General features: G+C 53.5%; 5 protein-coding genes across 11 annotated transcripts; 2 read left to right on the top strand and 3 right to left on the bottom strand.

The window, feature by feature from the left end:
- Positions 1 to 34,212: 34,212 nt before the first annotated feature.
- On the top strand, positions 34,213 to 75,089 carry SPAG9 (sperm associated antigen 9). 2 transcript variants are annotated; one of them, XM_072112749.1, is made up of 27 exons: positions 34,213 to 34,513; positions 42,463 to 42,610; positions 42,694 to 42,904; positions 44,736 to 44,832; positions 44,922 to 45,043; positions 51,833 to 51,890; positions 51,980 to 52,132; positions 52,204 to 52,255; positions 53,048 to 53,178; positions 54,253 to 54,309; positions 54,389 to 54,562; positions 54,876 to 55,020; positions 55,102 to 55,194; positions 55,275 to 55,436; positions 55,524 to 55,695; positions 55,781 to 55,996; positions 56,077 to 56,263; positions 56,340 to 56,465; positions 56,568 to 56,648; positions 64,321 to 64,388; positions 64,479 to 64,627; positions 64,703 to 64,874; positions 66,189 to 66,302; positions 67,021 to 67,059; positions 69,626 to 69,802; positions 69,877 to 70,008; positions 71,956 to 75,089. In XM_072112749.1, exons 1-27 carry the CDS (start codon positions 34,356 to 34,358, stop codon positions 72,072 to 72,074), a joined length of 3,513 nt encoding a protein of 1,170 aa, XP_071968850.1. In that variant the 5' UTR covers positions 34,213 to 34,355; the 3' UTR covers positions 72,075 to 75,089. The 2 variants fall into 2 exon arrangements, with proteins under 2 accessions (XP_071968850.1, XP_071968851.1); XM_072112750.1 differs by lacking the exon at positions 67,021 to 67,059 and having other exon boundaries at positions 34,214 to 34,513.
- A 106-nt stretch (positions 75,090 to 75,195) lies between these two features.
- LOC140065180 (uncharacterized) lies at positions 75,196 to 90,799 on the bottom strand. 2 transcript variants are annotated; one of them, XM_072112751.1, is made up of 13 exons: positions 90,214 to 90,799; positions 90,026 to 90,139; positions 88,359 to 88,418; positions 87,920 to 88,055; positions 87,799 to 87,846; positions 86,941 to 87,000; positions 86,797 to 86,853; positions 86,632 to 86,694; positions 82,415 to 82,480; positions 79,308 to 79,364; positions 76,701 to 76,766; positions 76,026 to 76,628; positions 75,198 to 75,936 (listed from the first exon to the last, which is right to left on the bottom strand). In XM_072112751.1, exons 1-13 carry the CDS (start codon positions 90,661 to 90,663, stop codon positions 75,629 to 75,631), a joined length of 2,088 nt encoding a protein of 695 aa, XP_071968852.1. In that variant the 5' UTR covers positions 90,664 to 90,799; the 3' UTR covers positions 75,198 to 75,628. The 2 variants fall into 2 exon arrangements, with proteins under 2 accessions (XP_071968853.1, XP_071968852.1); XM_072112752.1 differs by lacking the exon at positions 82,415 to 82,480 and having other exon boundaries at positions 75,196 to 75,936.
- A 7,002-nt stretch (positions 90,800 to 97,801) lies between these two features.
- LOC140065178 (uncharacterized) lies at positions 97,802 to 101,871 on the bottom strand. 2 transcript variants are annotated; one of them, XM_072112747.1, is made up of 6 exons: positions 101,610 to 101,871; positions 101,406 to 101,508; positions 100,933 to 101,169; positions 99,296 to 99,370; positions 99,057 to 99,104; positions 97,802 to 98,199 (listed from the first exon to the last, which is right to left on the bottom strand). In XM_072112747.1, exons 1-6 carry the CDS (start codon positions 101,643 to 101,645, stop codon positions 98,072 to 98,074), a joined length of 627 nt encoding a protein of 208 aa, XP_071968848.1. In that variant the 5' UTR covers positions 101,646 to 101,871; the 3' UTR covers positions 97,802 to 98,071. The 2 variants fall into 2 exon arrangements, with proteins under 2 accessions (XP_071968848.1, XP_071968847.1); XM_072112746.1 differs by having other exon boundaries at positions 97,802 to 98,277; positions 101,610 to 101,869.
- Positions 101,872 to 106,206: 4,335 nt separating this feature from the next.
- LOC140065176 (uncharacterized) lies at positions 106,207 to 118,267 on the bottom strand. Its single transcript, XM_072112741.1, has 8 exons — positions 118,148 to 118,267; positions 115,626 to 115,665; positions 115,096 to 115,552; positions 109,138 to 109,959; positions 108,935 to 109,048; positions 108,702 to 108,749; positions 108,478 to 108,619; positions 106,207 to 107,821 (listed from the first exon to the last, which is right to left on the bottom strand). The coding sequence occupies exons 3-8, from the start codon at positions 115,549 to 115,551 to the stop codon at positions 107,040 to 107,042; spliced, it is 2,364 nt and encodes a 787-aa protein (XP_071968842.1). The 5' UTR covers position 115,552; positions 115,626 to 115,665; positions 118,148 to 118,267; the 3' UTR covers positions 106,207 to 107,039.
- A 74-nt stretch (positions 118,268 to 118,341) lies between these two features.
- LOC140065177 (uncharacterized) lies at positions 118,342 to 140,900 on the top strand. Of its 4 annotated transcripts, XM_072112744.1 has the most exons (10): positions 118,342 to 118,497; positions 127,811 to 127,889; positions 129,097 to 129,498; positions 137,508 to 138,146; positions 138,183 to 138,290; positions 138,635 to 138,748; positions 139,383 to 139,442; positions 139,605 to 139,752; positions 139,922 to 140,636; positions 140,739 to 140,900. In XM_072112744.1, the coding sequence occupies exons 3-10, from the start codon at positions 129,118 to 129,120 to the stop codon at positions 140,884 to 140,886; spliced, it is 2,313 nt and encodes a 770-aa protein (XP_071968845.1). In that variant the 5' UTR covers positions 118,342 to 118,497; positions 127,811 to 127,889; positions 129,097 to 129,117; the 3' UTR covers positions 140,887 to 140,900. The 4 variants fall into 4 exon arrangements, with proteins under 4 accessions (XP_071968845.1, XP_071968843.1, XP_071968844.1 ...); XM_072112742.1 differs by having other exon boundaries at positions 137,508 to 138,290; XM_072112743.1 differs by lacking the exon at positions 127,811 to 127,889 and having other exon boundaries at positions 137,508 to 138,290.
- The last annotated feature ends 2,388 nt before the right edge of the window (positions 140,901 to 143,288 follow it).

Here is a 143,288-nt window from a genome sequence, read left to right as displayed (position 1 = left end):
ATTGTATCCCCCCTGTACAGTCTCCTCTCCCCGGGGGTGTAATGGCTGATACCAGAGAGTAATAGATTGTATCCCCCTGTACAGTCTCTTCTCCCCGGGGTGTAATGGCTGATAACAGAGAGTAATAGATTGTATCCCCCCTGTACAGTCTCCTCCCCCCGGGGTGTAATGGCTGATAACAGAGAGTAATAGATTGTATCCCCCCTGTACAGTCTCCTCTCCCCGGGGTGTAATGGCTGATAACAGAGAGTAATAGATTGTATCCCCCTGTACAGTCTCCTCTCCCGGGGTGTAATGGCTGATAACAGAGAGTAATAGATTGTATCCCCCTGTACAGTCTCCTCTCCCCGGGGTGTAATGGCTGATAACAGAGAGTAATAGATTGTATCCCCCCCCCTGTACAGTCTCCTCTCCCCGGGATGTAATGGCTGATAACAGAGAGTAATAGATTGTATCCCCCCCCCTGTACAGTCTCCTCTCCCCGGGATGTAATGGCTGATAACAGAGAGTAATAGATTGTATCCCCCCTGTACAGTCTCCTCTCCCCGGGGTGTAATGGCTGATAACAGAGAGTAATAGATTGTATCCCCCCCCCTGTACAGTCTCCTCTCCCCGGGATGTAATGGCTGATAACAGAGAGTAATAGATTGTATCCCCCCCCCCTGTACAGTGTCCTCTCCCCGGGGTGTAATGCTGATACCAGAGAGTAATAGATTGTATCCCCCCTGTACAGTCTCCTCTCCCCGGGGTGTAATGGCTGATAACAGAGAGTAATAGATTGTATCCCCCCCTGTACAGTCTCCTCTCCCCGGGGTGTAATGGCTGATAACAGAGAGTAATAGATTGTATCCCCCTGTACAGTCTCCTCTCCCCGGGATGTAATGGCTGATAACAGAGAGTAATAGATTGTATCCTCCCTGTACAGTCTCCTCTCCCCGGGGTGTAATGGCTGATAACAGAGAGTAATAGATTGTACCCCCCCCCCCTGTACAGTGTCCTCTCCCCGGGGTGTAATGGCTGATAACAGAGAGTAATAGATTGTATCCCCTGCCCCTGTGCAGCAGCTTCTTCCCATTTCAGGACCTCCACTTGCTGTCAATGAATATCCCCTCCGTACATAATACTGGTCACCACTGAGGGTTTGTTACAGTTGCTCCCGGTCTGGTCTGTGTGTTGAATCCGCTTCTGTGCTGATACATTGTAACAATTATGAGTCGGGAGAATCAGACTGGATGCAATTGTAGCGAACCCTACCCCGTGTGTGTGATGATACATTGGGATTTCTCCCTGTACACGTGTTACATGATCCCGGAGCGTGACTCATGTGGACTCCGACATCTCCACTGACAGGACACTTATTTATAGAGCGGAGCCGGACCCCACCCAGAGCCCTCTGCCCCCACCCCAGTGTGTCACCCTAATACACATCTGCCCTGAGTGACCCAGTCACTGTACATACATACATTACTCCTCCAGTATTATACCCCAGAGCTGCACTCACTATTCTGCTGCTGGTGCAGTCACTGTGTACATACATGACATTAGTTATCCTGTACTGATCCTGAGTTACATCCTGTATTATACCCCAGAGCTACACTCACTATTCTGCTGCTGGTGCAGTCACTGTACATACATGACATTACTTATCCTGTACTGATCCTGAGTTACATCCTGTATTATACCCCAGAGCTGCACTCACTATTCTGCTGCTGGTGCAGTCACTGTGTACATACATGACATTACTTATCCTGTACTGATCCTGAGTTACATCCTGTATTATACCCCAGAGCTGCACTCACTATTCTGCTGCTGGTGCAGTCACTGTGTACATACATGACATTACTTATCCTGTACTGATCCTGAGTTACATCCTGTATTATACCCCAGAGCTGCACTCACTATTCTGCTGCTGGTGCAGTCACTGTGTACATACATGACATTACTTATCCTGTACTGATCCTGAGTTACATCCTGTATTATACCCCAGAGCTGCACTCACTATTCTGCTGCTGGTGCAGTCACTGTGTACATACATGACATTACTTATCTGTACTGATCCTGAGTTACATCCTGTATTATACTCCAGAGCTGCACTCACTATTCTGCTGCTGGTGCAGTCACTGTGTACATACATGACATTACTTATCCTGTACTGATCCTGAGTTACATCCTGTATTATACACCAGAGCTGCACTCACTATTCTGCTGCTGGTGCAGTCACTGTGTACATACATGACATTACTTATCCTGTACTGATCCTGAGTTACATCCTGTATTATACTCCAGAGCTGCACTCACTATTCTGCTGCTGGTGCAGTCACTGTGTACATACATGACATTACTTATCCTGTACTGATCCTGAGTTACATCCTGTATTACACCCCAGAGCTGCACTCACTATTCTGCTGGTGGTGCAGTCACTGTGCACATACATGACATTACTTATCCTGTACTGATCCTGAGTTACATCCTGTATTATACCCCAGAGCTGCACTCACTATTCTGCTGCTGGTGCAGTCACTGTGTACATACATGACATTACTTATCCTGTACTGATCCTGAGTTACATCCTGTATTATACCCCAGAGCTGCACTCACTATTCTGCTGCTGGTGCAGTCACTGTGTACATACATGACATTACTTATCCTGTACTGACCCTGAGTTACATCCTGTATTATACTCCAGAGCTGCACTCACTATTCTGCTGCTGGTGCAGTCACTGTGTACATACATGACATTACTTATCCTGTACTGATCCTGAGTTACATCCTGTATTATACCCCAGAGCTGCACTCACTATTCTGCTGCTGGTGCAGTCACTGTGTACATACATGACATTAGTTATCCTGTACTGATCCTGAGTTACATCCTGTATTATACCCCAGAGCTACACTCACTATTCTGCTGCTGGTGCAGTCACTGTACATACATGACATTACTTATCCTGTACTGATCCTGAGTTACATCCTGTATTATACCCCAGAGCTGCACTCACTATTCTGCTGCTGGTGCAGTCACTGTGTACATACATGACATTACTTATCCTGTACTGATCCTGAGTTACATCCTGTATTATACTCCAGAGCTGCACTCACTATTCTGCTGCTGGTGCAGTCACTGTGTACATACATGACATTACTTATCCTGTACTGATCCTGAGTTACATCCTGTATTATACCCCAGAGCTGCACTCACTATTCTGCTGCTGGTGCAGTCACTGTGTACATACATGACATTACTTATCCTGTACTGATCCTGAGTTACATCCTGTATTATACCCCAGAGCTGCACTCACTATTCTGCTGCTGGTGCAGTCACTGTATACATACATGACATTACTTATCCTGTACTGATCCTGAGTTACATCCTGTATTATACCCCAGAGCTGCACTCACTATTCTGCTGCTGGTGCAGTCACTGTGTACATACATGACATGTCCCGCTGGCCGGGTTGTGTTGTATTGTGTGCCGGGTGCTCAGTCATGTCCTCTCGCATACATAACCTCCTAGTCTCTGGCTATAAACCTAAACCAGTTCTAAGCTGAAATATCTTATCATCTCCATTTCTTGTAGTTAAGATGTCCTTAGTTTCCCTAGCAACCAATCAGAGCTCATCTTTCATGTTACCAGGGCAGTTTAGAGTATGACAGCTTTTCTCTGATTGGCTGGGCTGCTCTGTGTCTGAGGCCTGTGTCCACATCATGTACAGAGGGGCGAGGGTGTAACGCCCTGCACCCACCTCCTCCCCCGCAGCGGCTGCTGACCCCCATGTGATGTGTTTCCCCTCTGGGGGATTTTTCTCCTGAGATGTTTTTAGTCTTTATTTTCAGTTTATCTTCCGTTTTTCTATCCTACCCTTCAACGCCCAGAGTGGTGATATCCGGGGCATGCTGGGAGTTGTAGTACTACTGTAATAGCGCCCTCTGACCTGTGCGACTACAACTCCCAGAGTGGTAATATCCGGGCCATGGTGGGAGTTGTACTTCTGTAATAGCGCCCTCTGACCTGTGCGACTACATCTCCCAGTGCTGATATCCCGGGCATGCTGGGAGTTGTAGTACTTCTGTAATAGCGCTCTCTGACTTGCCTGACTACAAACTCCCAGTGCTGATATCTGGGGCATGCTGGGAGTTGTAGTACTTCTGTAATGGCGCCTTCTGACCTGTGCGACTACAACTCCCAGTGCTAATATCCTGGGCATGCTGGGAGTTGTAGTACTTCTGTAATAGCAGAGCGTGGTATCTGTCTTTCCCTCTCACCTCTGTCTCCTGGCTACAGCTGCGGTGTCGCCACTCTGTGTCGGTCCTGTGGTTCTGTGGTCCGGACGGCGCGGTGACCCTGTGTGAGATGCGGCTGCTATGGGGTGCGGACGCCCTGGCAGGGGGGGGGGGAGCGCCTCGGAGGCTGCTGGTCCGGGACATTCTAGAGCCCGGGGTCACCACAGGGTCATGACCGCTGTGACCCCACCAGGAGTCAGCACTTTGTGTGACAATGACATTGACTGATCCTACTCCAGTCACTGCCGGAGCTGCAGATGAGTCAGGTGATGGCCGGACCCCCGTGTCATGTGAGACCCCATACAGGGAGCCGCCTGTGCTGGAGGGTGGTATATCAGTGCCTAGGAAAGCTGGGTGACACCGGGCTCCCAGACATCCTGAATGCCACGTCGCCCCCATGAGGACTGTGGTGGTGGCTGCACTGCAGCGCAGGGAGACACGGGGTTAATCAGGAGAACTTTGTAGTTCTGAAGGGGTTAACAGCACAACAAGGCCCCCCTCCCCCTGGTGGACATGTACAGTATAGCGGGGACTGTCTCCTGTGTATGAGAGCGGCCCCCCTCCCCCTGGTGGACATGTACAGTATAGCGGGGACTGTCTCCTGTGTATGAGAGCGGCCCCCCTCCCCCTGGTGGACATGTACAGTATAGCGGGGACTGTCTCCTGTGTATGAGAGCGGCCCCCTCCCCCTGGTGGACATGTACAGTATAGCGGGGACTGTCTCCTGTGTATGAGAGCGGCCCCCTCCCCCTGGTGGACATGTACAGTATAGCGGGGACTGTCTCCTGTGTATGAGAGCGGCCCCCCTCCCCCTGGTAGACATGTACAGTATAGCGGGGACTGTCTCCTGTGTATGAGAGCGGCCCCTTCCCCCCTGGTGGACATGTACAGTATAGCGGGGACTGTCTCTGTGTATGAGAGCGGCCCCTCCCCCTGGTGGACATGTACCGTATAGCGGGGACTGTCTCCCTGTGTATGAGAGCGGCCCCTCCCCCTGGTGGACATGTACAGTATAGCAGGGACTGTCTCCTGTGTATGAGAGCGGCCCCCTCCCCCTGGTGGACATGTACAGTATAGCGGGGACTGTCTCCTGTGTATGAGAGCGGCCCCCTCCCCCTGGTGGACATGTACAGTATAGCGGGGACTGTCTCCTGTGTATGAGAGCGGCGCCCCCCTCCCCCTGGTGGACATGTACAGTATAGCGGGGACTGTCTCCTGTGTATGAGAGCGGCCCCCCTCCCCCTGGTGGACATGTACAGTATAGCGGGGACTGTCTCCTGTGTATGAGAGCGGCGCCCCCCTCCCCCTGGTGGACATGTACAGTATAGCGGGGACTGTCTCCTGTGTATGAGAGCGGCCCCCTCCCCCTGGTGGACATGTACAGTATAGCGGGGACTGTCTCCTGTGTATGAGAGCGGCCCCCTCCCCCTGGTGGACATGTACAGTATAGCGGGGACTGTCTCCTGTGTATGAGAGCGGCCCCCTCCCCCTGGTGGACATGTACAGTATAGCGGGGACTGTCTCCTGTGTATGAGAGCGGCCCCCCTCCCCCTGGTGGACATGTACAGTATAGCGGGGACTGTCTCCTGTGTATGAGAGCGGCCCCCTCCCCCTGGTGGACATGTACAGTATAGCAGGGACTGTCTCCTGTGTATGAGAGCGGCCCCCTCCCCCTGGTGGACATGTACAGTATAGCGGGGGACTGTCTCCTGTGTATGAGAGCGGCCCCCTCCCCCTGGTGGACATGTACAGTATAGCAGGGACTGTCTCCTGTGTATGAGAGCGGCCCCCTCCCCCTGGTGGACATGTACAGTATAGCGGGACTGTCTCCTGTGTATGAGAGCGGCCCCCTCCCCCTGGTGGACATGTACAGTATAGCGGGGACTGTCTCCTGTGTATGAGAGCGGCCCCCTCCCCCTGGTGGACATGTACAGTATAGCGGGGACTGTCTCCTGTGTATGAGAGCGGCCCCCTCCCCCTGGTGGACATGTACAGTATAGCGGGGACTGTCTCCTGTGTATGAGAGCGGCCCCCTCCCCCTGGTGGACATGTACAGTATAGCGGGGACTGTCTCCTGTGTATGAGAGCGGCCCCCCTCCCCCTGGTGGACATGTACAGTATAGCGGGGACTGTCTCCTGTGTATGAGAGCGGCCCCCTCCCCCTGGTGGACATGTACAGTATAGCGGGTCCTGTGTATGAGAGCGGCCCCCTCCCCCTGGTGGACATGTACAGTATAGCGGGGACTGTCTCCTGTGTATGAGAGCGGCCCCCCTCCCCCTGGTGGACATGTACAGTATAGCGGGGACTGTCTCCTGTGTATGAGAGCGGCCCCCTCCCCCTGGTGGACATGTACAGTATAGCGGGGACTGTCTCCTGTGTATGAGAGCGGCCCCTCCCCCTGGTGGACATGTACAGTATAGCGGGGACTGTCTCCTGTGTATGAGAGCGGCCCCCTCCCCCTGGTGGACATGTACAGTATAGCGGGGACTGTCTCCTGTGTATGAGAGCGGCCCCCTCCCCCTGGTGGACATGTACAGTATAGCGGGGACTGTCTCCTGTGTATGAGAGCGGCCCCCTCCCCCTGGTGGACATGTACAGTATAGCGGGGACTGTCTCCTGTGTATGAGAGCGGCCCCCTCCCCCTGGTGGACATGTACAGTATAGCGGGGACTGTCTCCTGTGTATGAGAGCGGCCCCCTCCCCCTGGTGGACATGTACAGTATAGCGGGGACTGTCTCCTGTGTATGAGAGCGGCCCCCTCCCCCTGGTGGACATGTACAGTATAGCGGGACTGTCTCCTGTGTATGAGAGCGGCCCCCTCCCCCTGGTGGACATGTACAGTATAGCGGGGACTGTCTCCTGTGTATGAGAGCGGCCCCTCCCCCTGGTGGACATGTACAGTATAGCGGGGACTGTCTCCTGTGTATGAGAGCGGCCCCCTCCCCCTGGTGGACATGTACAGTATAGCGGGGACTGTCTCCTGTGTATGAGAGCGGCCCCCTCCCCCTGGTGGACATGTACAGTATAGCGGGGACTGTCTCCTGTGTATGAGAGCGGCCCCCTCCCCCTGGTGGACATGTACAGTATAGCGGGGACTGTCTCCTGTGTATGAGAGCGGCCCCCTCCCCCTGGTGGACATGTACAGTATAGCGGGGACTGTCTCCTGTGTATGAGAGCGGCCCCCTCCCCCTGGTGGACATGTACAGTATAGCGGGGACTGTCTCCTGTGTATGAGAGCGGCCCCCTCCCCCTGGTGGACATGTACAGTATAGCGGGGACTGTCTCCTGTGTATGAGAGCGGCCCCCTCCCCCTGGTGGACATGTACAGTATAGCGGGACTGTCTCCTGTGTATGAGAGCGGCCCCCTCCCCCTGGTGGACATGTACAGTATAGCGGGGACTGTCTCCTGTGTATGAGAGCGGCCCCCTCCCCCTGGTGGACATGTACAGTATAGCGGGGACTGTCTCCTGTGTATGAGAGCGGCCCCCTCCCCTGGTGGACATGTACAGTATAGCGGGGACTGTCTCCTGTGTATGAGAGCGGCCCCCCTCCCCCTGGTGGACATGTACAGTATAGCGGGGACTGTCTCCTGTGTATGAGAGCGGCCCCCCTCCCCCTGGTGGACATGTACAGTATAGCGGGGACTGTCTCCTGTGTATGAGAGCGGCCCCCTCCCCCTGGTGGACATGTACAGTATAGCGGGGACTGTCTCCTGTGTATGAGAGCGGCCCCCTCCCCCTGGTGGACATGTACAGTATAGCGGGGACTGTCTCCTGTGTATGAGAGCGGCCCCCTCCCCCTGGTGGACATGTACAGTATAGCGGGGACTGTCTCCTGTGTATGAGAGCGGCCCCCTCCCCCTGTGGACATGTACAGTATAGCGGGGACTGTCTCCTGTGTATGAGAGCGGCCCCCTCCCCCTGGTGGACATGTACAGTATAGCGGGGGACTGTCTCCTGTGTATGAGAGCGGCCCCCTCCCCCTGGTGGACATGTACAGTATAGCGGGGACTGTCTCCTGTGTATGAGAGCGGCCCCCTCCCCCTGGTGGACATGTACAGTATAGCGGGGACTGTCTCCTGTGTATGAGAGCGGCCCCTCCCCCTGGTGGACATGTACAGTATAGCGGGGACTGTCTCCTGTGTATGAGAGCGGCCCCCTCCCCCTGGTGGACATGTACAGTATAGCGGGGACTGTCTCCTGTGTATGAGAGCGGCCCCCTCCCCCTGGTGGACATGTACAGTATAGCGGGGACTGTCTCCTGTGTATGAGAGCGGCCCCCTCCCCCTGGTGGACATGTACAGTATAGCGGGGACTGTCTCCTGTGTATGAGAGCGGCCCCCTCCCCCTGGTGGACATGTACAGTATAGCGGGGACTGTCTCCTGTGTATGAGAGCGGCCCCCCTCCCCCTGGTGGACATGTACAGTATAGCGGGGACTGTCTCCTGTGTATGAGAGCGGCCCCCTCCCCCTGGTGGACATGTACAGTATAGCGGGGACTGTCTCCTGTGTATGAGAGCGGCCCCCTCCCCCTGGTGGACATGTACAGTATAGCGGGGACTGTCTCCTGTGTATGAGAGCGGCCCCCTCCCCCTGGTGGACATGTACAGTATAGCGGGGACTGTCTCCTGTGTATGAGAGCGGCCCCCTCCCCTGGTGGACATGTACAGTATAGCGGGGACTGTCTCCTGTGTATGAGAGCGGCCCCCTCCCCCTGGTGGACATGTACAGTATAGCGGGGACTGTCTCCTGTGTATGAGAGCGGCCCCTCCCCCTGGTGGACATGTACAGTATAGCGGGGACTGTCTCCTGTGTATGAGAGCTGCCCCCTCCCCCTGGTGGACATGTACAGTATAGCGGGGACTGTCTCCTGTGTATGAGAGCGGCCCCCTCCCCCTGGTGGACATGTACAGTATAGCGGGGACTGTCTCCTGTGTATGAGAGCGGCCCCTCCCCTGGTGGACATGTACAGTATAGCGGGGACTGTCTCCTGTGTATGAGAGCGCCCCCTCCCCCTGGTGGACATGTACAGTATAGCGGGACTGTCTCCTGTGTATGAGAGCGGCCCCCTCCCCCTGGTGGACATGTACAGTATAGCGGGGACTGTCTCCTGTGTATGAGAGCGGCCCCTCCCCCTGGTGGACATGTACAGTATAGCGGGGACTGTCTCCTGTGTATGAGAGCGGCCCCCTCCCCCTGGTGGACATGTACAGTATAGCGGGGACTGTCTCCTGTGTATGAGAGCTGGCCCCCTCCCCCTGGTGGACATGTACAGTATAGCGGGGACTGTCTCCTGTGTATGAGAGCGGCCCCCTCCCCCTGGTGGACATGTACAGTATAGCGGGGACTGTCTCCTGTGTATGAGAGCGGCCCCCTCCCCCTGGTGGACATGTACAGTATAGCGGGGACTGTCTCCTGTGTATGAGAGCGGCCCCCTCCCCCTGGTGGACATGTACAGTATAGCGGGGAACTGTCTCCTGTGTATGAGAGCGGCCCCTCCCCCTGGTGGACATGTACAGTATAGCGGGACTGTCTCCTGTGTATGAGAGCGGCCCCCTCCCCCTGGTGGACATGTACAGTATAGCGGGGACTGTCTCCTGTGTATGAGAGCGGCCCCTCCCCCTGGTGGACATGTACAGTATAGCGGGGACTGTCTCCTGTGTATGAGAGCGGCCCCCTCCCCTGGTGGACATGTACAGTATAGCGGGGACTGTCTCCTGTGTATGAGAGCGGCCCCCTCCCCCTGGTGGACATGTACAGTATAGCGGGGACTGTCTCCTGTGTATGAGAGCGGCCCCTCCCCCTGGTGGACATGTACAGTATAGCGGGACTGTCTCCTGTGTATGAGAGCGGCCCCCTCCCCCTGGTGGACATGTACAGTATAGCGGGGACTGTCTCCTGTGTATGAGAGCGGCCCCCTCCCCCTGGTGGACATGTACAGTATAGCGGGGACTGTCTCCTGTGTATGAGAGCGGCCCCCTCCCCTGGTGGACATGTACAGTATAGCGGGGACTGTCTCCTGTGTATGAGAGCGGCCCCCTCCCTGGTGGACATGTACAGTATAGCGGGGACTGTCTCTGTGTATGAGAGCGGCCCCCTCCCCCTGGTGGACATGTACAGTATAGCGGGGACTGTCTCCTGTGTATGAGAGCGGCCCCCTCCCCCTGGTGGACATGTACAGTATAGCGGGGACTGTCTCCTGTGTATGAGAGCGGCCCCCTCCCCCTGGTGGACATGTACAGTATAGCGGGGACTGTCTCCTGTGTATGAGAGCGGCCCCCTCCCCCTGGTGGACATGTACAGTATAGCGGGGACTGTCTCCTGTGTATGAGAGCGGCCCCCTCCCCCTGGTGGACATGTACAGTATAGCGGGGACTGTCTCCTGTGTATGAGAGCGGCCCCCTCCCCCTGGTGGACATGTACAGTATAGCGGGGACTGTCTCCTGTGTATGAGAGCGGCCCCCTCCCCCTGGTGGACATGTACAGTATAGCGGGGACTGTCTCCTGTGTATGAGAGCGGCCCCCTCCCCCTGGTGGACATGTACAGTATAGCGGGGACTGTCTCCTGTGTATGAGAGCGGCCCCCTCCCCCTGGTGGACATGTACAGTATAGCGGGGACTGTCTCCTGTGTATGAGAGCGGCCCCCTCCCCCTGGTGGACATGTACAGTATAGCGGGGACTGTCTCCTGTGTATGAGAGCGGCCCCCTCCCCCTGGTGGACATGTACAGTATAGCGGGGACTGTCTCCTGTGTATGAGAGCGGCCCCCTCCCCCTGGTGGACATGTACAGTATAGCGGGGACTGTCTCCTGTGTATGAGAGCGGCCCCCTCCCCCTGGTGGACATGTACAGTATAGCGGGGACTGTCTCCTGTGTATGAGAGCGGCCCCCTCCCCCTGGTGGACATGTACAGTATAGCGGGGACTGTCTCCTGTGTATGAGAGCGGCCCCCTCCCCCTGGTGGACATGTACAGTATAGCGGGGACTGTCTCCTGTGTATGAGAGCGGCCCCCCTCCCCCTGGTGGACATGTACAGTATAGCGGGGACTGTCTCCTGTGTATGAGAGCGGCCCCCTCCCCCTGGTGGACATGTACAGTATAGCGGGGACTGTCTCCTGTGTATGAGAGCGGCCCCCCTCCCCCTGGTGGACATGTACAGTATAGCGGGGACTGTCTCCTGTGTATGAGAGCGGCCCCCTCCCCCTGGTGGACATGTACAGTATAGCGGGGACTGTCTCCTGTGTATGAGAGCGGCCCCCTCCCCCTGGTGGACATGTACAGTATAGCGGGGACTGTCTCCTGTGTATGAGAGCGGCCCCCTCCCCCTGGTGGACATGTACAGTATAGCGGGGACTGTCTCCTGTGTATGAGAGCGGCCCCCTCCCCCTGGTGGACATGTACAGTATAGCGGGGACTGTCTCCTGTGTATGAGAGCGGCCCCCTCCCCCTGGTGGACATGTACAGTATAGCGGGGACTGTCTCCTGTGTATGAGAGCGGCCCCCTCCCCCTGGTGGACATGTACAGTATAGCGGGGACTGTCTCCTGTGTATGAGAGCGGCCCCCTCCCCCTGGTGGACATGTACAGTATAGCGGGGACTGTCTCCTGTGTATGAGAGCGGCCCCCTCCCCCTGGTGGACATGTACAGTATAGCGGGGACTGTCTCCTGTGTATGAGAGCGGCCCCCTCCCCCTGGTGGACATGTACAGTATAGCGGGGACTGTCTCCTGTGTATGAGAGCGGCCCCCTCCCCCTGGTGGACATGTACAGTATAGCGGGGACTGTCTCCTGTGTATGAGAGCGGCCCCCTCCCCCTGGTGGACATGTACAGTATAGCGGGGACTGTCTCCTGTGTATGAGAGCGGCCCCCTCCCCCTGGTGGACATGTACAGTATAGCGGGGACTGTCTCCTGTGTATGGAGAAGGGTCCCCTCCCCCTGGTGGACATGTACAGTATAGCGGGGACTGTCTCCTGTGTATGAGAGCGGCCCCCTCCCCCTGGTGGACATGTACAGTATAGCGGGGACTGTCTCCTGTGTATGAGAGCGGCCCCCTCCCCCTGGTGGACATGTACAGTATAGCGGGGACTGTCTCCTGTGTATGAGAGCGGCCCCCTCCCCCTGGTGGACATGTACAGTATAGCGGGGACTGTCTCCTGTGTATGAGAGCGGCCCCCTCCCCCTGGTGGACATGTACAGTATAGCGGGGACTGTCTCCTGTGTATGAGAGCGGCCCCCTCCCCCTGGTGGACATGTACAGTATAGCGGGGACTGTCTCCTGTGTATGAGAGCGGCCCCCTCCCCCTGGTGGACATGTACAGTATAGCGGGGACTGTCTCCTGTGTATGAGAGCGGCCCCCTCCCCCTGGTGGACATGTACAGTATAGCGGGGACTGTCTCCTGTGTATGAGAGCGGCCCCTCCCCCTGGTGGACATGTACAGTATAGCGGGGACTGTCTCCTGTGTATGAGAGCGGCCCCCTCCCCCTGGTGGACATGTACAGTATAGCGGGGACTGTCTCCTGTGTATGAGAGCGGCCCCCTCCCCCTGGTGGACATGTACAGTATAGCGGGGACTGTCTCCTGTGTATGAGAGCGGCCCCCTCCCCCTGGTGGACATGTACAGTATAGCGGGGACTGTCTCCTGTGTATGAGAGCGGCCCCCTCCCCCTGGTGGACATGTACAGTATAGCGGGGACTGTCTCCTGTGTATGAGAGCGGCCCCCTCCCCCTGGTGGACATGTACAGTATAGCGGGGACTGTCTCCTGTGTATGAGAGCGGCCCCCTCCCCCTGGTGGACATGTACAGTATAGCGGGGACTGTCTCCTGTGTATGAGAGCGGCCCCCTCCCCCTGGTGGACATGTACAGTATAGCGGGGACTGTCTCCTGTGTATGAGAGCGGCCCCCTCCCCCTGGTGGACATGTACAGTATAGCGGGGACTGTCTCCTGTGTATGAGAGCGGCCCCCTCCCCCTGGTGGACATGTACAGTATAGCGGGGACTGTCTCCTGTGTATGAGAGCGGCCCCCTCCCCCTGGTGGACATGTACAGTATAGCGGGGACTGTCTCCTGTGTATGAGAGCGGCCCCCTCCCCCTGGTGGACATGTACAGTATAGCGGGGACTGTCTCCTGTGTATGAGAGCGGCCCCCTCCCCCTGGTGGACATGTACAGTATAGCGGGGACTGTCTCCTGTGTATGAGAGCGGCCCCCTCCCCCTGGTGGACATGTACAGTATAGCGGGGACTGTCTCCTGTGTATGAGAGCGGCCCCCTCCCCCTGGTGGACATGTACAGTATAGCGGGGACTGTCTCCTGTGTATGAGAGCGGCCCCCTCCCCCTGGTGGACATGTACAGTATAGCGGGGACTGTCTCCTGTGTATGAGAGCGGCCCCCTCCCCCTGGTGGACATGTACAGTATAGCGGGGACTGTCTCCTGTGTATGAGAGCGGCGCCCCCCTCCCCCTGGTGGACATGTACAGTATAGCGGGGACTGTCTCCTGTGTATGAGAGCGCCCCCCTCCCCCTGGTGGACATGTACAGTATAGCGGGGACTGTCTCCTGTGTATGAGAGCGGCCCCCTCCCCCTGGTGGACATGTACAGTATAGCGGGGACTGTCTCCTGTGTATGAGAGCGGCGCCCCCCTCCCCCTGGTGGACATGTACCGTATAGCGGGGACTGTCTCCTGTGTATGAGAGCGGCCCCCTCCCCCTGGTGGACATGTACAGTATAGCGGGGACTGTCTCCTGTGTATGAGAGCGGCCCCTCCCCCTGGTGGACATGTACAGTATAGCGGGGACTGTCTCCTATGTATGAGAGCGGCCCCCTCCCCCTGGTGGACATGTACAGTATAGCGGGGACTGTCTCCTGTGTATGAGAGCGGCCCCCTCCCCCTGGTGGACATGTACAGTATAGCGGGGACTGTCTCCTGTGTATGAGAGCGGCCCCCCTCCCCCTGGTGGACATGTACAGTATAGCGGGGACTGTCTCCTGTGTATGAGAGCGGCCCCTCCCCCTGGTGGACATGTACAGTATAGCGGGGACTGTCTCCTGTGTATGAGAGCGGCCCCTCCCCCTGGTGGACATGTACAGTATAGCGGGGACTGTCTCCTGTGTATGAGAGCGGCCCCCTCCCCCTGGTGGACATGTACAGTATAGCGGGGACTGTCTCCTGTGTATGAGAGCGGCCCCTCCCCCTGGTGGACATGTACAGTATAGCGGGGACTGTCTCCTGTGTATGAGAGCGGCCCCCCTCCCCCTGGTGGACATGTACAGTATAGCGGGGACTGTCTCCTGTGTATGAGAGCGGCCCCCTCCCCCTGGTGGACATGTACAGTATAGCGGGGACTGTCTCCTGTGTATGAGAGCGGCCCCCTCCTCCCCCTGGTGGACATGTACAGTATAGCGGGGACTGTCTCCTGTGTATGAGAGCGGCCCCTCCCCCTGGTGGACATGTACAGTATAGCGGGGACTGTCTCCTGTGTATGAGAGCGGCCCCCTCCCCCTGGTGGACATGTACAGTATAGCGGGGACTGTCTCCTGTGTATGAGAGCGGCCCCCCTCCCCCTGGTGGACATGTACAGTATAGCGGGGACTGTCTCCTGTGTATGAGAGCGGCCCCCTCCCCCTGGTGGACATGTTGTTCTCGGCGCTTATGTGGGAGATTTTACTAACATAAATTTTTTATTTTATTTTCCAGAAATTTATTGAATTTGAAGATTTACAAGAACAGGATAAGAAGGATCTGCAGGTGCGGGTGGAATATTTGGAGTCTCAGACCCGACAACTGGAACTGAAAGCAAAGAACTACGCCGACCAGAGTAAGAGTCCAGATCCCTAATTAATGGGGGATGGAGCTGCAGAGCGTCGCACCCTTCCCTCTTGGGGGATGGAGCTGCAGAGCGTCGCACCCTTCCCTCTTGGGGGATGGAGCTGCAGAGCGTCGCACCCTTCCCTCTTGGGGGATGGAGCTGCAGAGCGTCGCACCCTTCCCTCTTGGGGGATGGAGCTGCAGAGCGTCGCACCCTTCCCTCTTGGGGGAATTGTCATTGGCTGCCCCCGTATCCCGATCCTCTCGCCCCCCTGCACATACGTGTAACGCGATGACCTGTAACCGCCGCCCTCTTGTCTTCTTACAGTCAGCCGATTGGAGGAGAGAGAGGCCGAGCTGAAGAAGGAATACAACGCGCTGCACCAGCGCCATTCTGAGGTACGAGGCTTCCCGGTGCACTAGGGGCGGGGCCAGCCGTTATTGTATGGGCCGCGTGTCCGTTTTATGACATGATAAAGCGACTTGTAGTCTTCACCGTATTTCACAGATGACTGCGAGTATAATACGAGAAGAGCCGACGCCGCGTCAGCCCCGAGAGACGCACGCTAACGTCAGTCTTCCAGAGTTTTGGCTTGTTGTGCGCATGGAGCCTGCGGTCGGGGGCAGACGGGACAAGCCGCGGGTCTATAGCAGAAGCGGGACGGGAAATTAACCCTCTGTCTCCTGCTTATAACCTGCGGCCCGGCCGCCCCATGTGTGTCCTGGTCTCCAGCTCTGATCACATGGGGCGCACGGAACCTGCCAAATTACAGAAAGTAAAACTGGATGCTAATTATTACAATGGAAAAGCTCCGTCCCTTCTGTCCCCGTTCACATGATGAGTTTTTGGCCTGAGAAATTGTTGTGTTTTTCAAGTGCAATGAAAATGTAACGTGTGAAATGTCCAGCATGCACAGGGGGTGTGGCTTTGAGTTGCTCCTCCCATCTGGATGTCGGGGAGATGTCAGTGGGGAGGGGCTGTATCCTCGGGGTCGTTACAAGGTCACAGGAGTAAGGAGTAAAAGTGCCTGTTCAAGCGTCTATGACCCCTGTACAGGCATCAATGCGACCTTTGGGCCGGGGTCGTGTCTCCTGCAGCACCTGTTCTCTTACTGACTGAGCAGAGACCTTATAACACAATGACCTCTAACCTATAATGATCCCTGCGCTGCACACGTGTTACATACATGACTGATCCCAGCAGACGCCTCCTCTATCCTCTGCTGAACTCCCTCCTGCCAGCGCAGGGACAGCCGTGCAGTGTGTGAGTCTCCCCGTAGTCGTAGTCATCACGTATGAAAATAAAACTGTAAAAAATAAATGAAAACCCATCAAACAGATACAAAGTACGGACCTTGACACAAAACACGAGACACTTTTTTTTAATGAATGAATAAGAATAAAGGAATGAACTTGAGTCCGGTCCCGCTGTATCTGTAATGACTGAAATATATTTTCTATGAATATCTTGATATTTTGTGGGATTTATGAGACCCAGAGTTGTGCTACAAATAATTCAATCTGTCCTGCAAAAAACAAGACCCCCCCCCCCCCCTCTACAGCTATAGTGACCAGGATCTGGGTAGTGAAGGGTTAATCAGTGTTTCTGACCCAGTCTTCCATCCCGGTTTCTCCTATAATTCAGGGTCAGGGGTCACGTATTTGCAGATATCCGTTGATTTCTTCTATATCTTCCGGCAGATTATCCACAATTACATGGAACACCTGGAACGTACCAAGCTGCAGCAGCTCGTGGGGTCCGAACAGCTGGAATCTTCCATCCATAGTAAAATCAAGTAAGATGTGTGTGTGTCCGGGGAGGGGGACGCCCCCGCAGAAGCTTTGTCTGCCCGGGATAATGGCGCCATTGTATGTAAATCCCGGGACAATGATCCGGCTGATTCAGAAAAGCCGCATGAATGATAGGAATGTGCGAGGGGGGGGCAACCACAGGAGCTAGCAATTACCCTACTGATCACCAGAGCTTTATGTGCCCCGTCATGTCCTCCAGATGGGAGTGAGGACCCTGATCACAAGAGCTTACACTCTATGAGGAGATAGAGGAGACACAGGAGGAGTGAGGGTCCTGATCACAAGAGCTTACACTCTATGAGGAGATGGAGGGGACACAGGAGGAGGGAGGGTCCTGATCACAAGAGCTTACACTCTATGAGGAGATAGAGAGGACACAGGAGGAGTGAGGGTCCTGATCACAAGAGCTTACACTCTATGAGGAGATAGAGGGACACAGGAGGAGTGAGGGTCCTGATCACAAGAGCTTACACTCTATGAGGAGATGGAGGACACAGGAGGAGTGAGGGCCCTGATCACAAGAGCTTACACTCTATGAGGAGATAGAGGAGACACAGGAGGAGTGAGGGTCCTGATCACAAGAGCTTACACTCTATGAGGAGATAGAGGGGACACAGGAGGAGGGAGGGTCCTGAGCACAAGAGCTTACACTCTATGAGGAGATGGAGGAGACACAGGAGGAGTGAGGGTCCTGATCACAAGAGCTTACACTCTATGAGGAGATAGAGAGGACACAGGAGGAGTGAGGGTCCTGATCACAAGAGCTTACACTCTATGAGGAGATAGGGGGGACACAGGAGGAGGGAGGGTCCTGAGCACAAGAGCTTACACTCTATGAGGAGATAGAGAGGACACAGGAGGAGTGAGGGTCCTGATCACAAGAGCTTACACTCTATGAGGAGATAGAGGAGACACAGGAGGAGTGAGGGTCCTGAGCACAAGAGCTTACACTCTATGCGGAGATAGAGGGGACACAGGAGGAGGGAGGGTCCTGATCACAAGAGCTTACACTCTATGAGGAGATACAGGACACAGGAGGAGTGAGGGTCCTGATCACAAGAGCTTACACTCTATGAGGAGATAGAGGAGACACAGGAGGAGTGAGGGTCCTGATCACAAGAGCTTACACTCTATGAGGAGATGGGGGGGGGACAGGAGTAGTGAGGGTCCTGATCACAAGAGCTTACACTCTATGAGGAGATGGAGAGGACACAGGAGGAGTGAGGGTCCTGAGCACAAGAGCTTACACTCTATGAGGAGATACAGGACACAGGAGGAGTGAGGGTCCTGATCACAAGAGCTTACACTCTATGAGGAGATAGAGGACACAGGAGGAGTGAGGGTCCTGAGCACAATAGCTTACACTCTATGAGGAGATGGAGGACACAGGAGGAGTGAGGGTCCTGATCACAAGAGCTTACACTCTATGAGGAGATAGAGGAGACACAGGAGGAGTGAGGGTCCTGATCACAAGAGCTTACACTCTATGAGGAGATAGAGGGGGGGACACAGGAGGAGTGAGGGTCCTGATCACAAGAGCTTACACTCTATGAGGAGATGGAGGACACAGGAGGAGTGAGGGTCCTGAGCACAAGAGCTTACACTCTATGAGGAGATAGAGGGACACAGGAGGAGTGAGGGTCCTGATCACAAGAGCTTACACTCTATGAGGAGATACAGGACACAGGAGGAGTGAGGGTCCTGATCACAAGAGCTTACACTCTATGAGGAGATAGAGGGACACAGGAGGAGTGAGGGTCCTGATCACAAGAGCTTACACTCTATGAGGAGATAGAGGAGACACAGGAGGAGTGAGGGTCCTGATCACAAGAGCTTACACTCTGAGGAGATAGAGGAGACACAGGAGGAGTGAGGGTCCTGATCACAAGAGCTTACACTCTATGAGGAGATAGAGGGACACAGGAGGAGTGAGGGTCCTGATCACAAGAGCTTACACTCTATGAGGAGATAGAGGAGACACAGGAGGAGTGAGGGTCCTGATCACAAGAGCTTACACTCTATGAGGAGATAGAGGGACACAGGAGGAGTGAGGGTCCTGATCACAAGAGCTTACACTCTATGAGGAGATAGAGGGACACAGGAGGAGTGAGGGTCCTGATCATAAGAGCTTACACTCTATGAGGAGATAGAGAGAGGGACACAGGAGGAGTGAGGGTCCTGATCACAAGAGCTTACACTCTATGAGGAGATAGAGGGGGGGACACAGGAGGAGTGAGGGTCCTGATCACAAGAGCTTACACTCTATGAGGAGATAGAGGGGGGGACACAGGAGGAGTGAGGGTCCTGATCACAAGAGCTTACACTCTATGAGGAGATGGAGGACACAGGAGGAGAGAGGACCCTGATCACAAGAGCTTACACTCTATGAGGAGATACAGGACACAGGAGGAGGGAGGGTCCTGATCACAATAGCTTACACTCTATGAGGAGATAGAGGACACAGGAGGAGAGAGGACCCTGATCACAAGAGCTTACACTCTATGAGGAGATACAGGACACAGGAGGAGTGAGGGTCCTGATCACAATAGCTTACACTCTATGAGGAGATAGAGGACACAGGAGGAGAGAGGACCCTGATCACAAGAGCTTACACTCTATGAGGAGATACAGGACACAGGAGGAGGGAGGGTCCTGATTACAAGAGCTTACACTCTATGAGGAGATGGAGGACACAGGAGGAGAGAGGACCCTGATCACAAGAGCTTACACTCTATGAGGAGATAGAGGACACAGGAGGAGTGATGACCCTGATCACAAGAGCTTACACTCTATGAGGAGATACAGGACACAGGAGGAGGGAGGGTCCTGATCACAAGAGCTTACACTCTATGAGGAGATGGAGGACACAGGAGGAGGGAGGGCCCTGATCACAAGAGCTTACACTCTATGAGGAGATAGAGGACACAGGAGGAGTGAGGGTCCTGAGCACAATAGCTTACACTCTATGAGGAGATGGAGGACACAGGAGGAGTGAGGGTCCTGATCACAAGAGCTTACACTCTATGAGGAGATAGAGGAGACACAGGAGGAGTGAGGGTCCTGATCACAAGAGCTTACACTCTATGAGGAGATGGAGGACACAGGAGGAGTGAGGGTCCTGATCACAAGAGCTTACACTCTATGAGGAGATAGAGAGGACACAGGAGGAGTGAGGGTCCTGATCACAAGAGCTTACACTCTATGAGGAGATAGAGGGACACAGGAGGAGTGAGGGTCCTGATCACAAGAGCTTACACTCTATGAGGAGATAGAGGGGACACAGGAGGAGTGAGGGTCCTGATCACAAGAGCTTACACTCTATGAGGAGATAGAGGGACACAGGAGGAGTGAGGGTCCTGATCACAAGAGCTTACACTCTATGAGGAGATAGAGAGGACACAGGAGGAGTGAGGGTCCTGATCACAAGAGCTTACACTCTATGAGGAGATAGAGGGACACAGGAGGAGTGAGGGTCCTGATCACAAGAGCTTACACTCTATGAGGAGATGGAGGACACAGGAGGAGAGAGGACCCTGATCACAAGAGCTTACACTCTATGAGGAGATACAGGACACAGGAGGAGGGAGGGTCCTGATCACAAGAGCTTACACTCTATGAGGAGATAGAGGGGGGGGACACAGGAGGAGGGAGGATCCTGATCACAAGAGCTTACACTCTATGAGGAGATAGAGGACACAGGAGGAGAGAGGACCCTGATCACAAGAGCTTACACTCTATGAGGAGATACAGGACACAGGAGGAGGGAGGGTCCTGATCACAAGAGCTTACACTCTATGAGGAGATAGAGGGGGGACAGGAGGAGTGAGGGTCCTGATCACAAGAGCTTACACTCTATGAGGAGATAGAGGACACAGGAGGAGGGAGGGCCCTGATCACAAGAGCTTACACTCTATGAGGAGATACAGGACACAGGAGGAGTGAGGGTCCTGATCACAAGAGCTTACACTCTATGAGGAGATACAGGACACAGGAGGAGGGAGGGTCCTGATCACAAGAGCTTACACTCTATGAGGAGATAGAGGGGACACAGGAGGAGTGAGGGTCCTGAGCACAAGAGCTTACACTCTATGAGGAGATAGAGGGGGGGACACAGGAGGAGTGAGGGTCCTGATCACAAGAGCTTACACTCTATGAGGAGATACAGGACACAGGAGGAGTGAGGGTCCTGATCACATGAGCTTACACTCTATGAGGAGATACAGGACACAGGAGGAGGGAGGGTCCTGATCACAAGAGCTTACACTCTATGAGGAGATAGAGGGACACAGGAGGAGTGAGGGTCCTGATCACAAGAGCTTACACTCTATGAGGAGATACAGGACACAGGAGGAGGGAGGGTCCTGATCACAAGAGCTTACACTCTATGAGGAGATAGAGGAGACACAGGAGGAGTGAGGGACCTGATCACAAGAGCTTACACTCTATGAGGAGATGGAGGACACAGGAGGAGGGAGGGTCCTGATCACAAGAGCTTACACTCTATGAGGAGATAGAGGGACACAGGAGGAGTGAGGGTCCTGATCACAAGAGCTTACACTCTATGAGGAGATAGAGGGGACACAGGAGGAGTGAGGGTCCTGAGCACAAGAGCTTACACTCTATGAGGAGATAGAGGGGGGGACACAGGAGGAGTGAGGGTCCTGATCACAAGAGCTTACACTCTATGAGGAGATAGAGGGACACAGGAGGAGTGAGGGTCCTGATCACAAGAGCTTACACTCTATGAGGAGATACAGGACACAGGAGGAGTGAGGGTCCTGATCACAAGAGCTTACACTCTATGAGGAGATACAGGACACAGGAGGAGGGAGGGTCCTGATCACAAGAGCTTACACTCTATGAGGAGATACAGGACACAGGAGGAGTGAGGGTCCTGATCACAAGAGCTTACACTCTATGAGGAGATACAGGACACAGGAGGAGAGAGGACCCTGATCACAAGAGCTTACACTCTATGAGGAGATACAGGACACAGGAGGAGGGAGGGTCCTGATCACAAGAGCTTACACTCTATGAGGAGATAGAGGACACAGGAGGAGTGAGGGTCCTGATCACAAGAGCTTACACTCTATGAGGAGATAGAGGGGGGGGGGGACACAGGAGGAGGGAGGGTCCTGATCACAAGAGCTTACACTCTATGAGGAGATACAGGACACAGGAGGAGGGAGGGTCCTGAGCACAAGAGCTTACACTCTATGAGGAGATAGAGGAGACACAGGAGGAGTGAGGGTCCTGATCACAAGAGCTTACACTCTATGAGGAGATAGAGGGACACAGGAGGAGTGAGGGTCCTGATCACAAGAGCTTACACTCTATGAGGAGATAGAGGAGACACAGGAGGAGTGAGTGTCCTGATCACAAGAGCTTACACTCTATGAGGAGATACAGGACACAGGAGGAGTGAGGGTCCTGATCACAAGAGCTTACACTCTATGAGGAGATAGAGGACACAGGAGGAGGGAGGGTCCTGAGCACAAGAGCTTACACTCTATGAGGAGATACAGGACACAGGAGGAGGGAGGGTCCTGATCACAAGAGCTTACACTCTATGAGGAGATAGAGACACAGGATGAGTGAGGGTCCTGATCACAAGAGCTTACACTCTATGAGGAGATAGAGAGGACACAGGAGGAGTGAGGGTCCTGATCACAAGAGCTTACACTCTATGAGGAGATGGAGGACACAGGAGGAGTGAGGGACCTGATCACAAGAGCTTACACTCTATGAGGAGATACAGGACACAGGAGGAGGGAGGGTCCTGATCACAAGAGCTTACACTCTATGAGGAGATACAGGACACAGGAGGAGTGAGGGTCCTGATCACAAGAGCTTACACTCTATGAGGAGATACAGGACACAGGAGGAGAGAGGACCCTGATCACAAGAGCTTACACTCTATGAGGAGATACAGGACACAGGAGGAGTGAGTGTCCTGATCACAAGAGCTTACACTCTATGAGGAGATACAGGACACAGGAGGAGTGAGGGTCCTGATCACAAGAGCTTACACTCTATGAGGAGATAGAGGACACAGGAGGAGGGAGGGTCCTGAGCACAAGAGCTTACACTCTGAGGAGATACAGGACACAGGAGGAGGGAGGGTCCTGATCACAAGAGCTTACACTCTATGAGGAGATGGAGGACACAGGAGGAGTGAGGGCCCTGATCACAAGAGCTTACACTCTATGAGGAGATGGAGGACACAGGAGGAGTGAGGGACCTGATCACAAGAGCTTACACTCTATGAGGAGATACAGGACACAGGAGGAGGGAGGGTCCTGATCACAAGAGCTTACACTCTATGAGGAGATACAGGACACAGGAGGAGTGAGGGTCCTGATCACAAGAGCTTACACTCTATGAGGAGATACAGGACACAGGAGGAGAGAGGACCCTGATCACAAGAGCTTACACTCTATGAGGAGATACAGGACACAGGAGGAGGGAGGGTCCTGATCACAAGAGCTTACACTCTATGAGGAGATACAGGACACAGGAGGAGTGAGGGTCCTGATCACAAGAGCTTACACTCTATGAGGAGATAGAGGGACACAGGAGGAGGGAGGGTCCTGATCACAAGAGCTTACACTCTATGAGGAGATAGAGGACACAGGAGGAGTGAGGGTCCTGATCACAAGAGCTTACACTCTATGAGGAGATAGAGGAGACACAGGAGGAGTGAGGGTCCTGATCACAAGAGCTTACACTCTATGAGGAGATACAGGACACAGGAGGAGGGAGGGTCCTGAGCACAAGAGCTTACACTCTATGAGGAGATGGAGGGGACACAGGAGGAGGGAGGGTCCTGATCACAAGAGCTTACACTCTATGAGGAGATAGAGGGACACAGGAGGAGTGAGGGTCCTGATCACAAGAGCTTACACTCTATGAGGAGATAGAGGAGACACAGGAGGAGTGAGGGTCCTGATCACAAGAGCTTACACTCTATGAGGAGATACAGGACACAGGAGGAGGGAGGGTCCTGAGCACAAGAGCTTACACTCTATGAGGAGATGGAGGACACAGGAGGAGTGAGGGTCCTGATCACAAGAGCTTACACTCTATGAGGAGATAGAGGAGACACAGGAGGAGTGAGGGTCCTGATCACAAGAGCTTACACTCTATGAGGAGATAGAGGGACACAGGAGGAGTGAGGGCCCTGATCACAAGAGCTTACACTCTATGAGGAGATGGAGGGGACACAGGAGGAGTGAGGGTCCTGATCACAAGAGCTTACACTCTATGAGGAGATAGAGGGGACACAGGAGGAGTGAGGGTCCTGATCACAAGAGCTTACACTCTATGAGGAGATGGAGGAGACACAGGAGGAGTGAGGGTCCTGATCACAAGAGCTTACACTCTATGAGGAGATACAGGACACAGGAGGAGTGAGGGTCCTGATCACAAGAGCTTACACTCTATGAGGAGATGGAGGACACAGGAGGAGTGAGGGTCCTGAGCACAAGAGCTCACACTCTATGAGGAGATACAGGACACAGGAGGAGTGAGGGTCCTGATCACAAGAGCTTACACTCTATGAGGAGATAGAGGAGACACAGGAGGAGTGAGGGTCCTGATCACAAGAGCTTACACTCTATGAGGAGATGTATGTGTATAATGTATAGTCCTGGCCATAAGTTGTGAGAATGACACAATCTCCTCTTGTCACATGATGTGTCCTCTGGTCTGTCAGATGTTTATCACATACAGAGATACAAGTGCAATCATATTATGGGGAGCAGAAGCTTTTATTGTCAGGTGGGAGGAGTCAGTATCTGCAGGACCTCTCCTTCTTCTTCAGGACCTCTGCAATTCTCCCTGGCAGCTCTCACTCACCTCCTGCACCAGATCCTGACTGATCGCCGTCCATTCCTGCACTATCACTGCTGCATTCTGTCACAATGTGTCGGGTTTTGTTTGTCCCCCGTCTCCTGATGATTGACCACAAGTTCTCAATGGGATAAGATCCGGGGAGTCTCCAGGCCATGGACCCAGAATCTCTGTGTTCTGTTCCCGGAGCCATGGACCCAGAATCTCTGTGTTCTGTCCCCGGAGCCATGGACCCAGAATCTCTGTGTTCTGTTCCCGGGCCATGGACCCAGAATCTCTGTGTTCTGTTCCCGGGCCATGGACCCAGAATCTCTGTGTTCTGTTCCCGGGCCATGGACCCAGAATCTCTGTGTTCTGTTCCCGGAGCCATGGACCCAGAATCTCTGTGTTCTGTTCCCGGAGCCATGGACCCAGAATCTCTGTGTTCTGTTCCCGGGCCATGGACCCAGAATCTCTGTGTTCTGTTCCCGGGCCATGGACCCAGAATCTCTGTGTTCTGTTCCCGGAGCCATGGACCCAGAATCTCTGTGTTCTGTTCCCGGAGCCATGGACCCAGAATCTCTGTGTTCTGTCCCCGGGCCATGGACCCAGAATCTCTGTGTTCTGTTCCCGGAGCCATGGACCCAGAATCTCTGTGTTCTGTCCCCGGAGCCATGGACCCAGAATCTCTGTGTTCTGTCCCCGGAGCCATGGACCCAGAATCTCTGTGTTCTGTCCCCGGAGCCATGGACCCAGAATCTCTGTGTTCTGTTCCCGGGCCATGGACCCAGAATCTCTGTGTTCTGTTCCCGGGCCATGGACCCAGAATCTCTGTGTTCTGTCCCCGGAGCCATGGACCCAGAATCTCTGTGTTCTGTCCCCGGAGCCATGGACCCAGAGTCTCTGTGTTCTGTCCCCGGAGCCATGGACCCAGAATCTCTGTGTTCTGTTCCCGGGCCATGGACCCAGAGTCTCTGTGTTCTGTTCCCGGGGCCATGGACCCAGAATCTCTGTGTTCTGTCCCCGGAGCCATGGACCCAGAATCTCTGTGTTCTGTTCCCAGGCCATGGACCCAGAATCTCTGTGTTCTGTTCCCGGAGCCATGGACCCAGAATCTCTGTGTTCTGTTCCCGGTGCCATGGACCCAGAATCTCTGTGTTCTGTCCCCGGAGCCATGGACCCAGAATCTCTGTGTTCTGTTCCCGGGCCATGGACCCAGAATCTCTGTGTTCTGTTCCCTGCACCATTTAGTTCTCCCCTTTATGGCCGGTGCTCCATCATGCTGGAGGAGGCTCTGCTCATCACCATCTGCTCCTGGAGGGTCGGGAGAAGCGGCTCCTGGAGGGTCGGGAGAAGCGGCTCCTGGAGGGTCGGGAGAAGCGGCTCCTGGAGGACATTCTGCTCCATTCTTTATTCATGGAGGTGTTTTTAGGCGATTCCCTTGGCTGAGAAGCCTGGATCCTTTCTGGTAACAATGGAGCCTCTCTCCTTGGATTCCTGGATGATGCGATAGATCGGTGACTGAGGTGACATCTTTCTCGCTGCGATACTCTTCCCTGTTCGGACAGTTTTGTGCAGTGCAATGATGACTGCTCGTGTTTCTTTAGAGATAACCATGGGTAACAGAAGAGAAACAATGAGGCCAAGCACCAGCCTCCTTGTAAAGTGTCCAGGGGTGTGATTGTTACTTACACATGACACATTGTCCCCAGCCCTGTCCCCATCAGCCCCTGCACCTGTGTTACTGGAGACATCACTGACACCATGTTACCTGCTCCTATTATACTGCCCAGTGGTGATTGTTACTTACACATGACACATTGTCCCCAGCCCTGTCCCCATCAGCCCCCGCACCTGTGTTACTGGAGACATCACTGACACCATGTTACCTGCTCCTATTATACTGCCCAGTGGTGATTGTTACTTACACATGACACATTGTCCCCAGCCCTGTCCTCATCAGCCCCCGCACCTGTGTTACTGGGGACATCACTGACACCATGTTACCTGCTCCTATTATACTGCCCAGTGGTGATTGTTACTTACACATGACACATTGTCCCCAGCCCTGTCCCCATCAGCCCCGGCACCTGTGTTACTGGGGACATCACTGACACCATGTTACCTGCTCCTATTATACTGCCCAGTGGTGATTGTTACTTACACATGACACATTGTCCCCAGCCCTGTCCCCATCAGCCCCCGCACCTGTGTTACTGGAGACATCACTGACACCATGTTACCTGCTCCTATTATACTGCCCAGTGGTGATTGTTACTTACACATGACACATTGTCCCCCAGCCCTGTCCTCATCAGCCCCCGCACCTGTGTTACTGGAGACATCACTGACACCATGTTACCTGCTCCTATTATACTGCCCAGTGGTGATTGTTACTTACACATGACACATTGTCCCCAGCCCTGTCCCCATCAGCCCCTGCACCTGTGTTACTGGAGACATCACTGACACCATGTTACCTGCTCCTATTATACTGCCCAGTGGTGATTGTTACTTACACATGACACATTGTCCCCAGCCCTGTCCCCATCAGCCCCGGCACCTGTGTTACTGGGGACATCACTGACACCATGTTACCTGCTCCTATTATACTGCCCAGTGGTGATTGTTACTTACACATGACACATTGTCCCCCAGCCCTGTCCCCATCAGCCCCCGCACCTGTGTTACTGGAGACATCACTGACACCATGTTACCTGCTCCTATTATACTGCCCAGTGGTGATTGTTACTTACACATGACACATTGTCCCCAGCCCTGTCCCCATCAGCCCCCGCACCTGTGTTACTGGGGACATCACTGACACCATGTTACCTGCTCCTATTATACTGCCCAGTGGTGATTGTTACTTACACATGACACATTGTCCCCATCAGCCCCCGCACCTGTGTTACTGGAGACATCACTGACACCATGTTACCTGCTCCTATTATACTGCCCAGTGGTGATTGTTACTTACACATGACACATTGTCCCCAGCCCTGTCCCCATCAGCCCCCGCACCTGTGTTACTGGAGACATCACTGACACCATGTTACCTGCTCCTATTATACTGCCCAGTGGTGATTGTTACTTACACATGACACATTGTCCCCAGCCCTGTCCCCATCAGCCCCGGCACCTGTGTTACTGGAGACATCACTGACACCATGTTACCTGCTCCTATTATACTGCCCAGTGGTGATTGTTACTTACACATGACACATTGTCCCCAGCCCTGTCCCCATCAGCCCCCGCACCTGTGTTACTGGAGACATCACTGACACCATGTTACCTGCTCCTATTATACTGCCCAGTGGTGATTGTTACTTACACATGACACATTGTCCCCAGCCCTGTCCCCATCAGCCCCTGCACCTGTGTTACTGGAGACATCACTGACACCATGTTACCTGCTCCTATTATACTGCCCAGTGGTGATTGTTACTTACACATGACACATTGTCCCCAGCCCTGTCCCCATCAGCCCCTGCACCTGTGTTACTGGAGACATCACTGACACCATGTTACCTGCTCCTATTATACTGCCCAGTGGTGATTGTTACTTACACATGACACATTGTCCCCAGCCCTGTCCCCATCAGCCCCTGCACCTGTGTTACTGGAGACATCACTGACACCATGTTACCTGATCCTATTATACTGCCCAGTGGTGATTGTTACTTACACATGACACATTGTCCCCCAGCCCTGTCCCCATCAGCCCCCGCACCTGTGTTACTGGGGACATCACTGACACCATGTTACCTGCTCCTATTATACTGCCCAGTGGTGATTGTTACTTACACATGACACATTGTCCCCAGCCCTGTCCCCATCAGCCCCCGCACCTGTGTTACTGGGGACATCACTGACACCATGTTACCTGCTCCTATTATACTGCCCAGTGGTGATTGTTACTTACACATGACACATTGTCCCCAGCCCTGTCCCCATCAGCCCCCGCACCTGTGTTACTGGGGACATCACTGACACCATGTTACCTGCTCCTATTATACTGCCCAGTGGTGATTGTTACTTACACATGACACATTGTCCCCAGCCCTGTCCCCATCAGCCCCTGCACCTGTGTTACTGGAGACATCACTGACACCATGTTACCTGCTCCTATTATACTGCCCAGTGGTGATTGTTACTTACACATGACACATTGTCCCCAGCCCTGTCCCCATCAGCCCCGGCACCTGTGTTACTGGAGACATCACTGACACCATGTTACCTGCTCCTATTATACTGCCCAGTGGTGATTGTTACTTACACATGACACATTGTCCCCAGCCCTGTCCCCATCAGCCCCCGCACCTGTGTTACTGGAGACATCACTGACACCATGTTACCTGCTCCTATTATACTGCCCAGTGGTGATTGTTACTTACACATGACACATTGTCCCCAGCCCTGTCCCCATCAGCCCCGCACCTGTGTTACTGGAGACATCACTGACACCATGTTACCTGCTCCTATTATACTGCCCAGTGGTGATTGTTACTTACACATGACACATTGTCCCCAGCCCTGTCCTCATCAGCCCCCGCACCTGTGTTACTGGAGACATCACTGACACCATGTTACCTGCTCCTATTATACTGCCCAGTGGTGATTGTTACTTACACATGACACATTGTCCCCAGCCCTGTCCCCATCAGCCCCCGCACCTGTGTTACTGGGGACATCACTGACACCATGTTACCTGCTCCTATTATACTGCCCAGTGGTGATTGTTACTTACACATGACACATTGTCCCCAGCCCTGTCCTCATCAGCCCCCGCACCTGTGTTACTGGGGACATCACTGACACCATGTTACCTGCTCCTATTATACTGCCCAGTGGTGATTGTTACTTACACATGACACATTGTCCCCAGCCCTGTCCTCATCAGCCCCGCACCTGTGTTACTGGAGACATCACTGACACCATGTTACCTGCTCCTATTATACTGCCCAGTGGTGATTGTTACTTACACATGACACATTGTCCCCAGCCCTGTCCCCATCAGCCCCCGCACCTGTGTTACTGGAGACATCACTGACACCATGTTACCTGCTCCTATTATACTGCCCAGTGGTGATTGTTACTTACACATGACACATTGTCCCCAGCCCTGTCCCCATCAGCCCCCGCACCTGTGTTACTGGAGACATCACTGACAGCATGTCACCTGCTCCTATTATACTGCCCAGTGGTGATTGTTACTTACACATGACACATTGTCCCCAGCCCTGTCCCCATCAGCCCCCGCACCTGTGTTACTGGAGACATCACTGACACCATGTTACCTGCTCCTATTATACTGCCCACTGGTGATTGTTACTTACACATGACACATTGTCCCCAGCCCTGTCGCCATCAGCCCCTGCACCTGTGTTACTGGGGACATCACTGACACCATGTTACCTGCTCCTATTATACTGCCCAGTGGTGATTGTTACTTACACATGACACATTGTCCCCAGCCCTGTCCCCATCAGCCCCCGCACCTGTGTTACTGGAGACATCACTGACACCATGTTACCTGCTCCTATTATACTGCCCAGTGGTGATTGTTACTTACACATGACACATTGTCCCCAGCCCTGTCCCCATCAGCCCCCGCACCTGTGTTACTGGAGACATCACTGACACCATGTTACCTGCTCCTATTATACTGCCCAGTGGTGATTGTTACTTACACATGACACATTGTCCCCAGCCCTGTCCCCATCAGCCCCCGCACCTGTGTTACTGGAGACATCACTGACACCATGTTACCTGCTCCTATTATACTGCCCAGTGGTGATTGTTACTTACACATGACACATTGTCCCAGCCCTGTCCCCATCAGCCCCGGCACCTGTGTTACTGGGGACATCACTGACACCATGTTACCTGCTCCTATTATACTGCCCAGTGGTGATTGTTACTTACACATGACACATTGTCCCCAGCCCTGTCCCCATCAGCCCCCGCACCTGTGTTACTGGAGACATCACTGACACCATGTTACCTGCTCCTATCATACTGCCCAGTGGTGATTGTTACTTACACATGACACATTGTCCCCAGCCCTGTCCCCATCAGCCCCTGCACCTGTGTTACTGGGGACATCACTGACACCATGTTACCTGCTCCTATTATACTGCCCAGTGGTGATTGTTACTTACACATGACACATTGTCCCCAGCCCTGTCCCCATCAGCCCCCGCACCTGTGTTACTGGGGACATCACTGACACCATGTTACCTGCTCCTATTATACTGCCCAGTGGTGATTGTTACTTACACATGACACATTGTCCCCAGCCCTGTCCTCATCAGCCCCCGCACCTGTGTTACTGGAGACATCACTGACACCATGTTACCTGCTCCTATTATACTGCCCAGTGGTGATTGTTACTTACACATGACACATTGTCCCCAGCCCTGTCCCCATCAGCCCCCGCACCTGTGTTACTGGAGACATCACTGACACCATGGCCGCTGCTCCGCCTAAGGCGCCTGCAATGAAGGTGAAATGTGTTTTGGGGGAAAAAGTTCAATTTCTAGTAATACTGACTTTGTAATGAATTGCTGATGAGCTGATCCCTCTTTATAACATTCTGGAGAATATGTAAATTACCATTATACCACCTGATGCCGGAGACTTTGTAACAATTAACATTTGTATCATTCTCAGAACTTATGGCCAGGACTGAAGTGTGCTGTGTGTGTGTGTGTGTGTGTATAGTGTAGTGTGCTGTGTGCTGTGTGTGTGTGTATAGTGTAGTGTGCTGTGTGTGTGTGTGTATAGTGTAGTGTGCTGTGTGTGTGTGTGTATAGTGCGTGTAGTGTGCTGTGTGTGTGTGTGTGTGTGTGTGTATAGTGCGTGTAGTGTGCTGTGTGTGTGTGTGTATAGTGCGTGTAGTGTGCTGTGTGTGTGTGTGTATAGTGCGTGTAGTGTGCTGTGTGTGTGTGTGTATAGTGCGTGTAGTGTGCTGTGTGTGTGTGTGTGTATAGTGCGTGTAGTGTGCTGTGTGTGTGTGTGTATAGTGCGTGTAGTGTGCTGTGTGTGTGTGTGTGTGTATAGTGCGTGTAGTGTGCTGTGTGTGTGTGTGTGTGTATAGTGCGTGTAGTGTGCTGTGTGTGTGTGTGTGTATAGTGCGTGTAGTGTGCTGTGTGTGTGTGTATAGTGCGTGTAGTGTGCTGTGTGTGTGTGTGTGTGTGTATAGTGCGTGTAGTGTGCTGTGTGTGTGTGTATAGTGCGTGTAGTGTGCTGTGTGTGTGTGTATAGTGCGTGTAGTGTGCTGTGTGTGTGTGTGTATAGTGCGTGTAGTGTGCTGTGTGTGTGTGTGTGTATAGTGCGTGTAGTGTGCTGTGTGTGTGTGTGTGTATAGTGCGTGTAGTGTGCTGTGTGTGTATAGTGCGTGTAGTGTGCTGTGTGTGTATAGTGCGTGTAGTGTGCTGTGTGTGTGTGTGTGTATAGTGCGTGTAGTGTGCTGTGTGTGTGTGTGTATAGTGCGTGTAGTGTGCTGTGTGTGTGTGTATAGTGCGTGTAGTGTGCTGTGTGTGTGTGTGTATAGTGCGTGTAGTGTGCTGTGTGTGTGTGTGTATAGTGCGTGTAGTGTGCTGTGTGTGTGTGTATAGTGCGTGTAGTGTGCTGTGTGTGTGTGTGTGTATAGTGCGTGTAGTGTGCTGTGCGTGTAGTGTGCTGTGTGTGTGTGTGTGTGTATAGTGCGTGTAGTGTGCTGTGTGTGTGTGTGTGTGTATAGTGCGTGTAGTGTGCTGTGTGTGTATAGTGCGTGTAGTGTGCTGTGTGTGTGTATAGTGCGTGTAGTGTGCTGTGTGTGTGTGTGTGTGTATAGTGCGTGTAGTGTGGTGTGTGTGTGTGTATAGTGCGTGTAGTGTGCTGTGTGTGTGTATAGTGCGTGTAGTGTGCTGTGTGTGTGTGTGTGTATAGTGCGTGTAGTGTGCTGTGTGTGTGTGTATAGTGCGTGTAGTGTGCTGTGTGTGTGTGTGTGTATAGTGCGTGTAGTGTGCTGTGTGTGTGTATAGTGCGTGTAGTGTGCTGTGTGTGTGTGTATAGTGCGTGTAGTGTGCTGTGTGTGTGTGTGTATAGTGCGTGTAGTGTGCTGTGTGTGTGTGTGTATAGTGCGTGTAGTGTGCTGTGTGTGTGTGTGTGTATAGTGCGTGTAGTGTGCTGTGTGTGTGTGTGTGTATAGTGCGTGTAGTGTGCTGTGTGTGTATAGTGCGTGTAGTGTGCTGTGTGTGTGTGTATAGTGCGTGTAGTGTGCTGTGTGTGTGTGTGTGTATAGTGCGTGTAGTGTGCTGTGTGTGTGTGTGTATAGTGCGTGTAGTGTGCTGTGTGTGTGTGTGTATAGTGCGTGTAGTGTGCTGTGTGTGTGTGTGTGTATAGTGCGTGTAGTGTGCTGTGTGTGTGTGTGTGTGTATAGTGCGTGTAGTGTGCTGTGTGTGTATAGTGCGTGTAGTGTGCTGTGTGTGTGTGTATAGTGCGTGTAGTGTGCTGTGTGTGTGTATAGTGCGTGTAGTGTGCTGTGTGTGTGTGTGTGTAGTGTGCTGTGTGTGTGTGTGTGTGTGTAGTGTGCCGTGTGTGTGTGTGTGTATAGTGCGTGTAGTGTGCTGTGTGTGTGTATAGTGAGTGTAGTGTGCTGTGTGTGTGTGTATAGTGCGTGTAGTGTGCTGTGTGTGTGTGTGTGTGTATAGTGCGTGTAGTGTGTATAGTGCGTGTAGTGTGCTGTGTGTGTGTGTGTATAGTGCGTGTAGTGTGCTGTGTGTGTGTGTATAGTGCGTGTAGTGTGCTGTGTGTGTGTGTATAGTGCGTGTAGTGTGTGTGTGTATAGTGCGTGTAGTGTGCTGTGTGTGTGTGTGTATAGTGCGTGTAGTGTGCTGTGTGTGTGTGTGTATAGTGCGTGTAGTGTGCTGTGTGTGTGTGTGTGTATAGTGCGTGTAGTGTGCTGTGTGTGTGTGTGTGTAGTGCTGTGTGTGTGTGTATAGTGCGTGTAGTGTGCTGTGTGTGTGTGTGTGTATAGTGCGTGTAGTGTGCTGTGTGTGTGTGTGTGTATAGTGCGTGTAGTGTGCTGTGTGTATAGTGCGTGTAGTGTGCTGTGTGTGTGTGTGTGTGTGTGTATAGTGCGTGTAGTGTGCTGTGTGTGTGTGTGTGTATAGTGCGTGTAGTGTGTGTGTGTGTGTGTATAGTGCGTGTAGTGTGCTGTGTGTGTGTGTGTGTATAGTGCGTGTAGTGTGCTGTGTGTGTGTGTGTGTATAGTGCGTGTAGTGTGCTGTGTGTGTGTGCGTGTAGTGTGCAGTGCGTGTAGTGTGCTGTGTGTGTGTGCGTGTAGTGTGCAGTGCTGTGTATAATATGCAGCGTTCTGTCTGTAGTCCCTCCCCCTGTGCTCCCCTGTGATTGGCTGCTTGCTGGTGATGTGTGCTGTGATTGGCTGGCTGCTGCCCCCTCCTGGTGCTGCTGGTGAGGGATGATGTCATGGCTGAGGAGCTGCTGCAGAGCATCGCGCGGCGTCTGTTCCTGTCATTGCTCCTGTGGCAGCGCCTGGATGACCTCCCCCCGGTGTCCCCCCTTGTGTTGTGTGCGGCCCCCCTGCTAGCGGAGCGCCACCATGCCCGGGCATCACCATGAGCCCCCGGATGCTGCTCTTTGTGTTTGGCTTTGTTGGAGGGGCGGTGGTCATTAACTCTGCCATCCTGGTGTCGCTGTCCGTGCTGCTGCTGGTGCACTTCTCCTTCTCCAGCGGCCTGCCCGCCCTGACCGGGAGCCTGCCCCGCATCCTCAGGTATGCTGCCCCCCTGCCCGCCCTGACCGGGAGCCTGCCCCGCATCCTCAGGTACGCTGCCCCCCTGCCCGCCCTGACCGGGAGCCTGCCCCGCATCCTCAGGTACGCTGCCCCCCTGCCCGCCCTGACCGGGAGCCTGCCCCGCATCCTCAGGTACGCTGCCCCCCTGCCCGCCCTGCCCGGGAGCCTGCCCCGCATCCTCAGGTACGCTGCCCCCCTGCCCGCCCTGACCGGGAGCCTGCCCCGCATCCTCAGGTATGCTGCCCCCCTGCCCGCCCTGCCCGGGAGCCTGCCCCGCATCCTCAGGTACGCTGCCCCCCTGCCCGCCCTGACCGGGAGCCTGCCCCGCATCCTCAGGTACGCTGCCCCCCTGCCCGCCCTGCCCGGGAGCCTGCCCCGCATCCTCAGGTACGCTGCCCCCCTGCCCGCCCTGACCGGGAGCCTGCCCCGCATCCTCAGGTACGCTGCCCCCCTGCCCGCCCTGCCCGGGAGCCTGCCCCGCATCCTCAGGTACGCTGCCCCCCTGCCCGCCCTGACCGGGAGCCTGCCCCGCATCCTCAGGTATGCTGCCCCCCTGCCCGCCCTGACCGGGAGCCTGCCCCGCATCCTCAGGTACGCTGCCCCCCTGCCCGCCCTGACCGGGAGCCTGCCCCGCATCCTCAGGTACGCTGCCCCCCTGCCCGCCCTGCCCGGGAGCCTGCCCCGCATCCTCAGGTACGCTGCCCCCCTGCCCGCCCTGACCGGGAGCCTGCCCCGCATCCTCAGGTATGCTGCCCCCCTGCCCGCCCTGACCGGGAGCCTGCCCCGCATCCTCAGGTACGCTGCCCCCCCTGCCCGCCCTGACCGGGAGCCTGCCCCGCATCCTCAGGTACAGTGCCCGCCCTGCCCGGGGGCCTGCCCCGCATCCTCAGGTACACTGCCCCCCTGCCCGCCCTGCCCGGGAGCCTGCCCCGCATCCTCAGGTACAGTGCCCCCCCTGCCCGCCCTGCCCGGGAGCCTGCCCCGCATCCTCAGGTACAGTGCCCCCCCTGCCCGGGAGCCTGCCCCGCATCCTCAGGTACGCTGCCCCCCTGCCCCGCATCCTCAGGTACGCTGCCCCCCTGCCCGCCCTGACCGGGAGCCTGCCCCGCATCCTCAGGTACAGTGCCCCCCCTGCCCGGGAGCCTGCCCCGCATCCTCAGGTACGCTGCCCCCCTGCCCCGCATCCTCAGGTACGCTGCCCCCCTGCCCGCCCTGCCCGGGAGCCTGCCCCGCATCCTCAGGTACAGTGCCCCCCCTGCCCGCCCTGCCCGGGAGCCTGCCCCGCATCCTCAGGTACGCTGCCCCCCTGCCCGCCCTGCCCGGGAGCCTGCCCCGCATCCTCAGGTACAGTGCCCCCCTGCCCGCCCTGACCGGGAGCCTGCCCCGAATCCTCAGGTATGCTGCCCCGCATCCTCAGGTACAGTGCCCCCCCTGCCCGCCCTGCCCGGGAGCCTGCCCCGCATCCTCAGGTACAGTGCCCCCCCTGCCCGGGAGCCTGCCCCGCATCCTCAGGTACGCTGCCCCCCTGCCCCGCATCCTCAGGTACGCTGCCCCCCTGCCCGCCCTGACCGGGAGCCTGCCCCGCATCCTCAGGTACAGTGCCCCCCCTGCCCGGGAGCCTGCCCCGCATCCTCAGGTACGCTGCCCCCCTGCCCCGCATCCTCAGGTACGCTGCCCCCCTGCCCGCCCTGCCCGGGAGCCTGCCCCGCATCCTCAGGTACAGTGCCCCCCCTGCCCGCCCTGCCCGGGAGCCTGCCCCGCATCCTCAGGTACGCTGCCCCCCTGCCCGCCCTGCCCGGGAGCCTGCCCCGCATCCTCAGGTACGCTGCCCCCCTGCCCGCCCTGACCGGGAGCCTGCCCCGAATCCTCAGGTATGCTGCCCCCCTGCCCCGCATCCTCAGGTATGCTGCCCCCCTGCCCGCCCTGACCGGGAGCCTGCCCCACATCCTCAGGTATGCTGCCCCCCTGCCCGCCCTGACCGGGAGCCTGCCCCGCATCCTCAGGTATGCTGCCCCCCTGCCCGCCCTGACCGGGAGCCTGCCCCGCATCCTCAGGTATGCTGCCCGCCCTGACCGGGAGCCTGCCCCGCATCCTCAGGTATGCTGCCCCCCTGCCCGCCCTGACCGGGAGCCTGCCCCGCATCCTCAGGTATAGTGCCCCCCTGCCCGCCCTGACCGGGAGCCTGCCCCGCATCCTCAGGTACATTGCCCCCCTGCCCGCCCTGACCGGGAGCCTGCCCCGCATCCTCAGGTACAGTGCCCCCCCTGCCCGCCCTGACCGGGAGCCTGCCCCACATCCTCAGGTACAGTGCCTCCCTGCCCGCCCTGACCGGGAGCCTGCCCCGCATCCTCAGGTATGCTGCCCCCCTGCCCGGGAGCCTGCCCCGCATCCTCAGGTACAGTGGCCCCCCTGCCCGCCCTGACCGGGAGCCTGCCCCGCATCCTCAGGTACACTGCCCCCCTGCCCGCCCTTCCCGGGAGCCTGCCCCGCATCCTCAGGTACGCTGCCCCCCTGACCGGGAGCCTGCCCCGCATCCTCAGGTACAGTGCCCCCCTCCCCGCCCTGACCGGGAGCCTGCCCCGCATCCTCAGGTACAGTGCCCCCCTGCCCGCCCTGACCGGGAGCCTGCCCCGCATCCTCAGGTATGCTGCCCGCCCTGACCGGGAGCCTGCCCCGCATCCTCAGGTATGCTGCCCCCCTGCCCGCCCTGACCGGGAGCCTGCCCCGCATCCTCAGATATGCTGCCCCCCTGCCCGCCCTGACCGGGAGCCTGCCCCGCATCCTCAGGTATGCTGCCCCCCTGCCCGCCCTGACCGGGAGCCTGCCCCGCATCCTCAGGTATGCTGCCCCCCTGTCCGCCCTGACCGGGAGCCTGCCCCGCATCCTCAGGTATGCTGCCCCCCTGCCCGCCCTGACCGGGAGCCTGCCCCGCATCCTCAGGTACGCTGCCCCCCCTGCCCGCCCTGACCGGGAGCCTGCCCCGCATCCTCAGGTACGCTGCCCCCCTGCCCGCCCTGACCGGGAGCCTGCCCCGCATCCTCAGGTACGCTGCCCCCCTGCCCGCCCTGACCGGGAGCCTGCCCCGCATCCTCAGGTACACTGCCCCCCCTGCCCGCCCTGACCGGGAGCCTGCCCCGCATCCTCAGGTACAGTGCCCCCCCTGCCCGCCCTGACCGGGAGCCTGTACCGCATCCTCAGGTATGCTGCCCCCCCTGCCCGCCCTGACCGGGAGCCTGCCCCGCATCCTCAGGTACAGTGCCCCCCTGCCCGCCCTGACCGGGAGCCTGCCCCGCATCCTCAGGTATGCTGCCCCCCTGCCCGCCCTGACCGGGAGCCTGCCCCGCATCCTCAGGTACGCTGCCCCCCTGCCCGCCCTGACCGGGAGCCTGCCCCGCATCCTCAGGTACATTGCCCCCCTGCCCGCCCTGACCGGGAGCCTGCCCCGCATCCTCAGGTACGCTGCCCCCCCTGCCCGCCCTGACCGGGAGCCTGCCCCGCATCCTCAGGTACAGTGGCCCCCTGCCCGCCCTGACGGGGAGCCTGCCCCGCATCCTCAGGTACAGTGCCCCCCTGCCTGCCCTGACCGGGAGCCTGCCCCGCATCCTCAGGTACAGTGCCTCCCTGCCCGCCCTGACCGGGAGCCTGCCCCGCATCCTCAGGTATGCTGCCCCCCTGCCCGGGAGCCTGCACTGCATCCTCAGGTACAGTGGCCCCCCTGCCCGCCCTGACCGGGAGCCTGCCCCGCATCCTCAGGTACACTGCCCCCCTGCCCCCCTGACCGGGAGCCTGCCCCGCATCCTCAGGTACAGTGCCCCCCTGCTTGCCCTGACCGGGAGCCTGCCCCACATCCTCAGGTATGCTGCCCCCCTGCCCGCCCTGACCGGGAGCCTGCCCCGCATCCTCAGGTACGCTGCCCCCCTGCCCGCCCTGACCGGGAGCCTGCCCCGCATCCTCAGGTACGCTGCCCCCCTGCCCCCCTGACCGGGAGCCTGCCCCGCATCCTCAGGTACAGTGCCCCCCTGCTTGCCCTGACCGGGAGCCTGCCCCACATCCTCAGGTATGCTGCCCCCCTGCCCGCCCTGACCGGGAGCCTGCCCCGCATCCTCAGGTACGCTGCCCCCCTGCCCGCCCTGACCGGGAGCCTGCCCCGCATCCTCAGGTACAGTGCCTCCCTGCCCGCCCTGACCGGGAGCCTGCCCCGCATCCTCAGGTATGCTGCCCCCCTGCCCGCCCTGACCGGCAGCCTACCCCGCATCCTCAGGTATGCTGCCCGCCCTGACCGGGAGCCTGCCCCGCATCCTCAGGTACGCTGCCCCCCTGCCCGCCCTGACCGGGAGCCTGCCCCGCATCCTCAGGTACAGTGCCCCCCTGCCCGCCCTGACCGGGAGCCTGCCCCGCATCCTCAGGTACGCTGCCTCCCTGCCCGCCCTGACCGGGGGCCTGCTCCGCATCCTCAGGTACGCTGCCCCCCTACCCCGCATCCTCAGGTACAGTGCCCCCCTGACCCCCCATCCTCAGGTACAGTGCCCCCCTGCCCGCCCTGACCGGGAGCCTGCCCCGCATCCTCAGGTACAGTGCCCCCCTGCCCCGCATCCTCAGGTACAGTGCCCCCCTGCCCCGCATCCTCAGGTACAGTGCCCCCCTGCCCCGCATCCTCAGGTACAGTGCCCCCCTGCCCCGCATCCTCAGGTACAGTGCCCCCCTGCCCCGCATCCTCAGGTACAGTGCCCCCCTGCCCCGCATCCTCAGGTACAGTGCCCCCCTGCCCCGCATCCTCAGGTACAGTGCCCCCCTGCCCGCCCTGACCGGGAGCCTGCCCCGCATCCTCAGGTACAGTGCCTCCCTGCCCGCCCTGACCGGGAGCCTGCCCCGCATCCTCAGGTATGCTGCCCCCCTGCCCGCCCTGACCGGCAGCCTACCCCGCATCCTCAGGTATGCTGCCCGCCCTGACCGGGAGCCTGCCCCGCATCCTCAGGTACGCTGCCCCCCTGCCCGCCCTGACCGGGAGCCTGCCCCGCATCCTCAGGTACAGTGCCCCCCTGCCCGCCCTGACCGGGAGCCTGCCCCGCATCCTCAGGTACGCTGCCTCCCTGCCCGCCCTGACCGGGGGCCTGCTCCGCATCCTCAGGTACGCTGCCCCCCTACCCCGCATCCTCAGGTACAGTGCCCCCCTGACCCCCCATCCTCAGGTACAGTGCCCCCCTGCCCGCCCTGACCGGGAGCCTGCCCCGCATCCTCAGGTACAGTGCCCCCCTGCCCCGCATCCTCAGGTACAGTGCCCCCCTGCCCCGCATCCTCAGGTACAGTGCCCCCCTGCCCCGCATCCTCAGGTACAGTGCCCCCCTGCCCCGCATCCTCAGGTACAGTGCCCCCCTGCCCCGCATCCTCAGGTACAGTGCCCCCCTGCCCGCCCTGACCGGGAGCCTGCCCCGCATCCTCAGGTACACTGCCCCCCTGACCCCGCATCCTCGGGTACACTGCCGCCCTGCCCCGCATCCTCGGGTACACTGCCCCCCTGCCCGCCCTGACCGGGGGCCTGCCCCGCATCCTTGGGTACAGTGCCCCCCTGCCCCGCATCCTCGGTTACACTGCCCCCCTGCCCCGCATCCTCGGGTACACTGCCCCCCTGCCCCGCATCCTCGGGTACACTGCCCCCCTGCCCCGCATCCTCGGGTACACTGCCCCCCTGCCCCGCATCCTCGGGTACACTGCCCCCCTGCCCCGCATCCTCGGGTACACTGCCCCCCTGCCCCGCATCCTCGGTTACACTGCCCCCCTGCCCCGCATCCTCGGGTACACTGCCCCCCTGCCCCGCATCCTCGGGTACACTGCCCCCCTGCCCCGCATCCTCGGGTACACTGCCCCCCTGCCCCGCATCCTCGGGTACACTGCCCCCCTGCCCCGCATCCTCGGGTACACTGCCCCCCTGCCCACCATGTGTCCGCTCCTTGTTTATGGCTGTCCGCCCTCCACCTGCAGATGGGGCCCCTGTTGTTCCCCTTTCTCCGCTCGTTCCTGTATTGTGAGGTTTGTGTTGTATTGGGGGATGTGTTGGGGGTGCCGGGGCCCCTCGTCCGGGCAGTTTGTCGTGTTGTGTACACAGTGAAATCTGCTGAGTAATGATGCTCGATCCAGGGAGCTGCGGATGTCAGCGTCACTGACTGTAGGGGGCAGCACGGGGGTCCTGCACCCCCTCTGTATACACCAGGGGTTCACTTACTAGTGACACAATGTATCATCATGTGATCAGTCATCCCGTCTCTCTATATTGTGGTCTGTCTCTCTCTGTAATGTGCGGGGGTCTCGGGCTGTCTCTCTGTAATGTGCGGGGGTCTCGGGCCGCCTCTCTCTCTCTGTAATGTGCGGGGGTCTCGGGCTGTCTCTCTCTCTCTGTAATGTGCGGGGGTCTCGGGCTGTCTCTCTCTCTCTGTAATGTGCGGGGGTCTCGGGCTGTCTCTCTCTCTCTGTAATGTGCGGGGGTCTCGGGCTGTCTCTCTCTCTGTAATGTGCGGGGGTCTCGGGCTGTCTCCCTCTCTGTAATGTGCGGGGGTCTCGGCCGTCTCTCTGTGTTTTGGGAGGTCTCGGGCCGTCTCTCTCTCTCTCTGTATTGTGCGGGGGGTCTCGGGCTGTCTCTCTGTAATGTGCGGGGGTTCTCGGGCCGTCTCTCTCTCTGTAATGTGCGGGGGTCTCGGGCCGTCTCTCTCTCTGTATTGTGCGGGGGTCTCGGGCCGTCTCTCTCTCTGTAATGTGCGGGGGTCTCGGGCTGTCTCTCTCTCTCTGTAATGTGCGGGGGTCTCGGGCTGTCTCTCTCTCTCTGTAATGTGCGGGGGTCTCGGGCTGTCTCTCTCTCTCTGTAATGTGCGGGGGTCTCGGGCTGTCTCTCTCTCTGTAATGTGCGGGGGTCTCGGGCTGTCTCCCTCTCTGTAATGTGCGGGGGTCTCGGCCGTCTCTCTGTGTTTTGGGAGGTCTCGGGCCGTCTCTCTCTCTCTCTCTGTATTGTGCGGGGGGTCTCGGGCCGTCTCTCTCTCTGTAATGTGCGGGGGTCTCGGGCTGTCTCCCTCTCTGTAATGTGCGGGGGTCTCGGGCCGTCTCTCTCTCTGTATTGTGCGGGGGTCTCGGGCCGTCTCTCTCTCTGTAATGTGCGGGGGTCTCGGGCTGTCTCTCTCTGTAATGTGCGGGGGTTCTCGGGCCGTCTCTCTCTCTGTAATGTGCGGGGGTCTCGGGCCGTCTCTCTCTCTGTAATGTGCGGGGGTTCTCGGGCCGTCTCTCTCTCTGTATTGTGCGGGGGGTCTCGGGCCGGCTCTCTCTCTCTGTAATGTGCAGGGGTCTCGGGCCGTCTCTCTCTCTCTGTAATGTGCGGGGGTCTCGGCCTGTCTCTCTCTGTATTGTGGGAGGTCTCGGGCCGTCTCTCTCTGTATTGTGCGGGGGTCTCGGGCCGTCTCTCTCTGTATTGTGGGAGGTCTCGGGCCGTCTCTCTCTGTATTGTGCGGGGGTCTCGGGCCGTCTCTCTCTCTGTATTGTGCGGGGGTCTCGGGCTGTCTCTCTCTCTGTAATGTGCAGGGGGGTCTTGGGCCGTCTCTCTCTGTATTGTGGGAGGTCTCGGGCCGTCTCTCTCTGTATTGTGCGGGGGTCTCGGGCCGTCTCTCTCTCTGTATTGTGCGGGGGTCTCGGGCTGTCAATCTCTGTAATGTGCAGGGGGTCTCGGGCCGTCTCTCTCTGTATTGTGCGGGGGTCTCGCGCCTTCTCTCTCTGTATGTTGCAGTACCAGTAGCTGTCAGTGCGCTGTGGTGGCGCCAGTCGTGTCTGCAGGCTGCTCATGTACTCTTGTTGCCATCAGCTGGGGGTTTGTTACAATGTATCTCATGTTACAAGGAGGGTAAAGCCTGCACTGATACATTGTAACGGAGATCACCTCTTGTCCTGGACAGGAAGGACCGGCCCATCTCGCTGGGGATCTTCCCGCTGTCTCCTGGAGACTCCCTGGTCCTGCCAGACCCCAGCGGTGCCGAGACCCCTGGGAATGGACCCTGGAAGCTACAAGATCAGAACCATGCCCGCTGCAACACCAGCCTGAAGGTAGGTACCCAGCCCCGGCCTGCAGGAAGGACCCAGCAGTGTTGTCATAGGGCCGCACTGATGTGTGACTTCCCCTCCTCCAGGAGGAGCTGTACACTATCGCTCCACCGGGGGCCAAGACCACCGGACCGGGGGCCAAGACCACCGGACCGGACCCCAACAACATGGTGATCACTGCCCCTAAAGACCCCAAGGAGGAGGAGGAGGTCATCATGAAGGCCAATCTGAAGAACAACAACGTCCCTAAGAAGGAGGACGTCCAGGTGACCCAGGAGACCAGCAGCGCCCCCACAGGTAGGGGCAGGAATCATCCATCCACAGACACTGACCCAATGTAACAGACCTTCAGCTGTGAGCGCCCCACACTGAGGTCACCGCTCGCTGCCAGATCCCTACTTTGTGATCCCTCATTGATATTCGGATCACACTGCCCCCCGGAGGTGAATCAGCTGCTCCCTCCCATCACCCTGTACAGTCCTCTCACAGCTGAGCGCTTGTCACAGTGTGTCAGTGCAGATGGGGAGGTCGCCCGCTCCTGCGCTCTCCTTAATGCATCCAGTGAATGACTTATTCATGTCCTGTTACTGGATCGGGCCGTATCGATTGCGTCTGCAGAGAGACGCCAGAGCGACGCCACCGCAGCGAGGGAGTGATGGTGACCCAATCACAGGGGCCTCTGCTCCCCTATGGCAGGGGCTCCTCTGCTCCCCTATGGCAGGGGCTCCTCTGCTCCCCTATGGCAGGGGCTCCTCTGCTCCCCTATGGCAGGGGCTCCTCTGCTCCCCTATGGCAGGGGCTCCTCTGCTCCCCTATGGCAGGGGCTCCTCTGCTCCCCTATGGCAGGGGCTCCTCTGCTCCCCTATGGCAGGGGCTCCTCTGCTCCCCTATGGCAGGGGCTCCTCTGCTCCCCTATGGCAGGGGCTCCTCTGCTCCCCTATGGCAGGGGCTCCTCTGCTCCCCTATGGCAGGGGCTCCTCTGCTCCCCTATGGCAGGGGCTCCTCTGCTCCCCTATGGCAGGGGCTCCTCTGCTCCCCTATGGCAGGGGCTCCTCTGCTCCCCTATGGCAGGGGCTCCTCTGCTCCCCTATGGCAGGGGCTCCTCTGCTCCCCTATGGCAGGGGCTCCTCTGCTCCCCTATGGCAGGGGCTCCTCTGCTCCCCTATGGCAGGGGCTCCTCTGCTCCCCTATGGCAGGGGCTCCTCTGCTCCCCTATGGCAGGGGCTCCTCTGCTCCCCTATGGCAGGGGCTCCTCTGCTCCCCTATGGCAGGGGCTCCTCTGCTCCCCTATGGCAGGGGCTCCTCTGCTCCCCTATGGCAGGGGCTCCTCTGCTCCCCTATGGCAGGGGCTCCTCTGCTCCCCTATGGCAGGGGCTCCTCTGCTCCCCTATGGCAGGGGCTCCTCTGCTCCCCTATGGCAGGGGCTCCTCTGCTCCCCTATGGCAGGGGCTCCTCTGCTCCCCTATGGCAGGGGCTCCTCTGCTCCCCTATGGCAGGGGCTCCTCTGCTCCCCTATGGCAGGGGCTCCTCTGCTCCCCTATGGCAGGGGCTCCTCTGCTCCCCTATGGCAGGGGCTCCTCTGCTCCCCTATGGCAGGGGCTCCTCTGCTCCCCTATGGCAGGGGCTCCTCTGCTCCCCTATGGCAGGGGCTCCTCTGCTCCCCTATGGCAGGGGCTCCTCTGCTCCCCTATGGCAGGGGCTCCTCTGCTCCCCTATGGCAGGGGCTCCTCTGCTCCCCTATGGCAGGGGCTCCTCTGCTCCCCTATGGCAGGGGCTCCTCTGCTCCCCTATGGCAGGGGCTCCTCTGCTCCCCTATGGCAGGGGCTCCTCTGCTCCCCTATGGCAGGGGCTCCTCTGCTCCCCTATGGCAGGGGCTCCTCTGCTCCCCTATGGCAGGGGCTCCTCTGCTCCCCTATGGCAGGGGCTCCTCTGCTCCCCTATGGCAGGGGCTCCTCTGCTCCCCTATGGCAGGGGCTCCTCTGCTCCCCTATGGCAGGGGCTCCTCTGCTCCCCTATGGCAGGGGCTCCTCTGCTCCCCTATGGCAGGGGCTCCTCTGCTCCCCTATGGCAGGGGCTCCTCTGCTCCCCTATGGCAGGGGCTCCTCTGACCTTGTGTTCTTGCTTCCAGACACCAATGACAATGAGGAGAGGTCGGAGGTCCAGTCCATCATCGAGTCCACGCCGGAGCTGGACATGGACAAAGAGCGAGCGTATCACATGACCAGGTGGGAAGGGAGGGGCTGGGCTTACCTTCCATACATCCCCCCCCCCCCCCCCCCCATAGGGCGCTAACATGTCACCCTCCTGTTGTCAGCACTCCCACCAAAGGCATCGAGAACAAAGGGTTCGATCGCAACACAGAGTCCTTGTTCGAGGAGTTGTCCTCCGCCGGGACCGACCTGATCGGAGACGTGGATGAAGGAGCCGACCTGCTGGGTGAGGAGCGGGCATATCGCCTCCCAGGATCATGCCTGCCTGGGCTACGGGTAGTAATGGCACCGAGCTCCCTGAAAAGTGTTGTCCCTGGAGAGATGTGTAATCAGACCTCACACTGCTGTGCTCTGTGCTCCCTGCAGCCAGTGTTATCAGACCTCACACTGCTGTGCTCTGTGCTCTCTGCAGCCAGTGTTATGTATTGTCCCTGGAGAGATGTGTAATCAGACCTCACACTGCTGTGCTCTGTGCTCTCTGCAGCCAGTGTTATGTATTGTCCCTGGAGAGATGTGTAATCAGACCTCACACTGCTGTGCTCTGTGCTCTCTGCAGCCAGTGTTATGTATTGTCCCTGGAGAGATGTGTAATCAGACCTCACACTGCTGTGCTCTGTGCTCTCTGCAGCCAGTGTTATGTACTGTCCCTGGAGAGATGTGTAATCAGACCTCACACTGCTGTGCTCTATGCAGCCAGTGTTATATATTGTCCCTGGAGAGATGTGTAATCAGACCTCACACTGCTGTGCTCTGTGCAGCCAGTGTTATGTATTGTCCCTGGAGAGATGTGTAATCAGACCTCACACTGCTGTGCTCTGGGCTCTCTGCAGCCAGTGTTATGTAATGTCCCTGGAGAGATGTGTAATCAGACCTCACACTGCTGTGCTCTCTGCAGCCAGTGTTATGTATTGTCCCTGGAGAGATGTGTAATCAGACCTCACACTGCTGTGCTCTGTGCTCTCTGCAGCCAGTGTTATGTATTGTCCCTGGAGAGATGTGTAATCAGACCTCACACTGCTGTGCTCTGTGCTCCCTGCAGCCAGTGTTATCAGACCTCACACTGCTGTGCTCTGTGCTCTCTGCAGCCAGTGTTATGTATTGTCCCTGGAGAGATGTGTAATCAGACCTCACACTGCTGTGCTCTGTGCTCTCTGCAGCCAGTGTTATGTATTGTCCCTGGAGAGATGTGTAATCAGACCTCACACTGCTGTGCTCTGTGCTCTCTGCAGCCAGTGTTATGTACTGTCCCTGGAGAGATGTGTAATCAGACCTCACACTGCTGTGCTCTGTGCTCTCTGCAGCCAGTGTTATGTATTGTCCCTGGAGAGATGTGTAATCAGACCTCACACTGCTGTGCTCTGTGCTCTCTGCAGCCAGTGTTATGTATTGTCCCTGGAGAGATGTGTAATCAGACCTCACACTGCTGTGCTCTGTGCTCTCTGCAGCCAGTGTTATGTATTGTCCCAGGAGAGATGTGTAATCAGACCTCACACTGCTGTGCTCTGTGCTCTCTGCAGCCAGTGTTATGGATAGTCCCTGGAGAGATGTGTAATCAGACCTCACACTGCTGTGCTCTATGCTCTCTGCAGCCAGTGCTATGTATTGTCCCAGGAGAGATATGTAATCAGACCTCACACTGCTGTGCTCTGTGCTTTCTGCAGACAGTGGGGCAAATTTACTTACCCGGTCCATTCGCGTTCCAGCGGCGGCTTCTCCGCTCTGGATTCGGGTCCGGCCGGGATTTAATAAGGTAGTTCTTCCGCCGTCCACCAGGTGGCGCTGCTGCGCTGAAAGTAAACTCATCGCGCCGGAATGCACCGAGCTGGACCAGGTGAAGGTAAGCGGTCCTTATGCGACACATTTTCGGTTTTTAAATGCGGCGGTTTTTCCGAATACGTCGGGTTTTCGTTCGGCCACGCCCCCCGATTTCCGTCGCGCGCATGCCAGCGCCGATGCGCCACAATCCGATCGCGTGCGCCAAAATCCCGGGGCAATTTAAGTACAAGCGGCGCAAAACGGAAATATTCGGGTAACACGTCGGGAAAACGCGAATCGGGCCCTTAATAAATGACCCCCAGTGTTGTGTATTGTCCCTGGAGAGATGTGTAATCAGTCCTCACACTGCTGTGCTCTGTGCTTTCTGCAGCCAGTGTTGTGTATTGTCCCTGGAGAGATGTATAATCAGACCTCACACTGCTGTGCCCTGTGCTCTCTGCAGCCAGTGTTATGTACTGTCCCTGGAGAGATGTGTAATCAGACCTCACACTGCTGTGCTCTGTGCTCTCTTCAGCCAGTGTTATGTATTGTCCCTGGAGAGATGTGTAATCAGACCTCACACTGCTGTGCTCTGTGCTCTCTGCAGCCAGTGATATGTATTGTCCCTGGAGAGATGTGTAATCAGACCTCACACTGCTGTGCTCTGTGCTCCCTGCAGCCAGTGTTATGTATTGTCCCTGGAGAGATGTGTAATCAGACCTCACACTGCTGTGCTCTGTGCTCTCTGCAGCCAGTGTTATGTATTGTCCCTGGAGAGATGTGTAATCAGACCTCACACTGCTGTGCTCTGTGCTCTCTGCAGCCAGTGATATGTATTGTCCCTGGAGAGATGTGTAATCATCTTTCACACTGCCGTGCTCTGTGCTCTCTGCAGCCAGTGCTATGTATTGTCCCTGGAGAGATGTGTAATCAGACCTCACACTGCTGTGCTCTGTGCTCTCTGCAGCGAGTGTTATGTATTGTCCCTGGAGAGATGTGTAATCAGACCTCACACTGCTGTGCTCTGTGCTCTCTGCAGCCAGTGTTATGTATTGTCCCTGGAGAGATGTGTAATCAGACCTCACACTGCTGTGCTCTGTGCTCTCTACGGCCAGTGCTATGTATTGTCCCTGGAGAGATGTGTAATCAGACCTCACATTGCTGTGCTCTGTGCTCTCTGCAGCCAGTGTTATGTATTGTCCCTGGAGAGATGTGTAATCAGACCTCACACTGCTGTGCTCTGTGCTCTCTGCAGCCAGTGTTATGTATTGTCCCTGGAGAGATGTGTAATCAGACATCACACTGCTGTGCTCTGTGCTCTCTGCAGCCAGTGTTATGGATAGTCCCTGGAGAGATGTGTAATCAGACCTCACACTGCTGTGCTCTGTGCTCTCTGCAGCCAGTGTTATGTATTGTCCCTGGAGAGATGTGTAATCAGACCTCACACTGCTGTGCTCTGTGCTCTCTGCAGCCAGTGTTATGTATTGTCCCTGGAGAGATGTGTAATCAGACCTCACACTGCTGTGCTCTGTGCTCTCTGCAGCCAGTGTTATGTATGGTCCCTGGAGAGATGTGTAATCAGACCTCACACTGCTGTGCTCTGTGCTCTCTGCAGCCAGTGTTATGTATTGTCCCTGGAGAGATGTGTAATCAGACCTCACACTGCTGTGCTCTGTGCTCTCTGCAGCCAGTGTTATGTGTTGTCCCTGGAGAGATGTGTAATCAGACCTCACACTGCTGTGCTCTGTGCTCTCTGCAGCCAGTGTTACGTATTGTCCCTGGAGAGATGTGTAATCAGACCTCACACTGCTGTGCTCTGTGCTCTCTGCAGCCAGTGTTATGTATTGTCCCTGGAGAGATGTGTAATCAGACCTCACACTGCTGTGCTCTGTGCTCTCTGCAGCCAGTGTTATGGATAGTCCCTGGAGAGATGTGTAATCAGACCTCACACTGCTGTGCTCTGTGCTCTCTGCAGCCAGTGCTATGTATTGTCCCAGGAGAGATATGTAATCAGACCTCACACTGCTGTGCTCTGTGCTTTCTGCAGACAGTGTTGTGTATTGTCCCTGGAGAGATGTGTAATCAGTCCTCACACTGCTGTGCTCTGTGCTTTCTGCAGCCAGTGTTGTGTATTGTCCCTGGAGAGATGTATAATCAGACCTCACACTGCTGTGCCCTGTGCTCTCTGCAGCCAGTGTTATGTACTGTCCCTGGAGAGATGTGTAATCAGACCTCACACTGCTGTGCTCTGTGCTCTCTTCAGCCAGTGTTATGTATTGTCCCTGGAGAGATGTGTAATCAGACCTCACACTGCTGTGCTCTGTGCTCTCTGCAGCCAGTGATATGTATTGTCCCTGGAGAGATGTGTAATCAGACCTCACACTGCTGTGCTCTGTGCTCCCTGCAGCCAGTGTTATGTATTGTCCCTGGAGAGATGTGTAATCAGACCTCACACTGCTGTGCTCTGTGCTCTCTGCAGCCAGTGATATGTATTGTCCCTGGAGAGATGTGTAATCAGACCTCACACTGCTGTGCTCTGGGCTCTCTGCAGCCAGTGATATGTATTGTCCCTGGAGAGATGTGTAATCAGACCTCACACTGCTGTGCTCTGTGCTCTCTGCAGCCAGTGTTATGTATTGTCCCTGGAGAGATGTGTAATCAGACCTCACACTGCTGTGCTCTGTGCTCCCTGCAGCCAGTGTTATGTATTGTCCCTGGAGAGATGTGTAATCAGACCTCACACTGCTGTGCTCTGTGCTCTCTGCAGCCAGTGTTATGTATTGTCCCTGGAGAGATGTGTAATCAGACCTCACACTGCTGTGCTCTGTGCTCTCTGCAGCCAGTGCTATGTATTGTCCCTGGAGAGATGTGTAATCAGACCTCACACTGCTGTGCTCTGTGCTCTCTGCAGCCAGTGTTATGTATTGTCCCTGGAGAGATGTGTAATCAGACCTCACACTGCTGTGCTCTGTGCTCTCTGCAGCCAGTGTTATGTGTAATCACACCTCACACTGATGTGCTCTGTGCTCTCTGCAGCCAGTGTTACGTATTGTCCCTGGAGAGATGTGTAATCAGACCTCACACTGCTGTGCTCTGTGCTCTCTGCAGCCAGTGTTATGTATGGTCCCTGGAGAGATGTGTAATCAGACCTCACACTGCTGTGCTCTGTGCTCTCTGCAGCCAGTGTTATGTGTAATCACACCTCACACTGATGTGCTCTGTGCTCTCTGCAGCCAGTGTTACGTATTGTCCCTGGAGAGATGTGTAATCAGACCTCACACTGCTGTGCTCTGTGCTCTCTGCAGCCAGTGTTATGTATTGTCCCTGGAGAGATGTGTAATCAGACCTCACACTGCTGTGCTCTGTGCTCTCTGCAGCCAGTGTTATGGATAGTCCCTGGAGAGATGTGTAATCAGACCTCACACTGCTGTGCTCTGTGCTCTCTGCAGCCAGTGTTATATGTAATCAGACTTGTGTGTGAGTTGTTAGTAGCCGCGGGACTGTGATGCATTTATAGGATACATTCTAGGATTGTACCTAGAGTGGGGGACTCCTCACTCTGCTTTGTTCTGTGCTCTCTGCACTGTACTGCTTTACAGACCTTTTCTGGTTGGAGTAAACACTGTAGCCGTTCTCTGTTTTTTTTTTACTACTAAGCGGGGAGCTGTGGAGCAGTACATTGCTAAGAGCACAGCAGTGTGAGGACACACCACCAGTATACATGGAGTTTACAGTCCTGCTGCTACTAACAAAATACACAAACATTACACATCTCTCCAGGGACAATACATAACACTGGCTGCAGAGAGCACAGAGCACAGCAGTGTGAGGTCTGATTACACATCTCTCCAGGGACAATACATAACACTGGCTGCAGAGAGCACAGAGCACAGCAGTGTGAGGTCTGATTACACATCTCTCCAGAGACAATACATAACACTGGCTGCAGAGAGCACAGAGCACAGCAGTGTGAGGTCTGATTACACATCTCTCCAGGGACAGTACATAACACTGGCTGCAGAGAGCACAGAGCACAGCAGTGTGAGGTCTGATTACACATCTCTCCAGGGACAATGCATAATACTGGCTGCAGAGAGCACAGAGCACAGCAGTGTGAGGTCTGATTACCCATCACTCCAGGGACAATACCTAACACTGGCTGCAGAGATCACAGAGCACAGCAGTGTGAGGTCTGATTACACATCTCTCCAGGGACAATACATAACACTGGCTGCAGAGAGCACAGAGCACAGCAGTGTGAGGTCTGATTACACATCTCTCCAGGGACAATACAGAACACTGGCTGCAGAGAGCACAGAGCACAGCAGTGTGAGGTCTGATTACACATCTCTCCAGGGACAATACATAACACTGGCTGCAGAGAGCACAGAGCACAGCAGTGTGAGGTCTAATTACACATCTCTCCAAGGACAATACATAACACTGGCTGCAGAGTGCACAGAGCACAGCAGTGTGAGGTCTGATTACACATCTCTCCTGGGACAATACATAACACTGGCTGCAGAGAGCACAGAGCACAGCAGTGTGAGGTCTGATTACACATCTCTCCAGGGACAATACATAACACTGGCTGCAGAGAGCACAGAGCACAGCAGTGTGAGGTCTGATTACACATCTCTCCAGGGACAATACATAACACTGACTGCACAGAGCATAGCAGTGTGAGGTCTGATTACACATCTCTGCAGGGACAGTACATAACACTGGCTGCAGAGAGCACAGAGCACAGCAGTGTGGGGTCTGATTACACATCTCTGCAGGGACAGTACATAACACTGGCTGCAGAGAGCACAGAGAACAGCAGTGTGAGGTCTGATTACACATCTCTCCAGGGACAATACATAACACTGGCTGCAGAGAGCACAGAGCACAGCAGTGTGAGGTCTGATTACACCTCTCCAGGCACAATACATAACACTGGCTGCAGAGAGCACAGAGCACAGCAGTGTGAGGTCTGATTACACATCTCTCCAGGGACAGTACATAACACTGGCTGTAGAGAGCACAGAGCACAGCAGTGTGAGGTCTGATTACACATCTCTCCAGGCACAATACATAACACTGGCTGCAGAGAGCACAGAGCACAGCAGTGTGAGGTCTGATTACACATCTATCCAGGGACAATACATAACACTGGCTGCAGAGAGCACAGCAGTGTGAGGACATGTCTGTATGGTTGCACCTGTGATTTCGGATTCCTCTTCCTTCTTGGGGTCTATCATGTCTTTGTCTCCTGCAGGAATGGGGCGCGAGGTTGAGAATCTCATCTTGGAGAACACGCAGCTCCTGGAGACTAAGTATGTGCACCCTGTAGCATGCGGTGTGTGTATATGTGTATGTATTGTGGCTCCGCCCCCTGGACTCTTCTGACCGGTGTCGCACACAGGAACGCCCTGAACGTGGTGAAGAACGACCTGATCGCTAGGCTGGACGAGCTGGTGTGCGAGAAGGACCTGCTGCGGGGGGAGCTGGACGCCATCAAACAGACCAAGCACAAGCTGGAGGAGAAGAACAAGGAGCTGGAGGAGGAGCTCAAGAAGTAAGTGCCCCCTCACCTCCCTGCCCCAATATCTGCCGGATCAGCCGCTAAATCCATGGATTCTCTTCTAGAGCCCGAGCAGAGACCGAGGAGGCCAGACACAAATCCAAGGACGAGGACGATGTAAGTGGTGGGGCGGGGGCAACTAGGGGCCACAGCGACTGAGGGGGTTCTGGGGGCAACTGGGGGGCCGCAGCGACTGAGGGGGACCTGGGGGAAACTGGGGGGACCGCAGCGGCTAAGGGGGTCCTGGGGGAAACTAGAGGCCGCAGCGACTGAGGGGTTCTGGTGGCAACTAGGGGCTGCAGTGTCTGAGGAGGGCCAGGGAGGAGCTAGGGGCCGCAACGACTGAGGGGGTCCTGGGGGCAACTGGGGGACTGCAGCGACTGAGGGGGTCCTGGGGGAAACTAGGGGCTGCAGTGTCTGAGGAGGGCCAGGGAGGAGCTAGGGGCCGCAACGACTGAGGGGGTCCTGGGGGCAACTGGGGGACTGCAGCGACTGAGGGGGTCCTGGGGGAAACTGGGGGACCGCAGCGACTGAGGAGGGCCAGGGAGGAGCTAGGGGCCGCAACGACTGAGGGGGTCCTGGGGGCAACTGGGGGACTGCAGCGACTGAGGGGGTCCTGGGGGAAACTAGGGGCTGCAGTGTCTGAGGAGGGCCAGGGAGGAGCTAGGGGCCGCAACGACTGAGGGGGTCTTGGGGGCAACTGGGGGGCTGCAGCGACTGAGGGGACCTGGGGGAAACTGGGGGACCGCAGCGACTGAGGGAGCCCGGGGAGCAGCTAGGTGCCGCAGTGACCTAGGGGGGCCAGGGGTAACTCTCAGGGGATACAGAGGGGGCAGCACTGACTGTGGGGGGCCGGGGCTATTGAGGGGAAGCAGCGACTCATGAAGTTTGGCTTTATGTCCCCCACAGAGCGACGTCCCCACCGCGCAGAGGAAGCGATTCACCCGGGTGGAGATGGCGCGGGTTCTGATGGAGCGGAACCAGTACAAGGAGCGGCTGATGGAGCTGCAGGAGGCCGTGCGGTGGACCGAGATGATCAGGTAATACTGGCTAGATTAATGGGACCCCTGCAGGTAATGGTGGGGGGTCCTGAGTCCCAGCAGTGCTAGTGATGGGGGTGGCCTCCCTGCCCTGCCTGCCCCCCTCCTTCCCTGTCCCGCCGGCCCCACCCGCCTCCTTCCCTGTCCCGCCTCCTTCCCTGGCCCGCCCGCCTCCCTCCCTGGCCCGCCCGCCTCCCTCCCTGGCCCGCCCGCCTCCTTCCCTGGCCCGCCCGCCTCCTTCCCTGGCCCGCCCGCCTCCTTCCCTGGCCCGCCCGCCTCCTTCCCTGGCCCGCCCGCCTCCTTCCCTGGCCCGCCCGCCTCCTTCCCTGGCCCGCCCGCCTCCTTCCCTGGCCCGCCCGCCTCCTTCCCTGGCCCGCCCGCCTCCTTCCCTGGCCCGCCCGCCTCCTTCCCTGTCCCGCCCGCCTCCTTCCCTGTCCCACCCGCCTCCTTCCCTGGCCCGCCCGCCTCCTTCCCTGGCCCGCCCGCCTCCTTCCCTGGCCCGCCCGCCTCCTTCCCTGGCCCGCCCGCCTCCCTCCCTGGCCCGCCCGCCTCCCTCCCTGGCCCGCCCGCCTCCCTCCCTCCCTCCCTCCCTCCCTTTCCCGCCTCCCTCCCTTTCCCGCCTCCCTCCCTCCCTCCCTCCCTTTCCCGCCTCCCTCCCTCCCTCCCTTTCCCGCCTCCCTCCCTCCCTCCCTCCCTCCCTTTCCCGCCTCCCTCCCTCCCTCCCTTTCCCGCCTCCCTCCCTCCCTCCCTCCCTTTCCCGCCTCCCTCCCTCCTTCCCTGTCCCGCCTCCTTCCCTGTCCCGCCTCCTTCCCTGTCCCGCCTCCTTCCCTCCCTCCCTCCCTCCCTCCCTTTCCCGCCTCCCTCCCTCCCTCCCTTTCCCGCCTCCCTCCCCCGCCTCCCTCCCTCCCTCCCTCCCTTTCTCGCCTCCCTCCCTCCCTCCCTCCCTTTCCCGCCTCCCTCCCCCGCCTCCCTCCCTCCCTCCCTCCCTTTCTCGCCTCCCTCCCTCCCTCCCTCCCTTTCTCGCCTCCCTCCCTCCCTTTCCCCAGGGATAACTTTTTGGATTTGTTCCCCCAGGGCTTCTAGAGAGAATCCTGCGCTGCAGGAGAAGAAGAGGTCCAGCATCTGGCAGTTGTGAGTATGGAGCCGGCTGTGACATTACTGGGAAGTGTATGAAGTGCTGCCACTAGCGCCCCCTGTGGTCTCTTCTCAGCTTCAGCCGCCTCTTCAGCCCCTCGGGCACGGCCTCCAAGAAACCGGAGCTTCCCGTGAATGTCAAGTACAACGCCCCGACCTCGCATATCACCCCCTCCATCAAGAAGAAGAGCAGCGCCCTGGCCAAGCTCCCCAGCGACAAGTCCAAAGCCTTCGACTTCCTCAGTGACGAGTGAGTAATGGACTCCCAGCACCCCCTGCTGCTTCAGTGTCTGCACTTGCTCTGTAGAGCACGCTCAGTGCAGACATCTGCAGAGTAAGGCTGTGTGTGCACTTACTGACGGTTTCCAGTGAGTGCTCCCCAGCCTTTCTGAGACCTCATACAGGGTGCACCAGCACCTCCTGCTGCTTCAGTGTCTGCACTTGCTCTGGTGACCTCTGTACAGCACACTTGGTGCAGGCTGTGCACCTGCTTGCTTACGGTTTCCAGTGAGTGCTCCCCAGCCTTTCTGTGACCTCCTCCTGTCTTGTCTCCTCTCCCTCAGCCTCTCGGGTGGCAGCGAATCCTCGGCGGCCTCCAGACGGGAGCAGAAGCGCGAGCAGTACCGGCAGATGAAGGCGCACGTCCAGAAGGAGGACGGCCGGGTGCAGGCGTTTGGCTGGAGTCTTCCCCAGAAGTACAAGCAGCAGGTAATGGCCGACCCTTAGAAGATGATAAGATCCTCCGTCTACTACCTCCTCCTCATCCGGTGACGTCTCTCCTCCCGATAGGCGAACAACGGCGCTCAGAGCGACGGCAAAATGAAGAACCTCCCGGTCCCGGTGTATCTGCGGCCCCTGGATGAGAAGGACTCGTCCATGAAGGTGAAGGATACACGTAATTGTACTCTAGTCACATCCAGAGCTGCGTCCTGCTTTATACTGAGGCTGTTTGTGTCCTGCAGTTGTGGTGCGCTGTCGGGGTTAATCTCTCCGGTGGAAAGACCAGGGACGGCGGCTCCATTATCGGAGCGAGCGTCTTCTACAGCGACGTCCCGGGTGCGGACCTGGAGAAACCCCGGAGCGAATCCCAGAGCAGCCTCGAGAAACTGGAGCAGGAGCTGAAGGTACGGAGCGGGTTATACATGACCCACCACCGGGGGGCGCTGCACGTGCAGCCAGGCTTAAAGGGGCGCTCCTTGTTACCCGCGCAGGTGCAGCAGAAGGAGCTGCGGCACCAGGACGAGTTGTCCAGTCTGGTTTGGATCTGCACCAGTACCCACTCCTCCACCAAGGTCATCATTGTGGACGCCAACGACCCGGGCAACATGCTGGACAGCTTCATCGTCTGCAACTCGCACGTCCTGTGCATCGCCAGCGTGCCCGGTACAGCAAACCACAGACCCGATGCAATTGTAACAAACCCTCAGCTGCACAACGCCACCCTTATTCTGCTGTCATGTTTGTATAGGAGTGATGGAGACGGACTACCCGAGCGGAGACTCCTCCAAGGCGGACGCAGACTCTGCGCAGGCAGACAAGTCTTCTCTATCGGAAAGCCTGGTGAGCAGCGGCTCCTCGGGGGACCAGGGCATCACAGGGGTCAGAGTGACCTCCGCCGAGGACTCGGAGCCCATCCTGTGCCAGACGCCAAGTGTCATCTCCCCCGAGGCAGAGGGCAGTGCAGGTAAGTGGTGGGTAACAGCGGAGCGCCCCCCCTCATAGAGACCTGGGGTACCCTGACCACCTCCATGTTTGTGGTGGCAGATCCGGACTCCACCAGCCCCGAGCTGGACGTCCCCACGGCAGAGGAGGCCACGGAGGCCACAGAAGCGGGCGACAGCCCTACAGACGAGGCGGCCGACATCACCCAGGCGGGAATCTACACGGAGCACGTGTTCACCGACCCGCTGGGCGTCCAGAACACCACGGAGGAGACCAGCTGCCAGGCCAGGTAAGGGGATCCCCCCCGCCCGGGGACAGCAAGCAGAGGTCTTACAGAAGAGTCACCTCCACATGTCCTCTCCCAGCAGTGACTCTGACCTCTACAAGGACGGGGTGGCCACGCTGCCCACCGAGCAGGACCTGATGAGGGAGGAGGCGCAGAAGATGAACAGCCTGCTGCCCACCATGTGGCTGGGGGCACAGAACGGACAGTAAGTATCCGGCAGCGCCCCCGCAGGGACACGGAGGTATTGCCACTACATGGGGGTCCGGGCTCCCCCCGGCTTCTCCTCTCACTGTGGTCTCTGTTGCAGCCTCTATGTCCACTCATCCGTCACCCAGTGGAAGAAATGTCTCCTGCAGATCAAACTGAAAGACTCCATCCTCAGCATCGTGTGAGTACAGGGGGCGGCTATACACGGATATATGGGATTATATACATCGTGTGAGTACAGGGGGCGGCTATACAGGGATATATGGGATTATATACATCGTGTGAGTACAGGGGGCGGCTATACACGGATATATGGGATTATATACATCGTGTGAGTACAGGGGGCGGCTATATGGGATTATATACATCGTGTGAGTACAGGGGGCGGCTATACACGGATATATGGGATTATATACATCGTGTGAGTACAGGGGGCGGCTATACAGGGATATATGGGATTATATACATCGTGTGAGTACAGGGGGCGGCTATACAGGGATATATGGGATTATATACATTGTGTGAGTACAGGACGGGCGGATATACCCGGATATATGGGATTATATACATTGTGTGAGTACAGGACGGGCGGATATACCCGGATATATGGGATTATATACATCGTGTGAGTACAGGGGGCGGCTATACACGGATATATGGGATTATATACATTGTGTGAGTACAGGGGGCGGATATACACGGATATATGGGATTATATACATTGTGTGATAACGGGGGGCGGCTATACACAGATATATGGGATTATATACATTGTGTGAGTACAGGGGGCGGCTATACACGGATATATGGGATTATATACATTGTGTGAGTACAGGGGGCGGCTATACAGGGATATATGGGATTATATACATCGTGTGAGTACAGGGGGGCTATACACGGATATATGGGATTATATACATCGTGTGAGTACAGGGGGCGGCTATACACGGATATATGGGATTATATACATCGTGTGAGTACAGGGGCGGCTATACAGGGATATATGGGATTATATACATTGCGTGAGTACAGGGGGCGGCTATATGGGATATATGGGATTATATACATTGTGTGAGTACAGGGGGGGGCTATACCCGGATATATGGGATTATATACATCGTGTGAGTACAGGGGCGGCTATACAGGGATATATGGGATTATATACATTGTGTGAGTACAGGGGGCGGCTATACAGGGATATATGGGATTATATACATCGTGTGAGTACAGGGGGGGGGCTATACCCGGATATATGGGATTATATACATCGTGTGAGTACAGGGGGCGGCTATACACGGATATATGGGATTATATACATCGTGTGAGTACAGGGGCGGCTATACAGGGATATATGGGATTATATACATTGTGTGAGTACAGGGGGCAGCTATATGGGATTATATACATCGTGTGAGTACAGGGGGGGCTATACCCGGATATATGGGATTATATACATTGTGTGAGTACAGTGGGGGCGGCTATATGGGATTATATACATCGTGTGAGTACAGGGGGCGGCTATACCCGGATATATGGGATTATATACATTGTGTGAGTACAGGGGGCGGCTATACACGGATATATGGGATTATATACATTGTGTGAGTACAGGGGGCGGCTATACACGGATATATGGGATTATATACATTGTGTGAGTACAGGGGGCGGCTATACACGGATATATGGGATTATATACATCGTGTGAGTACAGGGGGCGGCTATACACGGATATATGGGATTATATACATTGTGTGAGTACAGGGGGGGCTATACACGGATATATGGGATTATATACATCGTGTGAGTACAGGGGGGGCTATACCCGGATATATGGGATTATATACATCGTGTGAGTACAGGGGCGGCTATACAGGGATATATGGGATTATATACATCGTGTGAGTACAGGGGGCGGCTATACCCGGATATATGGGATTATATTCATTGTGTGAGTACAGGGGGCGGCTATACACGGATATATGGGATTATATACATTGTGTGAGTACAGGGGGGAGGATATACACGGATATATGGGATTATATACACCGTGTGAGTACAGGGGGGGGCTATACCCGGATATATGGGATTATATACATCGTGTGAGTACAGGGGCGACTATACAGGGATATATGGGATTATATACGTCGTGTGAGTACAGGGGGCGGCTATACAGGGATATATGGGATTATATACATCGTGTGAGTACAGGGGGCGGCTATATGGGATTATATACATCGTGTGAGTACAGGGGGCGGCTATATGGGATTATATACATCGTGTGAGTACAGGGGGCGGCTATACAGGGATATATGGGATTATATACATTGTGTGAGTACAGGGGGCGGCTATATGGGATTATATACATCGTGTGAGTACAGGGGGCGGCTATACACGGATATATGGGATTATATACATTGTGTGAGTACAGGGGGCGGCTATACAGGGATATATGGGATTATATACATCGTGTGAGTACAGGGGGGGCTATACACGGATATATGGGATTATATACATCGTGTGAGTACAGGGGGCGGCTATACAGGGATATATGGGATTATATACATTGTGTGAGTACAGGGGGGAGGATTTACACGGATATATGGGATTATATACATCGTGTGAGTACAGGGGGGGGCTATACCCGGATATATGGGATTATATACATCGTGTGAGTACAGGGGCGGCTATACAGGGATATATGGGATTATATACATTGTGTGAGTACAGGGGCGGCTATACAGGGATATATGGGATTATATACATCGTGTGAGTACAGGGGGGGCTATACACGGATATATGGGATTATATACATCGTGTGAGTACAGGGGGGGGCTATACCCGGATATATGGGATTATATACATCGTGTGAGTACAGGGGCGGCTATACACGGATATATGGGATTATATACATCGTGTGAGTACAGGGGCGGCTATACAGGGATATATGGGATTATATACATTGTGTGAGTACAGGGGGCGGCTATACACGGATATATGGGATTATATACATTGTGTGATAACGGGGGGCGGCTATACCCGGATATATGGGATTATATACATTGTGTGAGTACAGGGGGCGGCTATACACGGATATATGGGATTATATACATTGTGTGAGTACAGGGGGGAGGATATACACGGATATATGGGATTATATACATCGTGTGAGTACAGGGGGGGGCTATACCCGGATATATGGGATTATATACATCGTGTGAGTACAGGGGCGACTATACAGGGATATATGGGATTATATACATTGTGTGAGTACAGGGGGCGGCTATATGGGATTATATACATCGTGTGAGTACAGGGGGCGGCTATATGGGATTATATACATCGTGTGAGTACAGGGGGCGGCTATACACGGATATATGGGATTATATACATTGTGTGAGTACAGGGGGCGGCTATACAGGGATATATGGGATTATATACATCGTGTGAGTACAGGGGGGGCTATACACGGATATATGGGATTATATACATCGTGTGAGTACAGGGGGCGGCTATACAGGGATATATGGGATTATATACATTGTGTGAGTACAGGGGGGAGGATTTACACGGATATATGGGATTATATACATCGTGTGAGTACAGGGGGGGGCTATACCCGGATATATGGGATTATATACATCGTGTGAGTACAGGGGCGGCTATACAGGGATATATGGGATTATATACATTGTGTGAGTACAGGGGGCGGCTATACCCGGATATATGGGATTATATACATCGTGTGAGTACAGGGGGCGGCTATACACGGATATATGGGATTATATACATCGTGTGAGTACAGGGGGCGGCTATACACGGATATATGGGATTATATACATCGTGTGAGTACAGGGGGGGGCTATACCCGGATATATGGGATTATATACATCGTGTGAGTACAGGGGGCGGCTATACACGGATATATGGGATTATATACATCGTGTGAGTACAGGGGCGGCTATACAGGGATATATGGGATTATATACATTGTGTGAGTACAGGGGGCGGCTATATGGGATATATGGGATTATATACATTGTGTGAGTACAGGGGGGGGCTATACAGGGATATATGGGATTATATACATTGTGTGAGTACAGGGGCGGCTATACAGGGATATATGGGATTATATACATTGTGTGAGTACAGGGGGCGGCTATACAGGGATATATGGGATTATATACATCGTGTGAGTACAGGGGGGGCTATACACGGATATATGGGATTATATACATCGTGTGAGTACAGGGGGGGGGGCTATACCCGGATATATGGGATTATATACATCGTGTGAGTACAGGGGGCGGCTATACACGGATATATGGGATTATATACATCGTGTGAGTACAGGGGCGGCTATACAGGGATATATGGGATTATATACATTGTGTGAGTACAGGGGGCGGCTATATGGGATTATATACATCGTGTGAGTACAGGGGGGGCTATACCCGGATATATGGGATTATATACATTGTGTGAGTACAGTGGGGGCGGCTATATGGGATTATATACATCGTGTGAGTACAGGGGGCGGCTATACACGGATATATGGGATTATATACAGCGTGTGAGTACAGGGGGCGGCTATACACGGATATATGGGATTATATACATCGTGTGAGTACAGGGGCGGCTATACACGGATATATGGGATTATATACATCGTGTGAGTACAGGGGGCGGCTATACACGGATATATGGGATTATATACATTGTGTGAGTACAGGGGGCGGCTATACACGGATATATGGGATTATATACATTGTGTGAGTACAGGGGGCGGCTATACACGGATATATGGGATTATATACATTGTGTGAGTACAGGGGGGGCTATACACGGATATATGGGATTATATACATCGTGTGAGTACAGGGGGGGCTATACCCGGATATATGGGATTATATACATCGTGTGAGTACAGGGGCGGCTATACAGGGATATATGGGATTATATACATCGTGTGAGTACAGGGGGCGGCTATATGGGATTATATACATCGTGTGAGTACAGGGGGCGGCTATACACGGATATATGGGATTATATACATCGTGTGAGTACAGGGGGCGGCTATACACGGATATATGGGATTATATACATCGTGTGAGTACAGGGGCGGCTATACACGGATATATGGGATTATATACATCGTGTGAGTACAGGGGCGGCTATACACGGATATATGGGATTATATACATCGTGTGAGTACAGGTGCGGCTTTACACGGATATATGGGATTATATACATCGTGTGAGTACAGGGGCGGCTATACACGGATATATGGGATTATATACATCGTGTGAGTACAGGGGCGGCTTTACACGGATATATGGGATTATATACATCGTGTGAGTACAGGGGGTGGATATACACGGATATATGGGATTATATACATCGTGTGAGTACAGGGGGGGCTATACACGGATATATGGGATTATATACATCGTGTAAGTACAGGGGGGGCGGCTATACACGGATATATGGGATTATATACATCGTGTGAGTACAGGGGGCGGCTATACACGGATATATGGGATTATATACATCGTGTGAGTACAGGAGGGATTATACACGGATATATGGGATTATATACATCGTGTGAGTACAGGGGCGGCTATACACGGATATATGGGATTATATACATCGTGTGAGTACAGGGGCGGCTATACACGGATATATGGGATTATATACATCGTGTGAGTACAGGGGGCGGCTATAAACGGATATATGGGATTATATACATCGTGTGAGTACAGGGGGCGGCTATACACGGATATATGGGATTATATACATCGTGTGAGTACAGGGGGCGGCTATACACGGATATATGGGATTATATACATTGTGTGAGTACAGGGGGGGCTATACACGGATATATGGGATTATATACATCGTGTGAGTACAGGGGCTGCTATACACGGATATATGGGATTATATACATCGTGTGAGTACAGGGGGCGGCTATACACGGATATATGGGATTATATACATTGTGTGAGTACAGGGGGGGCTATACACGGATATATGGGATTATATACATCGTGTGAGTACAGGGGGGGCGGCTATACACGGATATATGGGATTATATACATTGTGTGAGTACAGGGGGCGGCTATATGGGATTATATACATCGTGTGAGTACAGGGGGCGGCTATACACGGATATATGGGATTATATACATTGTGTGATAACGGGGGGCGGCTATACACGGATATATGGGATTATATACATTGTGTGAGTACAGGGGGCGGCTATACCCAGATATATGGGATTATATACATCGTGTGAGTACAGGGGGGGGCTATACACGGATATATGGGATTATATACATTGTGTGAGTACAGGGGGCGGCTATACACGGATATATGGGATTATATACATCGTGTGAGTACAGGGGGGGCTATACACGGATATATGGGATTATATACATCGTGTGAGTACAGGGGGCGGCTATACACGGATATATGGGATTATATACATCGTGTGAGTACAGGGGGCGGCTATACACGGATATATGGGATTATATACATTGTGTGAGTACAGGGGGGGCTATACACGGATATATGGGATTATATACAACGTGTGAGTACAGGGGGCGGCTATACACGGATATATGGGATTATATACATTGTGTGAGTACAGGGGGGGGGCTATACACAGATATATGGGATTATATACATCGTGTGAGTACAGGGGGCGGCTATACACGGATATATGGGATTATATACATCGTGTGAGTACAGGAGGGATTATACACGGATATATGGGATTATATACATCGTGTGAGTACAGGGGGGGCTATACACGGATATATGGGATTATATACATCGTGTGAGTACAGGGGGGCTATACACGGATATATGGGATTATATACATTGTGTGAGTACAGGGGGCGGCTATACACGGATATATGGGATTATATACATTGTGTGAGTACAGGGGCTGCTATACACGGATATATGGGATTATATACATTGTGTGAGTACAGGGGGCAGCTATACAGGGATATATGGGATTATATACATCGTGTGAGTACAGGGGGCGGCTATACAGGGATATATGGGATTATATACATCGTGTGAGTACAGGGGGCGGCTATACAGGGATATATGGGATTATATACATCGTGTGAGTACAGGGGGCGGCTATACAGGGATATATGGGATTATATACATCGTGTGAGTACAGGGGGCGGCTATACACGGATATATGGGATTATATACATCGTGTGAGTACAGGGGGCGGCTATACACGGATATATGGGATTATATACATCGTGTGAGTACAGGGGACGGCTATACACGGATATATGGGATTATATACATTGTGTGAGTCCCGGGGTGGGCTATACAGGGGTATATGTGATTATATACATTGTGTGAGTACAGGAGGGTCGGCTATACACGGATATATGGGATTATATACATTGTGTGAGTACAGGGGGCGGCTATACACGGATATATGGGATTATATACATTGTGTGATAACGGGGGGCGGCTATACACGGATATATGGGATTATATACATTGTGTGAGTACAGGGGGCGGCTATACACGGATATATGGGATTATATACATTGTGTGAGTACAGGGGGCGGATATACACGGATATATGGGATTATATACATTGTGTGAGTACAGGGGGCGGCTATACACGGATATATGGGATTATATACATTGTGTGAGTACAGGGGGCGGATATACACGGATATATGGGATTATATACATTGTGTGAGTACAGGGGGCGGATATACACGGATATATGGGATTATATACATTGTGTGAATACTGGAGGGGCGGCTATGCCCGGATATATGGGATTATATACTGTACACCTCCTGTATCTGCAGACACGTGAAGGGCATCGTTCTGGTGGCTCTGGCTGATGGGACGCTGGCGATCTTCCATAGAGGGACGGGTAGGTGTGCTGCTGTGGGGTCCTCCGGCGCCGCCCTGGAGGAGCTGCTGGGAATGGCAGGTAATGAGGCGTCTCTCCTGTGACTTGCAGACGGACAGTGGGATTTATCTAACTACCACCTGCTGGACTTCGGGCGCCCCCATCACTCCATCCGCTGTATGACGGTGGTGCACGACAAGGTCTGGTGCGGATACCGGAACAAGATCTACATCGTGCAGCCCAAGAGCATGAAGATCGAGGTGCGAGGCGCGAGGCGCTGGGTGACTCCTCCCCACAGGACCACACACCTTCTAATGGTTTCTTTGTATTTCCAGAAATCGTTTGACGCTCATCCGAGGAAGGAGAGTCAGGTGCGGCAGCTGGCGTGGGTGGGGGACGGGGTGTGGGTGTCCATCCGGCTGGACTCCACGCTGCGGCTCTACCACGCGCACACCTACCAGCACCTGCAGGACGTGGACATCGAACCCTATGTCAGCAAGATGCTCGGTGAGGACACGTGCAGTGTATATATAGGAGGGGGGGTCACGTCCTGGGGTGTATATAGGAGGCAGGGGGGTCACGTCCCGGGGAGTATATAGGAGGCAGGGGGGTCACGTCCCGGGGTGTATATAGGAGGCAGGGGGGTCACGTCCCGGGGTGTATATAGGAGGCAGGGGGGTCACGTCCCGGGGTGTATATAGGAGGCAGGGGGGTCACGTCCCAGGGGTGTATATAGGAGGCAGGGGGGTCACGTCCCGGGGTGTATATAGGAGGCAGGGGGGTCACGTCCCGGGGTGTATATAGGAGGCAGGGGGGTCACGTCCCGGGGAGTATATAGGAGGCAGGGGGGTCACGTCCCGGGGTGTATATAGGAGGCAGGGGGGTCACGTCCCGGGGTGTATATAGGAGGCAGGGGGGTCACGTCCCGGGGTGTATATAGGAGGCAGGGGGGTCACGTCCCGGGGAGTATATAGGAGGCAGGGGGGTCACGTCCCGGGGAGTATATAGGAGGCAGGGGGGTCACGTCCCGGGGAGTATATAGGAGGCAGGGGGGTCACGTCCCGGGGAGTATATAGGAGGCAGGGGGGTCACGTCCCGGGGAGTATATAGGAGGCAGGGGGGTCACGTCCCGGGGAGTATATAGGAGGCAGGGGGGTCACGTCCCGGGGAGTATATAGGAGGCAGGGGGGTCACGTCCCGGGGTGAATATAGGAGGCGGGGGGGGGGGGGTCACGTCCCGGGGTATATATAGGAGGCGGGGGGGGGTCACGGGCCGGTGTGTATATAGGAGGTGGGGGGTCACGTCCCGGGGTGTATATATAGGAGGCGTGGGGGGGGGGGGGTCACGTCCCGGGGTGTATATAGGAGGCGGGGGGGGGGGGGGGAGATCACGTCCCGGGGTGTATATAGGAGGCGTGGGGGGGGGGGTCACGTCCCGGAGTGTATATAGGATGGGGGGTCACGTCCCGGGGTGTATATAGGGGGTGGGGGGGTCACGGCCCGGTGTGTATATAGGAGGTGGGGGGGGTCACGTCCCGGGGTGTATATAGGAGGCGGGGGAGGGGGTCACGTCCCGGGGTGTATATATAGGAGGCGTGGGAGGGGGTCACGTCCCGGGGTGTATATATAGGAGGCGTGGGGGGGGGTCACGTCCTGGGGTGTATATAGGAGGCGTGGGGGGGGGGGGGGGTCACGTCCCGGAGTGTATATAGGAGGGGGGGTCACGTCCCGGGGTGTATATAGGGGGTGGGGGGGTCACGTCCCGGGGTGTATTTGGGGAGTGGTCTCCCCCGGTATAATGAGAATCTCCGCTGTCTCCAGGCACCGGTAAGCTGGGCTTCTCCTTCGTCAGGATCACGGCGCTGATGGTGTCCTGTAACCGCCTGTGGGTGGGCACCGGCAATGGTGTCATCATTTCCATACCATTGACTGAAAGTAAGTGCCCCCTGGGGGGCGGGGGTGGGGATCTGCCCCGCACACATCACACACCATCATAGAGAAGGTCCTCAGTATTATAGGAGCACAATCCTTGTAAGACCCCTGGGATGGACCTACCTTATGGCTGTGCCTATGGAGGCGTCTGATTGGCTGCAGCCATCCAGTCACAAAGTCTGAGATGCTGCAGAACCTCATCCATCCTGGATGCACCCTACAGAGATTAGGGGTGGGAACATACAGAGCTCCTCCTCATCTTCTGGCGTTCTGTTCTGCCCCTAGGCTCCTCCCCCATGGTGCTAGCCTGCTCCTCAGCTCCTCCCTTATGGCCCAAGCCGCCTCCTCCCCCATGGCCTGAGCCGGCTCCTCCCCCATGTCCCGAGCCACCTCCTCCCCCATGTCCCGAGCCACCTCCTCCCCCATGTCCCGAGCCACCTCCTCCCCCATGGTGCTAGCCTAGTCCTAGGCTCCTCCTCTATGGCAGAGACCTGCTCCTAGGCTCCTCCTCTATGTCCAGAGCCTGCCCTTAGGTAGACTTCTCCCCCATGGTGCTAGCCTAGTCCTAGGCTCCTCCCCTGTGTCAGAGAGCTGCTCCTAGGCTCCCCCCCCATGGCCTGCTTCTTTTGATGGATGTAGATGTCCAGCAGGGTGCACATTGCTGGTCCGGTTCTTACACTTGTCCCGTCCCTTACCCCCTCCCCTTACTGTCTCACTATAGCCGTAATACTGCACCAGGGACGGTTACTTGGGTTAAGGGGTAAGTGACACTTCCCTCCGGCTTCACGAGTAGCCCCTGGCTGTGTAGACTCACCCTCCTTGTATGTTCCTGAGCATCTTCTATTGGAAGTCTTCTCCACCTTCCCTCCTTGGCCGCCATCTTACTAAACCCCTGGGCAGTGCCGCGTCCTCGTGTGTCGCAGCTAATCCCGTAGTCGCTGTCTGTCCACCGGTCACCACATGGTAGTCGTCTGCTGTGCACCGCTCTCCTCTGACCTTCTCCTCCTCATGGACTCCTCATTCTTATGGATGTGTCTTGTCTTTCTTGCTTGTTCACGGGAAGTCGGGTCCTGCAGCTCCTGGGGCGGCCGATTGGTGATCCGGCCACCATCTGCATGACACCAGGCTAAGGGCTTCGGACTGTCATGATGTCCACTAGACCAGAACATTGCCGGGCTCTCTACAGGTCACTAAGGTGCTACGGACCTTCGGTGATCCTCGGGGGTTTCATCAATCAGTTCCCTTGTGTTTATAACTTATTCTTTGGTGAGACCAGGGCCCAGACCACCACCAGTCCTGGCATGCAACCTGGAGTATACTAGGTGTTCTGCAGAGTTCTTAATAGCTTTAGGTTTAAGGTGGGTTCTAGCTTGCTCTGGTGGGGCTGTGCAGGTTCTAGCTTGCTCTGGGGGGCTTTGCAGGTTCTAGCTTACTCTGTGTTGGCTATACAAGTTCTAGCTTGCTCTGGGGGGGCTGTGCGGTTTCTAGCTTGCTCTGGGGGGGCTGTGTGGTTTCTAGCTTGCTCTGGGGGGGCTGTGTGGTTTCTAGCTTGCTCTGGGGGGCTGTGCGGTTTCTAGCTTGCTTTGGGGGGGCTGTGCGGGTTCTAGCTTGCTCTGGTGGGGCTGTGCGGGTTCTAGCTTGCTCTGGTGGGGCTGTGCAGGTTCTAGCTTGCTCTGGGGGGCTTTGCAGGTTCTAGCTTACTCTGTGTTGGCTATACAAGTTCTAGCTTGCTCTGGGGGGGCTGTGTGGTTTCTAGCTTGCTTTGGGGGGGCTGTGCGGGTTCTAGCTTGCTCTGGTGGGGCTGTGCAGGTTCTAGCTTGCTCTGGTGGGGCTGTGCAGGTTCTAGCTTGCTCTGGGGGGCTTTGCAGGTTCTAGCTTACTCTGTGTTGGCTATACAAGTTCTAGCTTGCTCGGGGGGGCTGTGCGGGTTCTAGCTTGCTTTGGGGGGGCTGTGCGGGTTCTAGCTTGCTTTGGGGGGGCTGTGCGGGTTCTAGCTTGCTCTGGGGGGGCTGTGCAGGTTCTAGCTTGCTCTGGGGGGCTTTGCAGGTTCTAGCTTACTCTGTGTTGGCTATACAAGTTCTAGCTTGCTCTGGGGGGGGCTGTGCGGTTTCTAGCTTGCTCTGGGGGGCTGTGCGGTTTCTAGCTTGCTCTGGGGGGCTGTGCGGTTTCTAGCTTGCTCTGGGGGGCTGTGCGGTTTCTAGCTTGCTCTGGGGGGGCTGTGCGGTTTCTAGCTTGCTCTGGGGGGGCTGTGCGGTTTCTAGCTTGCTCTGGGGGGGCTGTGCAGGTTCTAGCTTGCTCTGGGGGAGGGCTGTGCAGGTTCTAGCTTGCTCTGGGGGGCTGTGCAGGTTCTAGCTTGCTCTGGGGGGGGCTGTGCAGGTTCTAGCTTGCTCTGGGGGGGGCTGTGCAGGTTCTAGCTTGCTCTGGGGGGGGGCTGTGCAGGTTCTAGCTTGCTCTGGGGGGCTGTGCAGGTTCTAGCTTGCTCTGGGGGGGCTGTGCAGGTTCTAGCTTGCTCTGGGGGGGCGGGCTGTGCAGGTTCTAGCTTGCTCTGGGGGGGCGGGCTGTGCAGGTTCTAGCTTGCTCTGGGGGGGGGCTGTGCAGGTTCTAGCTTGCTCTGGGGGGTGCTGTGCAGGTTCTAGCTTGCTCTGGGGGGGGGCTGTGCAGGTTCTAGCTTGCTCTGGGGGGGGGGCTGTGCAGGTTCTAGCTTGCTCTGGGGGGGGGCTGTGCAGGTTCTATTCTAGCTTGCTCTGGGGGGCTGTGTAGGATTTAGCTTACTCTGTGTTGGCTATACGGGTTCTAGCTTGCTCTTGTGGGGGGGGCTGTGCGGGTTCTAGCTTGCTCTTGTGGGGGGGCTGTGCGGGTTCTAGCTTGTGGGGGGGCTGTGCGGGTTCTAGCCTGGTCTGGGGGAGAGGGGCTGTACGGGTTCTAGCTTGCTCTGGTGGGTCTCTGGGGGTTCTAGGTTAGGGGGTCTGTGAGGGTTCTAGCCCGCTCTGGGGGGGGCTGTGCAGGTTCTAGTTTACTCTGTGCTGGCTATTTTGGTTCCAGCTTGCTCTTGGGGGGCTGTGCCGGTTCCAGCTTGCTCGGGGGGGGGGGCTGTGTTGGTTCTAGGCCAGTACTAGATAAAGAATAAGAACACTCCATCCATCCCTCCTTTTTTCAGCATGACCTTCTCACGATTTCAAGCCACGCCTTGAAATACTAACTGTCTCCCTCCTTCCTGCGCTTCTAGAGGTCGGCACCGTTCATAAGCCGCCGCCCGATTTATCCCTCCCCCCCCCCCCCCCCCCCCCAATTGTCATAATTTTTTCTTAAATTGTTTAATCTTAAAGCCAATAAAGCGCTGACTGGATCTGGAAACCGCCCAGGAAGTGTCATCCGAGTCTATGGTGACGAGAACAGTGACAAAGTCACCCCGGGGACATTCATCCCATACTGCTCCATGGCGCATGCCCAACTGTGTTTCCATGGACATCGGGATGCAGTCAAGTTCTTTGTTGCGGTGCCAGGTACTTATTATACTGAATGAGGGGGACAAGGGGTTAATGACAGCACTTGATGATGGAGAAATGTCGTCATGCAGGTCAGGTGATTCCACAGTCCAGCACCATCTCTCCAGATCTATCCGGGGACAAATCCGCAACCTCCCAGCAGGATGGGGGTGGATCCATGCTGGTGATGAGTGGAGGAGAGGGCTACATTGACTTCAGGATGGGTAAGGAAATGCCTATGAGTATGGATGGTTGGTTGGTTAGAATGGGGTGGGTTAATGAGTAGTTGGGATGTATGGCTTGGTTCTCTAGGGATGGTTGGTGATGGATGGGTTGGGGTCATGATGGGATGGATTGATGAGTGGTTGGGATTTGGGATGGATGGGTGGTCGTGTTGGGATTGGTTGGGTTGGCAGTGGATGGGTTGTGGGTTTTGTAGGGAAGGATAGGGGCTGGGATAGATTGGTAGTTGGTGGGTTAGGATGGATTGAATGGGTAGATGGATGGGGGTTGGGATTGATGGATGGGTGGTTTAATGATGGGTGGCTGGATGGATGAGTGGGTTTTGTAGGGAAGGAGGGAGTGGTTGGGATGGATGGAAGCAGGGAGGGTTGGTTGGTTCGGAAGGATGGAAGGTTGGTTCTTCGTAGGTTGGGACTTTGAAGGTTGGGTTGACTTTGGTTGTGTTTCAAAGGTTGGGCTGGGTCGGCTTTGGTTGGGTTTCGAGGTTGTGTTGGCTTTGGTTGGGTTTCGAAGATTGGGTTGGGTCTGGCTTTGGTTGGGTTTCAAAGGTTGGGTTGGCTTTGATTGGGTTTTGAAGGTTGGGTTGGTTTTGATTGGGTTTTGAAGGTTGGGTTGGCTTTGATTGGGTTTTGAAGGTTGGGTTGGCTTTGGTTGGGTTTTGAAGGTTGGGTTGGCTTTGGTTGGGTTTTGAAGGTTGGGTTGGCTTTGAAACCCATCCAAAGCCAACCCAACCTTTGAAACCCATCCAAAGCCAACCCAACCTGTGAAACCCAATTAAAGCCAACCCAACCTTTTGATGGCTTTCGAAGGGTTTTGTTGGCTTTCGGTGGGTTTTGTTGGCTTTCGAAGGGTTTTGTTGGCTTTCGAAGGGTTTTGTTGGCTTTCGAAGGGTTTTGTTGGCTTTCGAAGGGGTTTGTTGGCTTTCGAAGGGGTTTGTTGGCTTTCGAAGGGGTTTGTTGGCTTTCGAAGGGGTTTGTTGGCTTTCGAAGGGTTTGTTGGCTTTCGAAGGGGTTTGTTGGCTTTCGAAGGGTTTCGTTGGCTTTCGAAGGGTTTCGTTGGCTTGGCTTGGCTTTCGAAGGGTTTCGTTGACTTGGCTTGGCTTTCTAAGGGTTTCGTTGACTTGGCTTGGCTTTCTAAGGGTTTCGTTGGCTTGGCTTGGCTTTCGAAGGGTTTCGTTGGCTTGGCTTGGCTTTCGAAGGGTTTCGTTGGCTTGGCTTGGCTTTCGAAGGGTTTCGTTGGCTTGGCTTGGCTTTCGAAGGGTTTCGTTGGCTTGGCTTGGCTTTCGAAGGGTTTCGTTGGCTTGGCTTGGCTTTCGAAGGGTTTCGTTGGCTTGGCTTGGCTTTCGAAGGGTTTCGTTGGCTTGGCTTGGCTTTCGAAGGGTTTCGTTGGCTTGGCTTGGCTTTCGAAGGGTTTCGTTGGCTTGGCTTGGCTTTCGAAGGGTTTCGTTGGCTTGGCTTGGCTTTCGAAGGGTTTCGTTGGCTTGGCTTGGCTTTCGAAGGGTTTCGTTGGCTTGGCTTGGCTTTCGAAGGGTTTCGTTGGCTTGGCTTGGCTTTCGAAGGGTTTCGTTGGCTTGGCTTGGCTTTCGAAGGGTTTCGTTGGCTTGGCTTGGCTTTCGAAGGGTTTCGTTGGCTTGGCTTGGCTTTCGAAGGGTTTCGTTGGCTTGGCTTGGCTTTCGAAGGGTTTCGTTGGCTTGGCTTGGCTTTCGAAGGGTTTCGTTGGCTTGGCTTGGCTTTCGAAGGGTTTCGTTGGCTTGGCTTGGCTTTCGAAGGGTTTCGTTGGCTTGGCTTGGCTTTCGAAGGGTTTCGTTGGCTTGGCTTGGCTTTCGAAGGGTTTCGTTGGCTTGGCTTGGCTTTCGAAGGGTTTCGTTGGCTTGGCTTGGGATGGTTGGGTCTCCTCTAAATACATCTCTGTGTTTGTTGTTTCTGCAGGAGATGACGGAGCAGAATCTGAAGGTTTAGACTCGTCCTTACAGTTGGAGCCGTCCATGGCCAAGGTGGAGCGGAGTCACCTCATAGTGTGGCAAGTGATGTGTAACAGCAGCGACTGAGGAGTGTGCACCCTTGTGCATGATGTAGATATTTACATCATCTTTATTTTCTTTCCTATTTGTATTATTTTATCCAATATTTTAACACTTCAATGACTGCATCGAAAATGCGTCCCTCGGCGCCTCATGACCTGTGTGTTTCCTGCCGGACCAGGCGGAGGGTTCTGTGAGTGGCGGCTTTTAGTTTGCACTGCAGTGTATTACCCGAGTCCTCTGCCTCATCACTGCCTCCTCTGGGGCAACAAGAAGATAAAGGTCGTGGAGTTTTGGATGGAGCAGAAAAACACCGATACTGGTCCCACTTCCCAAAACACAGACTCATGAATCTTATAGTAGATGTGATGACATCCGGGGTCTGTGCCCAAATCCATGAGGTTTTCCTTCACTTTACTGACATCCATCCGTGTGATGAGGGGGGAGGGGGTTGCCTTCATCTCCATGTATATTTATATCAATAGACAGTTACATGATAAGTTTTCAGCTTCCAGCAGCCACCACCAGGGGGAGCCTTGGAGTGTACAAGGAGGAGCTCACTGCATACAGATGTAAAAGGGGCAGTGCTGGAGCTTTGTGCATACATTGTACTCTGTATTAGCATTATATGCTCCTTGTGGTTGCGTAGAGCTGTAGGCGGCACTGAGCTCCCTCTAGTGGCGGCTCCTCGCACACAGCATCTTTTCCGTAACTCTGGGATAGTGGAGCAATGACTGATATACCTGTAAATGTTAGGACTAAAGATGGGAGAAAAGTGGAGGTTCCCTTTAAGGCCGACTATGGTCACTTCAAAATCTGTTGGATTTATCCCTATGTCCATTTGATTGCAGGACGCTCCCTGATGAAACTACCAGGGATATTCCCTATTGGAGAAACCAGTCCAGTGCTGCCACCACAGGGGGAATGAAGTATTACACCCGAGTCCTGCAGGATGTGGTCAGACACAAGTCCACCGTTTTCTCCTCCTGTGGATGTGACGGCGGCTCTCAGTATTATCTTTCAGTTTTAATGTCCAGTTTCTTTACAGGGAATCTGTCAGCAGGCGCAGCCATAGTTATGTACTGTCCCCTGGAGACGTGTAATCAGATGTTTCACTGTTGTGTATGTTGTTAGTAGCAGGACTGAAATGTGGAATTATACTCCAGGATTGTAGCTTCTGGGGGAGACGGGGGGTCCTCACACTGCTGTGCTCTGTGCTCTCTGCAGCCAGTGTTATGTATTGTCCCTGGAGAGATGTGTAATCAGACCTCACACTGCTGTGCTCTGTGCTCTCTGCAGCCAGTGTTATGTATTGTCCCTGGAGAGATGTGTAATCAGACCTCACACTGCTGTGCTCTGTGCTCTCTGCAGCCAGTGTTATGTATTGTCCCTGGAGAGATGTGTAATCAGACCTCACACTGCTGTGCTCTGTGCTCTCTGCAGCCAGTGTTATGTATTGTCCCTGGAGAGATGTGTAATCACACCTCACACTGCTGTGCTCTGTGCGCTCTGCATCTGGTGTCAGACATTGTCCCTGGAGAAATGTGTTATCAGACTTTTGTGCTTGGTTTTAGCAAGAGCAAAACTGGATTTATGTTCCAGGGTTGTAACTTGTCTCCTCACACTGCTGTGCTCTTAGCAGCTTGTGCAGCAGTTTAATGCACAGAGCACAGCAGTGTGAGGATATTACCCCTTTGTAATCCTGGAATACAAATCCATGTATCACAGTCCTGCTGCTATTAAAAACATCCACAAATGTCTGATTACACATCCCTCTAGGGATAATACATAACACTGGCTGCAGAGAGCACAGAGCACAGCAGTGTGAGGTCTGATTACACATCTCTCTGGGGGACAATACAAAACACGGTTAGCACAGAGCACAGCAGTGTAAGTACACCCTTGCTTAAATTTGGAGAAGTTGAAGTCCTGGTCTACAAATTCATATGTCTTGCTGCTACTTCCATACACCAGGGTATGATTATACACAATGCTGACTGCAGAGAGAACAGAGCACAGCAGTGTCAGGATATACCCCCATATATGCTCTTGTAGAAACTATAACCTGGAATATAACTCCATAATTCACTGTCCTGCAGCTACCGACAACCTATACAGTGGTATGACTATACATTACACTGGCTGCACAGAGCACAGCAGTGTGAGGACATAGAAGTCTGGTAACACTGCATGAAGTCTGTGTGGTCTCTCCTGCTGACAGGATCCCTTTAAGACTTTAACTGTGGATGCAGATCACATACTGCAGAGGCCGGGGTTATCCTTTATGGGTGTGGCCTGCAGGGGGCGGAGCTCAGACACAGTCTGGATTTATATCATGGTTTGGGGGCTCTTGGTGGGAACATCCGTCGCCTCTGTTTTGTCTTCCCTGATTCTGCTGCTAGAAATGATCATTTTGGGAAAGATTCTTTGTGACGGTTCCAAAAGGTGGATGGAGACCATGAGAGGGCGCCCCCTCAAGCTGTGGGTGTGGTCTGGTATTGCACCTCGTATTACCTGTCTCATATTCTAGTCCAGGAGGCTCCACCCACATGACTGTAGGAGAGGTGCATCATGGGACATCTTAGCACTTTATAGATCGGGCCCCTGGGGGGGGGGGGTGACCTTTCACCTCTCATGACATATCTGCATTTCCTTCCAGTGTTGCCAAAAAAATATTTTTTTTCTTAAAAAAAAAAACTGTATTTTTAGCATTTTCCGAGGCAGCGGGTTGTGCGGCTGCTGCTGCCGGGTGTATTTTCTATACGATATTAATGACTTTTCTATACCGCGTCCTGTACATACGATGGATCAGCGCCGCCGCTGCTCACCGCTTCTTGTTTTACTTGTCGCTGACAAAAATGTAACATTTGATATTTATTCCACCGGAATCTGACGAACCAAAGGATGGAAGACGCTGGAGCGGCGCATTGTCCGGATGACGAAGCTGTGGGCGGGGCTGTACATGACCTTGGATGTGGGCGGGGCTGTACATGACCTGTATGTGTGTAAATATCTATCTATAAATATGTATATGACACGGTTCCCACCTAAGTCTGACGCCTCGTTATTCCGCATCAGGAGTCACAAGGAGGGGCCTAGGTGTTGGCTCCACCCACAGTCACATGGCATTAGAATTTACAGATTTAATAAGAAAATGTTTTTATTAAAAAGTTACACATTCAGAGGCTCCTCTGACAACACTTCATGGCCGCGCTGCTCCGGTGAGGGAGGTAGTGTGGAAGCAGGAAGGAATATCTACAAGGAGGAGGGGCCAGGCAGAAGCAATCGTCTGCAGAGCCGAAACAATCCATTTATAGGGTCTGACCCATCCCCTCAGTCCCGCTGTGGAATCGGGGGCTGATCTATTCAGATAATACGGGGGGAGGGTCCTGCGCTGACCACACCCCCACGCTGTACTGACCCAGCTTTCCCTCTTCACTGCTCACGTGTTCTAGAACATTCCGCAGCTCAGAAACCAACATTTTATTAAGTGTTCATCCAGAAGTTGTTTAAAAAAAAATCCTCCCCCACCCCTCCCAGGCTCCGCCTACCACAGACCCCTCCCCCAGAGGTTAAGACGATCACAGTCGCCGCTTTTTACTGTGTGTCAGCTGGTGCAGGTCCAGTTCGTATTTATCGGGGAAGGAGAGGTCGCAGAGGTCACAGCGGTGTTCTGGCCCCGCCGTCAGGGGCAGTTCGGGGAGGCAGATGGTGGTGGTCCCGCACAGGCTGACCGGGCACTGGATCCTGCCTGCGTTTTTCCCGTACTTGAAGCAGTTCCGTCCCTTGGGCCTGGGGTCGTCCTGTGGCATCCAGGTGGAGGAGGTGGTGCCGTCCTGAGCGATCCACAGGTCAGAGCTGGGGGAGTCTGGACACTGCTCTCCGGCCTCTGCAGGGAAAGAGACAAGAGGGAGGAGTTATGGGGGTCCTTAGGTCTGTGCCCCACCAATACACTCCCCAATCATACAAACTCTTTACCTGGGGAGTCACTTCTTCCTGGGGAGGGGTCTCCTTCCGGGGTGTCACATCTCTTCGGGGAGGGGTCTCGTGTTTCTGGGGTTTCACTTCTCACAGGAGACGGGTCTCTCTCCGCGGAGGGGTCTCTTTCAGGAGTGTCGCATCTCTCCGCGGAGGGGTCTCTTTCCGGGGTGTCGCATCTCTCCGCGGAGGGGTCTCTTTCCGGGGTGTCGCATCTCTCCGCGGAGGGGTCTCTTTCCGGGGTGTCGCATCTCTCGGGGGAGGGGTCTCTTTCCGGGGTGTCGCATCTCTCGGGGGAGGGGTCTCTTTCCGGGGTGTCGCATCTCTCGGGGGAGGGGTCTCTTTCCGGGGTGTCGCATCTCTCGGGGGAGGGGTCTCTTTCCGGGGTGTCGCATCTCTCGGGGGAGGGGTCTCTTTCCAGAGTGTTGGATCTATCGGGGGAGGGGTCTCTTTCCGGGGTCTTGCATCTCTCCGGGGAGGGGTCTCTTTCCGGGGTCTCATTTCTCTCTGGGGAACAGTCTCTTGCTGGGGTGTCACTTCTCTCTGGGGAGGGGTCTCTTGTCTCTGGGGTGTCAGGCTCAGCAATGTCCTCATCATCATCATCTAGACAGAAATGTTAGATACTGAATATGGAGCAAAAGAAGCGTCAGCTCTGCGGCAGGAGCGGGGTCTTACCTGGGGAGGGGTCCATGATCACAATGTCCATGTCTTCATCTTTCTCTATTTTTATTTTGGGTTCATCTAAGAAACCACAAAGAGAAAAGGACACACGGGGTCAGCGGGGAGAAGGAGGAGCCGTGCAGGGTGCACAGCGGAGGAGGCAAGACGAGGAGATGACAATGGTAATAGGGTCAGCAAAGAGGGTGATGAGACGACGCAAAGGGTCGGCAGGGTGTGGAGGAGGTGATGAGACGACGCAAAGGGTCGGCAGGGTGTGGAGGAGGAGACGACGACGCAAAGGGTCGGCAGGGTGTGGAGGAGGAGACGACGACGCAAAGGGTCGGCAGGGTGTGGAGGAGGAGACGACGACGCAAAGGGTCGGCAGGGTGTGGAGGAGGAGACGACGACGCAAAGGGTCGGCAGGGTGTGGAGGAGGAGACGACGACGCAAAGGGTCGGCAGGGTGTGGAGGAGGAGACGACGACGCAAAGGGTCGGCAGGGTGTGGAGGAGGAGACGGCGACGCAAAGGGTCGGCAGGGTGTGGAGGAGGAGACGACGACGCAAAGGGTCGGCAGGGTGTGGAGGAGGAGACGACGACGCAAAGGGTCGGCAGGGTGTGGAGGAGGAGACGACGACGCAAAGGGTCGGCAGGGTGTGGAGGAGGAGACGACGACGCAAAGGGTCGGCAGGGTGTGGAGGAGGAGACGACGACGCAAAGGGTCGGCAGGGTGTGGAGGAGGAGACGACGACGCAAAGGGTCGGCAGGGTGTGGAGGAGGAGACGACGACGCAAAGGGTCGGCAGGGTGTGGAGGAGGAGACGACGACGCAAAGGGTCGGCAGGGTGTGGAGGAGGAGACGACGACGCAAAGGGTCGGCAGGGTGTGGAGGAGGAGACGACGACGCAAAGGGTCGGCAGGGTGTGGAGGAGGAGACGACGACGCAAAGGGTCGGCAGGGTGTGGAGGAGGAGACGACGACGCAAAGGGTCGGCAGGGTGTGGAGGAGGAGACGACGACGCAAAGGGTCGGCAGGGTGTGGAGGAGGAGACGACGACGCAAAGGGTCGGCAGGGTGTGGAGGAGGAGACGACGACGCAAAGGGTCGGCAGGGTGTGGAGGAGGAGACGACGACGCAAAGGGTCGGCAGGGTGTGGAGGAGGAGACGACGACGCAAAGGGTCGGCAGGGTGTGGAGGAGGAGACGACGGCGACGCAAAGGGTCGGCAGGGTGTGGAGGAGGAGACGACGACGACGCAAAGGGTCGGCAGGGTGTGGAGGAGGAGACGACGACGACGACGCAAAGGGTCGGCAGGGTGTGGAGGAGGAGACAACGACGACGACGCAAAGGGTCGGCAGGGTGTGGGGGAGGAGACGACGACGACGCAAAGGGTCGGCAGGGTGTGGAGGAGGAGACGACGACGACGCAAAGGGTCGGCAGGGTGTGGAGGAGGAGACGACGACGCAAAGGGTCGGCAGGGTGTGGAGGAGGAGACGACGACGCAAAGGGTCGGCAGGGTGTGGAGGAGGAGACGACGACGCAAAGGGTCGGCAGGGTGTGGAGGAGGAGACGACGACGCAAAGGGTCGGCAGGGTGTGGAGGAGGAGACGACGACGCAAAGGGTCGGCAGGGTGTGGAGGAGGAGACGACGACGCAAAGGGTCGGCAGGGTGTGGAGGAGGAGACGACGACACCAAGGCTCGGCAGGGTGAGGAGGAGGAGACGACGACACCAAGGCTCGGCATGGTGGGGAGGAGGAGGCGAAGACAATGGAGTGACGGTTTAAAGGAGGAAACGACGCAAACGGTGGGCAGGGTGAGGAGGAGACACAGCACATGGTCGTCAGAATGAGGACACGACGACACCAAGGGTCGGCAGGGTGTGTAGACGGTGACGACGCAAAGGGTCGGCAGGGTGACGAGGAGGAGACGACACAAAAGGGTCGGGAGGACGAGACGCCGCACATGGTTCGGCAGAATGAGAAGACGATGGCACAAAGGCTCGGCAGGGTGAGGAGACGACGCACATTGTTAGCAGGGCGGGGAGGAGGAAGAGATGGTGCACTGGGTCGGCAGGGCGGGGAGGAGGAAGAGATGGTGCACTGGGTCGGCAGGGCGGGGAGGAGGAAGAGATGGTGCACTGGGTCGGCAGGGCGGGGAGGAGGAAGAGATGGTGCACTGGGTCGGCAGGGCGGGGAGGAGGAAGAGATGGTGCACTGGGTCGGCAGGGCGGGGAGGAGGAAGAGATGGTGCACTGGGTCGGCAGGGCGGGGAGGAGGAAGAGATGGTGCACTGGGTCGGCAGGGCGGGGAGGAGGAAGAGATGGTGCACTGGGTCGGCAGGGCGGGGAGGAGGAAGAGATGGTGCACTGGGTCGGCAGGGCGGGGAGGAGGAAGAGATGGTGCACTGGGTCGGCAGGGTGTGGAGGAGGAAGAGATGGTGCACTGGGTTGGCAGGGTGTGGAGGAGGAAGAGATGGTGCACTGGGTTGGCAGGGTGTGGAGGACATTACGCCCAAGGTCATCAGAAGAAGGATGAGAGCTCAGTAGTGTCATCAGTGAAACAGAAGTGTTGGATACTGAATACGGGGGGAGAGAAGTGCTAGCGCTGTGGCAAGAACAGGGTCTTACCCGGGAAGGGGTCCATGATCACAATGTCCAAGTCGTCTCTTTTTCTTTTGGTCTCATCTACGAATTCACAAAGAGAAGACACACAGGTTCAACAGGGAGGAGGAGGCGGCCATCTTTACATCTACATGATCTGTTTATCTCCCACCACTATATGTGATCAATTTCAAAAAATCAGATGGGGGAGGCTCAGGGTGGGCAAGAGGGAAAGCCGGGCAGGGGTTGGCAGTGGGAGGGAAGAAATGACGTGCAGGGGTCGGTAGGGGGAGGGAAGAAATGAGGTGCAGTGGGAGGGAAGAAATGCCGCGCAGGGGTCGGTAGGGGGAGGGAAAAAATGATGCTCAGGGGTCAGCAGGAGGCGGCGGCGGGAGCACCCACTATATGACAAACTGGATTTAGAGTCTCCTAAGCCCTTCTCAGGTTGTATCTCATCAGATACCGATGTATTCTGGCGAGGTATAAGCTGTATTGGAAAGGCCTTGTCCTCAGGGATTTGCACATTTTTATCCACATTTCATCTAATTCCTCCACAATAGTGACCCCCATCGAAGCGGGACAATGCCAAGGCCTGGACACCTGAAGAAGCAGCTTTCTGCACCATCTCCATCTTCTGCCTCCCGTGCACCACCCGGATATCTCCAAGCAATTCTTACATTAGTACATAGGTACATTAGTTTCCTATAGCAGAGAGAAATGACACCATCCGGGATAGCGAGCTACTGGCCATTAAACTGGCCTACGAGCGCCCCGCCCCCCGCGCCTGACAAGCGCGGGGGGCGGGGCGGGTTACATTTCCGACCTGCTGAGAAGAATGTGAAGGCCAAAGTCCTGTCTCCTTCATTTGACTCTTCTAACCAACTTTACGACCTTTAACATGTCATATTCTCGTATTGAGTCCATGACTCCGGTCCGGGTAAGTAATATCCAGAAGGAGGAGGATTGTGTCTTGTGCACACATCTCCAAGCTGCCCGGTCACTCTGGAGCACTCACGATTTTGGAGCGGATCTAGCGTCACTTTTGAGTAATTAATGTGAAGGACTTTGTCTCTACTTCTCCAGTTGTGCACAGAACAAAACTCCTAAGAACCAATCAGCGGACTTCTTACAGTCCTGGGCAGCGCATTGCGATGGACGGACCTCCCCGTCTCTTGGGTTGGTGGGGGATTGGCCCAGGGGCACCACATCTTTCACCTGCACGGTCTTCCTCATCATCAGATCGAGGTGTCCCTCTCAGACCCTCCGTCACCTGCCTGATGTGATCCTGGACTTCTCCATCCAATGGCCCTGGAGGAGCGAACAAACCACATCCACCCGTCAGGATAAGTGGACGAGTCGTCTTCCTTGGGCCGAGTTCTCGTTCAATAATCATTCTCCATGGTTTATGGACCTCGGATTCCCCTTCCAGATCTTCTGGAGTTCCAGCTCTCAAGGAAACAAAATCTCCAAACCTCCTGAGGAAGCCCAATGGTGGCAGACAGAGGTCTCCTCCGGGAGGTGCCGGACAACTACCCCCATCATGAAGAAGCCCGATGGTGGCAGACAGGGGTCTCCTCCGTGAGGTGCCGGACAACTACACCCATCATGAAGAAGCCCGATGGTGGCAGACAGGGGTCTCCTCCGTGAGGTGCCGGACAACTACCCCCATCATGAAGAAGCCCGATGGTGGCAGACAGGGGTCTCCTCCGTGAGGTGCCGGACAACTACCCCCATCATGAAGAAGCCTGATGGTGGCAGACAGGGGTCTCCTCCGTGAGGTGCCGGACAACTACCCCCATCATGAAGAAGCCCAATGGTGGCGGACAGGGGTCTCCTCCGGGAGGTGCCGGACAACTACCCCCATCATGAAGAAGCCCAATGGTGGCGGACAGGGGTCTCCTCCGGGAGGTGCCGGACAACTACCCCCATCATGAAGAAGCCTGATGGCGACAGACAGGGGTCTCCTCCGGGAGGTGCCGGACAACTACCCCCATCATGAAGAAGCCTGATGGCGACAGACAGCGGTCTCCTCCGTGAGGTGCCGGACAACTACCCCCATCATGAAGAAGCCCGATGGCGTCAGACAGGGGTCTCCTCCGTGAAGCAGCTCCATCCTATAAGCTCCTGCTGTCCCTACTGCAGCCCCTGGTCCGCAATCCCTACTGCAGCCCCTGGTCCGCAATCCCTACTGCAGCCCCTGGTCCGCAATCCCTACTGCAGCCCCTGGTCCGCAATCCCTACTGCAGCCCCTGGTCCGCAATCCCTACTGCAGCCCCTGGTCCGCAATCCCTACTGCAGCCCCTGGTCCGCAATCCCTACTGCAGCCCCTGGTCCGCAATCCCTACTGCAGCCCCTGGTCCGCAATCCCTACTGCAGCCCCTGGTCCGCAATCCCTACTGCAGCCCCTGGTCCGCAATCCCTACTGCCGGCCTCCTGCATCAGTTCTGGTTCCTATTGGCCCAGAAAGGACTGTGGGAATCTCTGGACATGAAAGAGGATGGAAAGTTCTATCAACTTGTGGACTGAAAAAGTTTTGGTCCTAGAAGTCGTCCTCCTCCTCCGCGGGGTGTGTGTGGGGGGGGAGGTGACCTCTCGCCCCGCACTGGGAGGAGCCGGAGCGTCAGGGTTCCTGATCTTTCCATGGAGACGCTTTATACCGGATCAGATCTGTTATCACCTGTGTATGACCCGGCTTTGCCCTTTGACCCTGTGTATGACCCCCGCTTGTTCCTGTGCCCCTGCTGCTGTCTACACCGGAGAACACGGAGAGGGGCAGGGGTAACACCCCTCAATGTGAGGCCCAAAGCCCAACCAACTGGACGGCACCGGGGGGGGGTCCACAAACCACTGAGCTATTTACATCCGAAAGGAAGTCGCACAAACTATCAGCACCCCCCGGCCCCCCATTGTCCTCTCCATCGCACCCGACACGGACAGATACATATGGACCAGCGCCGGGATCAGGATGAAGATTACAATAGCGAGTCCAGTGTCATTATACAATAGGGCGGAGACTCATCCAACAAAGAGCGCCCCCCCAGCTCACAGGCAGAACGTGGTACTACAGCTGTGTCCATGTGTCTGAGGAACCTGACTGTGTCACTGACATCATAACCTGAGGTGCGGCGCCTCACCTGGCCGCGCTGGGGATGACACCGGGCTCTGGGGAACATCCGCCCGACCCCGGACGTGTCTGACCCCTGTAACATAAGTACACGCAGGGTTAAAGGAATAGTCCCAGCAAAACATAACGATAATAGGTCCCGGACAACTACCCCCATCATTACTCCTCCCAGGCCAGTGCTCCTGTATGACTACCCCCATCATTACTCCTCCCCGGCCAGCGCTCCTGTATAACTACCCCCATCATTACTCCTCCCCGGCCAGCGCTCCTGTATGACTACCCCCATCATTACTCCTCCCCGGCCAGCGCTCCTGTATGACTACCCCCATCATTACTCCTCCCCGGCCAGCGCTCCTGTATGACTACCCCCATCATTACTCCTCCCCGGCCAGCGCTCCTGTATAACTACCCCCATCATTACTCCTCCCCGGCCAGCGCTCCTGTATGACTACCCCCATCATTACTCCTCCCGGCCAGCGCTCCTGTATGACTACCCCCATCATTACTCCTCCCCGGCCAGTGCTCCTGTATAACTACCCCCATCATTACTCCTCCCGGCCAGTGCTCCTGTATAACTACCCCCATCATTACTCCTCCCCGGCCAGCGCTCCTGTATAACTACCCCCATCATTACTCCTCCCCGGCCAGCGCTCCTGTATAACTACCCCCATCATTACTCCTCCCCGGCCAGCGCTCCTGTATAACTACCCCCATCATTACTCCTCCCCGGCCAGCGCTCCTGTATAACTACCCCCATCATTACTCCTCCGGGCCAGCGCTCCTGTATGACTACCCCCATCATTACTCCTCCCCGGCCAGCGTTCCTGTATGACTACCCCCATCATTACTCCTCCCCGGCCAGCGCTCCTGTATAACTACCCCCATCATTACTCCTCCCCGGCCAGCGCTCCTGTATAACTACCCCCATCATTACTCCTCCCAGGCCAGTGCTCCTGTATGACTACCCCCATCATTACTCCTCCCCGGCCAGTGCTCCTGTATGACTACCCCCATCATTACTCCTCCCCGGCCAGTGCTCCTGTATAACTACCCCCATCATTACTCCTCCCCGGCCAGTGCTCCTGTATAACTACCCCCATCATTACTCCTCCCCGGCCAGCGCTCCTGTATGACTACCCCCATCATTACTACCCCCCGGCCAGTGCTCCTGTATAACTACCCCCATCATTACTACTCCCCGGCCAGCGCTCCTGTATAACTACCCCCATCATTACTCCTCCCCGGCCAGCGCTCCTGTATAACTACCCCCATCATTACTCCTCCCCGGCCAGTGCTCCTGTATAACTACCCCCATCATTACTCCTCCCCGGCCAGCGCTCCTGTATAACTACCCCCATCATTACTACTCCCCCGGCCAGTGCTCCTGTATGACTACCCCCATCATTACTACCCCCCGGCCAGTGCTCCTGTATGACTACCCCCATCATTACTCCTCCCCGGCCAGCGTTCCTGTATGACTACCCCCATCATTACTCCTCCCCGGCCAGCGCTCCTGTATGACTACCCCCATCATTACTCCTCCCGGCCAGCGCTCCTGTATGACTACCCCCATCATTACTCCTCCCCGGCCAGTGCTCCTGTATAACTACCCCCATCATTACTCCTCCCCGGCCAGTGCTCCTGTATGACTACCCCCATCATTACTCCTCCCCGGCCAGTGCTCCTGTATAACTACCCCCATCATTACTCCTCCCCGGCCAGTGCTCCTGTATAACTACCCCCATCATTACTCCTCCCGGCCAGCGCTCCTGTATAACTACCCCCATCATTACTCCTCCCCGGCCAGTGCTCCTGTATGACTACCCCCATCATTACTCCTCCCCGGCCAGTGCTCCTGTATAACTACCCCCATCATTACTCCTCCCCGACCAGTGCTCCTGTATAACTACCCCCATCATTACTCCTCCCGGCCAGCGCTCCTGTATGACTACCCCCATCATTACTCCTCCCCGGCCAGTGCTCCTGTATAACTACCCCCATCATTACTCCTCCCGGCCAGCGCTCCTGTATGACTACCCCCATCATTACTCCTCCCCGGCCAGCGCTCCTGTATAACTACCCCCATCATTACTCCTCCCCGGCCAGTGCTCCTGTATAACTACCCCCATCATTACTCCTCCCCGGCCAGCGCTCCTGTATAACTACCCCCATCATTACTCCTCCCCGGCCAGCGCTCCTGTATAACTACCCCCATCATTACTCCTCCCCGGCCAGCGCTCCTGTATAACTACCCCCATCATTACTCCTCCCCGGCCAGCGCTCCTGTATAACTACCCCCATCATTACTCCTCCCCGGCCAGCGCTCCTGTATAACTACCCCCATCATTACTCCTCCCCGGCCAGCGTTCCTGTATGACTACCCCCATCATTACTCCTCCCCGGCCAGCGCTCCTGTATAACTACCCCCATCATTACTCCTCCCCGGCCAGCGCTCCTGTATGACTACCCCCATCATTACTCCTCCCGGCCAGCGCTCCTGTATAACTACCCCCATCATTACTCCTCCCCGACCAGCGTTCCTGTATGACTACCCCCATCATTACTCCTCCCCGGCCAGTGCTCCTGTATAACTACCCCCATCATTACTCCTCCCGGCCAGCGCTCCTGTATGACTACCCCCATCATTACTCCTCCCAGGCCAGTGCTCCTGTATAACTACCCCCATCATTACTCCTCCCCGGCCAGCGTTCCTGTATGACTACCCCCATCATTACTACTCCCCGGCCAGCGCTCCTGTATAACTACCCCCATCATTACTCCTCCCCGGCCAGCGCTCCTGTATGACTACCCCCATCATTACTCCTCCCCGGCCAGCGCTCCTGTATAACTACCCCCATCATTACTCCTCCCGGCCAGCGCTCCTGTATGACTACCCCCATCATTACTCCTCCCCGGCCAGCGCTCCTGTATAACTACCCCCATCATTACTCCTCCCCGGCCAGCGCTCCTGTATGACTACCCCCATCATTACTCCTCCCCGGCCAGTGCTCCTGTATGACTACCCCCATCATTACTCCTCCCCGGCCAGCGTTCCTGTATGACTACCCCCATCATTACTCCTCCCAGGCCAGTGCTCCTGTATAACTACCCCCATCATTACTCCTCCCCGGCCAGCGTTCCTGTATGACTACCCCCATCATTACTCCTCCCCGGCCAGCGCTCCTGTATAACTACCCCCATCATTACTCCTCCGGGCCAGCGCTCCTGTATGACTACCCCCATCATTACTCCTCCCCGGCCAGTGCTCCTGTATGACTACCCCCATCATTACTCCTCCCCGGCCAGCGTTCCTGTATGACTACCCCCATCATTACTCCTCCCCGGCCAGCGCTCCTGTATAACTACCCCCATCATTACTCCTCCCAGGCCAGTGCTCCTGTATAACTACCCCCATCATTACTACCCCCCGGCCAGTGCTCCTGTATAACTACCCCCATCATTACTACTCCCCGGCCAGTGCTCCTGTATAACTACCCCCATCATTACTCCTCCCCGGCCAGTGCTCCTGTATAACTACCCCCATCATTACTCCTCCCCGGCCAGCGCTCCTGTATGACTACCCCCATCATTACTCCTCCCCGGCCAGCGCTCCTGTATGACTACCCCCATCATTACTCCTCCCCGGCCAGCGCTCCTGTATAACTACCCCCATCATTACTCCTCCCAGGCCAGCGCTCCTGTATGACTACCCCCATCATTACTCCTCCCCGGCCAGTGCTCCTGTATAACTACCCCCATCATTACTCCTCCCCGGCCAGTGCTCCTGTATAACTACCCCCATCATTACTCCTCCCCGGCCAGCGCTCCTGTATGACTACCCCCATCATTACTCCTCCCCGGCCAGCGCTCCTGTATAACTACCCCCATCATTACTCCTCCCCGGCCAGTGCTCCTGTATAACTACCCCCATCATTACTCCTCCCCGACCAGCGCTCCTGTATAACTACCCCCATCATTACTCCTCCCCGACCAGTGCTCCTGTATAACTACCCCCATCATTTTGGTCGGCCATGTATTGGGCTTTAGGTTACATAGAACCGTCTGGTACCAGTGGGTGGTGCTGGGAGCTCCCCATAGCCTCTCCCCATGACTCTTCTCTGCTCCGTGTCACATGGGACTTCGCCTTCATCATTTATTACTTCAGACACAGACATGACCCGTCTCCCCCTCCTGCCCCAGTGGTTCGGCCCTCTGCCCCCCCCTCACCTGCGGGAGCCGGGGTCCTGGTATTCGGAGGGGGGTCCTCGTCCTCCTCATCCTCGTCATCATCTGAGATTAGAAAGAAGATGATAATAATAATAAAACCTCCATTAAAGGGGCGGTGTCAGGGCTCCGCCCACTCCCGGGCTGGACCTCCCCTTTAAGCCGCACCTGAGGAGCAGCTCATCTCCAGGACCTGCAGATCTTCTCTCCGAACTTCTTCTTTATCTGCAGAAAAGGAACAAAACTGCGTCATCAGAGCCCAAACCCGAGAAGATCCGACCCCCCCCCCCCCAAAGATGGCGGCGGCCTCACCTGGCGGGAGCGTCTCCGGGCTCTGGAGGAAATCAAAGGGTCCCCCGAAATCTATGTCCTCTGAAACATAAGGAGATGATTAATGGGGTGACCCCCCCTCATCACCCGACACTGTGCGGACCCCTCATAGCCCCTGGCAGAGTGCGGACCCCCCATAGCCCCCGGCAGAGTGCGGACCCCCTCATAGCCCCCGGCAGAGTGCGGACCCCCTCATAGCCCCCGGCAGAGTGCGGACCCCCTCATAGCCCCCGGCAGAGTGCGGACCCCCCAGACCCCCTCATAGCCCCCGGCAGAGTGCGGACCCCCTCATAGCCCCCGGCAGAGTGCGGACCCCCTCATAGCCCCCGGCAGAGTGCGGACCCCCTCATAGGCCCCGGCAGAGTGCGGACCCCCTCATAGGCCCCGGCAGAGTGCGGACCCCCTCATAGGCCCCGGCAGAGTGCGGACCCCCTCATAGGCCCCGGCAGAGTGCGGACCCCCTCATAGGCCCCGGCAGAGTGCGGACCCCCTCATAGCCCCCAGCAGAGTGCGGACCCCCTCATAGCCCCCGGCAGAGTACGGACCCCCTCATAGGCCCCGGCAGAGTGCGGACCCCCTCATAGGCCCCGGCAGAGTGCGGACCCCCTCATAGCCCCCAGCAGAGTGCGGACCCCCTCATAGCCCCCGGCAGAGTGCGGACCCCCTCATAGCCCCCGGCAGAGTGCGGACCCCCTCATAGCCCCCGGCAGAGTGCGGACCCCCTCATAGCCCCCGGCAGAGTGCGGACCCCCTCATAGCCCCCGGCACAGTGCGGACCCCCTCATAGCCCCCAGCAGAGTGCGGACCCCCTCATAGCCCCCGGCAGAGTACGGCACTTACCAAACTTGTGCCTCCGGGTGTCCGGGTAGGGCTCGGTCTTCCCTCCATCTACAAGAAGAAAACGGGAGCTGAAGTCTCCATAGCAACCCCACAGGCCCCGCCCCCACAGCACCCGTCATACCCGAGACCCCGGTATAGTCTAAGCTCTTGGGGGGCTCCTCCACCATCACGTGCTTGTAGTTCTCCTCGTGGTCCTCGATGTAATCCCACTCATCCATGGAGAAGAAGACCGCAACATCCCCCACCTTGATGGGAACCTGAGGGGCAAAGGGCAACGGGAGGTCACATGACCAGACCCCACCCCCGCACAGCGTCACATGACCAGACCCAACCCCCCAACACAGCGTCACATGACCAGACTCCCCACCCCCGCACAGCGTCACATGACCAGACTCCCCACCCCCGCACAGCGTCACATGACCAGACTCCCCACCCCCGCACAGCGTCACATGACCAGACTCCCCACCCCCGCACAGGGTCACATGACCAGACTCCCCACCCCCGCACAGGGTCACATGACCAGACTCCCCACCCCCGCACAGCGTCACATGACCACTCACCTCCCGGATCATGTTGTAGAACTTGCTGATGTGCGCGTTCTTCTTCACCACCGTCCAATCCTGAGGGAGAGAGAAGAGGAGAGGCTCCAGATATATCCCCCGGTATATACCCCACCCATATATATATGTACACCCCCCCTCGGGCCTCACCTCTCCGGTATATACACATGACCCCGGTATATACCCCCCCCTCGGGCCTCACCTCTCTGGTATATACACATGACCCCTGTATACACCCCCCCCCCCTCGGGCCTCACCTCTCCGGTATATACACATGACCCCGGTATATACCCCCCCCCTCGGGCCTCACCTCTCCGGTATATACACATGACCCCGGTATATACCCCCCCCTCCCCTCGGGCCTCACCTCTCCGGTATATACACATGACCCCTGTATATACCCCCCCCCCGGGCCTCACCTCTCCGGTATATACACATACCCCCTGTATATACCCCCTCCTCGGGCCTCACCTCTCCGGTATATACACATGACCCCTGTATACCCCCCCCTCGGGCCTCACCTCTCCGGTATATACACATACCCCCTGTATACCCTCCCCCCCCCCCCCCCCCTCGGGCCTCACCTCTCCGGTATATACACATGACCCCTGTATACACCCCCCCCCCCTCGGGCCTCACCTCTCTGGTATATACACATACCCCCTGTATATACCCCCCCCCCCCCGGGCCTCACCTCTCCGGTATATACACATGACCCCTGTATATACCCCCCCCCCCGGGCCTCACCTCTCCGGTATATACACATGACCCCTGTATACCGCCCCCCCCCCCCCCGGGCCTCACCTCTCCGGTATATACACATGACCCCTGTATACACCCCCCCCCCTCAGGCCTCACCTCTCCGGTATATACACATGACCCCTGTATATACCCCCCCCCCCGGGCCTCACCTCTCCGGTATATACACATGACCCCTGTATACCGCCCCCCCCCCCCCCGGGCCTCACCTCTCCGGTATATACACATGACCCCTGTATACCCCCCCCCCCTCCTCGGGCCTCACCTCTCCGGTATATACACATGACCCCGGTATATACACATGACCCCTGTATACCCCCCCCTCGGGCCTCACCTCTCCGGTATATACACATGACCCCTGTATACCCCCCCCTCGGGCCTCACCTCTCCGGTATATACACATGACCCCGGTATATACATACCCCCTGTATACCCCCCCCTCGGGCCTCACCTCTCTGGTATATACACATGACCCCTGTATACCCCCCCCCCCCCTCCTCGGGCCTCACCTCTCCGGTATATACACATGACCCCGGTATATACACATGACCCCTGTATACCCCCCCCTCGGGCCTCACCTCTCCGGTATATACACATGACCCCTGTATACCCCCCCCTCGGGCCTCACCTCTCCGGTATATACACATGACCCCGGTATATACATACCCCCTGTATACCCCCCCCTCGGGCCTCACCTCTCTGGTATATATACATGACCCCTGTATACCCCCCCCCCCCCGGGCCTCACCTCTCCGGTATATACACATGACCCCTGTATATACCCCCCCCCCCCGGGCCTCACCTCTCCGGTATATACACATGACCCCTGTATATACCCCCCCCCCTCGGGCCTCACCTCTCCGGTATATACACATGACCCCTGTATACCCCCCCCCCTCGGGCCTCACCTCTCCGGTCAGCACGGACACGATCTCGGCGGTCTGGTTGAGGAGGCGCGTGGTCTTCTGTTTCTGGGTCCGGGAGGTGAGTGGGGCCTCCGCCAGATGCTGCAGGAGGGAGACCTTGGGGGCAGGAGAGGACAGGTCACCCTCCACTCACAGCCAGAGCTGCAGCTACACAGGAGTATAACACTCACCAGGACGTTCTCCAGGGACCACAGGGCGCGGCGGTTCTCGTCGGCCGGTTCCCCCGGTCCGGGTGCGGTTCCGTCCGCTTTGTTCTTGATGACTTTGCGGATCCCCCGGTGTACCGGCCATTGACGTCCACCAGGGGCTCCTTCGGGGGCACCGGGGTCCGGTTCTGTCTCCCCCCTTGGTTGCGGCGGACGCCCTCTGTGGGCTTCTTGGGAGGGTCTGGTTTGGCTGGTGGCCCCGCCTCCTTCTTCTGGGCAGGGGCTTTGGGGGCGGCGGCCTTGGTGCTGTCGCTCTTCCTGGTGGGTTGGGGCTTCTTCTCCGGTTCCGGGGGCTTCCAGTCCTGCAGAGGTCGGGGGAAGACCCCGGGGAACAGGGTGGGCACCGCGTCGTGCTTCAGCACTATCCTGCTCCCATGGGAGGTGTAACTGCCCGGTGCAAAGTGGGCGGAGCATATCCGGTATTTACCCGTCCGAGACTCCTCGCAAACTTTGGCGGCAAAACTGTCCAAGTCCCCGAGGTTCTGTCCAATCTGCTGCAGCCAAAGCCTAACCCGAGCGAGCTCCCGGGGGAAGACGTGCATGGTCAGCAGGGGGGCCGAGGACTTCATCCCCGTGTAGTGCGTGCAGCCCTTCACTATACAGCTCGGCATCGCCCCCACCTGGAGGGAGAGAGAGAGCGCAGGTCAGAGCAGTACATAGCAGTGCGGGGCAGTACATGGCAGTACATAGCAGTGTGGGGCAGTACATAGCAGTGTGGGGCAGTACATAGCAGTGTGGGGCAGTACATAGCAGTGTGGGGCAGTATATATTAGTATATAGCAGTGTGGGGCAGTATATTGCAGTCAGGGGCAGTACATAGCAGTGTGGGGCAGTATATATTAGTACACAGCAGTGTGGAGCAGTATATATTAGTATATAGCAGTGTGGGGCAGTATATTGCAGTCAGGGGCAGTAAATAGCAGTGTGGGGCAGTATATATTAGTACATAGCAGTGTGGGGCAGTACATAGCAGTGTGGGGCAGTACATAGCAGTGTGGGGCAGTATATATTAGTACATAGCAGTCAGGGGCAGTACATAGCAGTCAGGGGCAGTATATATTAGTACACTGCAGTGTGGGGCAGTATATATTAGTACATAGCAGTGTGGGGCAGTATATATTAGTACATAGCAGTGTGGGGCAGTATATATTAGTACACAGCAGTGTGGGGCAGTATATATTGGTACACAGCAGTGTGGGGCAGTATATATTGGTACACAGCAGTGTGGGGCAGTATATATTAGTACACAGCAGTGTGGGGCAGTATATATTAGTACACAGCAGTGTGGGGCAGTATATATTAGTACACAGCAGTGTGGGGCAGTATATATTAGTACACAGCAGTGTGGGGCAGTATATATTAGTACACAGCAGTGTGGGGCAGTACATAGCAGTGAGGGGCAGTATATATTAGTACACAGCAGTGTGGGGCAGTATATATTAGTACACAGCAGTGTGGGGCAGTATATATTAGTACACAGCAGTGTGGGGCAGTATATATTAGTACACAGCAGTGTGGGGCAGTATATATTAGTACACAGCAGTGTGGGGCAGTATATATTAGTACACAGCAGTGTGGGGCAGTATATATTAGTACACAGCAGTGTGGGGCAGTATATATTAGTACACAGCAGTGTGGGGCAGTATATATTAGTACACAGCAGTGTGGGGCAGTATATATTAGTACACAGCAGTGTGGGGCAGTATATATTAGTACACAGCATTGTGGGGCAGTATATATTAGTACATAGCAGTGTGGGGCAGTATATATTAGTACACAGCATTGTGGGGCAGTATATATTAGTACACAGCAGTGTGGGGCAGTATATATTAGTACACAGCAGTGTGGGGCAGTATATATTAGTACATAGCAGTGAGGGGCAGTATATATTAGTACACAGCAGTGTGGGGCAGTATATATTAGTACACAGCAGTGTGGGGCAGTATATATTAGTACACAGCAGTGTGGGGCAGTATATATTAGTACACAGCATTGTGGGGCAGTATATATTAGTACATAGCAGTGTGGGGCAGTATATATTAGTACACAGCATTGTGGGGCAGTATATATTAGTACACAGCAGTGTGGGGCAGTATATATTAGTACACAGCAGTGTGGAGCAGTATATATTAGTACACAGCAGTGTGGGGCAGTATATATTAGTACACAGCATTGTGGGGCAGTATATATTAGTACACAGCAGTGTGGGGCAGTATATATTAGTACACAGCAGTGTGGAGCAGTATGATGCACAGGAGCAGTAACATGCAGGGGGCGCTCATGCCGGGACACTGGCGGCTCCGGGGCCTCACACACCTGAGCGGAGCAGCAGCGGCAGGAGGAGACCGGAGCAGCAGGAGCGGAGATCCCGGGGAGAGCGGAGCGCGGGCAGACAGGACTCTGCAGAGATCTAATGGAGGAGCGTCAAGTGACAGGGACAGGCCAATCAGCCCACAGCAGCGGTCACATGGTACAGCCACAAGAGAACACAGGGGGAAGAAAACATTTCGCGTAATGACGGGAAATGGTCTCCAACAAAATGGCGGACAAAAGCCATAACAGCAGACAAACAGCAGAGGGCGCCAGGACCGGACACGGTGTAATAGATCTCACTGATCACAAGGAAGAAATGTGACTGACAATTACTGCTGGTTCCCTATTTATGAACCAGAACCAAGCTGCAGGAGAGTGATGGTTCTGGTGCTGGTCAGTCCAAACAGCCAGAAACCCATGTGTACACGGACAGCGCTGAAGAACGACGCAATCAGGGCCCCCTTAGCCGCACTCCATGAACATAGGATGAGGCTGACACAGAGGGTACAGGAGAATCGTCTAGTACGAGGGGCCACCAGACCTTCATTAGACCGACATGGGCCCATGTCCGCTCCTCGGGGCTACATCCCTTCCAGTGATACAGGAGCCGGAGGATTAGACATTTATGGAATACGGTGTCTGTAGGATACAGGGTGTATAAGGGTTCGCAGACGGTGATCGGAGAAGTCAAACTCCACAAGCGGAAGGAAGCGGTTCCATTGTTCTGTCCGTCCATTTGTCTCCAGAAGAAATGCGGAGGAGGACAGAGAGATTTCTTAGGAATGGTAACATAGAGGGATAGTGGGATCAATCCTAGCCCTAAGTCTATCCCCAAGTCTGAGGTCAATACGGACAGATGGGGCCATGGTCAGGATGACCCGATTATAGAGAGCCCTCAGGGCAGGGTCACTCATTCTTCCGCTCCTGGAGGAAGTGTAAGGGCCCAGGAATGGGGATGACCCTGCAAATCCGAGTCAATCAATCGCACCATCTGGGCTTGGCTGGCAGGGGGGGTTGGGGGGTGTACGGAGGGTTCATCCTATAGTTTTTAATTTCTCATGGTCACCAAAGAAGCAATCCAGACCCTGAGATGGAAAATACTACTTTACAGCAAGAGGTGCTGCACCAGCTTCGGGCTGACATTGGGTGAGAGCGTGGACCTGGTTAAGTCTATTTAGATACAAGGTCTACGGGGACAGTGGCCCAGAGACTGGCCACCTTCCCTGCTTTCCCTTCCAATTGCCCGGCTCGCCCTAGGCAGTGGGTAGACCACTAGAAGAAGACAAAGACAAGACAATACAAGCAGATAAGAAAAGTATCAACGAAGTACAAAATCACAAGACAGAAGAGTAGTCTGAACACAAGCCAAGAGTCATAATACCTAATGATAAACTTAGCTCTGCTATATCTCAAAAACTTCACAGTTATCTGCATCATACCCCTGCAGCGGGGTTATTATAACATATAGCGATATATACGGGCACTATAATGTCTCAGTGTCACACATCATGTGCTCCAGTCACAGCCAGAGCTGCATACACGGGGCGGTCAGTGGAGCTGAATCCATATTCTACTATATATTGTATAGATAAGTCTTCTGCTCTCCTGGTGATTTGCTGTACGGATAGAACTTCTTAAAGGGACGCTCCACTGAGCAATGTCTTATTGTGGAATAAAGCACCAGGCTACCTCCCTGTGTCGTGTCTCACTATCGCCCCCTGTGGATGTACCCAGTATAACAATCACAGCTTTACAGGGGCAGATCTTATGTGCAGAGAGGATGATCCGGGCTGGGGGCTGTCATGGGGGGCTTCACCTTCATCTATACAGACCCCAGACCTTCATATAGACCACAGATTGTTTGGGTCCCTGCTGCCCCACAGCGAGGGGGCGTCTACACTCACATTAACAATGGCCAATGGAGCGACATCGATGACGTTCTTATAGTGTGCTCCACTATCTGAGCACCAACCTGTACAATTTAAGGGTCACATATGTTTATTTATTAAATTTAGTTCTTAGTCTCAAGTTACATCCAAAAACACATGGACTGCAGTAGGTCCCCACCACAGCCCCGGAGGAGGCAGACCGGAGACGCGTGGCTGGGGTGGTCGTGGCCTCGCTGGGGATCCCAGTAGTCCTGTCCTGATGAAGGCCCAATCCACATCTGCCGGGGCGAGCAGGGTGTAGGAAGAAGAGGGAGGAGGCTGCGTGGTGACAAGGTTCCCTCTGGGGCGCTGCCGGTGTAGGGGACAGGACCCCCCATGATGGCAGAGGCTTATCCTAGGGACTCGCACTCGGAAACAAAGATGATGCAAGAAGTTACAGCTCCTATTATTAGAGACAGGTCAACAGCAAAAACCGACTGTGCCGCTTTCCTACCGCTGAAGTGCAGGAGAACTTACCTGGTCTCAACGGTAGGAACTACTACCCCAACAGTAGTCTGCAGGACTCTCATCAGAAAGAACCAAATCCAGAAGGACCCAGAAAGCAGGGATGAGCCTGCACCTCTAGCCTCCAGGACTCAGCCTCTGGAAAGTCCCAGGGAGTCGGCCAATAAGTCAGCCGAGAGCAGGTAGAACCGTACAGAACAAATTCATTAGAATTACGTCTTTGGTTACTAGGCAAATGTTATTATGTGTTATAACTTAAGGTTCTGCACCCGGGGACTAACAATCCACATGTAACATATGTCCTTGGGAGAGTCCCTTGTGGAGAAGGACCTGGGGGTAGTAGATCATAAAAGAGATAACAGCACAATGTCAATCAGCTGCCTCTAAAGCCAGCAGGATCTTGTCATGTATCAGCAGTGTCTGGACTCTGGGGATAGGGATGTAATATTACCACTATACAAGGCACTGGTTCCCCACACCTGGAATATGCTGTCCAGTTCTGGGCACCGGTCCATAAAGAGGAGGCCCTGGAGCTGGAGCGGGTTCAACAAAGAGCCACAAAAATGATAAGGGGTACGGAGGGTCTGAGTTATGAGGAAAGATTAAAAAAAAATAGATTTATTTAGTCTGGAAAAGAGACGACTACGAGGGGACATGATTAATGTATATAAATATATATTTGGATCTGATGGGAAACATTATGTTCGTTGACAAACTGGAAAAAGACTGAACCCAAAGTGTGTAAAGAAGTCAGTGACAGGCGGTGGAGGAAGTGTCAGGGTTTGGGGAATGTTTTCTGCAGCAGGAACCTCTCATACAGCTACATGGCAGAGGGACTACAAGTATCAGAACCTTCTACATCACGCGGCTCCTTCCCTTCATCATCATCAATCAGCAGCAAAACGGGTCACACAACAAAAATGGTCACAGCCCAAGTCCTGATCCTCCGGGAGCATATGGGGGGGGGGGGAGGTGGAACACTGATGCTGGGCGGATGATGGGGGTGGTTGTGCCTCTTTTGTTCTCAGGGTTTTATGTGATTACAAATATGGGGAGAGAAATGAGAACTGGACCTCACACGTCATACAAGGATCCGGCGCTGATCCGATACATTTAGTTACATTTTGATCACGTTGCAGAAGCCACTGACCACGTCACGGTGACCACGCTGTAGCAGGTCCCGCTATTAGCTGCGACATCACATGGCAGCACCAGCACCCAGCAGCCCCCATACTGACAGGCATAGCCCCCATGGCTCCGGGTCCCCCCCAGCACCATAGAAGCAGCAGGGGCCGTGCAATACCGCACCATGTGAACGGGTCTTGAATACTCACTGATCCGTGTGTAGATGGCACATAGCAGAACAGTGAGTATTCAAGACCTGCTCACATGGTGCGGTGTTGCACGGCCCCTGCTGCTCCTATGGTGCTGGGGGGGACCCGGAGCCATGGGGGCTATGCCTGCCAGTATGGGGGCTCCTGGGTGCTGGTCCCTGCTGGTGCTGCCATGTCATAGCATAGGGACCCCCTACAGCGTGGTCACCGTGACGTGGTCAGAAGCTTCTACAATGTGATCAGCATGTAACTAAATGTATCGGATCAGCGCCGGATCCTTGTATGACGGGTGAGGTCCAGTTCTCATTTCTCTCCCCGTGTGGTTTTATGTGCTTACAGGCTTTTGCAGAAAGATAAAAATGTGACTCCGCCCACTTGTCACATTATAATAATGGGTGACCATGATGCTGTGGGCTCCATACACACAGCGAGGTGTCAGGATTGTACACGATACTAGAGCGAGTGTGCCGCCTCCTCACATCATCTTACTCTACCTCAGCACAGCATCACATGGGCCTCAGCACAGCATCACATGGGCCTCAGCACAGCATCACATGGGCCTCAGCACAGCATCACATGGGCCTCAGCACAGCATCACATGGGCCTCAGCACAGCATCACATGGGCCTCAGCACAGCATCACATGGGCCTCAGCACAGCATCACATGGGCCTCAGCACAGCATCACATGGGCCTCAGCACAGCATCACATGGGCCTCAGCACAGCATCACATGGGCCTCAGCACAGCATCACATGGGCCTCAGCACAGCATCACATGTGGCAGCTAGAGCCAGTACCACCTGTGCCTGCTGGGAGGACAGTGTGATCATCCTCTCTATATCCTATAGACAGGGAGGCTGCAGCATCATCTCCTACATAGTAACAATCTATACACATCCGGAACACCCCGTACCCAGGATGGTGACATCACGTAGCCATATGTCACATGACCCTAGTTGCTTCCGGTCAGAGTCTCCCCAGATCCCTGACTATATGCAGGACTGTGGAGAAGCTGCAGCAATATAAGCGGCTTCTATTATTCATCACTAAGTGTCCGGTTTGCTTTGCAGTTACTGACACATCTCAGCCGGTGTCACGACTTTCCACAGCTTTTTGCATCTCACTTTCTTCCCGACACTTTTCCCGGCATCACTTATTATTATTATTACGCATCATTTATAGATCCGGTGATTTCTTGTGTGAATTGAACTTTTGCTACTTTTAGGATTAACCCCTTCCTGCACCGGTGCCCCCACCATCACCCGAGACGTACAGAGGATCCGGTACATGCAGAGGGTCGAAGGGTCGAAGCCATAGATGCAGCGTCTGGTTCTATGTAATCGCGGTCACAGACTATATCTCAGCGCCTTAAAGGGGTTGTCCATAAATTTATATTCATGATATATCCTGAGGTTATGTGGAGCCCCCAGCCCCTGGTACTACCCCTGTGAGGGGGAGGAGGAGGATACAAGGCGATGTCCCCCAATATCCCCCACAACACATGAGCCGCCGCTGCACATAGAGAACATTTATTATAAATCAGCGTCTTTTATAGTTTGGCCTTGGGCCCCAGCGCTTCCAGGAGTGCACATAATAAATAACTGCACCCCTTCCTCCAGCAGCACAGGGGGCGCTCTCCCACCACCTGTTAGGTCACGGTCCATGTCTTCTCTAGCCACCAGCGTAATACTGGCCTCCCACCAGCCCCGCCCAGTAGTGACTGTGGGCGGAGCTGACCCCCACAGGGACATGTAGCTCCTCCTCTCAGACTCGGGGCCTCTCCTCAGCAGTCATGCTTCCTCTTGCGATGTGTCTTGAGGCCGGCTGCAGACTTGAAGACCTTGCGGCACTTCTCGCACGTGTGCAGCGCGGGGTCCAGGTGCTCGGCCTGGTGCCGCTCCAGCGCCGGTTCTGTGGGGAAACAGGTGCCGCAGATATCACAGCACAGCAGCTCCTCCATGGCCGGCCCACCCAGACTGGAGCCCGCACCTGGCAGAGGACGACACAGAGAGGGGGGTGACAGGAGGGTACAGGGGGCAGCTCCGGGGGTGACAGGAGTCTACAGGGGGCAGCTCCGGGGGTGACAGGAGGGCGCAGCTCCGGGGGTGACAGGAGGGTACAGGGCGCAGCTCCGGGGGTGACAGGAGGATACAGGGTGCAGCTCCGGGGGTGACAGGAGTATACGATGTACGTGTGCAGCTCCGGGTGTGAGAGGAGTATACGATGTACGTGTGCAGCTCCGGGTGTGAGAGGAGTATACGATGTACGTGTGCAGCTCCGGGTGTGAGAGGAGTATGCGATGTACGTGTGCAGCTCCGGGTGTGAGAGGAGTATGCGATGTACGTGTGCAGCTCCGGGTGTGAGAGGAGTATGCGATGTACGTGTGCAGCTCCGGGTGTGAGAGGAGTATACGATGTACGTGTGCAGCTCCGGGTGTGACAGGAGTATACGATGTACGTGTGCAGCTCCGGGTGTGAGAGGAGTATACGATGTACGTGTGCAGCTCTGGGAGTGACAGGAGTACACAGGGTGCAGCTCTGGATGTGAGAGGAGTATGCGATGTATGTGTGCAGCTCTGGGAGTGACAGGAGTATACGATGTACGTGTGCAGCTCCGGGTGTGAGAGGAGTATACGATGTACGTGTGCAGCTCTGGGAGTGACAGGAGTACACAGGGTGCAGCTCTGGATGTGAGAGGAGTATGCGATGTATGTGTGCAGCTCTGGGAGTGACAGGAGTAGGAGATGTACTGAACCCTTCCCCTCTCACCTGAGACCCGCACCTTCCCCTCTGCGCTGCCGCTTCCGTTTTCATTCACTGGAAATAAAAGTACAAACAGTTAATAAAAATGAAGAGCCGCAGCAGCTGAGCCCTGAGCAGCCTGTATAATATGGCATCACTCAGCACAGATGACATGTGACCAGGGATCACTGATGTGCAGCTCTGGATGTGACTAGAGCATAAGACATGATGGACGTGATGTTCTATGGACACATGAATCCTCGTACCTGAGAGCGTTTCCGCGCCTGCACCTCCCCCGCACGCGCTGCCGCCGCCATCTTTATTCTGTTTCTTCTCATTATCTGGATACAAAGACACGAGAAGAGTAACAGGATGAGAGGTGACAACACGGACACAGCTCACCCCCAGAGCTGCAGGAAGGAGGAACCCCGGGCCACAGACTGTCCCGGGTAATGGATGCAGCTCTAGAGGTGACTGGAGGATAAGGTGTGTGGACGCAGCTCTGGAGGTGACTGGAGTACCTTCAACACCTCCCCTCACCCCGCTCCCTGCGGCGCCTCTCCCCTGACCCCCACCCTGTGGCGCCTCTCCTGACCCTGCAGCGCCTCTCCCCTGACCCCTGCTACCTGCGGCGCCTCTCCTGACCCTGCGGCGCCTCTCCCCTGATCCCTGCTACCTGCGGCGCCTCTCCCCTGATCCCTGCTACCTGCGGCGCCTCTCCTCTGACCCCCGCCACCTGCGGCGCCTCCTCTGACCCCTCTACCTGCGGCGCCTCTCCCCTGACCCCCGGCCGCCACCTGCAACGCCTCCTCTGACCCCTCTACCTGTGGCGCCTCTCCCCTGACCCCCGCTACCTGCGGCGCCTCTCCCCTGACCCCCGCTACCTGCGGCGCCTCTCCCCTGACCCCTGCTACTTGCGGTGCCTCCTCTGACCCCTCTACCTGTGGCGCCTCTCCTCTGACCCCCGCTACCTGCGGCTCCTCCCCTGACCCCCGCTACCTGCGGCGCCTCTCCGGACCCTGTGGCGCCTCTCCTCTGACCCCCGCTACCTGCGGCGCCTCTCCCCTGACCCCGCTACCTGCGGCGCCTCTCCAGACCCTGTGGCGCCTCTCCTCTGACCCCCGCCACCTGCGGCTCCTCCCCTGACCCCCGCCACCTGCGGCGCCTCTCCCCTGACCCCGCTACCTGCGGCGCCTCTCCGGACCCTGTGGCGCCTCTCCTCTGACCCCCGCTACCTGCGGCGCCTCTCCGGACCCTGTGGCGCCTCTCCTCTGACCCCCGCTACCTGCGGCGCCTCTCCCCTGACCCCGCTACCTGCGGCGCCTCTCCGGACCCTGTGGCGCCTCTCCTCTGACCCCCGCCACCTGCGGCTCCTCCCCTGACCCCCGCCACCTGCGGCTCCTCCCCTGACCCCCGCCACCTGCGGCTCCTCCCCTGACCGCGCTACCTGCGGCTCCTCCCCTGATCCCGCTACCTGCGGCTCCTCCCCTGACCCCCGCTACCTGCGGTGCCTCCCCTGACCCCCGCTACCTGCGGCGCCTCTCCGGACCCTGTGGCGCCTCTCCTCTGACCCCCTCTACCTGCGGCGCCTCTCCGGACCCTGCGGTGCCTCCCCTGACCCCCGCTACCTGCGGCGCCTCTCCGGACCCTGCGGTGCCTCCCCTGACCCCCGCTACCTGCGGCGCCTCTCCGGACCCTGTGGCGCCTCTCCCATGATCCCCGCTACCTGCGGCGCCTCTCCCCTGATCCCGCTACCTGCGACGCCTCTCCGGACCCTGCGGTGCCTCCCCTGACCCCCGCTACCTGCGGCGCTTCTCCGGACCCTGCGGCGCCTCTCCCCTGACCCCCGCTACCTGCGGCGCCTCTCCGGACCCTGTGGCGCCTCTCCCCTGACTCCCTCTACCTGCGGCGCCTCTCTGGACCCTGTGGCGGGCGGTGGGCTTGGTGGGGCGGCCGCTCCGGGGTCGCGTTGCGATGGTATTGAACACCTTCCACTTGTAGATGATCTGGCGGATGGTGGAGCGGTGCAGGTGGAAGACCTTGCTGAGGCTCTTGTAGCCCTTCCCGGCCTGGTGCGCCTCCACCACCTTCCTGCGCACCTCCTCACAGATCTCTTTGGACCGGGGCATGCTTCCCGGACCTGGAGCAGAGGAGAACCAGGACACAGCAATACCACATTTATACTGGACCAGCTCATCCAGAGCAGCCTGATTCATGAGTATTAGTCCTGCAGTGAAGACTGACACTCAGGTAGTGGCTCCATGTGGAGGCATAACCTGTCATATATAAGAGGGGCACGGAGGCCCCGGGGGTCACACCGCTGAGGGATGCGGCCAGTGACGTCATACAGGTAATAAATCATCCTCCATCACTCACCTGGAGACAGGAGCAGGACCGGAAGCGGCAGCATGAGCTCAGCAGGAAGCGGCCGCGGGGGATGCCGGGACATGTAGTCCTCAGCCGCTGACACCGCTCCGAACTACAGGGGGGAGGAGCATGGCGACAGCCAATCAGCGTTACTGACATCACTGGAACCATCAGCAGATAGACGGAAGCACAGAGAATAGTAAACAGCGGCACCTGCACGGGCTTCAGTGTCTCCAGGACGGCAGCCATCTTATCGTAGCCCAGCGCACAGAGTACAGGCTGATAAATAGCCGAGGCCTCAATGTAATACCGGATGTCACCACCAGGAGCTCATCACAGCCACAGCCGCCAGACACTGAGTACATGGAGTCTATTACTCTCTGTTATCAGCCATTACATCACGGGGAAAGCTGTTGTACAATTATAGATGCATACAACTCCAGATATGTTAGGAATTATGTATATACATGTATAGCCCTGCAAAGTCTAGTTCCCCCCTGTGTGCAGCGCGGGGTCATGTAGCGGACGGGGTCGTGTGTGTGTGTGTGCGCGCGCGCAGCGCGGGGTCATGTAGCGGATGGGGTCTCGTGTGTGTGTGTGTGTGTGCGCGCGCGCAGCGCGGGGTCATGTAGCGGACGGGGTCTCGTGTGTGTGTGTGTGTGTGCGCGCGCGCAGCGCGGGGTCATGTAGCGGACGGGGTCTCGTGTGTGTGTGTGTGCGCGCGCGCAGCGCGGGGTCATGTAGCGGACGGGGTCTCGTGTGTGTGTGTGTGTGCGCGCGCGCAGCGCGGGGTCATGTAGCGGACGGGGTCTCGTGTGTGTGTGTGTGTGTGTGTGCGCGCGCGCAGCGCGGGGTCATGTAGCGGACGGGGTCTCGTGTGTGTGTGTGTGTGTGTGTGCGCGCGCGCAGCGCGGGGTCATGTAGCGGACGGGGTCTCGTGTGTGTGTGTGTGTGCGCGCGCGCAGCGCGGGGTCATGTAGCGGACGGGGTCTCGTGTGTGTGTGTGTGTGTGCGCGCGCGCAGCGCGGGGTCATGTAGCGGACGGGGTCTCGTGTGTGTGTGTGTGTGTGCGCGCGCAGCGCGGGGTCATGTAGCGGACGGGGTCTCGTGTGTGTGTGTGTGTGTGTGCGCGCGCGCAGCGCGGGGTCATGTAGCGGACGGGGTCTCGTGTGTGTGTGTGTGTGTGTGCGCGCGCGCAGCGCGGGGTCATGTAGCGGACGGGGTCTCGTGTGTGTGCGCGCGCGCAGCGCGGGGTCATGTAGCGGACGGGGTCTCGTGTGTTTGTGTGTGTGCGCGCGCGCGCGCAGCGCGGGGTCATGTAGCGGACGGGGTCTCGTGTGTGTGTGTGCGCGCGGGCGCAGCGCGGGGTCATGTAGCGGACGGGGTCTCGTGTGTGCGCGCGCGCAGCGCGGGGTCATGTAGCGGACGGGGTCTCGTGTGTGTGTGTGTGTGTGTGTGCGCGCGCGCAGCGCGGGGTCATGTAGCGGACGGGGTCTCGTGTGTGTGTGTGTGTGTGTGTGTGCGCGCGCGCAGCGCGGGGTCGTGTAGCGGACGGGGTCTCGTGTGTGTGTGTGTGTGTGTGTGTGTGCGCGCGCGCAGCGCGGGGTCATGTAGCGGACGGGGTCTCGTGTGTGTGTGTGTGCGCGCGCGCGCAGCGCGGGGTCATGTAGCGGACGGGGTCTCGTGTGTGTGTGTGTGTGTGTGCGCGCGCGCAGCGCGGGGTCATGTAGCGGACGGGGTCTCGTGTGTGTGTGTGTGTGTGCGCGCGCGCAGCGCGGGGTCATGTAGCGGACGGGGTCTCGTGTGTGTGCGCGCGCGCAGCGCGGGGTCATGTAGCGGACGGGGTCTCGTGTGTGTGTGTGTGTGCGCGCGCGCAGCGCGGGGTCATGTAGCGGACGGGGTCTCGTGTGTGTGTGTGTGTGTGTGTGTGTGTGTGTGTGTGTGCAGCGCGGGGTCATGTAGCGGACGGGGTCGTGTGTGTGTGTGTGTGCGCGCGCAGCGCGGGGTCATGTAGCGGACGGGGTCGTGTGTGTGTGTGCGCGCAGCACGGGGTCGTGTGTGTGTGCGTGCGTGCGCAGCGCGGGGTCATGTAGCGGATGGGGTCGTGTCGCGGATGGGGTCGTGTGTGTGCAGAGCGCGGGGTCGTGTCGCGGATGGGGTCGTGTGTGTGCAGAGCGCGGGGTCGTGTAGCGGATGGGGTCGTGTGTGTGCAGCACAGGGTCGTGTAGCGGATGGGGTCGTGTGTGTGCAGCACAGGGTCGTGTAGCGGATGGGGTCGTGTGTGTGCAGCACAGGGTCGTGTAGCGGATGGGGTCGTGTGTGTGCAGCACAGGGTCGTGTAGCGGATGGGGTCGTGTGTGCGCAGCACAGGGTCGTGTAGCGGATGGGGTCGTGTGTGTGCAGCACAGGGTCGTGTAGCGGATGGGGTCGTGTGTGTGCAGCACAGGGTCGTGTGTGTGCAGTGTGGGGTCGTGTGTGTGCAGTGTGGGGTCATGTAGCGGATGGGGTCGTGTCTGTGCAGTGTGGGGTCATGTAGTGGATGGGGTCGTGTGTGTGCAGCGCGGGGTCATGTAGCGGATGGGGTCGTGCGTGCAGCGCGGGGTCATGTAGCAGATGGGGTCGTGTGTGTGTGCAGCACAGGGTCGTGTAGCGGATGGGGTCGTGTGTGCAGCACAGGGTCGTGTAGCGGATGGGGTCGTGTGTGTGCAGTGTGGGGTCATGTAGCGGATGGGGTCGTGTGTGTGCAGCACAGGGTCGTGTAGCGGATGGGGTCGTGTGTGCAGCACAGGGTCGTGTAGCGGATGGGGTCGTGTGTGCAGCACAGGGTCGTGTAGCGGATGGGGTCGTGTGTGTGCAGCACAGGGTCGTGTAGCGGATGGGGTCGTGTGTGCAGCACAGGGTCGTGTAGCGGATGGGGTCGTGTGTGTGTGCAGTGTGGGGTCATGTAGCGGATGGGGTCGTGTGTGTGCAGAGCGCGGGGTCATGTAGCGGATGGGGTCGTGTGTGTGCAGAGCGCGGGGTCATGTAGCGGATGGGGTCGTGTGTGTGCAGAGCGCGGGGTCATGTAGCGGATGGGGTCGTGTCTGTGCAGCGCGGGGTCATGTAGCGGACGGGGTCGTGTGTGTGTGTGCAGTGCGGGGTCATGTAGCAGACGGGGTCGTGTCTGTGCAGCGCGGGGTCATGTAGCGGATGGGGTCGTGTGTGCAGCGCGGGGTCATGTAGCGGATGGGGTCGTGTGCGTGTGTGCAGCGCAGGGTCATGTAGCGGACGGGGTCGTGTGTGCAGCGCGGGGTCATGTAGCGGATGGGGTCGTGTGTGCAGCGCGGGGTCATGTAGCGGATGGGGTCGTGTGTGCAGAGCGCGGGGTCATGTAGCGGATGGGGTCGTGTGTGCAGCGCGGGGTCATGTAGCGGATGGGGTCGTGTGTGCAGAGCGCGGGGTCATGTAGCGGATGGGGTCGTGTGTGCAGCGCGGGGTCATGTAGCGGATGGGGTCGTGTGTGCAGAGCGCGGGGTCATGTAGCAAATGGGGTCGTGTGTGCAGCGCGGGGTCATGTAGCGGATGGGGTCGTGTGTGCAGAGCGCGGGGTCATGTAGCGGGCGGGCTCGTGTGTGCAGAGCGCGGGCTCGTATAGCGGACGGGGTCGTGTGTGCAGCGCGGGGTCATGTAGCGGATGGGGTCGTGTGTGCAGCGCGGGGTCATGTAGCGGATGGGGTCGTGTGTGCAGCGCGGGGTCATGTAGCGGATGGGGTCGTGTGTGTGTGTGTGCAGCGCAGGGTCATGTAGCGGTTGGGGTCATGTAGCGGATGGGGTCGTGTGTGTGCAGCGCGGGGTCATGTAGCGGATGGGGTCGTGTGTGTGCAGCGCAGGGTCGTGTGTGTCTGCAGCGCGGGGTCGTGTAGCGGATGGGGTCGTGTGTGTGCAGAGCGCGGGGTCGTGTAGCGGATGGGGTCGTGTGTGCAGCACAGGGTCGTGTAGCGGATGGGGTTGTGTGTGTGCAGCACAGGGTCGTGTAGCGGATGGGGTCGTGTGTGTGCAGCACAGGGTCGTGTAGCGGATGGGGTCGTGTGTGTGCAGCACAGGGTCGTGTAGCGGATGGGGTCGTTTGTGTGCAGCACCGGGTCGTGTGCAGTGTGGGGTCATGTAGCGGATGGGGTCGTGTGTGTGTGTGCACCGCGGGGCCGTGTAGCGGATGGGGTCATGTGTGTGCAGAGCAGGGTCATGTAGCGGATGGGGTCGTGTGTGTGTGCGTAGCGCGGGGTCATGTAGCGGATGGGGTCGTGTCTGTGCAGCGTGGGGTCATGTAGCGGATGGGGTCGTGTGTGTGCAGAGCGCAGGGTCATGTAGCGGATGGGGTCGTGTGTGTGCAGAGCGCAGGGTCATGTAGCGGATGGGGTCGTGTGTGTGCAGCGCGGGGTCATGTAGCGGATGGGGTCGTGTGTGTGCAGCGCGGGGTCGTGTAGCGGATGGGGTCGTGTGTGTGCAGCACAGGGTCGTGTGTGTGCAGTGTGGGGTCATGTAGCGGATGGGGTCGTGTCTGTGCAGCGTGGGGTCATGTAGCGGATGGGGTCGTGTCTGTGCAGCGTGGGGTCATGTAGCGGATGGGGTCGTGTGTGTGCAGCGTGGGGTCATGTAGCGGATGGGGTCGTGTCTGTGCAGCGCGGGGTCATGTAGCGGATGGGGTCGTGTCTGTGCAGCGCGGGGTCATGTAGCGGATGGGGTCGTGTCTGTGCAGCGCGGGGTCATGTAGCGGAAGGGGTCGTGTCTGTGCAGCGCGGGGTCAGCAGGTCACACGGGCTCCACTATAGTTTAACATCAGCTTTATTTCTGCTCTGAGGCCTCATCGTTCCACAGTTTAAGCATCGCCCTAAATCATAGATGTATCAATAATGATGAGGAAGGGTCTCTGCGATGAGGAATCATGTCACCCGTCTATAGAAGCCCCCGATGGCGGCCGAGGGACCAGGATCTGGAGACCCAAAGAACAGAGAGAAACGGAAGTAATAACACAAAACTAAGGGACAACAAAGAGTTAAAGGGGTCCTAAACCATATGGGGGCAGATGGGGTGCTCCAACTTCCAAACATGATGCGAATGATCATCTCAGGGCACCAGCTTCCCGATGTGCCATAGCGCCCCCTACCTGCTGGGAGGCCTCCTCCATAGCCGTGTCCTGCACTGACATCTCTCCTCGCCCCGAGGTCACCGACTAATATCAATGACTACTAAGTGCTACAATGGGGGGGAGGAGTCCTGTAATACTGCGCTGTAGTGAGCATGGGGGCAGGAGGGGGTAAGGCAGGTCCCCGCTCCTAGCAGAAGGGGCCATGGACATTTACAGTTCTATCAGAATCCGCGGGGTCTATGGTGCCCCATCCTCCTCCCTGTACATAACCGGATCATGTGGTGGAGATGAAGCAGTCGTGAAGACCGTGGGGGGTCCCGGTGGTTCTGGATGCTACACAATCACTCAAACTACAACCTAAACCCCCAAAGGTTTGGCGCCTCCCTATGGATGATGGAGAAACAAGATCCAAAAAAACCAAACTTTCCAAACGAGCCAAGTCCTCAGAAGGTGTTCTGCACCCGGCGCCGCGGCACTTGTGGTGAACGTTCACAATAACGAAACATGTCGCTGTCCCTCTAGACCTCCTCGTGGTGGAACGCCCATTTATGTTTCATGAAATGCGACTTGTGGGCGAAGCGTTTCCCGCACAGGCGGCACATGATGGGCTTCTCGTGGTCGTGGATCTTCTCGTGTCGGGCCAGCTGGGACCTGGTGTCGAAGCGGTGGTCACACTTGCTGCAGGACACGGTCTTGCCTTTGGTGTGCCTCCTCTGGTGGACCAGCAGGCTGCACTTGTGGCCAAATTTCCTGCCGCACTGTTCACACTCGAAAGGTTTCTCCCCGGTGTGCGCCCTCTGGTGGATGATGAACTGGGACTTGTAGTCGTACTGGATCCCGCAGATGGTGCAGGCGTAGCGCTTCACGGCGTGGTTCTCCGCCCGGTGCTTGATCAGCAAGGACTTGGTGACAAACACCTGGTCGCAGTCCTCGCAGCGCACATCCACCTCCTCCTCAAAGCTCTTCAGGTGCTTCTGGGACTTGAGGTGCCTCTTGAAGGCCAGTCTTTTGGGGAAGGTCAGGTCGCACTTCTTACAGTGGTAGATCCTTCCCTTTTTACGTAATAAGTTATATTTCTTCATTTTCGAGCCTTCGTTGGATGAACCGTCGTCCTTAAGGAAAGTGGAAGATCCGGGGAGGCTGGAGGAGTAGTCCTCGTCTCCGAGCACCGAGTCGTCATCATCGTCCTCCGACAACAGCTCGGACTCGCTGTACTCGCTGACAACGCCTTCCGGCAGCCATTCCGGAGAGTTCGGCTGCTGAGTCGTCTCTTTGGCTTCTTCCTCGCTGACCGATTCATCTGTTATGTGAGAGAAGACGAGATGTCAGGACGCAGATTTCACCAGCTTTGGGATATGTCCAGCATAACCTTTACACGGAACCTGTCCCTGTGATACTGGACACTAAATCATCCAAAGGTTCTAATAGGTTGTGGGTTTAGTGTCCTTAATACTATGGCTAGAAGAGTTTAAAGGGCATCTGCCACCAGGATGAAGAACTGTATGTAAATGAGCCTGAGGGGCTCCAAGCTCTATAGATGTTAATGAAGCCTGGAGCCCCTCAAGCTCATTTGCATACAGCCTTTCATCCTGGTGGTAGATGTCCTGCAGAGGAGTCTGCAGTGGACTGATCCCTGGAGCATCTGCAATGTGGTTCAGTGAAGCTCCAAATGTTTACCGCAGCAGCTACACGTTATTTAGACAATGGGGCTTATTTACTAAGGGATCGCATTTACAGCGGATTTGTGTCGCTGGAACAGGTATTTAGAAGGGGATTGTGCCGCACGCGATCAGATTTTGGCACAGCGGCGCCGGCTTTCATGCAACATAAATCGGCGCACGATCTTAGTGAACTGCCGCACAGAGCATTGTCGTAGGAACTCGGAGGGACTAGGTAAGTAAATGTGCTCCAATGTGAACAAGACGTAGAAGATACCAGTGTAATGAGCCGTGCTACCTGTATCCGTATCATCGGGCAGTTCGGTGAGGTCCTGCGGCTCCTCGGTGATCACGTCCCTGTACTCCTCCTTGTGCGCTTTAATATAGTCCCACTCCTCCATGGAGAAATACATGGCCACGTCGTCGCACTTCACCGGCACCTGCAACGCAGGAAATCAGGCTGAGCCCCGGGAGGAGAGGCAGCGGGAACATCATGACCTGAGGATATACGGCCGCACTCACCTCCTCGGGATCATCCTCGTGGTCGTCTCTTTCTGCCAGAATCCATTTCTGTATAGAGAGACACAGCACACGTTAGTCCTCGATCCTCATCAATCTCCTGCCTCGCCCATCACTTATATCCAGTGGTGACCGAGCAACACCCCAACATGTCAGCACAGGGACAGGCAATGGACCACTACGGGGAGCTGTGTAGTGCTCCATTCATGGGTGGGGGGCGCACCCCTATAGCTTACATCGCCAGTCAGAAGAGCCACGATCTCCAGGACTTGGTTCAGGAACTTCTGGGTCATCATCTTGGAGGCCTCCTCAATAAAGGGAGCGTTGAGCAGATGCTGCATGAGAGAGACCTGAAGAGACACAAACCAGGGGGTCCGCATCATCCACCCCAAGGACTGTGCACACACCACTGACCACTTACAGTCAGAGGGGGACTTACCATCACTTCCTCCATTGCAAAGAACAACCTGCTGTCCTTGACGGGGACGTTCCTGGCCAGGCGCGAGTTGTCTGGGGTCAGACCCTGTAGTAACGCAGTCCAGTTCTGCAGATCGGGTTCTGGTTGCTGCCTTGGATCTGCCCCTCCAGGACTCAGATCTCTTGGGGGGACCGCAGGACCGAAGCGATACAGGTAATCAGGCCGTACGTTCCAAGAATCATCCCGCCGATTGAGATCAAACTCAGAGCATTGGACGGCCTTGTCTGCTGAGCACAGCGCCGGCTTCAGTCCATTATAAAACTTTCCCATCCGTGTGGAGGTGGAGGCTTCCCGGACCAGTATGGGCCTGGTGAGCACCCCGATGCTGCGCACCCCCCAGGTGGGGTCAGTGCTGGTGCCCACGTGCCTCAGGTTGGTATTATACTCTGCATACACAGTGGGCTGCTCACCGCAGGGGTACGAGCCGTCGTAGCTGGAGTCCGAGTGCAGCGGCACCTCCACCTCCTCCTCCTTTATAATGTTCCTCTGAAGGCCGGGAAATATGGTGGGAACAGCGTCCTGCTTCAGCCTTATAGTCGCCCCATGAATCATGTAACTACCGGGGGCAAAGTGATCGGAGCACATCCCAAACCTCTCCAGCGGGCTCATGTCCATAACCTGCCGCGCCGCAAGGTCAAGGTCACCAAAGTTCTGCCCCGTCTGCTGCAGCCACAACTTCACCAAAGCAAAGTTACTGGGAAACATATGGACACAGACCCCGGGGTGCTGCAACTCCATGAAGTTAGGACATTCTGTAACAATACAACGAGACGTCGCCTCATCCTGCAAAATACACAGAGATCACTGGACGTTACTATAATACTGCCCCCTATGTACAGGAATATATAACTACTATAATACTGCCCCCTATGTACAGGATATAACTACTATAATACTGCTCCCTATGTACAGGAATATAACTACTATAATACTGCCCCCTATGTACAGGAATATAACTACTATAATACTGCCCCCTATGTACAGGAATATAACTACTATAATACTGCCCCTATGTACAAGAATATAACTACTATAATACTGCCCCCTATGTACAGGAATATAACTACTATAATACCGCCCCCTATGTACAGGAATATAACTACTATAATACTGCCTCCTATGTACAAGAATATAACTACTATAATACTGCCCCCTATGTACAGGAATATAACTACTACAATACTGCCCCCTATGTACAGGAATATAACTACTATAATACTGCTCCCTATGTACAGGAATATAACTACTATAATACTGCCCCCTATGTACAGGAATATAACTACTATAATACTGCCCCCTATGTACAGGAATATAATTACTATAATACTGCCCCCTATGTACAGGAATATAACTACTATAATACTGCCCCCTATGTACAGGAATATAACTACTATAATACTGCCTCCTATGTACATGTATATAATACTGCCCCCTATGTACAGGAATATAATACTGCCTCCTATGTACATGTATATAATACTGCCCCCTATGTACAAGAATATAACTACTATAATACTGCCCCCTATGTACAGGAATATAACTACTATAATACTGACCCCTATGTACAGGGATATAACTACTATAATACTGCCCCTATGTACAGGAATATAACTACTATAATACTGACCCCTATGTACAGGGATATAACTACTATAATACTGCCCCCTATGTACAGGAATATAACTACTATAATACTGCCCCCTATGTACAAGAATATAACTACTATAATACTGCCTCCTATGTACAGGAATATAACTACTATAATACTGCCCCCTATGTACAGGAATATAACTACTATAATACTGCCCCTATGTACAAGAATATAACTACTATAATACTGCCCCCTATGTACAGGAATATAACTACTATAATACTGCCCCCTATGTACAGGAATATAACTACTATAATACTGCCCCTATGTACAGGAATATAACTACTATAATACTGCCTCCTATGTACAGGAATATAACTACTATAATACTGCCTCCTATGTACAGGAATATAACTACTATAATACTGCCCCCTATGTACAGGAATATAACTACTATAATACTGCCCCCTATGTACAAGAATATAACTACTATAATACTGCCCCCTATGTACAGGAATATAACTACTATAATACTGCCCCCTATGTACAGGAATATAACTACTATAATACTGCCCCCTATGTACAGGAATATAACTACTATAATACTGCCCCCTATGTACAGGAATATAACTACTATAATACTGCCCCCTATGTACAAGAATATAACTACTATAATACTGCCCCCTATGTACAGGAATATAACTACTATAATACTGCCCCCTATGTACAGGAATATAACTACTATAATACTGCCCCCTATGTACAGGAATATAACTACTATAATACTGCCCCCTCTGTACAGGAATATAACTACTATAATACTGCCCCCTCTGTACAAGAATATAACTACTATAATACTGCCCCCTATGTACAGGAATATAACTACTATAATACTGCCCCCTATGTACAGGAATATAACTACTATAATACTGCCCCCTATGTACAAGAATATAACTACTATAATATTGCCTCCTATGTACAAGAATATAACTACTATAATACTGCCCCCTATGTACAGGAATATAACTACTATAATACTGCTTCCTATGTACAAGAATATAACTACTATAATATTGCCTCCTATGTACAAGAATATAACTACTATAATACTGCCCCCTATGTACAGGAATATAACTACTATAATACTGCCCCCTATGTACAAGAATATAACTACTATAATACTGCCCCCTATGTACAAGAATATAACTACTATAATACTGGCCCCTATGTACAGGAATATAACTACTATAATACTGCCCCCTATGTACAGGAATATAACTACTATAATACTGCCCCCTATGTACAGGAATATAACTACTATAATATTGCCTCCTATGTACAGGAATATAACTACTATAATACTGCCCCCTATGTACAAGAATATAACTACTATAATACTGCCCCCTATGTACAAGAATATAACTACTATAATACTGCCCCCTATGTACAGGAATATAACTACTATAATACTGCCCCCTATGTACAAGAATATAACTACTATAATACTGCCCCCTATGTACAGGAATATAACTACTATAATACTGCCCCCTATGTACAGGAATATAACTACTATAATACTGCCCCCTATGTACAGGAATATAACTACTATAATACTGCCCCCTATGTACAGGAATATAACTACTATAATACTGCCCCCTATGTACAAGAATATAACTACTATAATACTGCCCCTATGTACAGGAATATAACTACTATAATACTGCCCCCTATGTACAGGAATATAACTACTATAATACTGCCCCCTATGTACTGGAATATAACTACTATAATACTGCCCCCTATGTACTGGAATATAACTACTATAATACTGCCCCCTATGTACAGGAATATAACTACTATAATACTGCCCCCTATGTACAGGAATATAACTACTATAATACTGCCCCCTATGTACAAGAATATAACTACTATAATACTGCCCCCTATGTACAGGAATATAACTACTATAATACTGCCCCCTATGTACAGGAATATAACTACTATAATACTGCCCCCTGTGTACAGGAATATAACTACTATAATACTGCCCCCTATGTACAAGAATATAACTACTATAATACTGCCCCCTATGTACAAGAATATAACTACTATAATACTGCCCCCTATGTACAGGAATATAACTACTATAATACTGCCCCCTATGTACAGGAATATAACTAGTATAGTACTGCCCCCTATGTACAAGAATATAACTACTATAATACTGCCCCCTATGTACAAGAATATAACTACTATAATACTGCCCCCTATGTACTGGAATATAACTACTATAATACTGCCCCCTATGTATAGGAATATAACTACTATAATACTGCCCCCTATGTACAAGAATATAACTACTATAATACTGCCCCTATGTACAGGAATATAACTACTATAATACTGCCCCTATGTACAGGAATATAACTACTATAATACTGCCCCCCATGTACAGGAATATAACTACTATAATACTGCCCCCTATGTACAGGAATATAACTACTATAATACTGCCCCCTATGTACAGGAATATAACTACTATAATACTGCCCCTATGTACAAGAATATAACTACTATAATACTGCCCCCTATGTACAAGAATATAACTACTATAATACTGCTCCCTATGTACAAGAATATAACTACTATAATACTGCCCCCTATGTACAGGAATATAACTACTATAATACTGCCCCCTATGTACAAGAATATAACTACTATAATACTGCCCCCTATGTACAAGAATATAACTACTATAATACTGCCCCCTATGTACAGGAATATAACTACTATAATACTGCCCCCTATGTACAGGAATATAACTACTATAATACTGCCCCCTATGTACAAGAATATAACTACTATAATACTGCCCCCTATGTACAAGAATATAACTACTATAATACTGCCCCCTATGTACAGGAATATAACTACTATAATACTGCCCCCTGTGTACAGGAATATAACTACTATAATACTGCCCCCTATGTACAAGAATATAACTACTATAATACTGCCCCCTATGTACAAGAATATAACTACTATAATACTGCCCCCTATGTACAGGAATATAACTACTATAATACTGCCCCCTATGTACAGGAATATAACTAGTATAGTACTGCCCCCTATGTACAAGAATATAACTACTATAATACTGCCCCCTATGTACAAGAATATAACTACTATAATACTGCCCCCTATGTACTGGAATATAACTACTTTAATACTGCCCCCTATGTATAGGAATATAACTACTATAATACTGCCCCCTATGTACAAGAATATAACTACTATAATACTGCCCCTATGTACAGGAATATAACTACTATAATACTGCCCCCTATGTACAGGAATATAACTACTATAATACTGCCCCCTATGTGCAGGGATATAACTACTATAATACTGCCTCCTATGTACAGGAATATAACTACTATAATACTGCCCCTATGTACAGGAATATAACTACTATAATACTGCCTCCTATGTACAGGAATATAACTACTATAATACTGCCCCTATGTACAAGAATATAACTACTATAATACTGCCCCCTATGTACAAGAATATAACTACTATAATACTGCCCCCTATGTATAGGAATATAACTACTATAATACTGCCCCCTATGTACAGGAATATAACTACTATAATACTGCCCCCTATGTACAGGAATATAACTACTATAATACTGCTCCCTATGTACAAGAATATAACTACTATAATACTGCCCCCTATGTACAGGAATATAACTACTATAATACTGCCCCCTATGTACAGGAATATAACTACTATAATACTGCCCCTATGTACAGGAATATAACTACTATAATACTGCCCCCTATGTACAGGAATATAACTACTATAATACTGCCCCCTATGTACAGGAATATAACTACTATAATACTGCCCCCTATGTACAAGAATATAACTACTATAATACTGTCCCCTATGTACAGGAATATAACTACTATAATACTGCCCCCTATGTACAGGAATATAACTACTATAATACTGCCCCCTATGTACAGGAATATAACTACTATAATACTGCCCCCTATGTACAAGAATATAACTACTATAATACTGCCCCCTATGTACAGGAATATAACTACTATAATACTGCCCCCTATGTACAGGAATATAACTACTATAATACTGCCCCCTATGTACAGGAATATAACTACTATAATACTGCTCCCTATGTACAAGAATATAACTACTATAATACTGCCCCCTATGTACAGGAATATAATCTCTTAGTCTCTCAGTACACGCCTCCTCTCTCCCCTCCTGGGGGTATTATGGATGAGGTGGGGTGGTACCTGCTCGGAGCGGTGCGGGCTGGTGCCAGCATTCGGGGGGCGGCGGGGCCGCCTCTTCTTCTTGGGGTGGCCGGAGCTTGTGGCTGGTGATGGGGGGGAGGAGCAGTCATCTGACTCCTCAGTCTTGATCTGGACGACCCTGGATCCCACCACCCGGGAGGCGTAGGTGGATTGCTGGATGAAGAGGGTGGGCACGGCGTCTTTCTTCAGCGTCTTCTCGGACCCCTCGGTGGTGTAACAGTCTGCAGGGAAGTGGCGCGAGCAGATCCTGTACTCAGACTGAGCCTGGTCCTCAAATATTTTCTGGGACACCTTGTTGATGTCCTGGAAGTGGAGTCCGGTCCTCAGAAGCCACGTCCGGATCAGCTCCACGTTATCCGGGAAGGGGTGGAGTATCAGGTCGGGGGCGGAGCTCCTCCAGCTTATGGCACACCCCTTAACCAGACAAGTCGTCATCCTGCAAGAGACAAAGGAGATTCCAGATCTGTTCTAGGTGCCCCCCCCCCGCCCTGGGGTTCTAGAGCGCCGACCTTTCTGGAGAACCTGGATGTGAATCCTCCGTAACCGAGTCTACAAGAGAAGAGGAAAGGTCAGAGAATACTGTACAGCCCCCCAATATACAGCCCCCCTATAATACATATATACACCGTCCCCCCCTCCCCTATAATACATATATACACCGTCCCCCCCTCCCCTATAATACATATATACACCGTCCCCCCCTCCCCTATAATACATATATACACCGTCCCCCCCTCCCCTATAATACATATATACACCGTCCCCCCCTCCCCTATAATACATATATACACCGTCCCCCCCTCCCCTATAATACATATATACACCGTCCCCCCCTCCCCTATAATACATATATACACCGTCCCCCCCTCCCCTATAATACATATATACACCGTCCCCCCCTCCCCTATAATACATATACACACCGTCCCCCCCTCCCCTATAATACATATACACACCGTCCCCCCTCCCCTATAATACATATACACACCGTCCCCCCTCCCCTATAATACATATACACACCGTCCCCCCCTCCCCTATAATACATATACACACCGTCCCCCCCTCCCCTATAATACATATACACACCGTCCCCCCCTCCCCTATAATACATATACACACCGTCCCCCCCTCCCCTATAATACATATATACACTGTGCAGCCCCCCCTCCCCTATAATACATATATACACTGTGCAGCCCCCCCTCCCCTATAATACATATATACACTGTGCAGCCCCCCCTCCCCTATAATACATATATACACTGTGCAGCCCCCCCTCCCCTATAATACATATATACACTGTGCAGCCCCCCCTCCCCTATAATACATATATACACTGTGCAGCCCCCCCTCCCCTATAATACATATATACACTGTGCAGCCCCCCCTCCCCTATAATACATATATACACTGTGCAGCCCCCCCTCCCCTATAATACATATATACACTGTGCAGCCCCCCCTCCCCTATAATACATATATACACTGTGCAGCCCCCCCTCCCCTATAATACATATATACACTGTGCAGCCCCCCCTCCCCTATAATACATATATACACTGTGCAGCCCCCCCTCCCCTATAATACATATATACACTGTGCAGCCCCCCCTCCCCTATAATACATATATACACTGTGCAGCCCCCCCTCCCCTATAATACATATATACACTGTGCAGCCCCCCCTCCCCTATAATACATATATACACTGTGCAGCCCCCCCTCCCCTATAATACATATATACACTGTGCAGCCCCCCCTCCCCTATAATACATATATACACTGTGCAGCCCCCCCTCCCCTATAATACATATATACACTGTGCAGCCCCCCCTCCCCTATAATACATATATACACTGTGCAGCCCCCCCTCCCCTATAATACATATATACACTGTGCAGCCCCCCCTCCCCTATAATACATATATACACTGTGCAGCCCCCCCTCCCCTATAATACATATATACACTGTGCAGCCCCCCCTCCCCTATAATACATATATACACTGTGCAGCCCCCCCTCCCCTATAATACATATATACACTGTGCAGCCCCCCCTCCCCTATAATACATATATACACTGTGCAGCCCCCCCTCCCCTATAATACATATATACACTGTGCAGCCCCCCCTCCCCTATAATACATATATACACTGTGCAGCCCCCCCTCCCCTATAATACATATACACTGTGCAGCCCCCCCTCCCCTATAATACATATACACTGTGCAGCCCCCCCTCCCCTATAATACATATACACTGTCCCCCCCTCCCCTATAATACATATACACTGTCCCCCCCTCCCCTATAATACATATACACTGTCCCCCCCCTCCCCTATAATACATATACACTGTCCCCCCCTCCCCTATAATACATATACACTGTGCCCCCCTCCCCTATAATACATATACACTGTCCCCCCTCCCCTATAATACATATACACTGTACCCCCCTCCCCTATAATACATATACACTGTCCCCCCCCTCCCCTATAATACATATACACTGTCCCCCCCCCTCCCCTATAATACATATACACTGTCCCCCCCCCTCCCCTATAATACATATACACTGTACCCCCCTCCCCTATAATACATATACACTGTACCCCCCTCCCCTATAATACATATACACTGTCCCCCCCCTCCCCTATAATACATATACACTGTCCCCCCCCTCCCCTATAATACATATACACTGTCCCCCCCTCCCCTATAATACATATACACTGTCCCCCCCCTCCCCTATAATACATATACACTGTCCCCCCCTCCCCTATAATACATATACACTGTGCCCCCCTCCCCTATAATACATATACACTGTGCCCCTATCCTCTGTTATGATGCCGGGGCTGTCACACACCCGCAGGCTCATCCCTCCCCTGACACAGTGACCCGCACTCCTCAGCCCGAGACACAGGAAGCCCCTGTACAATGTGCAGCCGTATAATGCGTCTCCCTGCGGCACTGTACACCCGGAGGTGTGTGTGTAGCCCCCGCCTTCCCCCGGGCACCCAGCACCCACATTACCTGCCCACAGACACCCAGCGTGCGGCGCGGAGGGAACAACACTCTCCCGGCCCGCTGATTGGCTGCGGCAGCGAGGTGACGTCACCGCGTCCCGCCCGGCGTCGCTAGGACTCTTGGGAAACGTGGTTTATTTTTTGTTTAGGCGCCGCACAGCTCTGATTGGCTGTGCGTGATGACGTATGTGATCGCCAGGAGCGTGTCGTACGGGGACAAGGAGGCGTGGGACTACAAATCCCAGAATCCTTAGCGCTCCCGCGGCAAACGGTTGATGACGCAACGGCCAATTAGCCAATCAATGAGCAGCTTCACTTCCAAACCTGTAATTTCCATATTGTGCGCCGCTGTGGAAGGTGAGTGCAGAGAAACCGCGTAACTTATATATATACTGGCAGCCATGTGTAGTCTGTATACAGCCCCTCCCCTGTGTATTATATACACTACTGTGTATATATAGCCCCTCCCCTGTGTATTATATACACTACTGTGTATATATAGCCCCTCCCCTGTGTATTATATACACTACTGTGTATATACAGCCCCTCCCCTGTGTATTATATACACTGCTGTGTATATATAGCCCCTCCCCCGTGTATTATATACACTACTGTGTATATATAGCCCCTCCCCTGTGTATTATATACACTGCTGTGTATCTATAGCCCCTCCCCTGTGTATTATATACACTGCTGTGTATATATAGCCCCTCCCCTGTGTATTATATACACTGCTGTGTATATATAGCCCCTCCCCTGTGTATTATATACACTGCTTTGTATATATAGCCCCTCCCCTGTGTATTATATATACTGCTGTGTATATATATATAGCCCCTCCCCTGTGTATTATATACACTGCTGTGTATATATAGCCCCTCCCCTGTGTATTATATACACTGCTGTGTATATATAGCCCCTCCCCTGTGTATTATATACACTACTGTGTATATATAGCCCCTCCCCTGTGTATTATATACACTGCTTTGTATATATAGCCCCTCCCCTGTGTATTATATATACTGCTGTGTATATATATATAGCCCCTCCCCTGTGTATTATATACACTGCTGTGTATATATAGCCCCTCCCCTGTGTATTATATACACTACTGTGTATATATAGCCCCTCCCCTGTGTATTATATACACTACTGTGTATATATAGCCCCTCCCCTGTGTATTATATACACTGCTGTGTATATATAGCCCCTCCCCTGTGTATTATATACACTGCTGTGTATCTATAGCCCCTCCCTTGTGTATTATATACACTACTGTGTATATATAGCCCCTCCCCCGTGTATTATATACACTGCTGTGTATCTATAGCCCCTCCCTTGTGTATTATATACACTACTGTGTATATATAGCCCCTCCCCTGTGTATTATATACACTACTGTGTATATATAGCCCCTCCCCTGTGTATTATATACACTACTGTGTATATATAGCCCCTCCCCTGTGTATTATATACACTACTGTGTATATATAGCCCCTCCCCTGTGTATTATATACACTGCTTTGTATATATAGCCCCTCCCCTGTGTATTATATATACTGCTGTGTATATATATATATAGCCCCTCCCCTGTGTATTATATACACTGCTGTGTATATATAGCCCCTCCCCTGTGTATTATATACACTACTGTGTATATATAGCCCCTCCCCTGTGTATTATATACACTACTGTGTATATATAGCCCCTCCCCTGTGTATTATATACACTGCTGTGTATCTATAGCCCCTCCCTTGTGTATTATATACACTACTGTGTATATATAGCCCCTCCCCCGTGTATTATATACACTGCTGTGTATCTATAGCCCCTCCCTTGTGTATTATATACACTACTGTGTATATATAGCCCCTCCCCTGTGTATTATATACACTACTGTGTATATATAGCCCCTCCCCTGTGTATTATATACACTGCTGTGTATCTATAGCCCCTCCCCCGTGTATTATATACACTGCTGTGTATCTGTAGCCCCTCCCCCGTGTATTATATACACTACTGTGTATATATAGCCCCTCCCCCGTGTATTATATACACTGCTGTGTATCTATAGCCCCTCCCCCGTGTATTATATACACTGCTGTGTATCTATAGCCCCTCCCCCGTGTATTGTATACACTGCTGTGTATATACAGCCCCTCCCCCGTGTATTGTATACACTGCTGTGTATACACAGCCCCTCCCCCGTGTATTATATACACTGCTGTGTATATAGCCCCTCCCCTGTGTATTATATGCACTGCTGTGTATCTGTAGCCCCTCCCCTGTGTATTATATACATTGCTGTGTATATACAGCCCCTCCCCTGTGTATTATATACACTGCTGTGTATCTATAGCCCCTCCCCCGTGTATTATATACACTGCTGTGTATATATAGCCCCTCCCCTGTGTATTATATACACTGCTGTGTATCTATAGCCCCTCCCCTGTGTATTATATACACTGCTGTGTATATATAGCTCCTCCCCTGTGTATTATATACACTGCTGTGTATCTGTAGCCCCTTCCCCGTGTATTATATACACTGCTGTGTATATACAGCCCCTCCCCTGTGTATTATATACACTGCTGTGTATATACAGCCCCTCCCCTGTGTATTATATACACTGCTGTGTATCTATAGCCCCTCCCCTGTGTATTATATACACTGCTGTGTATCTATAGCCCCTCCCTTGTGTATTATATACACTGCTGTGTATATACAGCCCCTCCCCTGTGTATTATATACACTGCTGTGTATATACAGCCCCTCCCCTGTGTATTATATACACTGCTGTGTATCTATAGCCCCTCCCCCGTGTATTATATACACTGCTGTGTATATATGGCCCCTCCCCCGTGTATTATATGCACTGCTGTGTATATATAGCCCCTCCCCTGTGTATTATATACACTGCTGTGTATATATAGTCCCTCCCCTGTGTATTATATACACTGCTGTGTATATACAGCCCCTCCCCTGTGTATTATATGCACTGCTGTGTATATATGGCCCCTCCCCCGTGTATTATATGCACTGCTGTGTATATACAGCCCCTCCCCTGTGTATTATATACACTGCTGTGTATCTATAGCCCCTCCCCCGTGTATTATATACACTGCTGTGTATATACAGCCCCTCCCCTGTGTATTATATACACTGCTGTGTATATATAGTCCCTCCCCTTTGTATTATATACACTGCTGTGTATATACAGCCCCTCCCCTGTGTATTATATACACTACTGTGTATATACAGCCCCTCCCCTGTGTATTATATGCACTGCTGTGTATCTATAGCCCCTCCCCTGTGTATTATATACACTGCTGTGTATCTATAGCCCCTCCCTTGTGTATTATATACACTGCTGTGTATATACAGCCCCTCCCCTGTGTATTATATACACTGCTGTGTATATACAGCCCCTCCCCTGTGTATTATATACACTGCTGTGTATCTATAGCCCCTCCCCCGTGTATTATATACACTGCTGTGTATATATGGCCCCTCCCCCGTGTATTATATGCACTGCTGTGTATATATAGCCCCTCCCCTGTGTATTATATACACTGCTGTGTATATATAGTCCCTCCCCTGTGTATTATATACACTGCTGTGTATATACAGCCCCTCCCCTGTGTATTATATGCACTGCTGTGTATATATGGCCCCTCCCCCGTGTATTATATGCACTGCTGTGTATATACAGCCCCTCCCCTGTGTATTATATACACTGCTGTGTATCTATAGCCCCTCCCCCGTGTATTATATACACTGCTGTGTATATACAGCCCCTCCCCTGTGTATTATATACACTGCTGTGTATATATAGTCCCTCCCCTTTGTATTATATACACTGCTGTGTATATACAGCCCCTCCCCTGTGTATTATATACACTGCTGTGTATATACAGCCCCTCCCCTGTGTATTATATACACTGCTGTGTATATATAGCCCCTCCCCTGTGTATTATATACACTGCTGTGTATATATAGTCCCTCCCCTTTGTATTATATACACTGCTGTGTATATACAGCCCCTCCCCTGTGTATTATATACACTGCTGTGTATATAAAGCCCCTCCCCTGTGTATTATATACACTGCTGTGTATATACAGCCCCTCCCCTGTGTATTATATACACTGCTGTGTATATATAGCCCCTCCCCTGTGTATTATATACACTGCTGTGTATATACAGCCCCTCCCCCGTGTATTATATACACTGCTGTGTATCTATAGCCCCTCCCCTGTGTATTATATACACTGCCCGACACGAGGGAGCTGGGGGGGGGGTGCCCAATGCAAAGTAACGCCAATTATCCCTAAAGCTTTGTGGGTGGTGTATACGTGTTGTACTAACCTGGTGCACACTTACTGTGCTTCTGATGATAATGGCCACAGCTTTCTCTGGAGCGGCTCCTGCAGGTCCCGGACACCACAGGAGGAGGTCAGGGCTTCTTTCATCATGGGGCAGCAGGTAGATATTGAGTGTTCAGGATGCTGATGGGGGTCGGCCCTGGGTGACCTCTGCTTCTTCATGTACATATCCGCTCTCCGACACCTTCTTACCCCGAGCATGATCTTTAGCCCAGTCATTTCGCCCCCAAAATTTGTTAGAAAATTATTGTAATCAGTCTCCGGTGCTGCTGTGTACATCACACAGGACGCTCGGCGCTCTCCCCTTCTGATCATGCGCCTCCCCGTGCGTTACTCGCCTTTACATGAGACTGTGACGCCACCAAGCTCTCGGGAAGTCTCGCACACCCGGTATCGGCATCACCCGCGCGCATCCGACGGCTCCGCAGAGCTCTGTGCAAACTCACCCAGAAGTAACTTCACTGTGCGGCGAGATTCTGTACCCCCTGTATATACTGTGTATGTGTCTGTATATACTGTGTATGTGTCTGTATATACCGTGTATGTGTCTGTATATACCGTGTATGTGTCTGTATATACCGTGTATGTGTCTGTATATACCGTGTATGTGTCTGTATGTACCGTGTATGTGTCTGTATGTACCGTGTATGTGTCTGTATGTACCGTGTATGTGTCTGTATGTACCGTGTATGTGTCTGTATATACTGTGTATGTGTCTGTATATACCGTGTATGTGTCTGTATATACCGTGTATGTGTCTGTATGTACCGTGTATGTGTCTGTATGTACCGTGTATGTGTCTGTATATACCGTGTATGTGTCTGTATATACCGTGTATGTGTCTGTATATACCGTGTATGTGTCTGTATATACCGTGTATGTGTCTGTATATACCGTGTATGTGTCTGTATATACCGTGTATGTGTCTGTATATACCGTGTATGTGTCTGTATATACCGTGTATGTGTCTGTATATACCGTGTATGTGTCTGTATATACCGTGTATGTGTCTGTATATACCGTGTATGTGTCTGTATATACCGTGTATGTGTCTGTATATACTGTGTATGTGTCTGTATATACTGTGTATGTGTCTGTATATACCGTGTATGTGTCTGTATATACTGTGTATGTGTCTGTATATACCGTGTATGTGTCTGTATATACCGTGTATGTGTCTGTATATACCGTGTATGTGTCTGTATATACCGTGTATGTGTCTGTATATACCGTGTATGTGTCTGTATATACCGTGTATGTGTCTGTATATACCGTGTATGTGTATGTATATACCGTGTATGTGTATGTATATACTGTGTATGTGTCTGTATATACTGTGTATGTGTCTGTATATACCGTGTATGTGTCTGTATATACTGTGTATGTGTCTGTATATACCGTGTATGTGTCTGTATATACCGTGTATGTGTCTGTATATACCGTGTATGTGTCTGTATATACCGTGTATGTGTCTGTATATACCGTGTATGTGTCTGTATATACCGTGTATGTGTCTGTATATACCGTGTATGTGTATGTATATACCGTGTATGTGTATGTATATACCGTGTATGTGTCTGTATATACCGTGTATGTGTCTGTATATACCGTGTATGTGTCTGTATATACCGTGTATGTGTCTGTATGTACCGTGTATGTGTCTGTATGTACCGTGTATGTGTCTGTATATACCGTGTATGTGTCTGTATATACCGTGTATGTGTCTGTATATACCGTGTATGTGTCTGTATATACTGTGTATGTGTCTGTATATACCGTGTATGTGTCTGTATATACCGTGTATGTGTCTGTATATACTGTGTATGTGTCTGTATATACCGTGTATGTGTCTGTATATACCGTGTATGTGTCTGTATATACCGTGTATGTGTCTGTATATACCGTGTATGTGTCTGTATATACCGTGTATGTGTCTGTATATACCGTGTATGTGTCTGTGTATATACCGTGTGTGTGTGTCTGTATATACCGTGTGTGTGTGTCTGTATATACTGTGTATGTGTCTGTATATACCGTGTATGTGTCTGTATATACCGTGTATGTGTCTGTATATACCGTGTATGTGTCTGTATATACCGTGTATGTGTCTGTGTATATACCGTGTATGTGTCTGTATATACTGTGTATGTGTCTGTATATACCGTGTATGTGTCTGTATATACCGTGTATGTGTCTGTATATACCGTGTATGTGTCTGTGTATATACCGTGTATGTGTCTGTATATACCGTGTATGTGTCTGTATATACCGTGTATGTGTCTGTATATACCGTGTATGTGTCTGTATATACCGTGTATGTGTCTGTATATACCGTGTCTGTGTATATACCGTGTATGTGTCTGTATATACCGTGTATGTGTCTGTATATACCGTGTCTGTGTATATACCGTGTATGTGTCTGTATATACCGTGTCTGTGTATATACCGTGTATGTGTCTGTATGTACCGTGTATGTGTCTGTATGTACCGTGTATGTGTCTGTATGTACCGTGTATGTGTCTGTATATACCGTGTATGTGTCTGTATATACCGTGTATGTGTCTGTATATACCGTGTATGTGTCTGTATATACCGTGTATGTGTCTGTGTATATACCGTGTGTGTGTGTCTGTATATACCGTGTGTGTGTGTCTGTATATACTGTGTATGTGTCTGTATGTACCGTGTATGTGTCTGTATGTACCGTGTATGTGTCTGTATGTACCGTGTATGTGTCTGTATGTACCGTGTATGTGTCTGTATATACCGTGTATGTGTCTGTATATACCGTGTATGTGTCTGTATATACCGTGTATGTGTCTGTATATACTGTGTATGTGTCTGTATATACCGTGTATGTGTCTGTATATACTGTGTATGTGTCTGTGTATATACCGTGTATGTGTCTGTATATACTGTGTATGTGTCTGTATATACCGAGTATGTGTCTGTATATACCGTGTATGTGTCTGTATATACCGTGTCTGTGTATATACCGTGTATGTGTCTGTATATACTGTGTATGTGTCTGTATATACCGTGTATGTGTCTGTATATACCGTGTCTGTGTATATACCGTGTATGTGTCTGTATATACTGTGTATGTGTCTGTATATACTGTGTATGTGTCTGTATATACCGTGTATGTGTCTGTATATACCGTGTATGTGTCTGTATATACCGTGTATGTGTCTGTATATACCGTGTATGTGTCTGTATGTACCGTGTATGTGTCTGTATGTACCGTGTATGTGTCTGTATGTACCGTGTATGTGTCTGTATGTACCGTGTATGTGTCTGTATATACCGTGTATGTGTCTGTATATACCGTGTATGTGTCTGTATATACCGTGTATGTGTCTGTATATACCGTGTATGTGTCTGTATATACCGTGTATGTGTCTGTGTATATACCGTGTGTGTGTGTCTGTATATACCGTGTGTGTGTGTCTGTATATACTGTGTATGTGTCTGTATGTACCGTGTATGTGTCTGTATGTACCGTGTATGTGTCTGTATATACCGTGTATGTGTCTGTATGTACCGTGTATGTGTCTGTATGTACCGTGTATGTGTCTGTATGTACCGTGTATGTGTCTGTATATACCGTGTATGTGTCTGTATATACCGTGTATGTGTCTGTATATACCGTGTATGTGTCTGTGTATATACCGTGTATGTGTCTGTATATACTGTGTATGTGTCTGTATATACCGTGTATGTGTCTGTATATACCGTGTATGTGTCTGTATATACCGTGTATGTGTCTGTATATACCGTGTATGTGTCTGTATATACCGTGTATGTGTCTGTATATACCGTGTATGTGTCTGTATATACCGTGTATGTGTCTGTATATACCGTGTATGTGTCTGTATATACCGTGTATGTGTCTGTATATACCGTGTCTGTGTATATACCGTGTATGTGTCTGTATATACCGTGTATGTGTCTGTATATACCGTGTCTGTGTATATACCGTGTATGTGTCTGTTTATACCGTGTCTGTGTATATACCGTGTATGTGTCTGTATGTACCGTGTATGTGTCTGTATGTACCGTGTATGTGTCTGTATGTACCGTGTATGTGTCTGTATATACCGTGTATGTGTCTGTATATACCGTGTATGTGTCTGTATATACCGTGTATGTGTCTGTATATACCGTGTATGTGTCTGTGTATATACCGTGTGTGTGTGTCTGTATATACCGTGTGTGTGTGTCTGTATATACTGTGTATGTGTCTGTATGTACCGTGTATGTGTCTGTATGTACCGTGTATGTGTCTGTATGTACCGTGTATGTGTCTGTATGTACCGTGTATGTGTCTGTATGTACCGTGTATGTGTCTGTATATACCGTGTATGTGTCTGTATATACCGTGTATGTGTCTGTATATACCGTGTATGTGTCTGTGTATATACCGTGTATGTGTCTGTATATACTGTGTATGTGTCTGTATATACCGTGTATGTGTCTGTATATACCGTGTATGTGTCTGTATATACCGTGTATGTGTCTGTGTATATACCGTGTATGTGTCTGTATATACCGTGTATGTGTCTGTATATACCGTGTATGTGTCTGTATATACCGTGTATGTGTCTGTATATACCGTGTATGTGTCTGTATATACCGTGTCTGTGTATATACCGTGTATGTGTCTGTATGTACCGTGTATGTGTCTGTATGTACCGTGTATGTGTCTGTATGTACCGTGTATGTGTCTGTATATACCGTGTATGTGTCTGTATGTACCGTGTATGTGTCTGTATGTACCGTGTATGTGTCTGTATGTACCGTGTATGTGTCTGTATATACCGTGTATGTGTCTGTATATACCGTGTATGTGTCTGTATATACCGTGTATGTGTCTGTGTATATACCGTGTATGTGTCTGTATATACCGTGTATGTGTCTGTGTATATACCGTGTATGTGTCTGTATATACCGTGTATGTGTCTGTATATACCGTGTATGTGTCTGTATATACCGTGTATGTGTCTGTATATACCGTGTATGTGTCTGTGTATATACCGTGTGTGTGTGTCTGTATATACCGTGTATGTGTCTGTATATACCGTGTATGTGTCTGTATATACCGTGTATGTGTCTGTATATACCGTGTATGTGTCTGTGTATATACCGTGTATGTGTCTGTATATATTGTGCTTATTAGTGGGGTCAAATCTTGTATATTTATAATCTGAGTTTCTAAATCTACGTCTTTCCCACATTTCTAGGTGAGTCCATGTGGGCGGCCACTTACTGTCCTCTGTTCTCACAGGTGGAGAGTCGTGCGGCCGCGCAGGGAGCCCTCGCCTGTTACGGATTCCTGGAGTATTGAGGATTTGCCGCAGTAATCGGTATAACCACTTATCCCGCGTGTAGATCATTAATCTTATGGCTGATATTATACTCAGGAACCGCCAAGAAATACTTTATGATTATAAAGCGTCGCCCTCATCCCTTTCCATGGCTGCAATGTTGGAAAAATCAGTCCAGTGATACTAAGGGAGTCCTGCATGTTGAATTGTGCTTGCATTGCCCCGCCTCCTTGCTCCTGACTGACAGGTGTCACTGCCAGGACAAGCTGCTGTATGGAGCAATGAGTGAGAGCTCTGTTACATCATTGGGCACTTTGTCATGTGACCAGGGTGATGTCATCTCAGGTCCTGTTTCATTTACAACGTCTACCCCATGTATGTATCTGATCACATAAAATAATATAGCAGGCCTCCATGGTCTTGTATCCCCACCCCATCTTCGATGGAGGCTGCTGTGATTTCATGGGATCAGATACATACATAGGGTAGATGTTGCAAATGCGACAGGACCATAGATGATATCACCCAGGTCACATGACCTGAAGTACTGAATGCTGAGGAGAGGCATGGAACATAGGGAGGAGTAGATGGGAGGGGCCGGCTGAGCAGGACACACCCACTCTGATGCCAGGTAATCTAACATGACGTTTATTTATTGGGTTGTAAGGGAACACTTTCAGCTAAAAGAAGGGAGTCCATTAGTGAAGAGGGAACCTGTCATCAGCCGTATTTGTGAAAATATGATGATAGGTTCCCTTTACACCCATCCTGATAAACCAGGGACACTTCCTTCTAAATCCAGGCGCCGGGACTGTGGTAATCTTCTTATATTTGATATCGATAGCCTTTCCCCTTCGAATATAAACCTCGTTATAACTCTGTGTGGTTAATTATACACGCTCTGCATTCACAGGCTGTTACACTCCTCCTCCGCCACGGTCACTATCATCATCCCTCCTCCATTGGTCGCTTATCATCACCGCAGCATTGTGTGAGATTAATACTGTAACAGTCTATGAAAACAGCACGAAGGGGCTCTGGTAACGCCTCCCGGAGGCCTCCTGGCTCCTTAGGGTAACTGTTAATGTTGGTAGTAGGAAGGAGGCCATAGATGACAGATATAAGTCCTGGTGGGCCGGAGCTATGAGTCAGTGTCTCTGGGTTATGATGGATACAAAAGTAAATATGAGAACTATTATAATTTTTTATTTTTCATGATTATTTGCAATGTATTTTTGTCTTTTAGGATCTTCCCCTATTTTTTGCAATGCCGTCTTGCATCGTTAACCATTGCGTCAGCAAGTCGGGGAAGAAGGCGTCCAGCGAGGACATCATGCTCCATAAATTTCCAAGCGACATTGAAAAAATCATACTATGGCTTCTGCAGACGGGGCAGGAGTTTTCGGATATCTACGCGATGGCGGATAAAATCTACAACGGGAGGAAGCAGAACCGTTTCGCGATGTGCTCGCTGCACTTCGAGAAGGACGCGTACGCCTTGACGTCCAGCAGCAGAGTCCTGAAGAAGGACGCGCTCCCGACGCTCTTTCCACACGTTCCAGAGGGGGAGTCTGTCATCGAGGAGAGCCTCAAAAAGGACCGGCACCGCAACCGGAAGAGGCCCCTAGAGCTGACTACAACAAAAAAGGTAAATCCTGTGGCGCCCCCTTCAGTTATAGACGCTGAGCTTCCTTTACCGGCACACAGTAGCGATGGCTCATAGATGAGTTGTGTATTGGACAGGTCTAGTCGCTGGTGTCATGCCTCGTTCACCAAAGCCGGGGGCCTCTACCCCCATGGGACCAAAATCTAATCCGAAACGCATTGGAAAGCGAGACCTTCTCAATGGAAGAAATGGTTTTGCTTTCACTGATTTACAGGCAGTCCCCGGGTTACATACACGATAGGGTCCATAGGTTTGTTCTTTAAGTTGAATTTGTATGCAAGTCGAAACTGTATATTTTATCATTGTAGATCCAGACAAAAAATAATTTGGGACAATTGGAGTTTTTTAAAAAATTTTTGCTTCAATTAGACCAAGGATTATGAATAAAGCTTCATTACAGACACCTTATAGTGGATCATTGCAGTCTGGGACTATAGTAACATCCAGAGAGGTCACCAGAGGTCACAGGGGGCCGTCTGTAACTAGGGGTCGTCTGTAAGTCGGGTGTACTTAAATAGGGGACCGCCTGTAGTTGGTTCTAAACGTGGATAAAACTATTGAAACGGTGATTGACATGAGGAGGTAAAAATGGTCCCGGAACCATTAAAAATGAAAGGGTAAGCTATGGACCGGGTCAGTACATACAGAGAGCTGGCTGTGCACATTGATCACCCGCTGCCAGAACGCCACATGAATGAACGGTGCGCGGATCCAACGAGGCACAACATCAAACATAGGAAAGAAAATCCGGCTCCACGTCCTCACGTCCTCCTAAGTACAACGGGAAACTTTATTTCGGCACATGGCTCCTCTCCGCACCGGATGAAAGACCTGATGCGATCCACGCGTTTCGGTATAAGCCTTAGTCCTCATCTCAAGCCAGACTGGAAAATGAGGTGCAAGAATGCGACGTCAAGATTGAAATTTTATGAATCAACAATGGAGAGTATAATGGACTTTGCTGCCCTTAGCTGGGGAGGAGCCATTAAAGGGAAGGGGAGAAGATCTAGACTAGGCTGGAGACGGGAAGATCACAATGCACAGTAGGAGAATGTGCGGCAGGACAGACGCGTGGCCAAATTTGACAACCTTCTACGATGTGACACACACCTCCGCGACACCACAATACAATTCTACAAGCGCCATCGACAAGTGTGTCACCAGACGCTAAGAGTCCACAAGTCATTCAACCCAAAAACCATTGAATTTTACCAAAGTTTTGGGAATGTAATGTTTGTTTTGTGTATTTGTCTTGTCTCTGATTGTTACGGGTGCTCCCAGGACCCATATCGCGGGTGGCGGGCTCACCCGTGCCCCTCCGTGTTCGCAGGCGCAGCGCTCACCTCTACACGCTCCTGATTCCCTTCCGTGCTTCAGAAAATTTAAAGGGCCAGCGCACCAGAAATCTATTTGAACCTGCCTCTCCTGCACACCCTGCCGGATCTTCGAGCCTTGTGCCTTAGAGAAAGCTGTGTTTAATGCCCTGCGCTGTGATTTGACTCCGCTCCTATTGACCTATTGCTACATCCCCGACGTAGATCCTGTGCTGCCTGTCCAGACCTCCTGCCTGACCACAAGGTTACCTGCTGTTCCTGTACCTGGACCTTGGCTGCCACATGTCTCGCCTGTGGAGCGACCTGGTGGTATCCTGCCGCAGCAAGACCGTCCTGCTTTGTGGCAGGCTCTGGTGAAGACCGGGTGCCACTTAGACTCCGGTCCCAGGTGTCGGCCTGTGCCATCATCCGCGGTGGTTCAGAGGATCCACTACTTCCAATCCTGACACTGATCACGATTCTTCTATGGAAGGAGCTGAACTGTGCCGAATAATTTCTCTGCCGGCATAAATAAGACGCAGTGACTGAAGAAGGATCTGAAGGCCCTCAAGAAAAATCCACAGGACACTGACCCTGATAAACCAAGCCTGCATTCTTCAGAGTTTGGTTTATCTTACTCTTTTTCCGGAAACCCCATCCTGACCGTTACATTTTGTAAAGGTTCTGAAGCTTTAGAATCTTCGGAAGTTGCTCGGATAATTTATTAATGAAAGTTATTTGATCCAAATTACAGAAGAAATGTGCAAACTTAATACATTTCAAGGATCATTTGTATCACCGGAGAAGGTTTTGTAGGACACAATTGGGAAACGACTCTCCTGGTCATCTTCTACCTGCAGCTCCTAAATTATTGGACTAAATCCAAGGTTTTTGGATTGGCTGGAATATCAGACGACTTATTTCTAGATGCCAATCCAGATTTTATTTATTTCCTGCTATTGATTTTGACTGGAAAGAAAACCAAAAATAAATTCAGATAAAATAATAAACTGGTGTTTTGTCCAAAATTGTGGAAAAAAAGGTTGTTTGTTTTCACCATTTTGTCAATAGACGTGAATGGGAAGGCGATCTATGTTCACATTGTGGTCACGAACCATTGGATCCCGAGGAACATGATTTTTTTGGCTAAAGGAAGGGAAACAACCCTGCAAAATTTTGGAAAAAATTGTTAAAAGTCAACAGTTGATAAAAAAAAAAATTCCAAACCTGGTGCATAACGACCTTACTGGCAAATTTGAGAACTTTCCCTGCTTTGCCTGAAAATACACTTTGAGATCAGTCAGTGGAGGCCTGTGCCGAAAAAAGCAGCTCTGATGCACAACATCTGACGGTCGGCCTGAAGCTGTTGTTGCTTTGAGAAGAAATCCAAAAAAAGTATCCTTGTAATACAGAAGGGAAGGGTAATAACATGTCTGTGAGAGGCTGCGTGTGGACTGGGGACTCGTCCGCTGATGTTACATCTGGGAATGAAGCGCTGAATGGACCTCCGGGGCTCCCACTTTGCCTCCACATTTGGTGAATCGAGAGCATCCTAATCGGGAAGAAATCATAAGACATAGACTGACTCCATCCTCATCCTCAGACTTTTCTTTGCTAAATCTTTTTAATTACTCTGTAATTTAGTGAATTTCTATTAGTTTTTGTTTTGTTTTAGTAAAGTTACATTTGTTTTGAGTTAAAATTATTTGCAATGAATGTAACAATAGTGCTTGGTATGTACATAGTGACCATAATCACTGAGATCTGCATTTTCATGGGGCTATGGATATAACGCCGGGCAGGAGCCGCTGTCTTGTGGTTGTGTTGGACTCGGACCTCTCGTTTACGCCTTGCATACAATCTCTTGCCGTGAGCATCTCAAAAACATTTCTGGGATCCGTCTTTTCTTGACCATTGAAACCTGTAAACTCCTGAATGTCGCTCTGATTCCCTCTCATCTCAACTACTGTAACTCCCTACTAATCTTTCCTCCACTCACTAAACTCTCTCCAGTCTTTGCTTGATGCAGCAGCCAGGCTCGTCTTTCAGTCCAGATGCTACACGGATGCCTCCAGTCTGCGCCTGTCACTGCACTGGCTGCCCGTCACCTCCCTGCACCGTTCTACCTCTCATCTGTCTATATCCTGTACTCTTCCATCCTCCAGTGATCTAAGATTACTCTCCGAACCTCCCACTCACATCTCCAGGACTTCTCCCGAGCTTCACCAATTCTCTGGAATGCCCTACCCCGGACTTACACATCAGACTTGCATCCAACCTCCAAAGTTTCACATGTCCTCTTAGATGTGCCTAAAGACATGGGTTTTATCACACTCCCTAACTGCATGAAACTTAAACCCATCCTTCATAATTGGCGTCACTGTGATATATATTATAATCTTTGATGTCGGTGGATAATTCAATCCTTTATCCTTCGGAGGAGCAGCCGGCTGTGGGCTACTGATGCCGATGCACGAGACTTCACGAGAGATCGGTGATGTCACTGGCTCATGGGAAGGGGAAAGGGGGGGGAGATGTATAGTAATGGATGCTGGAAGCGCACGTGACGTACACGGGAGCATCAGAGACCAATCGGCATAATTGTAAAACTCATTTTTTGGCTAAATCGCTGGGTTTTATGGCTAAAGACGATAAGATCCTGCCTGAGCGTGAATGTGCTTTACAAATGTAGTTTTCTAAGTGGTAGATTTCCTTTAAAGGGGAGGCTAAGCTTCCACTCCCATGTCAATGGCCGATTCACTGAGGATGCTGTATGTAGATCTCCGACTGTCCCAACCACTGCTACTCCATGATCTTTGAGGGCAGCTTGTCATTTTGTGATGGGAATAGGAATGTACAGGGAGAAGACAAGCGTGCCGATAACGTATAGATCCGAGCAGTGTCCCATGTCTGCTCACACAGCCCTCTATGTAATATGACGCACCTTTTTGGCGATTCACCTGACTCCTCAGGAGCCTTTGGCTGGCGATGGGTTTGTACAACTTTTTGGAAGGCAAGAGCTCTAAAGTTTTGGCGACTTTTGCCACTTTTTGGAAGGCCTGGATACATCATATTCTATTTCCACAGCAAAATCTGAGCACCGACGCCCCTAGAAATAGGACGATGGCCTTGGGTGATGAAGGAACTGGGATTAAAAGGGAAAATTTTTGTTTTGTCTTAATTTTCGCAGACGGACAACCATGCCTTATTGTATAGTTTTAGGAAGTCCAGACAAGTGTCCATAAGTCATAGTGCATGGTTGCCCTCGATCTCTGGATTGGATAAAGTCTTGGCTTCTCTGCATCGGTCAGGTGTTTGAAGATCTGGATGGATTGGCACAAAGATGACACTCATCGCTTCGGTTCTGGTCATTTGGCTGTAGACCAGCAAATCCTTCTCCCCGACGTCGTCCCAAGCACATTCCCTCCTACTGACGGCCATCGTGGAAGGAAACGTGGACAAAAGCAGATCACAAGTCCACCATCCAACTCGCTTCCTCATCTGCATTACCATGAGTCTTCTGGAGGAGATTTGGACAAAAAAAAGATTTGTTTCATGGAGCGGAAACCCAGACAGAACCGCAGGATTGTTATCAGTGTAATAGATCAGCGTCAGACAAAGATTTTGAGCATCTTCCTCATGTCTTTGAGTAATCCTTATCAGATGCTCCGCAGTCTCTCATTGTTGGACTCCAACAGGATCACGTCCAGTATCCCTGTACTCAGGCTGAAGCCGGGGCTGTGGCCGTAACACCGGAGTATCGAGGATTGTTGGTCTGTAAGATCTGAAAAGTCTGATGGGTGTCCAGTAGACCAACGTGAAAAGGTCCTTCGTCACATTGTAATAGACTTACCTAAGGAAGAAGCGAAGTCCTTCATGTGCCCTGACTCCAGGATTGGTCAAGGTCAGTATGGTTGATACATTGGATATCCTTTTCACGTCTGCTTTTCCCAACCCGTGCTCAACATTCCCACCGAGAGCCGTCACAGAAACTCACCGCACCCATCCCCCATCAGTATACACAGTGATGGATGTTCTGTCCTGTATCCGGGAGCTGCACAAGGCAATCTCCAGCTCCCAAAGTGTTAATGATTTGTTTTACTATAAAGTATTTGTATTTTTAAGTCTTTGTCAATAATGTGATTGATGGAATAAGGGTAAAGGAGGACCTTTATTTCCGTTCAACCCCAACTCTTCGCATGATTTAGTAAGTGTCTTTCCACTGATTCTGGACCCCAAGACATTGTTTTCGGCTCCTCCAGCCCAGGACCTCCCATCTTACAGTAGAAAGGAGAAGTAGAATTTTGGGTGCTGAAACTACCAGCATGGTAATCGTCAGATGGGTGGTCCAGAGAGGAAGCGGACCTGCCTCCGACCATCTGACAGCAGTCATCTGGAATTTAGGACCTTGATATTTGGGAATGGTGAGAACTAAAGAAAAAATTACGACTACGCCGGATCTGGTGCAGCAGAAAGTTAAGGGGAAGATGAAGGTGGTGATTGTATAAAATTAGAATTTATGAATGTTGCGGATATCACAGTAATAATCCATGCATTGTTGTCTATCCCACCCATGTCTCTACCTACATCTTCAATAAAGGCCTATTCAGACATGGAAGTGACACCTGCACAGACTCATTGCCTTTAATAAAAGCCCTTTCATTCACTTAAAGAACCTTCTGTTCTCATCTGCCTTCATGGATCTGTGATGATTGGAGATTAAAAGTGTGGATATCGGTAGGGAATGGTTACATCGTGCTTATAGCAAAACCCGGGCCCTGTGCATGACGGCCCACCTCCATGATCATGGCTCACTAATCTGACATGGTGAGATTTGTTATGGAGTGGACAACTCTTGATGATGTCTTATCGGACTGAATAACACTTGGATTTCGTGGCCAAGCCATTGTCCTCCAAAGACAACAAAGACCAGGGACAATAAGGACCAAGATGAAGACCTGCACAGAACACGCGGTGGAAAAACTTTTCCAAAAATCTTCTCAGAAGTCATGAAATACAATGTCCTTTTGATGTTCCTCACCACGCAGAGTCATGAAGTCTTTCAAACAAACTTTTGTGCCTGAAATCGGTCTCTGCTATGGACAGGTTCTTTCATTGCCCTCAGTGAGGAGGTGAGAAGAGGGGAAGGTCTCTCTTGATCCAGTCCAGGATCCAGCCATCTTCATGCCTGGCTTCATGGGTTTAAGTCTATAAATAATAATTGGTGCATATTTTCTGGGACTCTCTTACCAGCCGCAGTGTGCATTGGTGTCTTATTGCGGGGGACGCCCACATAGATCCGGAGATTTAACAGAATCGCGCTTTGGTGGAAGTCTATGACCAAATAGACTTGGAGATCAAGCAGTGGGATAACGAAGACTTGGTGTTGTGTCTATTGGGACCTATTGAGGGACTTCACATCAACAACACTTGATGTGAAGCCAGGATCCCAGGTAAACATCCACCGGCCCACACGTGATGAGGATCAGATTCCTTACGAAACAGCTGCCAAGGGCTCATCCGAGAGCCCGCTGCGAGGGACTTGCATCCGGGACCCCATGCACCCATGGAGCTAGTCCGACTGTACTTGCAGCTAGCAACCCTAAGTTCCTTGAAGCGTCAGATCATTAGCACACTGTGACATGGGGATGCCGTGGCGCGTCAAGCCGCCCCCTTTGGTGGCATCCAGCTGTCTCGGCTGCCAACTCAGCAGTGGCCACTGGAAAAATCTGGCACTGTGGCAGTCTGGTACCATCACATATCCCCAACTTCCCTCCCCCCGTGTCTACTTGGTGTGGCTTGCCCTCTTTCAGGCATCACGCGTCGCCCATACCCAAGCCCCATCACCATCAAATGATCACTTCAGTTGTGTGGAGGACCTTGACCACACAGTTTAGCTTGTGCATTGTGGAGGACAAACGCAGGATAACATGGGGCACTGCTCTGTTTCTAACTGGTACCAATACCACCCGTACCAGTATATGGGAGCACCAGCGGGGAAACTGCTCCGTCATGCTTCTATTTCAAATAGGTGGGATATGGGTGTTTGTTGGTTTTCTTTATTTGAAATGGACAAATGACTGGCCGGTTTCCCGAGGGTAGGGGGGTACACGATTCTCCCTGGCCACTTCCATGGGACACTGCTCGGCTCTCTGTTGTTTTTATCGGCCAGTTTTATTATAAAAACACAAAATGTGCACACTATTCTCTATGGGGGAGCCTGAAAAAGGGCGTCTGATGACAGGTTCCCTTTAAAGCCACCAGTTGTTATAAAAGTCCAGATTCTTTTGTGGATCTTCCATGGTTGGGACAACGTTGGTTTTAGCATATGGTTTAACATAAACAATTTCCACTATTTGTTGTTGGCTCACATATTTTCCAATTTCGGAAACTGATGATAGCCCTTTGTATTGTGCCTGTATGATGTCACTTCTCTGGTGGCCTCCAGATGGGTTCTTGTGATAATGTGACATGGGTCAGAGGGATCTTCCAGAATCTTCCTCCAACTGTTGGTGAAGTCTGTAGATGTATAAATATGTATTGTTCACTATACTGTTGATGAGGTAGAGGACCAGGCCATATTTTCCTTCCCATGTAATTAAGGGGTTAATATCCGATATGAATGTAATGAAGGTCTTCAGAGATCTGTAAATGTAACCTTATCTCGTTCTTTTCCAGGTAGAAGAGATTCCGAAGTGTATTGTGAATGGCTGCGTGCATAACTCTGGATGGAAGTACAGCACCCCCGGAGTCACCATGCACATGTTCCCCAAGGACCTGAACGCCATTAAGACCTGGCTGCGCCATACTAACCAGGAATATGGTGACCTTGACTTGTTTGCCCAGAAAATCCTGGAAAGAAGAACAGGGGTTGTCCGGCTTTGCTCTGCTCATTTTGCCCCGGAATGCTACTCCTTAGTTGGGTCACAAAAAGTACTTCTAGATAACGCTGTTCCAACAATATTTCTCGAAAGGGATAAGACTCCTAACCAAATGGCGCCTATGATCACACCTCTGGTCCCGCCTTTGGTCACACCTATGCACCCAAATGTTTACTTGCCTTTGAATATGTGCACAACTGCGCTGCCTTTAGTGTCAAATATATCTCCATTGCTCACCCAATTAATAATTCCCAGTCTTGTAATGACCCAGAACAATAATGTGGCTCCTACTAATCTCGGAGTGAATGTCGGCACGACCGCGGTAGATCCACCAGCAATAGATTTTGGTAAATGTCCCTCTCCCACCTCGCTCCCAGTATTTCACAATGTGATGTCGGAGACCGTAGAGCCAGAGAAAAATGTGTCCGTCGAGCCAAGGAAAGTCCAACATGATCATAACTACAAAGCTCCAGGTGCCAACATGTATCCAGGGCTGGACCAATCCTTCCGCAAGACAGATCATGTGACCAAGGATGGTTTTGGAAGCTACATTGAGCGCTCCCATTCGGAGAGTGAACTGGTATGTTTGCCTTAACTAAAGATGTGGTTCAGATTGGAGGTACCCAAAAGGAAACCTACCCTACTCCTCGTTGGTAGACCACAGGCTGATGCGCTCTACAGTCATTGCCTTCCATAATTGGGCCTAATTTTACAACCTAATAAAGAATAGGTTGACCTTGCTGGTGGAATATATAAACCAGGGCTTAATCAGTTTTAGAGGCCTTTCCTGTAGCCGCCTTGGGTTCCTAGTGACAACTCTCGGCATTCAGTAGATGATTGATAGACTTGAGTATTGATGGCCATCTGAGCGATGCTCCAGTATTCGCACTCTCTTCTTATCTTCTGCTATCTGTTCTTCTCTAGTTCTCAATGTTGCATTACTTGACCAGCATCTTTCAAAAGAATAAAAATAAAGACGTGAGGACCTCAAGGATCCTAAACCAAGCTTTGAGGATCATCTCGCTGATCGCTGGAGAGGTGAGGCTCCTTCTTCAGCTGCCATTGAATTCTCATGGATAATTTATTGAGAGGTTTTTGTACAATTGATATTTATTCCAAAAATGATCTGTGGTCCACATTGATTGACCCTACTTTTGTGTAGCGTGGGAGTCTCAAGCCTCCGTTCCTCCTCTACGCACAATGGTGGTGATTAGGAGCAATGGCTGAGTACACGTGGAGCGATGTACTTTGCTGACTTTCTGTCCCAAAGACTTAGACACTGGTGGGGCTGCTCCAATCATACTAACACTTTTACTAAAGTTGTCCTTGTCTGTGTTTGAAGAGGAATTGGGCACAGGAGGCCTCTGTTTGAGTGGTTCTTGTTGGTACAACCCTGTACAAGAAGACCTTCATCTATCATGTAGAACAGGTATAAATGTCCCTTATGAGAAATCCCTTCCACCAAGATCAGACTAAATGTCCTTGGTGGTCTAGAGGGTTGATATCTCACCAGTACCAAACTCTAATGGATCTCCCTGGATTGCCAGAACCCTTTGTTGCTGCTCCTGGATCAGATGGCTTCTCCTACACATGGCTTCTCATGCACGTTATGTCTCTAGCTTAGAGGTGATTGTGTTAAGGGTCGTTAATGGTGCTTTCCATGATTTTATAGGAATGGATCATCGTGAAGAAGAACTCCACCCATACAGGGGTGCAGCAGCTTAACGGAGAGGTAAGCGGCCAAATTGTCTCTTGCTAGTTATATTGACCAGGGTTCCATAATTCAGTCCATTTAGAAAGGGGAAGGACTCGGTAGATTGTTCACCACTATTGATATGAGCTCGAGATCTTTGGAATACGTTTTCCATTGTTGACAATGATGCATATTTTTCAGTTCTCTGTGAAGTGTGGCGATATGGCCATCTTCTTCACCATGGATGAATGGAGCTACATAGACAAACATAAGGAGGACTACAAGGATTTGTTTATAGATAATATCCCTATGGATCACACACGGGACCCCCCAGAACACTGGGATTCTGGTAAGACATTGCTCTTTCCTCACTGGGTACCATGGTCTTGTCATCTACAATAGTGTTTGGTGGGCGTCATGGGGGGCGGGGGATTGGCATTGGTTTCCATCATTCATGATAGCTGTGGGTAAGTATTGGATGTGACTAGAGTATAAGATATTTTTTTTGCCGTTTTCAGATCACATCATGGAGCAGATGTTTAAAGTGGTGAAAGTCGAGGAAATAGAACCAGTACCAGAAGAAAATGGAGGAGTGGAAATGAAAGAAGAAAAAATGGAAGAAGAATTTGACGAGGAAGATGAGGATGACTATGAGGAAGAAGATCTGCAGCAATTAAAAGAACCACAATCCTCAGACTGGGAACCAGAGAGCGAGCGGGAGAGCGAAGAAGGCAAAGAATCTTCTGCTGAAGAACCTCAGATAACGTATGACTGCGACTGCTGTGCGGAGACCTTCCTGGATGCGGAGGCTCTGGAGGCGCACAAAGCCACCCATGAAGAGACGTGTCCGGACTGCGATGAGGTGTTACGGAATAAATCTGAGCTTATCAAACACCGGGCGGAGAACCACGCCACCAAGCGCTTTGCCTGCACCATCTGTGGCATTGAGTACAATTACAAGTCTCAGTTTGTCATTCACCAGAGGGCGCACACCAAAGAAAAGCCCTTCCACTGCAACCACTGTGGCAAAAAGTTTGGCCACCGATGCAGTCTACTTGTCCACCAGAGGAGGCACACGGATGGAAAGACATACAAGTGCAGCGAGTGCGAAAGAACCTTTGACAAAAGCTGTGAGCTGACCAAACACGAGAAAGTCCACGATCCCCGTAGACAATACCAGTGCAAGACCTGCCAGATGACCTTCATCCACAGACGGGCTTTAAAGAAACACAAGTGGGGATCACGTTGACTTCTATCAGCGTCTTCTTATAACCCAGACTCCCCATCGTTCACAGGTGGTTTATGGTTGCGTTTCTTTGTTTTCTCTTTTCGCAGGTTAAGAAACAGCGACTGCGAGTCGGAAGGCGAAACGAAGGTCCAAAAGAAGACGTACAAATGCAAGAGATGTAAGAAGACGTTCATCCTGAGAAGAAATTACAAGAAGCACTTCGACAGGTGTACGCCTGAAGTAGACGACGAATAAAGACGTTATCGGGGCTGGGAATGAGGCTTGAGTTTATGGGTCTGGGTATAAGACCCGTGTTATATGGCACCAGTTTCATGTTGGCCCGATGTGGTAGAGGCCTCCAAACATCTACCACGTGCCTGGACCTCCAGCTTGGTTACTGAGGTCTTCTACATTCCACTCTTTACCCTAACCCTATGGTCTACTCTTCTTCCGGCCCATACGATAAGGGTAGACAATGTAATTGGTAGGAGTCGGATAACTGAGAACCCCAATGGTGGTTCCTTATTAGATGGAGAGGTAGGTAGAGCGTTATATGGTGGCTAATTATTGGGAAGTCCTCACTGTTCTTGTTCATCATGGCCGCCTATAACCACTTAATGTAAGAACATGGAGGCAGTAGTATCTTTGACCCTTAGGATATCTCTTGTGGTTAGGTTTTGACCCCGCTCAGCACTGGATAGATTTAGGTTTTATACGTTTACGACAAACTGTTTAATAAATCTTTATCCAAAAAGAGAAGAATCCGGGTCCGGCTGCTCGGTGGGCTTCATTTTTTAAGTATGTTCTACTTATTAATTATAGAGCAGCAGTAATACCCTGGTGCTGAACATCAGTAAGACAGGAAGAAATGCAAGTACAGAATACAAAACTACAGAGAGCAGGAGGACCCTGCCCCCAAGGGCTCACAATCTATATGGGGGGGGGGATGGAGACACGAGGTGCGGTCACAATTTCAGTGCGTATCGGAAGAGGAGGAGAATGTTGGCGAGACAGAAGAGGGGACCATTGCTCAGTCCTTATAAACTGTTCAGTGTGTATGGGCAGAAGAAGAGGAGGAAATGGACAGTCAGGCCAGTGAGGGGAGTGAATTCTTACGCGTTGGTACTCTGGCGCATATGGCAGATTTCATGCTAGGCTGCCTATCCCGTGACCCTCGCGTTCAAAGAATTTATTCCAGCACCGATTACTGGGTGTTCACTCTCCTGGACCCACGGTACAAGCAAAATCTTTCCACTCTCATCCCTGGAGAGGAAAGGAGTGTGAGAATGCATGAATACCAGCAGGCCCTGGTGCACAAGCTGAAACACTATTTCCCTTCTGACAGCGCTAGCGGCAGAGTGCGTAGTTCTGCCGGACAAGTAGCGAGGGAGAGTAGGCGTGCAGGCAGCTTGTCCAGCACTGGCAAGGGTACGCTTTACAAGTCCTTTGCCAGCTTTATGTCACCCCAGCAAGACACTGTCACCTGTCCCCAGTCTCGGCAGAGTAGGGCTGATCTTTACAGAAAGATGGTGAGGGAGTACGTAGCTGACCATACCATCGTCCTAAATGATCACACAGCTCCCTACAACTACTGGGTTTCAAAGCTGGACATGTGGCACGAACTGGCGCTGTACGCCTTGGAGGTTCTTGCCTGCCCTGCCGCTAGCGTGTTGTCCGAGCGGGTTTTCAGTGCAGCTGGTGGCATCATCACCGATAAGCGTACACGCCTGTCGACTGACAGCGCTGACAGGCTGGCGCTTATCAAGATGAATAAAGCCTGGATTTCACCAGATTTTCATTCTCCACCAGGTGAAGGAAGCTCAACCTGAATAAGGTATACACTCCTCCTCCTCATTTTTCTCCTTCTCCTCCTCTTTGTACACTAAATCAGAGGCAACTGGCTATTTTTGCCAGGGCCAACTGGCTCTAGCTATAGAACTCTATGTATTACATTTTTATGGAGGGCCACATTCACGGTCCTCAGTATTGCAAATGTTTTGGGAGTGCCACATAGAGGTACTCTATCCATTTAATTTTTCTGGAGGGCCACCTCCCCGGTCCTCTGTTTTGAAAACTTTGGACTGCCACATACAGGCACTATCCAAATTTAATTGTCTCTATTGCAGCCTCCACACGTCGTCTCCATAGCTGCCTCCACACGTCGTCTCCATAGCTGCCTCCACACGTCGTCTCCATAGCTGCCTCCACACGTCGTCTCCATAGCTGCCTCCACACGTCGTCTCCATAGCTGCCTCCACACGTCGTCTCCATAGCTGCCTCCACACGTCGTCTCCATAGCTGCCTCCACACGTCGTCTCCATAGCAGCCTCCACACGTCGTCTCCATAGCAGCCTCCACACGTCGTCTCCATAGCAGCCTCCACACGTCGTCTCCATAGCAGCCTCCACACGTCGTCTCCATAGCAGCCTCCACACGTCGTCTCCATAGCAGCCTCCACACGTCGTCTCCACAGCTGCCTCCACACGTCGTCTCCACAGCTGCCTCCACACGTCGTCTCCACAGCTGCCTCCACACGTCGTCTCCACAGCTGCCTCCACACGTCGTCTCCATAGCTGCCTCCACACGTCGTCTCCATAGCTGTCTCCACATGTCCACATGCCCTTAGCAAACGAGCTGTGTCAGGCTCATTTTTCGGG

This window comes from Engystomops pustulosus, chromosome 6 (genome assembly GCF_040894005.1).
Source record: "Engystomops pustulosus chromosome 6, aEngPut4.maternal, whole genome shotgun sequence".
In the NCBI taxonomy this organism is placed as follows: Eukaryota; Metazoa; Chordata; class Amphibia; order Anura; family Leptodactylidae; genus Engystomops; species Engystomops pustulosus.
This window is presented reverse-complemented; position numbering and strand designations above follow the sequence as displayed.

Bases quoted from the DNA above. Each gene is read 5' to 3' on its own strand.
- SPAG9 (XM_072112749.1), top strand. From the start codon at position 34,356: ATGAGCCCCCGGATGCTGCTCTTTGTGTTTGGCTTTGTTGGAGGGGCG. The intron at 42,905-44,735 runs GTAGGGGCAGGA...TCTTGCTTCCAG, and splicing joins GACCAGCAGCGCCCCCACAG to ACACCAATGACAATGAGGAG. The intron at 44,833-44,921 runs GTGGGAAGGGAG...TCCTGTTGTCAG, and splicing joins CGAGCGTATCACATGACCAG to CACTCCCACCAAAGGCATCG.
- LOC140065177 (XM_072112743.1), top strand. From the start codon at position 129,118: ATGCCGTCTTGCATCGTTAACCATTGCGTCAGCAAGTCGGGGAAGAAG. The intron at 129,499-137,507 runs GTAAATCCTGTG...GTTCTTTTCCAG, and splicing joins AGCTGACTACAACAAAAAAG to GTAGAAGAGATTCCGAAGTG. The intron at 138,291-138,634 runs GTATGTTTGCCT...GTTCTTCTCTAG, and splicing joins CCCATTCGGAGAGTGAACTG to TTCTCAATGTTGCATTACTT.
- LOC140065176 (XM_072112741.1), bottom strand. From the start codon at position 115,551: ATGACGACTTGTCTGGTTAAGGGGTGTGCCATAAGCTGGAGGAGCTCC. The intron at 108,750-108,934 runs GTAAGCTATAGG...CTCTCTATACAG, and splicing joins TGGCTCTTCTGACTGGCGAT to AAATGGATTCTGGCAGAAAG. The intron at 107,822-108,477 runs GTAGCACGGCTC...CTCACATAACAG, and splicing joins GCCCGATGATACGGATACAG to ATGAATCGGTCAGCGAGGAA.
- LOC140065178 (XM_072112746.1), bottom strand. From the start codon at position 101,645: ATGGCTGCCGTCCTGGAGACACTGAAGCCCGTGCAG. The intron at 101,509-101,609 runs GTGCCGCTGTTT...TCCCCCCTGTAG, and splicing joins AGACACTGAAGCCCGTGCAG to TTCGGAGCGGTGTCAGCGGC. The intron at 99,105-99,295 runs GTACGAGGATTC...TTTTATTTCCAG, and splicing joins AGGCGCGGAAACGCTCTCAG to TGAATGAAAACGGAAGCGGC.
- LOC140065180 (XM_072112751.1), bottom strand. From the start codon at position 90,663: ATGCTCCGCCCACTTTGCACCGGGCAGTTACACCTCCCATGGGAGCAG. The intron at 88,419-90,025 runs GTGAGGCCCGAG...TCTCTCCCTCAG, and splicing joins TGTCCGTGCTGACCGGAGAG to GATTGGACGGTGGTGAAGAA. The intron at 86,695-86,796 runs GTGCGGCTTAAA...TTCTAATCTCAG, and splicing joins GGAGATGAGCTGCTCCTCAG to ATGATGACGAGGATGAGGAG.